The sequence below is a fragment of the Amblyomma americanum genome, chromosome 1, assembly GCF_052857255.1.
Source record: "Amblyomma americanum isolate KBUSLIRL-KWMA chromosome 1, ASM5285725v1, whole genome shotgun sequence".
NCBI classification, from domain to species: Eukaryota; Metazoa; Arthropoda; class Arachnida; order Ixodida; family Ixodidae; genus Amblyomma; species Amblyomma americanum.
The window spans coordinates 109,009,147-109,141,110 of record NC_135497.1 but is presented as its reverse complement, the minus strand read 5'-3'; the positions used below and the strand labels follow the sequence as shown (position 1 = coordinate 109,141,110).

At 47.6% G+C, this 131,964-nt stretch overlaps 3 protein-coding genes and 1 pseudogene across 7 annotated transcripts in view; 2 read left to right on the top strand and 2 right to left on the bottom strand.

Annotated features, from left to right (window-relative positions):
• Positions 1–20,528: 20,528 nt before the first annotated feature.
• LOC144134839 (carboxypeptidase M-like) lies at positions 20,529–23,825 on the bottom strand (annotated as a pseudogene). Its single transcript, XR_013315278.1, has 2 exons — positions 22,772–23,825; positions 20,529–20,909 (listed from the first exon to the last, which is right to left on the bottom strand). The product of XR_013315278.1 is annotated as a carboxypeptidase M-like (transcript).
• Positions 23,826–38,294: 14,469 nt separating this feature from the next.
• LOC144113436 (GEL complex subunit OPTI) lies at positions 38,295–50,331 on the top strand. Of its 2 annotated transcripts, none has more exons than XM_077646508.1 (4): positions 38,295–38,532; positions 38,974–39,077; positions 42,640–42,769; positions 45,201–45,504. In XM_077646508.1, exons 1-4 carry the CDS (start codon positions 38,428–38,430, stop codon positions 45,258–45,260), a joined length of 399 nt encoding a protein of 132 aa, XP_077502634.1. In that variant the 5' UTR covers positions 38,295–38,427; the 3' UTR covers positions 45,261–45,504. The 2 variants fall into 2 exon arrangements, with proteins under 2 accessions (XP_077502634.1, XP_077502635.1); XM_077646509.1 differs by lacking the exon at positions 45,201–45,504 and adding an exon at positions 50,105–50,331 and having other exon boundaries at positions 38,297–38,532.
• Positions 50,332–55,551: 5,220 nt separating this feature from the next.
• Positions 55,552–73,938, top strand: mRpL52 (mitochondrial ribosomal protein L52). Of its 2 annotated transcripts, XM_077646507.1 has the most exons (6): positions 55,552–55,709; positions 56,385–56,469; positions 57,757–57,824; positions 59,829–59,893; positions 72,495–72,681; positions 73,706–73,938. In XM_077646507.1, exons 1-5 carry the CDS (start codon positions 55,643–55,645, stop codon positions 72,669–72,671), a joined length of 462 nt encoding a protein of 153 aa, XP_077502633.1. In that variant the 5' UTR covers positions 55,552–55,642; the 3' UTR covers positions 72,672–72,681; positions 73,706–73,938. The 2 variants fall into 2 exon arrangements, with proteins under 2 accessions (XP_077502633.1, XP_077502632.1); XM_077646506.1 differs by lacking the exon at positions 73,706–73,938 and having other exon boundaries at positions 72,495–72,748.
• Positions 73,939–97,054: 23,116 nt separating this feature from the next.
• LOC144113433 (A.superbus venom factor 1-like) overlaps positions 97,055–131,964 on the bottom strand; it is a 119,187-nt gene continuing 84,277 nt past the window's right edge. For both annotated transcript variants that reach the window (XM_077646504.1, XM_077646505.1), the window contains 15 exons: positions 131,926–131,964; positions 129,550–129,627; positions 127,395–127,563; positions 126,798–126,967; positions 126,409–126,567; positions 125,528–125,638; positions 121,072–121,141; positions 118,305–118,374; positions 115,481–115,568; positions 112,141–112,315; positions 108,465–108,560; positions 107,777–107,896; positions 103,252–103,335; positions 99,830–99,974; positions 97,055–97,409 (listed from right to left, as the gene is read on the bottom strand). The exon at positions 131,926–131,964 is cut by the window's right edge and continues 109 nt beyond it. In XM_077646504.1, the coding sequence (XP_077502630.1) occupies positions 97,283–97,409; positions 99,830–99,974; positions 103,252–103,335; positions 107,777–107,896; positions 108,465–108,560; positions 112,141–112,315; positions 115,481–115,568; positions 118,305–118,374; positions 121,072–121,141; positions 125,528–125,638; positions 126,409–126,567; positions 126,798–126,967; positions 127,395–127,563; positions 129,550–129,627; positions 131,926–131,964 (1,701 nt within the window). In that variant the 3' untranslated portion in view covers positions 97,055–97,282. The remainder of the gene's footprint in view (positions 97,410–99,829; positions 99,975–103,251; positions 103,336–107,776; positions 107,897–108,464; positions 108,561–112,140; positions 112,316–115,480; positions 115,569–118,304; positions 118,375–121,071; positions 121,142–125,527; positions 125,639–126,408; positions 126,568–126,797; positions 126,968–127,394; positions 127,564–129,549; positions 129,628–131,925) is intronic.

Sequence of the window (131,964 nt, the reverse complement as noted above, 5' to 3'; positions counted from 1 at the left end):
CGGGCCCGGAGAAAGGTGGAAATCCGGTAGCGTCCGTTGTGGTTGTTGTGAACGAAATATCCGGATTTATCGAAAAGGTGGCTACGCAACACGTGATGCGGCGGATTTGAAAAAAAAAAATGATTAAAACTTCAGGAAATTGGTTTTACAAGGTCGTAACATGACTCAAACGTCATAAGCACATCTAAGTTTATGAAGTGAAAGAACTGTGCTTAAAAGAAAATTAGGATGGGGTTGGAAATCGAACCCCTGACTTTTCGGTGGGAGCCAGACATGCTACCCCAAGGACACGCAGGCTATTTTTTTGTCTTTATTGCCTGTTTCGACAGTTTACAACAGATCACAAACACGTTCTGCGCTACATTCTCAAACATCAAGAACGGACATGCTTTTCACTCACGTGAGAAAATCAAAACTGTTTCAAAAAACACAACTCTCCCATCAACTCGATAACTTCATCTCCAAAACATAGCTCCTTGTACACTTCACACAGCTTAAATATGTTTTCTTTGAAGCAATCTCGGGCAGACCGCGCATCTTCATTGCAGTGTCGTACAGCGCCATCCTGCTTCGCCAAATGCTGTGCAGGCCAAGAAGGAAAATTACATCGTATTTATAAAGATCCGGCTCAACGTTTAGGAATCGTATCCCATACGGCGTCAAGGGTAAGTCTTTATTGTACGTTGCAGTGGAGCACGTCCCAAAAGAGCAGCGCATCCCAGCAATCAATAAAGGCGTGTTCTATTGACTCTGGTTTGTGACATAACAAGCAGTCAGCACCCCATGGTAAAACCAATCCCTTCTCCTCCATCCATGTTTTAACCGGCAACGTACCAGTGTGCAACTTGAAGAAAAACGTCTTTACAGCCGCTGGCACCACCATTTTCCTTACTCTTTTTAAAACATATCCTCCTTAGCCTCCATCTATACAGAGATCGATATATTGGCTCAGGGAAGACACAATCAAGCGAATCTTTTAGCAATTTCTTACGCGTGACATTTGAAAGGTATTCCAAACTGAACCGAGCAATTTAGAAACCGGAAAGCAAAGACCACTTCTTTCAAAACTCTACTTGCACTGTATCGCATCCCGTCTACAGTGGAAATAACATAGTTTGGCAAATCCGAAGAAAGCCTCACTTGAATAAAAGTCCGCAGGAAAGCGTCACGTTGATCTCGAAGAAACATAAATCTTGACACCACCTGCCTCAGGTGCAAGTGTGGCAAAAAAAAAGACCCCCTTTTCTCAAACGTAGGAATAAATTATCACGTTTAGTCCTCTCCCATGAGGACTGCCAAACAAAAACGGCGAAGGGACGATGAAACTTTTGAATGTTATGTCGAGAGCACGAAAGGACCTGCAACAAATAGCACAGTTTTGAAACCAGGTATACACTGCATATGTTTGCGCGCGCGAATATAGACAGCTCCTTTCCCGACCATTTCTGTGTACGCGTGGACAGTTCTTGAATTTTCTCCTTCCAAAAGTCCTCGTTATCGCGATACTTGTCAAGAGGAACACCTAGGTACTTGGAAGGGACTTGTGGCCATTTTGCACTGGCATGAAACAAAGGCGCTGATGTCCAGTTCCCATGCCAAAGGCCCGCACATTTGTACAGATTAACAACGCTATTGGTTACATCACAAAACCTGCGAATAACCGACATCGCATGTTCTATGCTGCTGTGATCGCTACAAAAAATTGCCACATCATCGGCATAAGCGAAGACTTTAATTTCACATGCTTATAGTTCAAATCCACGAATAGAGCTGCTGCTTATTACATTCCGGCAAAGTGGCTCTAGGTACGGAGCGAAAAGTATATAGCGGTGACAATGGGCAGCCTTGCCGCACGGATGCTCTCACGGCAATTCTTGCCGCACGGATGTTCACACGGCAAGGACAGGCAGGCTAATCCGCTGAGCTTGGTAAAGAGGAGTGTGACATTCCGTGTGTGCTACGAGGATCCACGTTCGACGGCGCGGCGTAGACGGAGACCCGTGACAGCGGCATCATCAATTACCCAGCCATGCTCTTTGAGTGACGACCAGAACAACCGGACCCGCCGCCGCCGCCGCGGGGAAACAGGCTTTATCCTCCCCAATTTCCGGGCACATTCCAGGACAAGGGAGCTGTCAGCGGGCCAGAGCGCGCCGTACCACAGCCGACGCTATTCGCTACCGCGAAGACAACATTCTTTCCCTCCTTCCCCTTTCGACGTGGGCTATCGCCGGGAAGGCACCCACAGCTTCCCGCCGTGCCTCGTGAACAAAAGCGCATTCCCAGAAGGGCCGTGACGGACACCTGTCATGGCGGACAGGCAGTACTCGCCAAGAATGTGGAAAGACAGGCGCTAGTGAATTAGCTCCGAAGAGAGAGCCTGTGTATACTCTCACTTGAGAGAGAGTGGTGGCGTTTTTGTTGTTTATTTAGTTTGTATTGTTAACAGACTCTGGGTTCGAGGCTAAGCCCAACCCAGGGGGTGGTCCCCATCTCGCATGTTATTTTGGATTGGAGAATTGATGCTTTGGGCGGGCCACTGGAAATGACCGCCCTTAGTCCTTTGTTAATCAAGTGCTTAAAAGCACATGTAAACGGATGCAGTCCAGTCTGAGCTGAGGACGACATCGTTCGCCAAGAGGGCCTTCAGCGCCGAAGCCCGACGGCGTGCAGCTTCTGCCAGCAACCGCTCGAGCCCAACTCCGGATCCACTCCATCGCCCCCATGAAGTCGTCGGCACGTAAGCTCGGACGCCCCAGCCTCTGATGTATAACCTTAATCATGTGTAATTATTGAATATACCTGTTTGTTTAAACTGAGCCATACGGTGTCTCTTTGCCTCTCCGTCCCGTGTGGACCTGCGCATTATGGGGGTCATCACAGGAGCCTTATATATATATGTCACGGGGCCTTTCATGTAATATGGAAACAGTAGTGGGCCTCTTCGATTTACCGCGCTCGGGCAGCCTGCTGGCTGCCGGCAAGTTCGCCCCTGACAGGAAAGCCCATCATTGGTCGCATAGGCTGGCGGCCACCGGAACCAGCCGGGCGGCAATCACGGCGGCAATCAAGGTACGCACGGATCACGGAGGGCATATGGTCTCCGTAGCTTCGCGTTCTGAAACATCTCATTGGTACGCACGCGTACGGAAGAGATAGGCTGATTGAGATCGAAAACAACGACCTGAAGTTATTGAGGGCTGCCGCAGACGGCAGAACAACCAGCTGATCGCGCTCGCACCCGCATACATCGGCGACGACAACGCTAGCGTGTGCCTTCGGTGCACAGTATGCTGTGTAAGCTTCGGGAAATCCTCAAAAGTATGCGATTAGCAATCGCAATCTAACGTCTTTCAGTTGACACTAGAAAATTTGCCCGTGCACGCGTTGCTCATCAGACGACACGCCGTACTCTCGGATTATCATGTGTTTGTTTACAACGCAGTAAGTATGACTGGTATGACCGCAAACGATCGACCCTGCATGGTGACTCACTCTGCGCTGTGGTCGTAGCGATTTCTACGTTCGTGAACTACTGATGGCTGTAATCAGAAAAGAATCGGGATACGTTTCGTTCAACTGTACTCTGTCGGCCGCTGGCTTTTGCTGCCGGCAAGGAATGCACGCATACTCTCTACAAAAGCGATCAGCTGAATTAACTTCATTTAGAACAAGCGGTTGTACCGTACAAATTTAGCTGCATATCGTTTGTGTAATGCTGCAGCTTTACTGCAGAGAACTGGCACTCGAATGAAAGGCGCTACAATCCGGCCTTGCGTGTCGGCGCCTAACGTACCGCGTGTGCATGCATGATGATCAGCGCTAGGAAATTCTTTTTATCTCTTTAATGAGCCAACGTGAGGAGATGCATGCGTACGGTTTTTCTCAGATATTTTAAACATTTGTGGCAGAAGGCCCGAGCATCAATCTGTACAACAGTTGGCGATGACAGAATCAGCACTCGCCTATGGATCGGCTGCCGTGACAACTGTGTGGCCACATATATGCGCGCGCAGAGATGCATCGAGCAGTGTGCTCGTGAAGTCTTTTATTAATGACATGTTTCAATAAATCAAGCGTTTCTTAAGCCATATCCGCCTTTCCATTGCGCAGAACTCAATGTATCGCGCTCTTGTAGAGCTCTTGTATCGCGCTCAGCTAACACCTCGCCAAACACGTTCAGCAAATGAACATATGCGCGCGTCTGAGCGCGTCGCGTACTCAGAGCTGGAATCTGCGGCCGCTCTCGTGAAAGGCCTCGAACGCCATCACAATATCAGCCGGGCGCACGAAATTAACAGCCGAAATATTTTGTGAATCAGAACTATATGCGATCGTAATATGAAGCGAACATTTGTGCTTGCGCAATGGTGAGACGGTCAAACTGCGACCATACGCACGTACGCAAAACAAATAGATAAACAGCGAAAACTATCGCAAAAGGCGCCATTGCAGGCGACACAGACGATAGTCACCGTGGTCTAGTCGAAACAAGGCCGCGCGCGCTTCCCGCTACCATACCACCTCTCCGTCGTCTGCTAGTTGCCCGAGCGCTGCCAGCACAAAATCGTCCTGGTGAGTCTGGCTGCCCGAAACCGCCCAGGCAGAGTAAAACCGGCGCCTGAAAAACGAACGCATTCTGGGCACCCACCAGAAGTGCGCGGAGCAGCCCGAGAAAATCGAGCGCCTGGCTCCGCGCTCTGGCAGCCCGTAGGCAGCAAGATGCGGATGATCGAAGACATGTCGCGGAGGCCCGCTGTCGGCACCCATTAACGCTATGGCGTCATACCCTTAAAGACGGATCTTAAGTGTCTCCAAAATTTTTAGAAATTCTCGGATGCAATATGTTGGTGAATGAATGTGACACCGAAACGCTCACAAAGAGCACAAAATGTTCCCGCTGAATTCCGTTTACTTTCGGCTCAGTTTGTGTGTATCGATGCTGCATGAAACAATGCCCAGCTTGGTTTGGCGATAGCACAACGATCTTGCCAGGCTCGCCAAGCACGACCACACATGCTTCACACACGAATGGAAATTGACTAGTCGTGACGTCGTCTCGTCTTAGAATTTGAAGTTCGCGGAGCGCCCGAAGCCTCCGAGGGCGTCACCGCACCCGCTAAATTTAGCAGCGGAACTCTGCCGCAGCTGTACGTGTTGGCAAACCAAGCATTACGGTGCACATAAACTTGGCGAGCCGATGAGCTCCTTAAGCTATCTCAAAACAAGCAAAAGAAAAAAACTACCGCGTAAAGGGAGGTGATTCTGCTGCTAAATTTCTGTGCTAGTTGGTTCGTAATGCACAGATGGTGGAACCAGCGAAACTGACGCAGGACAATAACAAGGAGGCACACACACAACACCACAGGCAGTAGCAGTCAAAGCATGCACCACCCAAAGCCTCATTACATTGCCTGTCAGTCATTGCTACCAGTTGCAGGAGCCGAAAGCGGAATCAAATTCGCTAACCTTCTGTGCACTTCATCATCTGATATTGTCATCGAGACAGAATATTGGCTTGAGCTTGATATATCGGATTGTGAAATATTTCCCTATGAGTACACAGCTTATCGGAGAGACCGCAATCGGCACGGAGTAGGCATGTTCATCCTTGTACATGACAATTCGAAGTGCGTCCTTGTACTGTGCTGACGATTATTCGGAATGTGCTTAGTGTAGAATAGTGATTTATAGTGGTAAACGTCTTGTGGTGGAATCGATTTACAGGTCACCATCTTCCAACGAGCATAGAACCATTTTGCAGCCTTTCACAATCACTCTCTGTCTTGTCGGAAACCATTCTACTTGGAGGCGAAATTATATAATAAGCGCTAATAAGACGCTGTCTGACTTAGAACGCTGGTCCGCGATAAACTGCTTAAAAATCAACCCTAAGAAAACAAAAGTAATCTTGTGCATGCCTAGAGGAAAGTTGTTGACAACTGATATGAATTTGTGTCTGGGTAGTGAACAGTTAGAGATAGTCGATTCCGTTGATATCCTCGGGGTGCGTTTTTCAAAGCACCTTACCTGGAATGAGCATTTTGATCACCTGCAATCAAAATTGTTATTTGCCATTGGTGTTATTGCTCGTCTGAGTCGCATTCTCCCGACCAAGGTAAAAATAATGTTGTACAATGCTCTGGTGGTATCCTTCATACAGTACTGCATCATGTTGTGGGGCACAACTGGTGTGACAAACTTTCAAAAACTACATTTGCTACAAAAAAGAGCTGTGCGTTACATAGCTGATGTCCATTATACGTACGCCACAGAAACACTTTCTAAATATGAAATTCTTCCTGTGTTTTGTTTTTATAATTATAGGTTGATGTTGTGCTACAAAAGTTTCGTAAAATTTGGCATTTATGATAAAATTCATCTGGCAAAACTCCGAGAGAATACAAATATTCGTCAGGCCCGACATAAAGAAATGTGGTTTCGTACCCACCCGAGAACCTCCTATGATGAACAATCTTTATCTTATACATTACCTTCGCTGTTAAACTTATTAGAGCGACAAAATTTTGATCCCCCCAGAAACCGAAACTCTCGCATTAAACGTTTTTGTCAACTTATTTATTTGCAAGACAAGACCACGCCTTTTTATTCTACTATTTTATTAACCACTATTGCCTATGTGTGTTGATTATTTGTATTACCTTTTTTTTTGTCTGATTGCTTGCCGCCTTGTTTCACCCTGTATTACCTGTTGCTTTGTGATCCTTTTTTTATTTCTTGTGTATGACTGGCCGTCATCTTGCTGTCATGCCAACTTACAAGGGGTCGGGACCTTGTCAAGCTGTCCGAGCTTTTAGTCCCGTACTCCTCCTTTTCTAAGGAAATAAAATGATTGATTGATTGATTGATTGATTGATTGATTGATATGGTTAGACCGCTATCCTCTATCAGCTAGCAGTGCGGAATTTCACTCAGCCTACTGTGAGCTCATACGAAACAATGAACTTGTTCAGTTTGTTAATTTCCCAACGCGTTATGTCTCAGTTGGAGGCACGTTAAACTTGCTATTTGGTAATAGCAAAGATTTGGTAGGAAAAGTTACGGCACCACCAGGAATCAGCGATCATGAGGTCGTAAATGCAACAGTCTGAGTATGCAGGAAAGTACAGGCTAGCAAAAATTGTCCGAGGAAGGTGTTTGTGTATGAACGAGGAAATCATATTGCCATAAATGAACAGTTTGATTTATTCCTGCCAGTATTCCTGGAATACAGTAGTCAATTCAGCGTAGAAAACTTGCGCAAAGTGTTCCGAGACGAAATTCTCTCCATGGCAGCTAAATATATTTTCTGGAGGGCGGTATCATCGAGACGTGGAAAGGATAAACATTAGATTAATAAAAAACTGCGTTTAACAATAAGAAAGAAGGCAGGGGTATACAAGGCATTTAAGAAAACGCCGAATCGAAGCTTCTATGACAGGCTAAGAACCGTAACTAAAAACCTGAAACAGGAATTACGGCAAAAAGAGCATACTTATCATCTCTAGCTGATAAAATACGATCTAACTCAAAGGAATTATGGCGATATGTGGAACGTAACAAAAAAGACAGCGTTGGCGTTCCGCCTCTCTGGCGCGAAATTGATATGTCAATAGATGATACCGCAAAATCTGTTTGCTTCTGGGTATATTTTCTATGTGTTTTCACATCTTGTGGTTGTGCACTGGTACCTGAATTATACGAAATGTTACCTCAAATGCACGATATCGTTTTAAGTGAGGCTGGAGTAAAGGAGCTCTTGTCCAACCTTAATCCTCATTCTGCTCACGGTCGAGATGGGATATCTAAACACGTTCTGAAGCGCTGTTCCCACCGTATTGCATCTATTTTGGTATAATTACTTACAAAGTCATTAAATTCGCAAAAAATTACCTAGTGACTGGAAAATGGCGAATGTAACTCCTGTTTTTAAAAGCGGCAGTCGTGATCTGGTCAGCAGTTATAGCATGTTGCGCTGCTTCAACAACACTACGCAGTTAGGATGTTGTGTGTATTCATTGATTTGCGAAAGGCTTTTGATGTAGTCCCGCATACCTTACTGGTGTGCAGTCTATCATTTATGGGTCTTTCTTGTAACTTCACGGTTTGCTAAAGTTGTATCTGTACAGAGAGAGAGAGAGAGAGAAAGGAATTTTAATGAGAGGAAAGGAAGAGAGGTCGGCCGGTGGAAACATGACCCTGGCCTGCTACTCCACACTGAGGAAAGGGGAAGGGGAGGAAAGGGAAAGAGCGAATGAAGGTTGATGATGTCTTAATACAATGAATTTCATGGGGTGATCTCCACACACACACACACACATTGACTGGCACTCGCATCGCGGCGATTAGACGCACGTGATAATAATTGGTTTTTGGGGGAAAGGAAATGACGCAGCATCTGTCTCATATATCGTTGGACGCCTGAACCACGCCGTAAGGGAAGGGATAAAGGAGGGAGTGAAAGAAGAAAGGAAGAATGAGGCGCCGTAGTGGAGGGCTCCGGAATAATTTCGACCACCTGGGGATCTTTAACGTGCACTGACATCGCACAGCACACGGGCGCCTTAGCGTTTTTCCTCCATAAAAACGCAGCCGCCGCGGGAACCCGGGAACTCCGGATCAGTAGCCGAGCGCCCTAACTACTGAGCTGCCGCGGCGGGTTTAGACGCACGTGAAAAACCATGTCTTGGAACACACACCGACACATGTCATTAACACATACTGGAGTAGGGGCTCCATGAAAACACAAATGTTCACACCCACGGGTGACGTCAGAGCTGTCCCTGCGTATGAACTAACGCGGTGTGCTGTGTAAACCGTGTGGGCAGTGCACAGGCGGGTATCCTGCAGGCCTGTTTCACATAAGAACCTGAGCCCGGCATTCGTCGCACACCACCCATCAGCACGTTTCGCCCTGACGCCCGTATAAACGTCAGAAAAGAGTGGTTCTGAATGGTATAACTTCACAAAAGGTTCATGTTTTGTCTGGAGTACCTTGGGCCGCTCTTGTTCCTCATCTGTATCAATAGTTTAACTGAAGGCATTGCTGCAAATGCGTAAACGCGACCCGCACCCATGCATCACTAGCAGGCCGGCGCCGACGAATGACAATGAGCACGGTGGCGTGTTTTACATGCCTGACGAGCTTTTTCAGATGCTTAATTTCCTCCATGGGAAAAAAGATATTTTCATTCTATGGGAAGGGAAGCGTTGCATGAGGTCGAGGGGAGGTCCACCATTTCGAGAAAATTAATGCGCTGTCTGATCGCCGCTTCCAGAAAATTACAGATTGTATATAAGTCTGCGTAAGATCGGAAATGCGAAAGCCTTTCCCTTTCCTCTCTTTCACCCTTCCTTTTTCATTTCCGACGAACTTCGTGGGACTCGAACACATGACATTCACGGGACTCTAACCCACGACCTTCACGGGACGAACCCGCAACTTTTTTTTTTGCTATCACTATCATCATCGTCACTATCATCCCCACTATTAACATCATCGCTATCACTGACTGCAGCAGTATCGCTATCAGAAATGGTGAACGAGGACCCCAGTGACGTCAGAGGGGACTACCGGCGACACATTTTGCGCATACTTCCCGCGCCAACATAGCCATCTAATGCTTTCGCATTAAAATATATATATGCGGTGATTGATGCTGCTCGACTGGATGATTGGATGTGGCGGCGATATGGTCGATATGGTGGCCAGCAGCGGCGCCGCGCCCAGACCGGCCTTGGATGTGATTGGTTGTTTGATTCTCCACCTCCTGTTGTTTTCGTCACGTTTGGCGTCACGACTAAACGGAAGGAAAACGAAACGAAATGTTACAATGTACGGCCCCTGGAAACAAGGAACCCACGATTATTATCTGGTTTTTATCTTTTTTTTTTCAACTATGCACCCCCAAGTCACCTGACTGTTGGTGTTGTTTTTCTTTTTTCTTGTGTGAGGAGGTTGTTACAGCTGTGGGAATAGGTGCAGCCGAGCGGATCAGTTTTCGCATTTAGATAGGGACTGTTGTTAAACAAACGGAATGGCGCTGTGAACCATGATAGGTGTATGCTCAGCGCAAAAGCACAGACTGATGGACGAGTCGGTTTATTGACACAAATTATTTGTGTCAATAAACCGCTAGTTGAAAGTTAGCGCTTGTGTTGCCTACGTCCTTCTTTGGCCTTGACCCTGCGCTCGTACGGGGTCTGCAATGCTCAGCGCAGGGTCAACGACCGACGGTATAGGGACATGTGATAGCGCGCAGGCTGTTTTGGTTATGAATTCGCCCGCCGTTTAGCCAGTAGGGTATTATGCATTTCTTTCACGCTAGCTAGTGGTCAGAACGGGACAGGAGGAAAGCCACTAGCGCTTGGTATAGCGGGGTGTTTGTTGCAGACTGGTCTAAGGCTGCCTAACTTGTCTGATTATCATTTCTGCGTCTGTTTGCTTCTGCTACTCGGGTAAACAAAGCGCAACTCTTAATACCTTTTAATACATGCCATCTGCATATCCTCTTTTTTACTTCTGAAATAATACACATAGACTTAATTCTCACAATGTCGACGCGACACCCATACGAAGGTTTCGCGCAAAGAACGCGCCCTGCGCAGACTTTCAAACGTTGAGATTTTAAAACCAAGTAGGCCATCATCACCATGGTCATCAGCAGCAGCAGCGTTAAGTTCGCTGATTGACGGGATTCTTACACCCGAAGCGACGCAGTGGTTTGGTTTGGTTTATAGGGGTTTAACGTCCCAAAGCAACTCAGGCTATGAGAGACGCCGTAGTGAAGGGATCCGGAAATTTCGACCACTTGGGGTTCTTTAACGTGCACTGACATGGCACAGTACACGGGCCTCTAGAATTTCGCCTCCATCGAAATTCGACCGCCGCGGCCGGGATCGAACCCGCGTCTTTCGAGCCGGCAGCCGAGCGCCATAACCACTCAGCCACCGAGGCGGCTCGAAGCGACGCAGTGGTGACGCCACAGTGGAGGGCTCCCGTCTATTTCAACCGGTCTTATTTAACCCGCGCTGAATTCTCAGCACAAGGGCGTTTTTGCATTTAGCCTCCATTGAAATCGGTCCACCGTGGCGATTTATTTATCCAATGACTTACGTGCCCTGTCGTGCGCCAGCCGCAGTGCCCCAGCAAATTTCCTGGCCACGTGACTTTATCTGACTCTCCCGCCCTCCGACTACGTTTTACTTCTCCCGGCGTCTACTCTGACGCTACACAATACTCCACCGGCATTTGTAAACTGTGCGCACTGCACATGCTCGTTTCTTCCTTTTGATACAAGCTAGAATATCCTCAAGTAATTGTTCTGGAATCCGCGCTGTTTTCATTCTCTGAACTTTTCATTTTCCCTCCATCGCTCGCTGCACTGGTTTTGGCGAGATTTCTAGCCTTTTCGTTAACTTCCGTGTCTCGACGGGTGCTGGCAGGATGCATAGGTTGTACACTTTCATTTTCACGGCTCCGGGTAAGCTGCTGTTCACGGTATGGAGGCGACAACCACCTGCTCCGCATGCAGCTCGTTTTTAGTCTCCTTATAATTAACCTCTCATGTTCTGGATCCGCCGTCCGCCTATAGGTAGAGCTGAGTTTAGGCGTTGACCTGTTGCCGTCTTGTGTTCATAGGTGCAAATAGGGGCCATGCGGTCCCTGTGATCGAGTGTCAGTAGATGCAATAGAAACAGCCATGCCCGAGGCACTGCTTCATTTCAGTGGGCTAAACTGCGTGCGCCAGTGAGTCTATAGGTTAACTATGGCGCAACCACATTACAAAGTGAGAAACACGAAAAGCTCTCCCTCGTCAGAGCAGGATTTGGCCACCATGATATAATAGTCGACCGCTCCCTGTTTAATTACTGGACCAGGAAAAGGCACTTACAATACAAAGTAATCATCCAGCAGATCAAATGTACCATTGTGCGACATGATATCCTGCATCGTATCAAATTGACTGTGCAAAAACGCACCAAGGTAAATAGAGGTGCTGCTATGTGCCTGCAACAATCGGTTTTTACTTTGTATTTTCTTTGTTGTTTAAGGAGCTGATCGCTGGAGAACGAGCTAGCAAGCTATCTAACGAGAGGCAAGCATTGATAACTGCGCCAGCATTTGCCGCCTTCACGTGAGAGCATGCACGTTCGCTTCCTTGTCCATTATCTGAAGAACGCACTGCGCCCTCGCTTGATAGCTGCGTTGCAATAAATGGTCGCACCCAAAGGGTTCCTTTTTTTTTTTTGCTCTGTGGTGGCAGGTTCTGTTGTGCACTGTGCAAGCGAAATCTACGCAGTGCGCTCAAGGGCGTTCGACAAGGCAAGTGCGCCATTCGCACGTTGTCGCTTCTCGTCACCGCGAGAATGTTTACATAAAGACTAGTACAATAGAGCGCTTTAGCCAAGTCAAACATTTATAGGAACAAAATATTGGGATTGTAATTCCCTTCAATGAATTCTATTCCCTAAACTGGGGTAATTCCGTTCCCTAAACTGTTGACGTATAAACGTTTGACTTGCAGAAAACGCTGGGCTGAACAATTATTTCTCTTTAATGCTGATCGGATCGCTGAGTTATTCTTTTGATAAACTGTTCGTCTAACAGTTTTGTCAGTGGTTTTTCTTCATGTTATTGGCCTCTGCCTTCACTGCGCCTGTCTCGTATCGTGTGCTTGTTTTTCTTTTTTTTGCGCAGTTTCTTATGATTAACGATGAACAACCATCTCCTCCATCAGTGTGCCATATTGTCAACATCTAGTGCCTCGTATGTGTTTAAATATATGCAGGAGAATATGTATTCAAATTAAATTTAGTAATAATATCTCACGATAAGACGTAATGGTAGAGAGAGGGCAGGCAGATGGGTTTCTTGCAAACACAAAGTAAACAAGGAGGGGAAAGCCTCAGGGTGCTTGTCAACGTTTCAACAAGAGGACTTGTCCTTTTGTCGAAACGTTCGCAAGCTCCCTGAGGTTTTCCCCCTCCCTTGTTGACTTTATGATAAGACGTGAGAAACATGATATTTTGGCACTATTTGATTTAGGGGTGAAAGCCCTCTTTAAATGGCAGCTGCAGAGGCTTTAAAATTCGACGAGCTTAAAGGGGTCGAATGTTTGAAACTTGCAGGTAAAACACGTGAAATCCTTTTGGGCTAATATTTGAAATGATGACGCAATCGCCGATTAAAATCGCGACGGCCTTCACGCTTCTCCGCAGCCCACACCACCGAGTAGGGGGGGGGGGGGATGACGTCATCTATGGTAGCGGCACATTTCCAGAGTATAAACGCTTGCTTTGAAAAAAGAAAGCGAACGCCACCGAAGGCAAAGCTCGTTGTTTGGCATCGTCCAAGGAATCACGGCAGGGTGTGGCTGACGGCAGCGGTAATTTGAAATATTACCGTCCGTGACGCCACTCAGAGCTTCTCCGCACTCCTCTGGTACGGTGAGGAGAAGCTTCGAAATTTGACCATCTCTAGCGTCACCATTTTAAATGCTGGCGCAAAAAAAAAGGGGGGGGGGGGGCATGTTTTACCTACAGCCTATACAGATTTGAATCCTTGAATATCGCGTAATTCTTAAAAAAATGGCGCAGTTGCCTTTTAAAGGCTGCCCTTTGGCTGGTCGTTTCTTTGAAAAGGTAACTATACAAATTGGAGCATAGCCAGTACTGTGTAATTTTCAACGCTGAATTCACGCTGCCACAGTGGCTCGTTTTTAGAAAAAGAGAAAACGACTGTGCTTTATAATGAACGTGGTGTCTCAGGGTTCATTTCTGCAGGAATTGAGTGGTTAGCCCAATGCGCTAAATGGTGGCATTCGAGTGCAGAGATCAAGGTGTAAAGTTTTTTATCTGTTGAATTTTTTTGTTGCTTACAGTGCAAAAGCCAAGGAGGTGCATGCAGCGAAAAGGCGTTACAAAACACCTGACCTGAAGGAAATATGCCTGCGATAGGCATACTATGGCATATGTCGACGGAGCAATTTTCGACACGTTCAATGTAAGGCCAATAATCTGCCATTTTATATAGGTACGAAACGCAGGAAAGCCCTCTCAAATGCGTATATTTGGCGGTCGATAATTCGAACTACATTGCCGATTAAGAAAATATAAAAACAGGGCTCACCTTCCATGCTTACGTCTGCAACAAAAATGTTGGTTGGTTAATTTTAGCTAATTAATCATTAATCGCAAAATTATTGAGCTATGTATCACGTTTATCAACAAAGAAACATGGCGGAGCATCCTTTGTTCAGTTGGTCACCCTTTCCTCGCCTGTTCTGTGTATACGGTGCGTACTTGGGGGGGGGGGGGGGGGGCACGCCGTCGAAATACGCGGTTGTGGGCGTGCAAGCTCCCGCTGCGTGTGTACTATTGGCCAGTCTATGCGCGGTGTTGATTGGCAGCGCCCTCTGGGCGAGTGAAACGCGGTCCCTCTATCCTTCTAACTTTGAATCTTCAAAGTGGAACGATTTGTGGAGGAAGACCTCGCGGTGCCCCATCACTTGACGACTCGGCCTTCGACGATGAGCCTTGTCTGCTACGGTGGCGCTGCCGACTACACCACGAGGTGCGGGGTCAAAATTGCAAAGGCGCTTTCGGCAGAGACGAGGCTCGTGAGAATGTCAACGTCGTTAGCAGCAGCGGCACTGACGCGACAGAGATCTTGACACAGGCGGCCTGTGCTCAACGCCGTTTGGTGTGAACCGCAGGAGCCTCGCTTTTCACTGCTATGACTATTCATGAATATGCGAGTGCGAAGACAGTGGCCGAGTTACCGATACACGAATCCTGTAGCGAAATCAAGCCAAGGTTTATTATTATTGCTGTGGCTTGCTGCATGGAAGGTCTTGCGTTGGCTTGATTTGGCCATCAGAGTTGACTATGCGTTTTTCGGTTCTTCATTTTCTGCTGAGCAATGAAATTCTGGAAATGGAAATATCAGTGCCAAATGTGAAGCTCAATGTACTTTTTGCTGCATGGTTTGTTGTATGCGTTTTACTATAGTTCCTTCTGGTCATTGCGTGTTGCATGTTTTTTTCATTACATATCTGTATACTTTGGGGACAGAATAAAATGCCATTGGGCAGTATAAAGCCACTTGGAGGGTGTAGAGATGAATTTGACATTCGTTGTTGTTCAGACTAATCCAACTTGCAAGTGGGGTTGGATGTGGCATTAGCTAAAATTGCCCGATTTATGGCTTCTCAAAAGATTTGAAGTGCCGCGCCAATGTTGATGGTTAATGAGCTAGCACCCAATTTTAGCTGAATAACAGCATATTTTTGAGGGTTTCTGCACATGGTCGCAAATAATGTTACACGCATATTTTCCTGACCTGATCTAAGCCGCTAATACATAGTGACAACAGACGGCAGCGCTTGAAAAATGAAGAAAACTGCAGTGCACACAAATAAAGCGCTTCTGAATCGAGCAGGGGTTTATTTAACTCGAAATGTTTTAAAAAAAATGCATTGGAATTTTAGGCGCAGAAAGCTTGCAGAAAGGCTGGCGAACTTTGTGTTGAGATTGTGCTCTAGAAAAAAAAAAAACTCTATGGGAGCATTTGGTACTACACGAATTTCTTCAGTGACTGTGCGCAAAAACAACTGGTTTCGTTCAGCGAAGTCGTTCGCTGAACACGTAACAACAAAATGCGGTGCCCGAAGAAAACAACAAATTATAAGCGTTTTTGTTATCAAGTTGAAAGCTAGCTATATATCACTTCATTCTTCAGTAGGACATATGTTGTGGACATGTTTCCACACGCTCGCTTCGTAACGCAAGTGCATCGAGGGTTTAGCGCCAGGGGTCCAATTTTAATTTTTATTTTTGGTAGTCCGATCAAGCGCCGCTAATCCGCTGGCTGAACACCACGGCTGCGCTGTCCTTCGAGGAGGAAGACTGGGATGTGCGTCCGGCGCTAGCCGGCGGTCGACTGAAGCATGAAAAAGAAAACCAGCGGGTAGGATAGTGGCGCTGCTCTTTGTGGTAGAAAGGGATTTTTTTTTCCGGCGTGGAGGTTAGAAGAAGAAGAAGAAGTAACTTTATTAAAACCATGCCCCAAGTCCGATTACTATCCCTTTTCCCCTTCTAAACGTTCCCGTTTCCAGCAATTCACCGCCTGTGTCTTGGACACTCCCCCGTAGTGGATATGTGCCATCTTTATTTGAGGCCAACCAACCGAGTCCGGGCAGGCAGGGTTGTAGGAATCTACGGTAGGGGCATGTTGCCCGAGATTCCCAGCGCTGGGAGCGGATGAGTCCGTCAGCCACGCCTCTGAGATGGTATTGAGATGGGAAAGGATAGAGGTCCGCAGGGAGGCAAAGTGCGGACAGTGCCAGAGAAGGTGAGGGGTGTATGGGAAGCCACCGGGCATGAGAGCAAACCCGGCCACCCGGTCGACGAGCAGTGTATCGGTAAGGTGGTGGGGTGGGAGGAGGGAGTGTGTTGGAGCAGCGAGTCAGCGACCTGTCATCTCGGCGAGCCGAGAGCGTCGATCGAAACGAGCAAGATGAAGGTTGCCACATGGGAAGGGGATTCCGACCGCTGTATTGCAGGGCCCGGGAGGAGCGCTTCCATCACGTACTCTACATATGCTCTGAGTTCCAGCCGTCATCACAGTGGCTATCTCACTGACCTCGAGCGATGGAAGGTCGCGGTGTCCAGCTGTCCGAAAACAGCTGGTGGGCTGTGCTTTGGACATCGCCGAGCGTCATCGACTGCCGGCCACTTCACGAGACCGAGAGCCAACCCAAGAATAGTCTGTAACATAAGGCTCAATATTTATTAAAGTTTACAACCTGCTCGGGAGCCGGCATAAGCCACCTCATTCCCTACAATACTGCAGTAAGAAGGAATCCATGCTAGATAAATGTACCTAGTTGGGTGAGAATGCTCTGTACTGGGAGGCTATACTCTACACCAAAACGGACAGCGACAAAATTATTGAACCATATTTAAAATTAAATGAGATGGTCTTTGTTTCTCCTTAATTACAAGAAAAGGAGCGCTAGCAGAGAAAGCTCCTCAATGCGCCCCTTATTTGAACAAAGAAGACAGCAATCATGCTTCAGGAAACAAGGCTCACACAAGCGGACGAATTTGTGTTCAGCAAGTTTTGTCTCCGGCTGTAACTATTTTATTGTGCGATCGAATTGAAAGTTGTTACATTCAAACGGAAATAAGTATTGTTATCACACCCAGAAGCAACGTTTATAGATATTTCAAGCAAACCCTAATAATGTGTTTTCCAGTTCGTAATCCATTAGTACTCCAAAGTACCTCGTCTATTCAGTGTTAATGCTCTTATGAGGGCAGCAGAAGGGTATTGAGTTACTTTTAGGGAAGTTTAGTGGCAGCTTATTACTTTTGACCCAAGGTGACAAGCGTAGGCACTCGGTGCTTACGTGGTGACTTATTCCTTCCATTGAGATCCCGCGGAAAAGCGTCTGCGGTCATTGTATTACACTGCGTCTACGCAACGCGCTTGCAGCTTAACTAAGATTCTGAATCGAGAGTTTCGGTGCACAAAATACAGCAAACACATTAAATATCGCCATGAGCTACCCAAAAACAAGACTTTTATATATATCTGAGAGTAATGGATGGCACGTTATCGCTAATCCCCTTCTTTCTTTTTAAGGATGTGAAATATCGTTCCGGCTAATCAGCCGTGAGGCGACGAGGACGTTGATATGCCTTAGAGGCGAAGAGAAACAGACGAGGAGAGGAGAGCAGCGTTGCCTCTCTCTCTTTATTTATGTATATATATATATATATATATATATATATATATATATATATATATATATATATATATATATATATATATATATATATATATATATATATATATATATATATATATATATATATATATTGTGGAGGCGCATGGTATGAGTAGGAAACGACCGGATGGGGTAACGGCTTGCCAAGGCCACTTTTTCGTTGGCCTGAAGCGTTCCTAACGGGGGGTTAGTTGGTTATTCATTGTACAGGAAAGCGCTCCAGACTGGTTCATACTGAAAGACGAAGACATACTGAATGGAACAGTTAGAAAGACGAAGCGCGTCTTCGTCTTTCTAATCATTCCTTTGTGTGTGATTGAGCGGAACCTTTCATTTGAAACCTCAGAACGTTTACCGTTTTTTTTAACCACGCTTTTAAATCCACTTGATCACCAGTGTTCACACAAGACCACAGTCGAGTATACCCACGCCTCGCCCCTTTTCGTCGTTCTCGATCTACGCCGGTTTTTCTCCATCGAGTCACAGTGTTACATGTTCTCGCAATAATCTGGCGGTAAAAGGCGGTACGTCCCCTTGGAGTCTGTCTGCATTTGTTACAAACCGGTGAGCGCGGTATATAGTGATCCTTTGGGTGGGAGGCAACATGGAATCTGCCTGGTGTATGTCCAGGGAGCGAGCCGTTGACAAGTGGACTCGACGCTTGCACTCGTGATAAATACTTGTCTTGTTTATCAAGTCTGGAAAATTTGCGCAGTAGTACGGAGAAAGTTACGATGCAGAATGTCCTCGCCGATTCCTCGGTTCAAGAGGTCATACTTAGTGCATTTTTTTTGTTCTTATATATCACGCACGCTCAAGTTTCACGACCCCTCTTGCAAATTCTAAAAACGAGTAGTGTCAACGTTGGCGAGCTGAACTGTCGGCTCACTTTCTAATTCGACATAGGTACCAACCGCAATCGATACAAAAAAAAGGGGGGGGGGAGTGACATTATAGGTGTAAAGTGGGGCTTTCTGTTTCTTGGCCAACTCGCGAACACAAAAGCTCATAAATGGGAAAACCGGAGGGATTGTTGTACGGAAAGCCGTACAAACCCTTTAGCCCACCCTCTCCTCACGAATGGAAGGTAGCGGGCATGCCTTTGCCGCCATCGATGCATAAAAAGCGGCAAACAAAAAAAATCTCATTATGATTGTATAATTAGATCCACTGAGTTGTGTCACATCGCTTAATGCGGTTTGACCTCATCCTAAGCGCCATGCGAGCCTGGAGCCAAGTTAGCTCTCAAGTCGTAACGGCGAGAGGACCTTACGCTGGCAGTTGAGTAGGACACAAAAAAGACCTCTTATCCACCACAGAACCACTGGCCAATTTCTACGCTACAGTTTCAGAGCTGCGAGTTTGTATGCCGAGGCTGCTTCACACGGAGCGTCCTCTGAGAGAGAGAGAGAGAAACACACTTATTTGCACCCGTCAGTGAGTATGGGTGATCGGGTGAGACGCAGCTCCCCCTTTCACCGTCTGCCTCCCCCCTAGACGTCATCCGGAATCAGTTGACTTCCGGCGGCGGCCTGGGCTTGACCGATGACTTGTTTTTGGACTTGTTCTTCCTGGCTATGGAGGGAGGATTCCCATGACTCTTTGTTTCCATGTAGACCATTTAGCGCTGGGCAAGACCACAACATGTGATTTAGGGTCGCTATGCCTTCACAGTTTTTGCATTTGGGAGAGTGCACCTCAGGATGCCATTTGTGTAGGATATACTGGTTTGGGAAGGTACCCGTCTGCAGTTTTCGCCAGATTACTTCTTCCTTCTTTATGAGAAATGTATGGGGAGGCAGGGTTCTCCTCCCCATTCTGTAGTGTTCTAGAATTCACTGTATGTGGTTAAGTCTCGCTTTTTGGACAGGGAGTATATAGTCTGCCTGCGCTAGGGCCCGGTGTGTGAGTCCTCGGGCGACCTCGTTGGCGACCTCGTTCCCTGTGAGTCCACTATGAGCGGGTGCCCATATTATGCTAACTAGGTCGTTAGGTACGTTCTCCTTGCCTGCTTGCAGAATTTTGCCGGCCTCTTTGGACACTTGACCGTTGTCATAGGCTTTGATTGCAGTTATAGAATCGGTGATTATTCTGGTTGATGGGTTTGTGATTGCCAGGGCAATCGCCGCCATCTCTGCCTCCTCTGGTGAAGAGTGTCTTACGCTACAGCTCGAGATTAGCTCGCCTTAGTCACTCACTACTACTGCAGCGTAGTGCCCTTCTGGGTCCTCTGCCGCATCGGTGTACACTACCCCTTGCGTTTAGAGGAGGGAGCTTTGGAGTCTTTGGACTCTGCTTCTCCTGCGTTCCTCGTTGTGCATGATGTACATTTTTCTTGGAATGGGGGTATTCTTAATTTGTTGGCAGTTTCCTTGGGGATGGTGGTTATCCCCTCTCGTGATTCTGGGTTTTGGTAGCCCAGTTTCTTAAGGATGGATCTGCCCCGTTTTGCTGCCAGTTAGTCTGACATATTGTGCCGTGAGTTTAGCCTAACGGCATCATCATCAGGAAAGGTGTGAAACAGCCCCAGGTTTACCAGCGTGCACATCAATCGAGACGATCCTCGACCTAGGAGTGTCGAACACCCCAGGGGAAATGTGTGAGCGTCCTCTGGCGCACGAAAGGGCGTCGCAAATGTTTCGTTTTATCTTCATCCTTTTACTGTCAGAACACTACCATACGATAGCGTCCAACTAAGCCTAGATCGTAATCGGACGCAGAAAAATGCCCGCAGCTACTACATTCCGGCGCCGGCGGAGGCCAGCTGTCGTGCAGCCAGAGCAAGAGCGTGCGGCTATGCGTCACGACGGGGCAAGGGCGAGCGCGCACACCAGCAGGAGCAAGCCGTAGCCAGAGGTGGCGACGACCGCTGAAGCGGAGTCCGCGTTGCCGCCTCGCCTCTCGGGAAGCGTTTTCTCAGTACTGTAGCTCTCTATCGGCATGATCTTGACCGGGTAGAGGCACGGCCTCATGACGACCGTGATAGGCGGTTCCTGGCGCTCGTGATCGGGTACGGTCACCTTCACTGCCGCCGGCAGGTAGCCCTTGGCGCTGACGACAAGCGTGTAGCTGCCGGGCTGCAGTATCCTCCAAAACTCGCCCTGGTCGGTGGACCTGCAGCAGACATCGTGAGTGCGCGCACTGCTGGCAGAAAAACAAGGTGCCTGGCCACTGTGTATAGTAGCGGTTTAAAATATGAGTACGCAGCCCCGACAACGCTGGTCCAGAACATTACGACTGACTTAATACAAAAAGTATTGTGGTACAAGAAAAAAGAACGAAAATTAAAGTGTCCCTGCCCGTGACACTGTCTTGAATGCAGTGCGCCAAACAGCCAAGGAACGGAACAAAAACCTCCCAGAATTTGAGCTGAAACGAAGATGGGGTACAGGAGGGAGAATTATCGTCACAGGACAGGAAAAATACAAGTAACAACATGCATGCATGGGCTTTTTTTTTATTTTGACAAGTGCTCTGCCTCCGTGGTGTCGCTCGTAATACAGTCATGTTGAACCAACTGGCCAGCACATGTCGATTAAGTGCGAAAGTGACTGTACGTAAAGGAGGATTCAGAGGAGTTGACCGGATCGCGAACGATCCGAGCGGACCGCCTACCAAGTGACGCAAACGTCACTCCTCTGACCGTGAGCGTCCTGCGCTGAGTCGCTCAAGGCCGCTAAAAGTCGCTCACTGAAGTGATGAGACATAATTGCACAACTGCATCACTGCACAAATGCGAACTGGCGCGAAGACACGAGACGAACACAGGACTGGCACCAACTACCGAGTTCATTTTTCGGCAAAAGCCACTTGTAAACCACACAGGAATACACAAAACCAATAGAAAAAGAGGGTGAATAAGTATAAGATACACAATGGGGGGGGGGGGGGGCAAAGTTGCATGAGCAGAAATTAAAAAAAGGGCAATGATCCTCCGCTCAAAAAAAAAAACAATTTCTTGGTCTGAAAGTGACAAGGTTGGTTTGCTCACTCAGGTTTACTCACGCAGAAGTGACGTTTGCGTCGCGTGGCAGGCTGTCCACGCGGATCGTCCGCGACCTGGTCCGCTTGTCTGAAACCATCTTTAGGCTGCATGCCTATACTTCCATACAGATTAGGCCTGCGCCATGAAGCTAGACGACTATGGCGCGCAGAAGCCTGATTACGTATGTGTATATGCATTTGACAGTGAAGGCATGAATTTTACCGAACAGATCAGTTACTTTTCCTCTCATGAATCACCATTGTAAAAATTGGTTTTCAGGGAAAGGAAATGGCGCAGTATCTGTCTCACATCTCGGCGGACACTTGAACCACGCCGTATAAGGGAATGGGTGAAGGAGGAACTAATAGAAGAAAGGGAGAAAGAGGTGCCGTAGTGGAGGGCTCCGCAATAATTTCGACCACCTGGGGACCTTTAGCGTGCACTGACATCGCACAGCACACGGGCGCCTTAGTGTTTCGCCTCCATCGAAACGCGGCCGTCGCGGTCGGGTTCGAACCTGGGAACTCTGGACCAGTAGCCGCGGAGCGCCCTAACCACTGAGCCACCGCAGCGCGTCAATCACCAGTGTCATGAGGCCCATTTTTGTTCAATGTGATGAAGGCCGCCGCGGTGTCTGAGTGGTTATGCATGGCGCTCGGCTGCTGGCCCGTAAGACACGGGTTCGATCCCGGCCGCGGCGGTCGAATTTCGATGGTGGCGAAGTTTTAGAGGCCCGTGTACTGTGCGATGTCAGTGCACGATAAAGAACCCCAGGTGGTCGAAATTATCCGGAGCCCTTCACTACGGCGTCCCTCATAGCTTGAGTCGCTTTGGGATGTTAAACCCGCATAAACCAAACCAAACCATTAATGTGATGTGTAGATTGCTGTATTACACGGGGTCCGTGATTTGTACCCGTCGTATTGCAAGCGCGTGCTGCTGGCAGTACGTTAGCTATGACGTAAACGGGTGTATGGGCAAAATGGTTCACCTGAATCCTACGTTCCGCTCCCGGATCGTGAGCAAGGCCCCCGGTATGTGCGTTCCGTCGGGGCCCTTGATGTATCCCCGGATAGCGCGCTGAACCTGGCCCAGCAGGTGTATGATGGCCTCCTTGTTTCTCCGACCAGAGCCTGCGCAGCGTGTTCTCGGAGGGGACCCTGCAGCATGACAGTGCCAGGTCCACAATGAGCGTGCCCTCTCGCACGTACGCGTAGTCCTGCATCAGGCCGGGCCTCTTCTTCCAAGCAGCCGCGTTGGTAACACCGCCCGGAAAGCCTCCCACGCGGCCGCCGGGGCAGGTCTGGGCGCCATTCTTCATCTCCTGGTTGAGCTGGGCGTAGCCGATCGAGAGGTTCCGCAACACGTCCTCGTCGGGAGCCTCACTGGGCGAACTACTGGCGCTGTTGTGAAAGCCGTAGGCCACAGCGATGCCGCCGTCACCGCCGCGCACGTGTGCGCCCAGTACGAAGCTACCGCGCTTGAGCCACTGCATCACCAGCTGCACTTGCTCGGGCAGATGGCCCTGGTCGGTGAGCCTACCCGATTTCTCGTCGAAGTAGTCGGGGAAGCCGCCGAGGTCCCGGCTGTGTCCGTCAGCCGAGCAGTCGTCTCTCGGGGTCTCGTTGACGGTGGCGGACTCCAGCCAAAAGAGGATGTGAATCTCGGTGTTGTTGACAACGCGCGCCACGGTCTCATCACGCTCGTACTCGCGCAGAAGGTGCGACGCCAACTTGATCAGTAGCTCGCTGCCGGCCGGGAAGTCAGCCAGGAGGTGCACACGCGGCACCAAAAACTGCCGCCGCGGCTTCCGCGAGATGACGAGCACGTACACGGGGCTGTTTGCCACTTTGCCCACAATCTCGAGCCGGGTGAGGTTGAGGTACGCCTCGTGCAGTCCCTGCACGGCCTCGCGCCGAGTCTGCTTGGTGTGGTACGTCAGGTCCTCCGCGTCGTCGGCGCCGACCAGCGTGCACGTGCTCGCCACGATGTGTAGTGCCAGCAGGCTGAAACGCAGCATGGCAGCGACTGACGGTGAACGCTGCTGTTCTTCTTCCTGTCTCTGCGTGCACACCGTGCCGAGCAAATGGCAGTTTTCGTCGTCTTTAAGCCACGAAACGAAACATGCCGCAGTATTATAGTGTTTGAGTTTGGCTCAGTGAGAAATCCAACTGGAAGCGGCCAGAGAGGTATTAATGACAAACGTTTTCAACCGACCTATACTTAAGAGGATAGCAGGAGCACAGCGAGCCCATCGTTTAGTTGATATATGGTGTGATATACGTCGGGTTTAAGACCCGAAGCGACACGTGGGCTGTGAAGAACGCCGTATAGTGGGGGGCTGCTGAATAATTTAGCCCACCTGGGGTTCTTTAACGTGCACTGACATCGCGCAGTACACGGGCCTCTGTAGCATTTCGCCTCATCGAAATGCGACCACCGCGGTAGGGATCGAACTCGCGTCATTCGGGTTAGCAGCTAAGCACCATAACCTCTGAGTCACCGCGGCAGTGCTTAAACGTTTTGAACACAAAAACAATGTTGTCTATATGTTAAATGTAAACGTTATGTTTATGTCGTCGCAGAATACACAACGTTATTTCAATATTCGTAAAAAGTAACGTTATTACAAAGTTTTGTGCTACCTGGGAGCTTAGCCTCATAACATCCCGAGACCGGGAGTGTAAAATTAACTGTGACACCGATTTCTTTCATACGCTTGGGATACGATGACTTCGGTTTCAAACGTGACTGAAACATATTTTGCTGCGTTTCGAACCTTTGGCTGTATGCTGGGAAATCTCCTATATTAAGGAACTCACGACATGGTCCAAGCACAGGCGAAATGTAAAATTGCCTCTTCGCTCCAATGTGTGCTTATGTGAGTTGGTTGCACTGTTGCGTTTGTTGTTAAGTGCTTAAAAGCGCTTCAACTCCTGTTTGAATGTGTGTGAATCCGCTTGCTTATTTCGACCGCCACTGTACAGCGTGCTCGCACTGTCTTCCACTTTTTTAAGAGCTCCTGAAGAGGATGGAAACAGTACGACTTTGACCATACTCTCTGGATGGCAGCACAGGTTAAAAAAAAAGTCTAGAAAGGGACTTTTATGGCATTAAACCTCCATCCATGGCTGCCGCGCCTGCGATTCCGCTGTCCAATATATACTGAACAAAGTTTTCATAACCGGGTCTCAGGAGGATATAAGAAGTTATGGCATTCGAAAATCTGAAGAACTGAGCTTCTCAGGGTATCAACTCCTCGATAAACTACTCCTGAGCGCTGGAAGCGCGCTTTGAAAAATGCGCTTACGGCCAGCTTTTCGAGACATGCGCCACCATCGCTTCAATAAACTCGAATTTGCAGCTTTATACTCTACAGACCAAAATGAAACATTATGGACAGGCCCTTTGAACGGTTGGGAAATCCATTGCAATTATAAATAAAAAAGGAATCTTTATTTTGTGTGTGTGTGTGTCGAGGGGTGGAGGGAGGGGGATCGCGATCTTTGCCGTTTGAAAGGTCAAAGTAAATTCTGCCGAAAGAGTATGACTGCATGCTCTGTTAACCAGGTAGCCATGGATAATATGTATATCGTAGCAAACCGCAAACATGGATTGAAGGAAAAGGATACGATAAAGCTTTTACAGGAGGGTGGCGCACGTTGTACCGTATACTTAGGTGTTGGAATTTTCGGTTTAAACCGAAAAACACCGCGTAAAAGTATGCCGAATTCATTTTTTAAAACTCAGTTTTAACCGAGAAAGGTCGGATTTTCTGGAATGCATGTCACAGCTAGCTGACTGTTCACTACCAGCTACAATAGGCCACAGGAGAAAATGATAAAAGTGCTGCAACCAGGAACGTAGTGAGACAACGGTGTGTTTGAAATTTAGTGTCGTGATGCGGCGTTTGTGGGTTTTAAGGCATTGTTCCGCACACTCAGACAATCCTTTGCAGATCTAGAGGCTTCTCGTCTTAGCTAAATGCTGTTGGTTAGCGTATACACCGTCTACTAAGACTTATCACCGGCTTAGGGCCGTCGCTTGATCAAGTAGATTTTCCCAGTGCATGTAACTACGCTGACAACTTTCGAACCGTAACCAGTGTCCAAGCGAAACTATGCATAAACGTCGCAGAAGTTTCATGTTCTAGCTTCCGCGACGACAGTTCCATCCATCGCTGCCTTCAGCACGCTGACAATATGATGCTGGCCCATTTACATTTGTGCCTCACGACTCGATAATTTAACACGGATATTTCTGCTTTTTATTGTTACCGTACAATTTCCTTCGGCGAGGATATAAATAATGCTTAATAGGAGTATTTGTATATTAATGCTAAAAGTCCAGAATAAATTCTACGTAACTTTTACCGCGCGTAGGCATCGTATAGTTCACAAAAAAGACCCCCCCCCCCCCCCACCGAAAAAACGTACACAAGAAGTTATATTCGCCGAAAAAAACCAAAAGCTGCGTTCCGAAATACACATCGAAAAAAGTCCGCCGAAAGTCCAAAAATAGAAACCGAGAAGTCCGACCTCTTCGTATACTTAACGCTAAAGAAGAGCGAGGCCCAGAAGACCAATAGAACGATTCGGAAATCGGGCAATCGAGGTACCTATATTTGCACCGACGGAGAGGCTAGAAGGATTATGAATATATATCCCGCTAGAGGAACTAAACGAGGCCCATAATTTAGCGCGAAAGTTCAGGTTGGCAAGAATCAAAGCAGAGTGGGCTCTACTGGACTGGCTAATATTTCCTTACATAATTTCTACTGAGGATAAGGGGGATATTCCGGAGGACCTATGGGGCAAAATTATTATCAGTCTGATAGCCAGGAATATGCGCCCGGAATATCACAAGGAAAGAAGGGAAGCAAGAGCCAGAGCAATCGAATGCAGGCTGGTGTCGATACCCGGGCAGGATATTCACCGATGCGACAGGCCCGGTGAATGGCAAAATGGTGATTGCAGTGATAAGCAGCAGGGAGGGGGAGCTCATTAACTGTGCCTCCATAAGAAGTGAAGATGCGGTTGCACTGGAGGAAGCTGCGGAGGAAACTTAGCGGTGGTGACGGGAGTTAGTCCAGCGATTATGTCCGACCCGCTGCGGTGGCTCAGTGGTTTGGGCGCTCGGCTACTGATCCGGAGTTCCCTGGTTCGAACCCGACCGCGGCGGCCGCGTTTTTGTGGAGGAAAAACGCTAAGGCGCCCGTGTGCTGTGCGATGCCAGTGCACGTTAAAGATCCCCACGTGGTCGAAATTATTCTGGAGCCCTCCACTAGGGCACCTCTTTCTTCCTTTCTTCTTTCACTCCCTCCTTTAGCCCTTCCCTTAGGGCGCGGTTCGGATGTCTAACGATATGAGACAGATACTGCGACTTTCCCTTTCCCCAAAAATCATCATCATCATCATCATCACCAACAACAACAACAACAATAATAATAATAATGTGATGACCCCCATAATGCGCAGGTCCACACGGGACGGAGAGGCAAAGAGACACCGTATGGCTCAGTTTAAACAAACAGGTATATTCAATAATTACACATGATTAAGGTTATACATCAGAGGCTGGGGCGTCCGAGCTTACGTGCCGACGACTTCATGGGGGCGATGGAGTGGCTCCGGAGTTGGGCTCGAGCGGTTGCTGGCAGAAGCTGCACGCCGTCGGGCTTCGGCGCTGAAGGCCCTCTTGGCGAACGATGTCGTCCTGAGCGTGCTTGCAGTAGAATTTCAATAGTCGTCCGTTTCTTCGAGGATGGTTCACAAACCCTTCCTCTAGTGTCGTTCGGCTTGGAAGATGAACAGGAGGCGAGCTTGTAGATGATGACAGCAGAGCATAATTTTACAACAGAACAAACTTTGCACTACTTTACTCATCGACCGGGCAGGTTAGTGCCTAAGTAGCATCTCATTACATGCTAAGCATGGAGCCCCAGCTCAGACTGGACTGCATCCGTTTACATGTGCTTTTAAGCACTTGATTAACAAAGGACTAAGGGCGGTCATTTCCAGTGGCCCGCCCAAAGCATCAATTCTCCAATCCAAAATAACATGCGAGATGGGGACCACCCCTTTGGGTTGGGCTTAGCCTCGAACCCAGAGTCTGTTAACAATACAAACTAAATAAACAACAAAAACGCCACCACTCTCTCTCAAGTGAGAGTATACACAGGCTCTCTCTTCGGAGCTAATTCACTAGCGCCTGTCTTTCCACATTCTTGGCGAGTACTGCCTGTCCGCCATGACAGGTGTCCGTCGCGGCCCTTCTGGGAAGCTGTGGGTGCCTTCCCGGCGATAGCCCACGACAAAGGGGGGGGGGAGGGAAAGAATGTCGTCTTCGCGGTTTCGCATAGCGTCGGCTGTGGTACGGCGCGCTCTGGCCCGCTGACAGCTCCCTTGTCCTGGAATGTAACCGGAAATTGGGGAGGATAAAGCCTGTTTCCCCGGGGCGGCGGCGGGACCGGTTTTTCTGGTCGTCACTCAAAGAGCATGGCTGGGTAATTGATGATGCCGCTGTCACGGGTCTCCGTCTACGCCGCGCCGTCGAACGTGGATCCTCGTAGCACACACGGAATGTCACACTCGCTCACCCTCCAGAAGAATGTTCTCCGAACATTTGAGTCCACGCAGCTCCCCTTGTCTTTCTGAATCGCCTCGCACAGTGCGTCCGACAAAACACTTTTCGCTGCACTCAACACCACTGCACAACACCATATGCCTCCGCTGTCAATACTGGCGTCTCCAGGGGCAGCACTGATCTTCTTTTACAGATAAACATGAAACTCAGCACCCAAGCCTCTCCTTTCTAGTCCAAACTGGACGAAATAAATTTACCACAGTTACAAAGGAGCTCCCACTTCTAGCACGATCACGGCACAGACAAAAATATAGATAACGAAAGGAAGTAGGGCAGGTTCTGCATGCGCTTCGCATGCTCTCCTGTGCAGGTGTTACTTAATGACAGAAAGGTTTAACTACCAACTCCGATAACTTAACACATAAGCACATAGCAATGTTATGAGCTGCGGCATTACACAATTCTAACCAGTTCACAACTCCGCTCTGTTTACGCCATTAGTCCGACTTAGCTTTCCGATTTCGCAGCGGATATCGGCCTTCATGAGACATACTAAGTAAGTCTGTGCCCCTTTGTCTGCTTTGGGACTCGCGAGGGCTCGTGGCAGGAGCCTCTCCTGGCGTTATCTGCGCGGCAACCTCGCGCGCTTCTTCTTCTAGCAATGCATGAAGTAAATCCGGTGGCATTCCGGCCGTCACCTCGGGCGCCTGCCGAACAAATGCAGGAGAGGGCGTTTCTTGCGAACTATCTGCGCGCTCCGCTTCACTTCTGTCCCCATCAAAATCCGCGCTTTCCCTTTCCTCATTTCGTGAATACTGAACCGGTGCCGACTTGAGGCGATTTGCGTGTATCCTTATCAAACGCCGGTTCACGTCTCGGACTCTGAAGTTTACCGGAGAAAGCTTCTCGACAACCTCGCACGGTCCTCTCCACTTCGTCTGGAACTTACGAGCTAGCCCAATCTGCCTTTGGCAGTTTTCAATGTACACGCTGTCCCCCACATCAAACGGCGCGTCTCTAGCACTGCGATCGTGCACCTCCTTCCTGCGCTTCGCCGCTTTCTTTAAGGACTCCTTTGCGATGTCCCTCGCCACTTGCAAGCGCGATTCTAGCTCAACCTTATAGTCGTCCAGTGAAGCGTATGGGACACGACGGGGGCCCTCTGGCACTTCACTAGGCTGGTCCGGGTCTCGGCCGTAGAGAAGAAAGAATGGCGATTCGCCCGTGCTCTCGTGTGCTGCGGAATTGTAGGCAAACATTGCATACGGGAGCCACAAGTCCCAGTCCCGCTGGTCGCGCGAAACAAAATGCGACAGGAACCCGGCCACGGTTTGGTTCAGTCGCTCTACCGCGCCGTTGCAAGCCGGATGGTACGGTGTTGTCTGCTTCTTAGCGATCTTAAGCAGCTCGCAAACTCTCCTCATTAGCTGCGACACGAAGTTCGTTCCCCGATCTGTCAAGAGTTGCCTCGGGGGTCCATGTCGGAGCACGATCTGTTCGACAAATGCTCTTGCAACCGTGTCTGCCTTCTGATCTGGGAGTGCTACCGCTTCCGCGTATTTTGAAAGGTGATCGACAAATACTAAAATGTACTTGTTTCCGGAAGTGGTCGTGGGCAATGGGCCCATTATGTCCATACCTGTCCGCTCGAAGGGAGCCGAAACCTCAGAGAACGGCTGAATTGGAGCTGGTCTTCGTCCCTTGGGTGTTTTTCTTTCGAGACAGGAATGACACTTCGCACAGTAGTCTCTAACATCCTGTCGCATGCCACTCCAAAAGTACAAACGCTCCACACGCCTGCGTGTCTTTGCTACGCCAAAATGACCGGCGCATGGCGCATCGTGAAACTCGCGAAGAACCCTTTCTGTCCACGACCGAGGTATGACGACTCTCTCCCAAGCGGTTTTCTCTGGTCTCCCTTTCCTGGTTGGCCTCGTGCGCCGACACAGGGTGCCGTCTTTGTCAATGAAATAACCTAGCTGTTCGGGATGAGACGGTGCGCCCTCTAAGCTTTCGATTATTCGCTTCAGGTCAGGATCTTTGCACTGCTCTGTGCGTAATTCGGCGGGGTCGACTACGGGGACAAACTCTTCTATAGCTGCCACGGCAGCTGTGCGGCTGAGTGCATCAGCATTCAGATGTGTCTTTCCTGACTTGTGCTCAACTTCAAAGCAGTATTCCTGCAGGTGTAGATTCCATCTAGCGAGTCGCGAGCTAGGGTCCCTGACACTCATCACCCATTTCAGAGGATGGCAGTCTGTGACTAGCTTGAATTTGCGGCCGTAAAGGTAGCATCTGAAGTGCTTTACTGCCCAGACAACGGCGAGGCACTCCCTTTCCGTAGCTCCGTACTTTTGCTCTGTGGGGCTCAGCTGTCGGCTAGCAAAAGCAATGGGATGTTCTTTGCCCTCGATAACCTGAGATAGCACGGCACCAACTGCGAACTTTGACGCATCTGTGGCCATAACGAAGGGCAAATTAAAATCCGGGTGGCGCAACAGCGGTGCACTCATTAGCTTCCTTTTCAGGGCCCCAAAAGCATCCTCCGCGTTTTCGTCCCAGCGAAAGGCGACATTTTTGGCTGTTAAGGCGGTGAGCGGCTTAGCGAGCTTGGCGAACTCCTCTATGTGCCTTCTGTAGTAACCGATCAGGCCGAGAAACTGCCGGACCTGGCGGACGCTAGTCGGGGATGGAAAATCCGAGACACACCTTAGTTTCTCAGGGTCCGGTCGCACGCCGTCAGCTGAAACAACGTGCCCGAGGTATTTCACCTCGTTTTTGAGGAATTGGCACTTCGAGGGCTTCAGTTTGAGACCCGCTGCTCTTAGTCGCACCAAAACCTGCTCAATATCGCGCAAATGGTTATCAAAACTGCCACTGTATATGATAATGTCATCCATATACACGAAGCACAGCCTCCCCAGAAGACCTGCCAGGATAACATCAGCGGTTCTCTGCCAGACAGCAGGGCTGTTGGCCAGACCCATCGGCATTCTTTTCCATTCATAGTGCCCTGAGGGCGTGTTGAATGCCGTTTTCTCGGCATCTGCCGGATCCATTGCTATCTGCCAGAATCCCGCCGCCATGTCCACTACCGTGAAGTACCTGGCAGAGCCCAGCTGAGAAAGCGTCTCCTGTATATTGGGGATGGGGTATGGATCGATGCGAGTTACGGCATTTAGTTTGCGGTAGTCCACTACCAATCGATACGAGCCATCTGGCTTTTCCACCAATAGTGCTGGTGCTCCCCAGGGTGACTTTGAGTGTTCGACAATGCCGCGATCAATCAGGTCCTGCACCTGCCGCTCCATCTCCTCACGTTGGGAGTAAGGAATCCTGTACGCACGCTGGTAAACGGGCGATGAAGTGCCGGTTTCTATCCTGTGCTTTATAACGCCACAGCAGCCCAAATCCAGGTTGGACGCGGCGAATACCTCCGAGTAGTCGTTCAGCAAACCAGCCAGAGCCTCCCTCTCCCTGGATTTTACGTGAGAAAGATCGAACGACACCTTTGGAGCAGCCGAAGGACTAGCATGCTCTACAGTTGCGAGTACCGTATCGGTGGGCTCACGTTGCTCTATCGCAGAGGTGAAGAAAGCCAATGTTTTGTTCTTGGGAAGGCTCAGTGGCTGCTGGCTACAGTTAACCACCCGTAGGGGCACTCTGTGGGCGTCATTAACTGTCACGAGGCACGCGGCTGCCTTCAGGCCATTGCTGAGAGAGTCGACCGGCTCAAGCACTCCCACGGCGCCGCTCTCTACATCTGAAGGCACAAACGCGTACAAAATGTGCTCCGACCAAGGAAGGACGACCGCCTCCTCGACTAGCCGGACGGCAACCCGCGAATATACCTTCTCCAATGATCCCACTGTTTGACGGGTGTCCATATCGGTAATGCGAATCTCAGCCCCTCTCCTGTTCAAAAACGGAACTTTTGAGCCGCCCGCATTAACCTCTTCCTCAGAGAATGAGACTACTACCTTCCCTTTTCTCAAAAAATCCTGCCCTAATATACCTGACACTCCGTTTGGCAGAGACACCGTGTCCGGGCATACGTAGCAGGGGTGCTCCAATGCAATTCCGCCGAGAGAGAAGTGTAACCGGTAGAGTCCACTTATGCCAAGAGGATCCCCCGTTATGCCTACAAATTTGGTTGCCATACCACCAGACGCTTCCAACACCTCGCGGTCCCCCTTCCTTCGAAGCGTGTTAAAACTGCTCTCCTTAAGCAATGTCACCTTTGACCCCGTATCTATCAACAATTCCATACAACAACCATTTAACTTGCAACGCACAACAGGGCATGCCTCGTCGGCCACACAAACTACCACCACCTCATCATCTACTGCTCCCTCCCCACGCTCCTCAGGCTGGGGAGGACTAACTAGTTTTTTGACTCGGTATCTGGAGCCCCGCTGTAGGCTTGCTTAGGGCGTGTCTCGCCTGCTTCTCTTTGTGGCTCCCAACGGCGCACGTTTTGGCAGAACCTGGCGATGTGTCCGCGACCCTGGCAAGCGAAGCATACGATTTCTTCAAAATCTCGCATACCGCGCCTGTAGCTTTGTGGCGGTCTCCGGTTTCCAGCGAATGGGCGCTGTTGAGCGCGCGCTTCAACCTGGCATTCTACCTGCTGAGATAGCAGCTGTTCTAAGCGATCTAACCGCTCTGTCAAGAGAGCAACCTCAGGGTTGAGCACCGCTCTCTCTATGACGCGTACTCTCGCTGCGGCTGTCGTTAACGCCTCATTTTGTTCCTCATCCAATGCGGCCTCCACGGCTTGGTCGAAATTGCTCGGCTTGCGCGAGAGCACGAACCGGCGCACGGGGTCTTGCAGACCAGCCACGAACAAAGCGGTCATTTCCTCTTTAAGTATATCCTCCGCGTATTTCTTCTTAAGCTGGTCTCCTTCCTCCTCCCTGCTTAACGTATCGCGCGCTAAGCGCTGAAGCCGCGACGCAAACGTTCGCACGTCCTCCCCTACCATCTGTCCGGCGTCACGGAACCTCTGTACTCGCACGTGACGTGGTTCAGTGTCAAAATGCTCAAACGCGAGCTTTTTAAATTCCGCAAATGATTTTGTGGATTTTACTTTTTCGTCTCGCCATGCAAAATCATGAGCAGCTCCTGCCATCTTACACCTCGCCATTCCCAGCATTTGAGCATCGGACCATCCCCCCATTTTCCCAATCTCTTCTAGCATGGAAAAGAAATCGCAGATTGGAACCCCTGTCTTATCTCCCGCAAACGTCGGAATGACGCTTCCTAATGCCAGCATGCTTTCTCCGAGCGACGGCTGTGGAGTGGGAGCTCCCTCAGATACAGTCATTTTTTTTTTCAAGCCCTCCAGTGCCTCAAGCCTCTCAAATGGGGGTAAAAGTCCCACAATCAGTCCCGTGATTCCCTTTTGATTACAATTTTGAAGTCATGAATGTCACAGCATTCAGAGGACATTTGCTTTTGAGACCCCACTTCTGACACCAGTGTGATGACCCCCATAATGCGCAGGTCCACACGGGACGGAGAGGCAAAGAGACACCGTATGGCTCAGTTTAAACAAACAGGTATATTCAATAATTACACATGATTAAGGTTATACATCAGAGGCTGGGGCGTCCGAGCTTACGTGCCGACGACTTCATGGGGGCGATGGAGTGGCTCCGGAGTTGGGCTCGAGCGGTTGCTGGCAGAAGCTGCACGCCGTCGGGCTTCGGCGCTGAAGGCCCTCTTGGCGAACGATGTCGTCCTGAGCGTGCTTGCAGTAGAATTTCAATAGTCGTCCGTTTCTTCGAGGATGGTTCACAAACCCTTCCTCTAGTGTCGTTCGGCTTGGAAGATGAACAGGAGGCGAGCTTGTAGATGATGACAGCAGAGCATAATTTTACAACAGAACAAACTTTGCACTACTTTACTCATCGACCGGGCAGGTTAGTGCCTAAGTAGCATCTCATTACATGCTAAGCATGGAGCCCCAGCTCAGACTGGACTGCATCCGTTTACATGTGCTTTTAAGCACTTGATTAACAAAGGACTAAGGGCGGTCATTTCCAGTGGCCCGCCCAAAGCATCAATTCTCCAATCCAAAATAACATGCGAGATGGGGACCACCCCTTTGGGTTGGGCTTAGCCTCGAACCCAGAGTCTGTTAACAATACAAACTAAATAAACAACAAAAACGCCACCACTCTCTCTCAAGTGAGAGTATACACAGGCTCTCTCTTCGGAGCTAATTCACTAGCGCCTGTCTTTCCACATTCTTGGCGAGTACTGCCTGTCCGCCATGACAGGTGTCCGTCGCGGCCCTTCTGGGAAGCTGTGGGTGCCTTCCCGGCGATAGCCCACGACAAAGGGGGGGGGGGGGAGGGAAAGAATGTCGTCTTCGCGGTTTCGCATAGCGTCGGCTGTGGTATGGCGCGCTCTGGCCCGCTGACAGCTCCCTTGTCCTGGAATGTAACCGGAAATTGGGGAGGATAAAGCCTGTTTCCCCGGGGCGGCGGCGGGACCGGTTTTTCTGGTCGTCACTCAAAGAGCATGGCTGGGTAATTGATGATGCCGCTGTCACGGGTCTCCGTCTACGCCGCGCCGTCGAACGTGGATCCTCGTAGCACACACGGAATGTCACAATAATAATAATAATAATAATAATAATAATAATAATAATAATAATAATAATAATAATAATAATAATAATAATAATAATAATAATAATAATAATAATAATAATAATGATAATAATATTAATAATAATAATAATAATAATAATTATTATTATTATTATTATTATTATTATTATTATCATTATTATTATTATTATTATTATTATTATTATTATTATTATTATGTCCGACTCGCAGATGGTGTGAAGGAATCATAGTAAATGTAGGATTGGCAAGGTGGGGAAAGAAATGCTAAAGGGTAGAATCCCAAGGCAGGAAAGAATTATTAGTATGGGCCCCATCCAAACAATAAATCAATGGGAACGAGGGTGCAAACGCCGCTGCTCGACTCTACTCCCCCAAGCACCCCACGTGATTGAACGCAGCTCTAAAAATCATCTACTCACATACACGGACATTCTTACACGGACATACACGGACTACTGACTTTCAATGATGATATATCCACCCCAAGACAGACTAAATATAAAAGAAGAGATTAAATATTATAGCCAATTACAGGAAGATTCAATGTACAACCTGAGAAGACCAACAGGATGTATCCGGAATAATAATTGGTTTTGGGGGGGAAAGGAAATGGCGCAGTATCTGTCTCATATATCGTTGGACACCTGAACCGCGTCGTAAGGGAAGGGATAAAGGAGGGAGTGAAAGAAGAAAGGAAGAGAGAGGCGCCGTAGTGCAGGGCTCCGGAATAATTTCGACCACCTGGGGATCTTTAACGTGCACTGACATCGCACAGTACACGGGCGCCTTAGCGTTTTTCCTCCATAAAAACGCAAATTGGTTTTTAGGAAAGGAAAGGCGCAGTATATCATTTCTCGGTGGACACCCATGCCATTACCAGGAAATCGGGACAGCGCCCATCCAGTGCCGCCACTCAGTCATTATCTCTCTTAGTCACGGAAGATGTCAACGCGCTATTTTTGAACGTTCAAAGCCATGCACCACGTGGTGGCAGCCAAGGAAACTAGAAGCGCTTGTCCTGAATTACTCACAGGTAATGCCAACACAGGGCTTGTTCTTCGAGCCCGATACAACCCTAAATTTAAAATCCGTCAGCCGAACAGTGAGAGGCACTTATCAGCGCCAACCTGCAAGACGAGCTTCTGCTGGTTTAGCGGGTGACGCTGGGCTCGAGCGCTAATGGACTCCCGGTGCCGGGACGACCTCCCAGTGCCCAAGCACCATCCTCTTATCACCTTCCTTTATAGAAATAAAGTTTAACTCATTCGTTCATAAACCGCAATATGGGCGGGGGCCGGGGGCGGGGGATGGAGGAAGGAGCGAAAGAAGGAAGAGAGAAAGCGGTACCATAGCGGAGGGCTCCAGAATAACTTCGACCACCTGGGGATCTTTAACATGCACTGATATTGCGCAGCACACGCAGGCCTTAAGCGTTTTGCCTCCATTAAAACGCGGCCTTCGCGATCGAGATTCAAAGCAGTTGTTCCGGCTCCGTGGCGTCGCTGTGGCTCGTGGTTATGATACTCGGCTGCTGACACGAAAGACGCGGGTTCGATCCCGGCTGCGGTGGTTACATTTCGATGGAGGTGAAGTGCTAGAGGCCCGTGTACTGTGCGATGTCAGTGCATGTCAAGCAACCCCAGCTGGTATAAATTACCAGAGCCCTCCACTACGGCGTCCCTCATAGCCTGAGTAGCTTTGGGAAGTTAAACCCCCATAAACCATAAACCATTGCCTACAGTCAAGACCTACCCCACCCGCTAACTCACCGTCTTCCCTCGTGCTATACGTCCGAGGAAGCAGAGGAGACCGCCATCGCCCTAACCGGCTCTTACACATTCGGACGCCCAATACATCTTCAGCGACTCCAAAACGGCTATGTCCAACTTTTCCAGGGGTAGGATTCACACCCCTGCCTGGCACTTGTTGAACACTCCTACCCAAAATTTACCGCGCAGAGTAGAGGTCCAGTGGGTGCCGGCTCACTATAACTCTGGGAACCCTGTAAACGAGGCTGCCGATAAATTGGCCCGAGGTTTGATTTGCCGGGCTCAGGGCAGTCTCGATCCAGGATCCTCGAGGGAGCGGGCGCACACCTTTGCGGAGCTCACGCAGATACCCCGTTTGGAACGTCGGACTTACCCCCCCCCCCCCCTCCCCACCCCTCTCTTACGCACTCCCAATAGATCCTCTTCAGACGCCTCCAGACCCGCTCTCTGTCATCCCCTCAGCTGTTATAACACTATTGTGGCACATCCCCTGCATGCTCCGTGTGCGGTGACCCTCACGCCACTCTCCTACATCCTTTTCGGCTGCCCTGCTGAACCTCCCCCGCAGGGGCAGCACGCCATCTCGAAATGGGAGGACTGGGAGGTCCTGCTCACGTGTGCAGACCCGACATCGCAGCTTGCTGCGGTGACTCGGGCTGCCGACGCCATGTCCCGACATGACCTACATGATGCAGTGCGGGACCGCGCAGTGGCCCAGGGACCCAGCAGGGTCTAAAACTCACTTGCAGAAATAAAGTAGTTCTGTCTGTCTGGCAGTTATCTGGAATTATACGAACCAGAATGCGCACACTACGGAGAGGAGGTAGACTTGTACCATAAGGTATGGGACTGCCAAGAAAACCTCTATATATCAAGAATAAACGGCCCGAAGGCTGATCAGTGGGAGGACGCTCTCCGGATCTGACCTGCGGCACCAGCAGGAGATGGTGGGGCCAGCCCGAGCTGCAGCAGCGTCCAACGGACTCACTGAATAGAGGGTCCGACCACTTATGATTGCTGCAATAAGAATGTTTTTTTCTCTCTCTCTCCCGAGAAGCGCGCCACCATCGCTTCAAAAACTCGAATTTCCCACTTTCTACTCTAGAGGCCAGAATGAAACTTTATGGCAGGCTCTGGAACGGTTGGGAAAGATTGAAAAAGGCATTTTGCTTTTTTTCTGGAGGTGGGGGAAAGGGGGGGGGGGGGCAAAGACGTGACTTCAGCTCCGTATTCCTCCTTGAAATAGTGACACCGGCTTGCTTCTTCAATTGCAACTCTCTCTGCCAGTTGAAAATTTTTATTACTTCTGCCGAAGAAAGGTGATTATATGCTCTGCTAACCATTGCATTAGAAGCCGATATTCAAATAACGCGCCTTGAGGCCCCAATTTAGAGCCGATGCTTGCAGAGTGCATGGCATATTAATTGGAAAGTTGCAAAATTATACACTTAGGCATTACTAGGAGCTTTACGTATTTATGTTTTAAACCAACTTGTTTCTTAGGTGAAATCTTATTGCGCGCGACATATGCACCGACAGGGGGATACAGAACTCGAAATCATGGCTCGGTCGGCGTGCTGAGCGTGAGGAAGTTTGTGAGGAAATCTGTTTTGTGAGAGTTCCCTATTTGGTCTTTCAGAGTTGTGGTAAAAATGAACCAGAGGCGCAAACAAGCGGAAAGAAATGGTCATGCTAAGGGAAGCTTATCTTCAGTCTGGGTGCGAGCGTTCACGCCGAACTCCGAATGGCCCGACAAGGTGAGAGGTGGAATATCCGTGTGCTCTTTCCTACGATGAGACTAAACTGTATTGCATTCGACGCTTGTTGTTTTGCTGCTTGGATTCATGTATTTTTCTCCGCGCTTTTTTTCGAGCGAGTGAAACGCACTTGAGGACACGACAAAATATGTTGTATACTGTTGGAGTGGAACGCTGCAATCCTGGTCTAAAGTGTGAAACTAGACAACCAGGCACCCAGACTCGTTTCAAGTGCAGCGTATATTGCGCGACCTCTTTCTCCATCTACTTTTCTGAAATTAAGATCGAAATGATGCGTGCTTAAACCGGAGAGGATCCGCACCGTACTGCTCAGGCGCGGACTCACGTGTTCGCGATTGTTGATGCGGGGCTCTTGCTTTCCCAGATGGAGCACGCGCTCGGCTATAACTCTTACCGTGTTTCATCTGCGCGTGCTTGCAGGACGAATTCCTTGACGTCTTGTACTGGTCACGGCAAATCCTTGGAATTTTGCTTGGGTTGGCCTGGGGCCTGGTGCCACTCAAAGGATTCTTGGGAATCGCATTGTAAGTACACGTGCCAAGAAACCATGCAGAGGACAAATTCCAAGGAGCAGCGCTATTTTGAGAATGCGGAATAAATAATCACGTCACCTCTGGCCTAGTTATCTGAGACGCTACAAATTCCGCGTGTGCAAAATGTGTGTGTGTGTGTGGGGGGGGGGGGGGGGGGTGGTAGTGACCCTCACTAAGAGACATGAGAAGTTTTTGTCGTGAATGTGCACTCTTGGTTAAGGCGTGCAAAGCCACCTATTTTTAGCTTAGCTTTCTTGTTCATAAATGGCTGCTTACCACACAAGCGCCAGAATTTCATATGGTTAACATTGTAACATATTTTCTGAGGCAGACTCCCATCACAGCAGACTTATTGCTAAGATGTTCTCTGCCCTCATTTACACATCCTTGCAATGACATGTCAATGTTATTTTCGTGCATTGAGCAGCTACTGGATTGGATAAGACTGAAGCAGCGGGCTTAACATGGCGTTGCTGCATTAGCTGACCTTGCAGTTACCAGCAAACCATGGCCATATATATGTTCATGGTTGGCTGTTATTTCGAGATATTTTAAGATGGAGCTTAGAACGTCCAGTATGAAGCCGCCACGGTGGCTCAGTGGTTATGGCGCTCGGCTGCTGGCCCGGAAGACGCGGGTTCGATCCCGGCTGCAGCGGTCGAATTTCGATGGAGGCGAAATTCTAGAGGTCCGTGTACTGTGCGATTTCAGTGCACCTTAAAGAACCCCAGGTGGTCGAAATTTCCGGCGCCCTCCACTACGGCGTCCCTTATAGCCCGAGTCGCTTTGGGACGTTAAACCCCCATAAACCAGAATGCCCAGTATACCGTTCCCTGGTGCAGAGTGGATCGTCACTGTTTTCATCATCATTGGCCAAGTAGAGCCCACTGCAGGGCAAAAGCCTCTCCCAATCACCTTTGGATATCCTTGTTTTGTGCTAACTGTGGCCACGTTGTTCCAGCAAACTTAACACGCTTGCAACTCTGTCTGTCGGCTGTCCCTGACAACATTTTCCTTTTCTTGGCATCTACTCTGACACACTAATAGACCAGTGGTTCTCAGTTCTGCACATTACATGTCCTGCCCAGTGCAGTTTGGCCACTGCTATGAGAATAAACTTAAATTATTTTGTAGCTTCCCGGGAGGAGTCCTCAGTCCAGGACCCCTCTGGCTGCCCCTTCCAGCCTAGCCTTCTTGATCAGCTTAGGCTTTATGGAGGCGACAGTGGTCAAAAGAGCAGTCACCCAGGAGGCAGGTGTTTGGGGGAGGGTATTGAGGGTGCAGCAATAGGGGATGACCAGGCCCAGAGGTAGTGATAAGTTGTAGGGGTTTCCCATATTCAGGGCACTAAGAGGTTAGACAATGGGGTGGAATAGATGGAAGAATTAAGAAGAAAATGACCACGTTTGTAGTTGTCTCCAGTGAGCGGCTACCACTGTACGAAGGAAGGTTTCTCATTCCCTTGCCTTTAAAGCTTTAGTGTTCATCATCATCATCATCACTACGCCCACTGCAGGACAATGGCCTCTCCCATATCTCCCCAATTTACCCTGCCCTGTACCAGCTGCAGCCACACTGTCCCCGCAGACTTCTTAATCTCATCCGTCCACATAACTTTCTGCTCCAGAACTAATGCTATAGTCGGGTACAACTCGAGAACGAAATGGTAAATGCCCCTGAAAGGAGCCCCTCCAGCCATTGTCATTGACCGATTCTCCCCTCTTCCTTGACAGATCTCCTTGGACCTGCTAGCGTGAAATCGCAGGGTGCAGCAGATGAATGGGGATAACCACTCCTTAATCAGTTTAACCTCGGCGTGATGAAAATCTATGGATGCCATAGGCTGGAGGATCACTGTTAAGGGGCATCTGCTGCTTTATTCTTGAGTTGTGTCCGACTATAGTTACTCTTAATAGCCACATCAGAAAAGCACTTGACATAGACTTGAGGATTGTAATCTTTACGTGGCAGATGCTAGAAATTTGAATGCACTTGAAACATTTCTTAAAGCGTTTTGTAGAAACTCTTTGTCTTAGGTCAACTGCGTTGTTTAGTTGCTCATGGTTTTGTTTGCTTGCAACTCATGTCACTGTCCCACAATCGGCCATGTACCCTTAATTACTGCAAGCATTGACCATCGGCTATATTCCGTGTCTTCATTTTATGATCATTGTTTTTTTTTGTTTTTCTGGGTGTTCCAATTGCTATCATATTTGCTATGCAGCACTACAATGGGAACTAGTGACTACACTGTGGGATATAATGTTACATGATGGGTTGGGTAGTTGGCTGAAGCATTGGCACTGCTGACAGTGTGGCTTTATGGCTTTGCTACGCGATGTTGCAATTTGAGTATGCCAGCCTCCATCACTAATAAAAAACTAGGCTGCGTGGTGCTGATCCATGCTTTTAATACACAGTTTGTTTATTTGTAGTGACACATGACCCTTTTTCTTGTTAGCATTAAGCAGCCAGTGCATTGGACAAGATTGAAACTGCAGCCAACTGGCCTCAGATGCCACTGCTCCACTAACGACCTTACAGACACCAGCCCGCCATAAACATATAAATATATTAGTCCCAGTTGCTACAAGAAGGAGCTTAGAGTGTCCTGCTTACTTTTCCCTGGAATAATGTTGTTCACCTTAATCATCATCATGCACCATCATCAGAGTAGAGTCCACATGATATTCTGTGAAAGTAATGACAAGGGTAACCATGAGAGACAGAGAGCAACATGGATTAGACAACAAACACGTTAATAATATACTAACGAAAATTAAGAGGAAATTAAATGGAATTTGGCTTGACATGGTTTGTCAGGTCAACTGAGTGAATTATAGCAGAAGGAAAATGTAGCACCTGGTGGTGAGTGTCCGATAAGCTGTTGTGATTAGGAAATATGCATGGTGGATGTGGCCGCAGGTCGAGCAGGGCAGGGTTGATTAGAGGTCAGTAGGCAATGCATTTGTCTTGAAGGCAGCATAACTGAGCTGCTAATGTTTATAATGCTGTTAAAGTATGATCTTACAGTTTAGTGGGAAAATGTGTTTACTACAGTATTAGCAGCATCAGTGAAATCCATGGTTCTGATAATTTCAGTCTCATATTGTGTCAGGGCCTCACAGAACTGTTGCTACATGCTTGCATGGTAAGGCTTTCAACTGTGTTCACGGCGGAATCTGTTTTTTGAACTTCTGGTATTGCTGTTGGTTTTCAGGTTTAATGGTTTAATCCATCAGTTTTTTTAGGTATTACTCATGCAACACTAAATGCAGAGATGATAAACATGCTGACTCTAACAATGTCAAATGCAGCTGTGATAGTTGCATAAAAATGTATTAATGCCATAAGGATAATTAAACATAATAGATTGAAAGAGTACCTTCCGCTGCCCCTCTTAGCAAACATTTTCCTTGTGACAAAGTCAGTGTCCTTTATATTTTTATAGTGAAGAAGCCACTTGTGCTTACCTGACCCCCATCTGGCCTATCGTTTTGAGAGTTGGCCGTAAGTTTGCCCCTGGTTTATGTTGAACACATTTTCTGTGCAGGTTCTTCTGTATTAATGTTGTTCTTGTGTATGGGTACACAAGCTCGTTCCAAAAGGTGGACGATGAAGAGTATGGTGGAGTGTGGGAGCTTGTGAAAGAAGGTTTTGTCACATCATTTGCTGGCTTTCTGGTGAGCAGTTTTACATGGTACATTTTGGGACCTACATCTGTGCAGCTGTTGCATTGGTTTAAAGGGGGGTTGTATTCAAGGGGAAATGCTAAATTACTTTGTCTGCAATTCTCATCATGTTAGTTTGAACTTAGCCTGTTTGTGTTTCGTAAAATAGGTAGCCTAAGCTCCAAACGTTGAGCTTTTGCATATGATTACATTACAGCACTGCCTTTGAGCTTTGAGCTACATACTTATACAGTATAAAGAGTGAAACTATGAAATTGTAGAATACAAAAAATTTGGTGCTTTCATTTGCATTGCTGCATGGAGCAATAGAGTACATTGTAAACTTTATTGTTATAACTCTTAATGTGCAGAGTTATGGTACTTGCTATAGTTGTGATTTACAGAATTTATATCCTTCTCTCTTTGTTGGGAAGATGTATGTTAGAGTGTTGATGCTGCAAATATTAAAATTTTTTTTGCCATATTTCTTTTTGACAGTTTGAGGATGTAAATTAAAAATCTCAAAGCTGTTGGTCACTTGGGTGTGAACTTTTTCCATCCTTTCTGAGAAATTTTTTGTAATTGAATGATGTCGATATAACGTTCCAAAATGTCGCATGGGCATGAGAGGTGCTGTAGGGGAAGACTCCAGATTAATTTAGACTACCTGGGGCCCTTTAAAGGGCAATTGCGAGGTTTTTTCCAACTTTATGAGTTGATAGTCACATCAAATTCCTTAAGGGAAGCTGAAACGGTTTTCAAATTGCATGAAACGCTGTGGTTAGGAAGAAAGAACCTTGAAAATCACGTGTGTAAATTTTTCCTGATTGTATCCACAAACAGAGCTGCAATCGGTTCTTAAAAACCCGCCGCCGTCACGCCCTCGTCGCTTCCGGAAGTGCCGGGTGGGGGGACGAACGAGAGGGATAACTGGCAAAAGTGACGCCATTCACGGAGAGTCGGCCGGCTGTCCGGCTGCGCTTGCTTCGCTGCGGCCCGCGCTTTGGCGAACCGCAGATCAATGTAATCTTCTGCCAGTGCCATTTACTCTGTCTCGTTCGGGCGTTCCGTGTAATGCTTGAAGTCTGTATATAAACCAGTTTGGCATGCTACTTGTTTCGAACAGCACAACAGCTTGATAGAATCCGTCGGTTGCTCTTCCCCAGCCTCTTCGACGTTAACCAGACAATCTGGTGGTGCGCAGCATGCCGAAACTGCCTGCACAAAATATGTGCATCAATATTCCTCTTTTCATTACATTACTTTCTTACCTGTTTGTAAACTCTGCCTTTTCCAGCTGGTTCACATCCATGCTGAGCTAAGGCCACTTCCAGCACTGTCTTTAAGGCACACAGTCTTGAACTCTTTTAAGCTCGTTACGCACTGTGTGCCTTTTTGCTTTTTCCTGATTGCTTGCACCTCATGGCAGCACAAGCAATTCTCTTAATCTTTCATTAGCGCGCAGCAAACGAAGCTGCACCTAACTGAACAAAAAGAGATTATATAAGACTAGTATACTTGAGCAAAGCAAACGTTTGCATTCATGAGCGCTTGGTCATGGCTGACGATCGCCAATGGCGCCAGAATTCATGCTAATTTGTCCTTTAGTCAGAACGGCAAAGTTGTCAGCTGCGTTACGCATACATGTATGTCATCCACAAGTAATTCTGCTGGTTATCTCGATACGCAACAGCAGCAACTATATCTCGCAGCACACTAGTTTTGATGAGCAACACCACGAGCTCCGAAGTACAGGAGTTTCATGGCTGAACAGCAGCCCAAACATGCGAAAGAAAGAAAGCGCACACGGGAGCTTCCTCCCGGTCACCTCGTCTCTTCGCGCTGCAGTGCAGCAGTTAACCCACTCCAACTCATCCAGTTTGGCATTCTTTTGTAGTTCTAAACTAAAAGGCCTTCGGGAGTAATTAGGCAAGCAACTATAAATAAATGAACAAACATATGCTTTACCTTGCGCGACTCGTGTAAGCGTGCCGGTTATCTGATTTAGATCATGCTTACAGGCGTTACAAGAAGTTCGTCAAGAGAAAATAAACAGCGAAAAAAAGACGCAGGACCAGGAGAAGACGCACACAGACTGTTGCCGGAAAGAAGTTGGTGGCCAGGCTTTTATGCAGCAGCGGTACACAACAACATTTCGGCGCAATTTTCTTTTTTTTTCATTGACACTTGCACATGCACCTACACAAAAGATATGCACACGCATGCACCTACACAAAACATACGTATCAGTCGAGATTTGGTTTTCGTGTTACCCTGGTAGCACGTGTAAGGTCCATACTGGGTTAATGAAATTTCCGGCTTGCAGGCGCCGCTATGTGGTCGCTTTTCTAATACTTAGCTTCTTATCCGGCGGTGGCACCAGTTTTCTGTTTAGTCTGTAGTTCTCAATGATTTCGGAATAGGTTTGCGCACGCTCGTCCAGGTTCCGACACTCCGGCGGTTCCACGGTTACCCGGAAGCAAAGAATATGGGAATGCGCTGACTACCCCGGAGTCGATGAAGATATTGATAGCAGAGAAAGCTGGCAACCCCTGCTGCGCAACGAAGAACCCGCTCGGCAGAATCAAGCCAATCCACCTGGCGGCTGAGGCCGTGAAGAGATAAAATCTTTTTGTTAGCCTTTAGTCATGGAGACTCCGCCCCCTGCCCTCCAGGCCTGTGTGCCGGCGGCGGTGAGTAGTAAGGGGTCTCCATTTCCGGTGGAAATAAAAGCTCTCATCCATCCAGTCGAGATTTCCAACACGTGAGAATGTCGCGACTTGACTTTCTCTGCCGGCGCACTCCGCGGCTTCGTTGGTTCTGCCATTTTCTGAACCTGCTGATGGCTCGAACATGCATGATGAAAGTCCAAACTGTTCAACACTGCTTGAATTATCTATAATTTCCAAAACGTAGTCCTTAAAAGCCAGCTGAAGCAACGCCGTCGGTGCCGGCCGGAGATCCCCGTGGATGATGTCACGACAGTCCTGGCCAATCGTGGGCAAGAGCAGCGTTCGCTCGGCGCCCTGAGGCGATAAGGCGCGTTTTCTTCTAAAAAACAACTTTTTGTGTTTATGTCTGCGCTTCTTGAATGAGATATTCTTTTTCAGCGGACTAAAAGCTATAAAATGACGTAGAGAACTCATTTTCGAAAAGTGCTTCAGCTTCCCTTTAAGAGTCCCCTCTCCCCACCACAACAAACTGTTTTTCAAAATACTGAGTGGAATTTTTTAAACAGCAAAAGCAACCCGAAGCGAGACTCAGTCAGTGGCCAGGGACGATGCTTCGCATGATGCAGCAGCGATGTCACTAACATTGCTATAAAAATGCTCGTACGTGTGTTGAATGGCTGAAGTAGCGACTGAAAACGATGAGTCCTTTCATAAAATGCCTAAGGCAACCTAATACATGTCTCAAAAATTTTTTTTGTGAAGCAGGGAGCGTGTGTTAATGCGCGGTCAATGCGACATTGAAAATTCAGTGTTGCCTGTAGAAGTTATCTGAACTGAGGCCACGGAAATGGCAAACTTCAAAATCAATTTATCCTGGAATGAAATGTTGCATGGCTGCCAAACTTGGTGGAAGTAATCAGGAATGAGAGAAAAACCTACAGATAAGTTTCATTAGAATATGATAATCTTGAGAAGTCCCTGGAGCTTCTCTTTAAAGGGACACTGAGGGCAAATTGAAGTAGGCCTGTATCAATGGATTACCGCATTTTAATGACAAAAGCGCTGTTTTGACTAAAAATGCAGCCTTTTTAAGCTAGAAAAGGCCAAAAAATAGAAGCACTTGTGTCACTATTGCCGGCTGATTTCGCAAATAAATTGTGGTTTATCAACACAGTTTCTTGGGCATGGATCCTAGGGGCTAAGCTACACAACTGTTCACTTCAAAATGGTGAACACCGAGTTCTCTTTGGTGTAGATGTCACCTGTTTGTACCAAGTGGAGAAAAATGTTTTAAATGCAATTTTCTTGGCAAATAATGTGTCTTTTGCTGTGGGACAAGCATCAGCTTGCCCAGAAAGTGCCGTAGAGTTAACTTTTACTAAGAGCAAAGATTGGCTGACGTTATCCTCAATGTCCCTTTCAAGTGCACTTACATCAAACAGCACACGGGTGTTACTGCATTCTGCCTCCAAAAATATACAGCTCCATGGCTGGGTTTCGATCTGACATCCTTGGGTTGACAGTGGCGTCACGAGCGGTGTGTGGGGTTTGCGATCCGCACTGGGTGCAGCGCTGAGGCGTGTACAGCTGGGCAGTGAGAGCAAGGGAGGGTGGGGAATGCAAAGAATTATTCTGTGAAAACGCAAAAAGGCATGGGAAGCCTGTCACTGAGACGCAGAGTGGGAAGTCTCTGATCTCTAGGCAGAACCAATCATTCTCTTGTGAGGACTGCTGTACAACGCATGCATTGGCTTATGCCAAGGATCCCTACGCCATTGTCTTCACGTTGGCAAGGCCATGTTATTGTGTTTTGTGGGAACACAAGCATTAACCCAATACACATAGGAGACCCATGTGCCCGAGCGTGTTAGCCGACACCCGTCAGCTGTGGCGCCGCCGCATCGCCTCTCTTTTGTGTACATGCAGATCACTCCCCTTTCCCGAGCAAAGCCTGCCAGCAGTATCGCTTCAGCCAGGATTCGCTCCCCCAGTGTTTAGTGTGTCTAGTTCATTTATCGCATATGCATTTCTTGGTCCTTGGGCCCGCCCCACATCCATCTCACACATTTAAAACATAAAAAGGCACAAAACGCCGTAGCCTAGTGGAAGAACGACAAGTATCTGATCCCTACACGCTGACTATAAAACCCCCCTCCCCCCCAAAAAGAGAAATAAGTAGGAAGGGGTGCCCTTATCAAGGTCCTTGTGCTTTAGGTCGTAGAGTTCAGATGAAATATACGCAAGGGATTCATGTACTGCATTATGTGGGTCTTCCCTTTTTCTCGCTCTGAATAAGACAAAGTTATTGTTAAAAAGAGAAATACAGCTAAATTCGTTAAAAAACCGAGCCTAGCAACGTATGTCGTCTGCCAGCTCCAAAGGGCCGCTTCGCACTATATATTTTCTGTTGTTATGGCATAGTGCATGTTGGTAGCTTTGCAGTCTGGATGCTGAAGTCAACTTGCACATACTGGCGGAAAGGAGAGGTCAAAAATTAAATGTAGAGAATACAGAGTAAAAGGCCCTCACCCGTGTATACGTGGCATGTGAAATGCTCTGCTTGGTACCTAACTACAACGTCGTCAGATTGACAGCATTTCAGGAATGGGTTCGGGTACAGGGTCAGCTGAAACGGTGTTTCTCCGTGAACTCCCATTGTAACAGCCCGCTTGCCATCATCGCCCTCCGGGTACCAATGCATGCAGCCCAACACCCAAAGCACGATGAGGAGTTCCGATTGCGACATCTAAGAGGCACTTTCCTTTTTTGAGCATGTTCTAGAAACAGCCAGCAGAGCTGAACAAAGGACTGTTAGGGGGGGGTAGTGGGGCCTGTGTTTCCAGGATTTGGTAGTATGTATGCATGCTTATGGTCCTGAAAAAATTCCCAGTGTGGGGGCAGTTGAGTTCTTTTCCAAACTATCATTGAGCACACGTATGGGGGTGTATTGCAAGCTTAATTAGAGAAGTCACCCTTGAGAGGGCAATGCACGACATAAATAAGTTTGCAGATGCACTTACTTAATGCTTGATGAAACTGTTGTAGAAACCCTGTTGTTGGCCAATTTAATGCAAAGAAATCGGGTGACGAATACTGTTGCTTAATCCAGGACCAGAATTTATTCATTTTTTTTATACAAGTACCTGCGGCACCTGCTTGTGGCTTGCCTTCATTTTCTTCTCCTAAATTTTCTGCTTCTGATCTGCTTCTTCCAACCGCATTTCGACAGAGCGGATAACGTATCCTGCTATACATGTGGTCACCTAACCTACAACGTATGCTTACAATTATACTCTTCATTTATATCCAAGTTAACGTTATTGTTATCCATGTGAACTGCAATGTGAATGGTTTCACTGCGCAAGCCTTCAGGAACGTAATTCTGCACTAAAAACGGAAGAGAACAAACTAAGTATGGGCGTGGCCGTATGCAATGGTCTGCAGTAGTGCCAATCGGCTGAACCATTTGGCTGTCTTGATAGCCGGCTCTCGGCCACTGAAGAATTTTTGTAAATGTAGTGTCGAGCCAAGGGACGAAAGATAAGGGAAGGTTGCACCAGCTTTCCAAAGCTTGGTTTTACAAAGCAATGCCTAATAGCCAGAAAATTTCGCAGTCATGGATGGTGTACTCACCTGCTGCCTGGTCGCCAGTCATGCTATAGAAACGGCATCTAAATTTGTGAGTGGGGTTCAGGCATGGTGGAAGCTGAGCCCAAAAGTTCAAGATCATGAAAGGTCTGAGGAGCACGTACCTACATTGCCTTTTACAGTGGAGAGCTCTACAAACAAGGTTGAGGCTGCAGAAAACCATCGACACTGAAAGCATCCATTCTATGTAAACTGAGCTAAGGAAGGAAAAGGAATTTGTGGCGTTTCGATGGAGGCAAAAGGCGAAGGCGCCCGTTTTGCTGTGCGATGTAAGTGCACATAAAGATCGCCAGGTAGTCGAAATTATTCTGGAGCCCTCCACTACGGCTCCTCTTTCTGCCTTTTTTTCTTTCACTCCCACCTTCCTCCCTTCCAGTTCTCACACCTATGCGCCGCGCCGAGAACTCTTGGCAACCACGTGTTGGCGCCACAGCCCACATGTATTTTGTATATTTTGTATTTGTACGTAGTGTATATTGTTGCTCTACCCCTATCTTTTCTTTCTATCACTCCCCTCCTTTTCTTTCCCTCTCCTTCTCCTCTCCCTGTCCTTTTTCTCGTGCTAGCCACAGCTCAGGTGCTTCAGGTTTTGATGGCAAATGCGGTGGCTAGCAACATCCTTTCCTTCCATTGCTATTTTATTAGTAAAGGGCCACTGATAATAATATCTTGCATCGACTGCTTGATATTACACTGTTTATTTCAAAACAGAATCTGGCATTCCATGGGCAAAATTATCAGTCGTAGGGCACATTTGTTATATGGAGGTCTTAAAAAGCAAATAGAAACATTGCCTCCGCTTGCTCCATGCATCAAAGCAAGTCATGAAGACTGAGGAAGTAGTTATATGGTTATATGCCACTTGAAGTGCAGGGGTGGCGCCACTGGTTCAGCAGCCGAATACATAGCTACTAAGCCACTGCAGTGGGTTCTTGCAGTGTTTGTTTTCATCTCTTTGCAACTGTTTGCATCATTGTTTGCATTTGGCCATCATAACTGATTCTAATGTATGTCTTTCTTGGTGCAGGTAACATGGATTATGATCTATTCTGCAATGCAATATGACTGATGTGTTTGTGTCGGACGGACTGGTGATGACGTGTGTTGTGACACAATTCTTCCATCCATCTGTGCTTAGGGCAAGGCAAAATGGACGTATGAAACATACGGAAGTGGTTCATGTTTTTTTTTGTCACTAGCACATCTCATGTCTTATACACATTGCATATAATAAATCTACAAATTTTTTAGAGATGCTCACCTGTGTGTTGTGAATCCATAGCCAGTTTTGGTGTAGGGCGGTGTTGGTAAAATTTTTCTGTAAAACTGCTATCTTAAAGAAGCGTAGACATTTAATTTTCAGGGTGCGTGAGCCATTAGCATACATGGATCACCGTGTGGAATTTACATAGGCCCATACATGGGTCTATATGCCACAATTAATTTATAATTGAATTTCTTCTCTCATACTGTTTTGGTTTCAGTAGCTGAATAGTGGCTATGACATAAAATATGACTTAAGCCATGTAAGGCATGAAAAAAGCTTTCTTAATCGCTGCTTTGTCACTTTAATTCAGTCCAACCCTTATGTCTACCGTGCCCAAGAGCTGGAATGAAAACAAATGAACACTTAGCCACAATATCTGTTATTGTAGTGCCTCACGTGACCTAAGTTCAGTTTGTTGTCATAACCATCATTCGGCTGTGATACTGAAACTAAAACAGCAAATGAGAACTAATGAAATTTTGAATTATTTTTTGGCACTTGGCAAATTCCATTTGGAATTTGTTTACTGATGTCTTGCATATCATTACAAAAAAAACCAACCAAAATTTGCTGTCTGTACCCCTTTAAGGTTTGCAGTTTATACGCATAGAATAATGAACACTGGTGTGCTGTTGTGGCTTTTGTGTATTATATCCAGTGCATTTAGCCTCTTTTAACTTTTGCAGTGGTAGTGCTGGATGAAGTGTCATTTTTGCTCAGCAATGCAAGAAATGGGACTAGTTGGTAATGCATTCTTTTGTCTTTTGAATTCGCTCTGTGTGGACAGAATGAACCAGGACGTACGGAAAGAGACAGCAATGGGATGTAGCGCAACTATCACCTTAAAAGAGCATAGACACGCAACTTTTGCGTGCGTGTTTTCTTCTTTGTAATGAGGTGTAAGGCATTATTTTACACGTACTACCACGTGGTATTTTTCTATGACCGCTAAATAGCTTACTATAATCGAATATCTTTCTCATGCTGTTTCGGTTTCGGTTTCAACAGCTGAACGATGACTGCGACGTCAAAGAGAAGTGTAGGTCATGTGAGCCGTGAAAAACTGTAATATAATGGGTGCGTCTGCATTCGTTGTCATTCAGGCTCTTGAGGAAGGCTGGCTTCAGCACTGCAGTGAATTAAACAATGAAGCAGCAATTGTATTGCATTTTTTCATGCCTCACGTGACATATAACCACACTTTGACATCACAGCCATCGTTCGGCTGTTCAAACCGAAAACGAAACAGCATGACAGAAAATTTCTATTATAAATTATTTAGCGGTCGCAGGCGAATGCCACATGGTGATTCAAGCATGGTAGTGCCTTCCACATCATTGTAGAGAAGAAAACATGCCACCAAAATTGGGTGTCTATGCTCCTTTAATCTTCATTTAACAAAAGTGCATTTTTTATGTAAATGGAACGTTGGCACCACCTTTGAAAATGTGCATGCGTGTCACTTTTTTTCCATCTCGTACTTCGGTCACTAGCTGTCTTTTTATAAACCTAACCTTACATGCATTTCATTTTCATAAAAAATGCCCTTTTTGTGAAATGATTTGATGCAAGACGTTAGTAGCTCGTCTGTATATTGATATCTTTCTATTTATCCCCGGTTCACCTTATAAAGCCTTATTTGTTTGATGTGAAGTTGAGAGTTGCACTACATCTTCTTGTCTTTTTTTTCTGTACGTCCTGATTCATTTTGCACACACTGAGCACAATCAAGTTACCAAGAAATTCCTACTTAGGCTGAGATGCATGCAATATATCTTGTGTTCAATCAAATGATCAGGACTGCCTTTTTTTGTTATTGTGCTGTCTTGTTAGCTTGACACTACACATTACGATGTGTTCCGATAGGGCAATGCATTGCAGGAAGCAACAGTGCAAAAGTACAGGGACAAAGAAAATGTACAGCCGTCATAAGCATATATATTCCTTTTCTCGGTCCCTGTATACAATTTTCATCCCTTTTTTCTCTTAATGTGTCCATACCAACTTGCTCAGTTAAACAGCCTGTTGCAGAAATACATTCCCCGATATGTTTTGGGCTGAAAGAATGTCCCGACAAGCAGCTTTCCTTTACTGCATGTGTATATTCTTAATTTCTATTGCTGGTTATAGACTCTGCTGCAATACATCGCAGAGTTGGTGGCCACAAGTAGATTCAAGAAATCTGGTAAGGATCATTCATTAGGGCACTGCTTAGCTCACTCCTGGACATAACTTTACATGTATGCCTTCCGGTTCCACATTCCTCCGCTCTCGTAGTGCGCCCTCGTCCATCCACGGCAATCACCCACCGGTTACGCCGACTTTTACTACTACCACTATTACCATTACTACTACCATTCAATTTCAATGATGCCTGTGGTTATGCTGAAGAAAAATAATTTGATGTGTTCAATACATTGACTTTCATTTTCTGTAAGGTGGATCACAAGTAAAGTGTGCTACTCTGCAGTGGCATTAGAAGCTAGTATTTCAACAACTAGAGAAAGTTTGTGTACAGCTGCAACTGTGCACGTTAAACATGAAACACAGCATTTAAATAATGCACAGCACTGTGAAACCTATACTGAAGCCACTGGGTACTCCTAAACTTCTAGAAGCAGTTTGAAAAGGTACGGTCATGTATATTAATTATCATGCACTAAACTAGATCTGTGGATGTAAAACCTGCCACGTCGCAATGCTAGGAGGGTGGATTTATGGATCATTCTTAAAGGGGGAGGAGGGGGGCTGTCTCATATGAAACATGTATTTCTTGGAATTTTTTTGTTGAGAAATAGGGGCTCGGCACGGTTTTCCTATGTAAAATTTCAGGCTTTTGGATGGGGATGACACCCCACCCCCATAAATCCTTCCCTGCCGTGCTACTATAGCCACTGTCGGCACTCTGTTTCTGTCACCTCTATGAGTGGCTCTTGAAGTTGTGGATCAAATGTCATTGTTGGTGCAGTCATCATTATGAATATGTTATGCTAAGTTTTGCATTCAGGGTCAAGAACTCAGACTTCTTAGTATATTTGCCAATCCTCGCTGCTGCATGAGAAAGCTTTCCTGGCATGGCCAGCCACACGAAAACTTGTTATGAAGAAAAATACAGTATTCAAGACCAAAAACAAAATACTCCAGGATTCTTTTTGTCCTCACTGCTGCAGCAGAAGACATTGTTGAAACAGCCAGCTTCCCAAACATATGCAATATAGAGATTGCAATATTCATCAACAAGAGCAGCATTAAAAGTCAGGTTGAACACTAAGCTGCGGTGTTACCGCGCATGGAAGCATTGTTCACGACTTAGCCAAAACCATGGACGTGCGCACTCACTCAGCATAATACTGAGAGGGTTGTGCTATCCGCCAGAGAGCGTGATTGAAGTGTGGCCAGTATACGGACCACTTTTAGCGAGCACAGCATGCAAAAATCCTGACATCAAAAACCTTGCTCAGGGATCTCGGGCATGAAGTTCAGGCATTCCAGCAAATAAAGATTTTTTTACAACCTCATGAGCACGTTTGACAGCTGTCCATTTGAAAATCATGATGCTCTCATGTACAAAGTGTTGCAGAGGGCCATTTGAATATAAGCCTCGTGCCAGCAAGCTGGACACGGAAAGCTTCCAGGGTAGCCATGTTCTGAAGCTTTTCAGGAAGCTTAAATTTAAAGGCAGTACTTTACATTTCATTAAAGGGACACTGAGGAGAAATTGAAGTTGGCTTGTATCCATAGAATACCAGCTCCTGATCACAAAAACGCCACTCTTCCTGAAAACAAAGCTCTTGTAATGTAGAAAAGAGCAAGAACCAAAATACAGGTATCGCCGCCACAGGCCAATCTCGCAAGTACAAGCGTGATGACTTCCTAGGGCAAGAGGCGCCACCATAGAGGAATTTTCCTTACTTATGGATGTCACGAATCTCTGAGGCTTGCAAAGGAAGGTTGCGCACCGCACCGCTAGCCGCAGAAATCACGGAGTCTCCGTTTACGTCACGTTTCACGTCACTCCGTTTTGTGTCGTCATAAGAGTTCTCGAGTTTGAATCGGAGCGGCGGGAAAAAATTTTTCAACTTCGAATCCAAATTTCTTTGAAATAAATGCATCTTTCGCTCCCGGACAAGCGTCAACAAAGCCATGAAATGCCGAACTATCAGATATTGCTAACAAAAAAATTTTGATAGGGTTCTCCTCAGTGTCCCTTTAAAGTGGGATAGTTCTTTCAGAAGTATCATGAAATGCACATCGCATTCCAAGGAACACAACATAAAAAAAGAATGAAAGATGATACACGGCACAGAGTAATAAGTTCTATTTCAGCGGCACCATGTGCAACAGTTTATATAAAAAAGAGAACAAAAAGCATGCTCTTCAAAGTATGTGTATGCAAAATTTGGTTTTGTTTTCTTCTGCTATATTTTGGCAGCAGCTGTGTATTTCACTGAACTAAATTTTTTTGTCCTTCACCTTACCTGGTGAAATTAACCTTCTAGCCCTGCTATTAACACGTGCGAGTCTAGGATGAACTGGATGTAAGTATACCAGTATATTTCGCAAAGTGCAGCCTGGAAGGAACCCAGGGATACATATCTCCGTCTTCGCGAAACGACTCAGGCAAAAGCGGCAAAAAGCACGGTGTACCATGGTGGGCCACCGTAATAAGTTCCTTTCCGCGCTTACCACAGTTGCGATAAGTGCCTTCGCCGAATGCTACTTGATTATGGCCATGCAAGGCCGGACTGTTTCGTTCGAACGAGAGAGCGGGGATGGTGCGGAGACGACGCGGCAAAGAGCAATAACTGGAAGCAGCTGGATGTCTCGCACGAGCGCTTCCGACGTATACCCGTACATGAACAACGGCCAGAAGTCAAGCGCCACTCGCACTGGAGTTTCTAGTCTGGCTCCTTCGCGTGGTTTGAAACGCGCGCGAGAAAAAACGTAAACAAGAGCGCAAATAAAAATAAACAAAAGCGCGCCCGGACAATATGGCGTTGAGCTCGTTTCCGGCTTCAAAAAAATGTCACTTGACTGCTTCTCCTTTTTTTTTCCCTTCTTTCATGGGCTCTATGCTCGACCGTACCGACCGTACTGCCGCCCTGCTACCTACAGACTGCGGCTGCGGGCCACCCTTGCAGAAACAAGGCCGCCCGCTCAAAATTGATACAAAGAAAATTGCGTTAGTAAACTAAACTTTTGAAGTAAAATTTTGCTTTTAATTTTAAATATGAAAGGCGTGAGCTATTATTAGATTTTTTCTTGTTAGGTGCTAGGTTGCGATCCTACATTTTAAAAATGGCAGCGCTCATGTGTGGGCGTGTGTTTGAACGTCTTAAAATTTTGCGAAGAAATGCGGCGAAGGGTTGGTGAACTTTTATTTGATATTGGTGAAGAGCGCATGTTATGTGACATGCACTTATATAATTTATACGGTTCCCCTTTGAGACGTGTACATTGTCACGAGCGATCTGTTCCGCCTGCTCACGGTAGTCCGTGCGATAATGTGCTCTGACTTGTCTACAGGAATCAATACGAGCATAACGCATACAGTGCACTACAAGAAAGCTTGGCAGCTGCCAGCTGGCCTTGCTTATTGCCAGAAATCAGAGCGCAACGCACGTATTGGTCAGTTGTCCGCGCGCTGTTTTCTCAACGTAATTGCATCAGGGTTTATGCTGCCTTCACAACTGTGCGGGAAAAAAAAAAAAAATTCCTCTCCTTCGTGGGCTTCTAACTGCGTTATCTAGTGCCGAGCAGACTGGAAGTGCCAGTGCTTTCCAATATCACCTGCGAAACACTAGCTTAGAGACTCAAGGTCTTTTGCAACAATTACTGTTCAGTTCACTTTGGCGGTTCTTATTAATGGCTATTAGTCAAATTATGTTTCCAGTTTCTGCTTCCCCTTGAAAGTACACGGCCACTGCCATGTTGATGGTGATAATGTTGGGTTGGATGACAAATAGCTAAGGGAATGAGGTGTAAAATATAGCGATTCTTTGCATATTTTTATTCAGTGTGCATTTTCTTTGGCTGCCAGGGCTAGTTGTACAGCCATCCAGGGGTGCGAGTACCAAGGAGGTGAAATCAAGATCATTGTTACGGGACTATCATTGGAGGACTGCGTGAGTCTGATAATTAAGGATTTCGCCACCTTTATTTCAAATCTGAAGAATGTGTTACATGAGCAAATAACTGTGCTACAGTATCTCTTCACCTGGGTTTTGGTGCCTAAACAAGCTTGGGATAGTCATGTATGGAGCATTGTCATTTCTTTAGCAGTTTTTTTTTTTTTGCCAAATTTGGCCTTGTTCTATCTGTGCTTTAAAGCCACTGCCCACTGATTTGCTGCTGCTGCTGCCTCATATGTAACCAGGAAAATTTTAAGGTTACTGCGCATTCACAGCCCATATACTCCAGAAGTATTTGAGTTAAAGCTTCTAAAAAGAATGGATACTCATTTGGTCAAGTGCATTTGTTTTCTTTTGTTGTTGTCTGGTGGTTTAATGTGCCAATTGTTCAGAAATATTAGCTTATAGAGCAATATGATAAAATCAGTTTTTTTTGGACATTCTATTTCTTGAAAAAAAAAAAAAATTGAGAAAAAGAGTGTAGGTGGCATGTTAACTTCCAAAGCTTTTCTTATGAGCAGAAAGGGAAATGATTCTGTAAGTAAGCCGTTGATTATCGTGTACAGCAAAGAAAGTGGACTTCTGAGCATCGCATTAATGGTGAGCTGTTGACACAGATTTGAAGGTATAAATATGTGTTTGCTTCGGAATGAAATAAGTTGAGTCTGCGCCTGTCCCATTCTGTTTCATGCGTGTCTTTATTGTGCAGTTTCCTTTTTTTTTTCATTATTTATGAGCAACCAATGCCTGACGTTCAATCTTGAACTAAAATTTTCAGTATAGAGTGTGAGTGTCCAGACATTACTCATGTTGGAGAAGGGTATCAGTGTTCCATTGGTAAATAATCTGTTAACGTGGATAGATGATAATCCCTCCCTTTTTTTTTTGTCACTTGGAGGGTATAGCATCTTTGTTGCTTAAAGGTTTGTCTTGGTCTGGTTTTGTTTTATGGGGATTAACGTCCCAAAGCAGCTCGGGCTATGAGGGACGCCATAGTGGAGGGCTCCAGAAATTTCAACCACCTTGGGTTCTTTAACATGCACTGACATCGCACTGTACACGGGCCTCTAGCATTTTGCCTCCATCAAAATGCGACCGCCATGGCCAGGATCAAACCCACATCTTTCGGGTCAGCAGCCAAGCGCCGTAACCACTGAGCCACCACGGCGGTGCAAGTTGGTTCTGATCTAGTGGTGGTTAAAGGCAGGCAACAGCACGTGCATGTGCCTTCTTTTCCTGATGCGGTGGCGCATATTTACTATTTATGGATTTTATTGCCAGATTTGGTCTTCCAAGGCGCTGGAATGAAAGTGAACTTTTTGCTGACACTCCAGACTGGACATTTAATGGTAAGTACATGCTGGCAGCCACTTAGTTTAATGTGTGTTCTGAATACAGTATTAAATAGGACAGTAGATGCTTTATGTAGAAGGGGCAAATTGAATTGAAAATCTTATTTCTTGGTCTTTTTGTCAGTCATTGTGCCTCATGGAGAGTAGTTTGTTGCACTTTTATTGATGCATTTAAATGTGCATGAGACGAGAGGCCTTTTTCTATATTAATCAGTTTTCACGAGCTGTACTTGGTGTGGAGAACCTTTTGTGAACTGGGCTGTGTGAGTAGAGGGTAGTAGAATGAACTTAATGGGTTGACTAACACGTTTAACAAACTAATCTTCCCTCTGACTAGCATAGGAATAGACGTTTACAGCACTATTCGAAGGCTTTTTTTCATGGGACCCTATTATAATGCTCCCAAGCACTGTGATGGCATGCCATTTCTTTTGCTCTAGACTGATTCTATTGACCTTAATAGCTGACTTACTCGTCTGCTTTTACTTTGTGAACTCTTTAGTGGGCCACTTTGGACAAGTGTAGTCGAGTTAGGTAAAGCAGAATTGTATAGTTATGTGAGAACAGGCGCGTTTGTGCCTTTATAAGTCCCTTTATTTTTCTGAAGTTGTTCACAGCTTATGACAGCTTTATAGCTTTAATTGCTCTCTGTTTCTTGAATCCTTAAGTCATGAGCATGGCATGGTATTAAGTTCTAACGGAGAGGCTGGACAAATTTTTTTGACTACAGAAGTAGTAACATTCACCTTGTTTGTTCATAATGTCACCAAGTGTGAATGTAGGATACAGCTAAAGCGTACCTAATTAACTTCGGAGCTGCCGAGTACAAGCTGGTGCCAAGTGCCAGGCATGTCACAGTCATTATTTTGATACCATTGTTTGCTCGAAAATATCATGGCAAACATATTTTGCATGTTCCACTTGCTTGAGCAGACCAAATGGTCTGGCAGTGTTCCAGCTTTGTTTGTTCAGGAAGTTTCTTTTCCATGTCACATACCTGAAAATCATATCACATACAATTTCCTGCCCCTATAAATTAAAGCAGAACCTGTTGAGTAGGCATTTTATTATAGTGAATTGTTCCAGGTAAACTGGTATGCTTATAAATTGCAGTGTCATAGTTCCTAGAAATATACATACCATGCTGTGTGTGAAAATATCTATGTAAATATGTGATGTGGGCACAAATATTCAAATGTCATCTGTCTGTATTTACGACTGAAGCATTGTAACAGTTTTCATTTTTTCATCTCAGAATATATTTCCTTTCTGCATTTTTAAGATTCTCAAGCTCTGAATCACATGGTCTGTCACATGCCATTTTATGATAGCTTATTAATCTTGCTAAAGTTTTTCATACTATAGTTGTTCCCTGTGTTGTAAGCGATGAGTACTGTATTTGTTAAGTACGTGATTACTGATCAAGGCTTTTATGATGAGTCATGGTAATTATTTTCTAATGGTTTTATGGAAGTGATAGGGATGATAATAGGGTGTTTGCTTAGTATTCTTTTATATATAGTTCTTTAGGTAAACATGAAAACTTCTAACAAATGTAGTGCATTTATAATATTTACCATAAATTAAACTTATTGATCTGTTATATACAAGCATTCCAATATACCTACTCACTTAAAATTGTATTGAACGGAGGCTTCTCATTCATTTCCTATTCGTCTGGCGGGCTGTATATATGAACCATGCAACACCCTGAATGGCAGGAATGAAGGGACATCCTGACTGCATTCATGTACTACTTTTGTTGCCACCTGTAAGCCTTTGTAGCTTACTGAAGGGAATGAATTTGTGTGCAGTCAAAATGAGGTGTGTAGCGAGTCTAAGTAGTGTGTCTGATATGAGTATAAACATTCATCTAGCAGACATCAGATTTTCATGATGATGAACATCTGCAGGCTTACGTGATCCTTGACAGTGATGAACGTTTTATATTTTAGAGGCATGCTTGTCAGCCGTGTAATAGTGCTTTAATCTTCTTTGAAGATGGAAGGCCAACACCGTTGAATGGGAAGCAGAAGAAGAGATATCTTGAGCAGTTGGAATATTGCGTAAGTCTTCTCCTCCTTTTTTTTCGTTTGTAGCATAGGCATTTTATGGTGTGCAGTTTGATCCACCGAATTTGTTTTCATTGTGCGTGCTTAACTGTTATGCTAGAGAGAGGAATATCTAAGGTTGCATCAATATTTACATGTATATCTTGATCACTTGGCTGTGAAGTTTTCCTGTATGAAGCAGTAGCATATTTTTTTTTCATTTGTATACTGGTAAGAGTGCACCTGGGTTTCCAGCACTGCATCATGCTTACGTGGGTTTTAGTGCTATGGAAACGTTGGAAGTAATTCAGGTTAATCTCTAAAATTGACAAAATTTTTTCCTTGCATTTAGAGACATACCTAGAAATTCACATTTGCTTAGTAGTACTTTTTTTTTAAACGAGATTTATTGCCTCAGGACATCAACAGGCGAAGGTGGGATGAAGAATGCAGTAATGAATAAAGTAATGGAAAAAGGTTAGCTGATTTTATGAAGTCCAGTTGTGAGCAATGGTATGGTCCCTACGTCCAGGCAATATACGAAGCAGGGTTGCTCGGTGAAAGACCCGCTACCTTCAGGTGCCGAATCCTTTAGTAGTACTTGAAGCTCAGTGTAATATTAAAGGGTGTGTCTCCACTTGCCAACTACACTCTCTCTTTTCTTCGACACATACTAAGATTAGTTTTACATGCTGCTGCTTGTCATTGGTGACACTCCTTTCTAGTGGATGCAGCTTCCTGTTTGATAAACTGGCTTTGCTGGTTCAACAAACTGCTTTGTAGCCATTGTTTTTGTTTCAGACTTCCTGTCTCTTTTATGTTCCCTGGCTGTCTGTTTAAGTATTTCTCCTGGAAGTGAAGATGATTGCCATTTCCTCTAATACAGAACGCAAGTGCGCAAAATAGTCATGTTCATGACAGAATATTTCCTTTTAATTCATTACAGCTCCTGAGTATTTCTCATTTAGGCATAATACAAAATATTTTGACCAAAGTTCCAATAGCATTTCTGGGCTACATTATGTGGAGGCGATCAAAATAGGCCTCCACATTTTCCCTCTCAACTCATATCCTGGACCGAGGGAGATAAAGATTACAGACTGGCACTGCACTCAGCCACCCAGCCAACCCGACTCGGTTGTTTAGTTTTTGTTTTGCCGCTCACTATCCCGCCAGCCACGTCTAGACAATACAGGAGAGCGTGGAAAGAGAGACACGCCATGGTCTACTGCCAGCCATGCACCCCGCCTTTTTCGCGGCAGTTATTAGCAAGCCAGTGACAGCCCCTTACTGCTGACGCCATGAGTGCTGTGGGACACGTTGTGCGAAGTTTCGAGCAAAATCCCGTCATTGCAGGCTGCCGTAAGGCATGAAAGCATGAAAAATTATTGTTATTATGGGCTCACTTCTGAGGACTTGTAAGCGGCAGGAGTACTCAGTGGCATTTACTCGACATAAAGTATGCATTTGATAGCCATTTTCTGAACCGCTTTTCAGGGACTCTTTAATACTAAGATTTTCATTTAATGCCTGCAGCATTATTCAAAGCTAATCAAAATTTGCTTTTCTCAGTACAGTATCCGACGGGTAATTCGGAATCCAATAATTCGGACTTGTAGGATATTTCGGACCTCGATGAGGCACCGTCATTTACCCCATAGAAGCACATACATATTTGCGATGGCTATTTCGGACTTAAAAGGTCCGAAAGTTCGATTTTTCGGACTAATTTCAGTGGCCTGCGGGCCAAAATCGGCCATCTTATCGGCTTTCCGCCGGCGCGTAAGGCGCCATCTTGGATTGGGGTGGATTTAAGCTGCAGTTGGCTTGGCTTGACACACTTTCGGTACCTCATTGTTGCCAGTAGAGGTCCCTGTGATCTCTGACACTTCGAGGTGGCAGCCGGATTATCATCGCCGCCAACTTGCTTTCGTCGGCGACATTGTCGCGGGCAGTTATCGCTTGTCCTATACGTTGAAAATTGGTTGTTGGGGGAGGAAATTTTGCAGGACCTATCTCAAATCTCGCTGGGGAAGGATAAAGGAGGGACTGAGAGAAGAAAGGAAGAAAGAGGTGCCGTAATGGAGGGCTCCGGAATAATTTCGACCACCTGGGGTCTTTAACGTGCACTGACATCGCACAGCACACGGGCGCCTTTGCGTTTCGCCTCCATCAAAATGCGGCCACAGCGGCCGGTTTCCAACCCGGGTATTCCGGATCAGTAGCCGAACGTCCTAACCACTGAGCCACCGCGGCGGGTCTCATACGTTCGCCGTTCGCCGTTTCGTCACTTGGGTTTCTCTGACCGCGTTTACCGAGTGGCGCTCAGTCTTCACGAAGCTACATCTGTTTGCCGTTTTGTGATTGCGTCCGGCGGTTCCACCGCTTTGAAAGAAAAGCGCCTTATCTTTGCGTGTGTTTAACGAGCGGTGTGGTGCACACTCGGATTGTGGACAACATGGCCCCGCCGGGTCCGTCAAAGCATGGGAAGTATTCCAACTAAATGCGGTGACCTTGCTGACTAACGTGTACAGTGAAACCACAACCTTGGCTCAAGTACAGGCGCAAATCGTTGCCAGCAAGAGAAATTTTCCGCAAGGTAAAATCAGTGACATTTTTAAGCCGATTTCATCTCAATAAAGTAATTTTTTGTGCTTCACGGATTCTTCGGACTGTTCGATTATTCGGACCATTTTTCTAATCCCTTCGAGTCCGAAAAATCGATCGGCGACTGTATATATGTTAGAAACTTGGTGCATGTAATTAAACACCTCTGCTGCAGACTCCCTTTTAGTATCCAAAAGTGTATGAGGGTTGGCTACTGGCTTGTGGTTATGGCAGCATTATTTGCCAGTTGTCAGAAGTTTTCATTTAGTAGACCACAACAAGCAGTGTTAAATAATTATATGGCAGTGTCTTGCTTAATTTCTTGGGCTTTTGACCCAGGTGCAGTAGTTTCAGAGAGAGCATTTTATGGTTTAGACCTGTTTTCATTGATGGGATAAAGCACTGTTTTTATTCAGGCGACTGCTATTCTCACTTCTTTTGGTATATAGCGTCCTAAATTACAATACATACAAAAGGCATTTTGCTAATTTTGAAGAACCTTTGTTAAAACTTTGAATTGCGCTAAACTGTCAGTATGAATTGGCAATTTTTGTATGCGGATGTATAACCCAGTAGGTCCATCATTGGCCTATGGTTGGTAAAATGTCTTGGGCTTTTGACCCAGGTGCAGTAGTTTCAGAGAGAGCATTTTATGGTTTAGACCTGTTTTCATTGATGGGATAAAACACTGTTTTTATTCAGGCGACTGCTATTCTCACTTCTTTTGGTATATAGCGTCCTAAATTACAATACATACAAAAGGCATTTTGCTAATTTTTAAGAACCTTTGTTAAAACTTTGAATTGCGCTAAACTGTCAGTATGAATTGGCAATTTTTGTATGCGGATGTATAACCCAGTAGGTCCATCATTGGCCTATGGTTGGTAAAATGTCTTGGGCTTTTGACCCAGGTGCAGTAGTTTCAGAGAGAGCATTTTATGGTTTAGACCTGTTTTCATTGATGGGATAAAGCACTGTTTTTATTCAGGCGACTGCTATTCTCACTTCTTTTGGTATATAGCGTCCTAAATTACAATACATACAAAAGGCATTTTGCTAATTTTGAAGAACCTTTGTTAAAACTTTGAATTGCGCTAAACTGTCAGTATGAATTGGCAATTTTTGTATGAGGATGTATAACCCAGTAGGTCCATCATTGGCCTATGGTTGGTAAAATGTCTTGGGCTTTTGACCCAGGTGCAGTAGTTTCAGAGAGAGCATTTTATGGTTTAGACCTGTTTTCATTGATGGGATAAAGCACTGTTTTTATTCAGGCGACTGCTATTCTCACTTCTTTTGGTATATAGCGTCCTAAATTACAATACATACAAAAGGCATTTTGCTAATTTTGAAGAACCTTTGTTAAAACTTTGAATTGCGCTAAACTGTCAGTATGAATTGGCAATTTTTGTATGCGGATGTATAACCCAGTAGGTCCATCATTGGCCTGTGGTTGGTAAAATGTCTTGGGCTTTTGACCCAGGTGCAGTAGTTTCAGAGAGAGCATTTTATGGTTTAGACCTGTTTTCATTGATGCGATAAAGCAATGTTTTTATTCAGGCGACTACTATTCTCACTTGTTTAGGTATGTAGCGTCCTAAATTACAATACATACAAAAGGCATTTTGCTGATTTTGGAGAACCTTTGTTAACAAAACTTTGAATTGCCCTAAACTGTCAGTATGAATTGGCAATTTTTGTATGCGTATGTATAAACCAGTAGGTCCATCATTGGCCTATAGCTGGTAATGGATGGCTTTCAAAGGAGATTTTGACAGAGTTGACCTAGGCTGAAAGCAAGTTTTGATGTCGCTTTTATTCTTAATAAACGGAATCAAAGTAACATTCTCAGGCATTACCCCTGGTGTAATTCTACAAATGTCATTGCATTGCAGTTCCATTTACAGTGAAATGCCGAAGGCAAGGGCCCACTGAGTTTTTTTTTACATCTCTTATAGTGTTGTGGACCAGTCCAATTTGTTACGTTGGATTTTCACTGATTTTGTAATAATAACCCGAACACAACACCCCAGATGATGACATACGCCGCAGCCGTTCGCCGTCCACCGCCGCCTCTAAGTCACCCGGATACACCTGGCCACATTCACCGCCAACCACACCCACCTCACCCTTCTCAGGTTCTCCCTCGGAAGAGCGACGTCTGGCGTACCGCCGATTATCGCCCTCTGTGCTATCACTGCGGCGGGCCCGGTCACGTCTACCGCAACTGTCGTTACCGACATATGGGTCTGCAGGGATATCGTGTCGATGCGCCCCGACCGCAGCGTGGTCAATGGCCTCCAGAAATAAGCGATTACCTGGCCGCGACACCCGAAGCAGCACACTGCTATGCCCGGTTGCCGTCTCCACGTCGTTTCTCGTCTCCGCGACGTTTTTCCGCCGACATTTCGCGTGGAAGGTCTCCTAGTTCCCGTCGGGAAAACTAGAAGCGGCAACCTTTGGGGGCAAGGTTGCTCACCTGCGACATGTCCAGGATCCTCCACTGCTGCACAAACATGACTGACCGCTTATACGACGCACCGACGATCACCAGACCGATAACACGCCTCGCCGCATCAATTATTCGCCGCAACGAAACCGCCTGGTGCCGCACCGCAGCCGTGAGCGGACTCCGCGACGTTCCCGTACACCTACGACTACAACTGCTGATCTGAACATTTCAATCGACGGTACCGACGTCACCGCACTTGCGGACACCGGCGCCGACTACTCGGTAATCAGTGGACCTTTTGCCGCGACTCTGAAAAAGGTGACCACACCTTGGACGGGCCCACAGCTTCGTACTGCCGTGGGTCATTTGATCACCCCAGCTGGCACGTGCACATCACGATTAACCATCGAAGAGGACACGTACCTGGCCACCTTCGTCGTACTCGACCAGTGTTCCCGGGACGTAATCCTCGGAATGGATTTTTTGACAGAAAATGGCGCGGTCATTGACCTTAAATCGAAGTCAGTGACGTTCTCCACCGAGAACGCAATCCACAGTGCTTTCGAACGTCCCGCGGCTCTTTCCATCCTTGATGACGTCACCATTCCACCCCGTTCGAGCGTTGTGGTCTCTGTCGGCGCGAAGACGCTGCGAAAGTTTGAAGGTGTCGTCGAAAGCAAACCAATTATGCTTTTCGACCGCTGCCTTGCTGTCGCCAGAGGGGTCGTTTACCTCGAAAACGGAGAAACCGAAGTCCTGCTTACGAATTTTGGCAGTGAGCACCAACATCTTAGCCTTGGGACTACTATGGCCCACGTTCATGGTATCGCCGACATTCGACGAGCGCCCAGTTTTGCCATGGTGTCGTCAACAGAAGTTCACACCGGTGTTCCCGACTTCCAGTACGACATTAACCCCGCACTTTCGCCGCAGCAGAGAGGCCAAGTAGAAAATCTCCTCCAGCGCTACGGCGATACCTTCTCGACTTCTTCACGCGTCGGCAGAACACACTTGGCCAAGCATCGGATAATTACAGATGACGCCGTGCACCCTCTCAGACAGTCACCTTACCGCGTGTCTTCCACGGAACGCGCCGCAATCAGCCGTCAAGTTAAGGAGATGCTTCGAGACGACGTCATTCAGCCCTTTCGTAGTCCCTGGGCGGCACCTGTCGTCCTCGTGAAGAAAAAAGATGGTACACTGCGGTTTTGTGTGGACTACCGTCGCCTAAACAAAGTAACTCGAATCGACGATGCTCTCGATCGCCTCTGCTATGCAAAATATTTCTCATCCATGGACCTCAAATCAGGATATTGGCAAATCGAGGTAGATGAACGGGACCGAGAAAAAACCGCTTTTATTACTCCGGACGGGCTCTATGAGTTTAAGGCAATGCCATTTGGTTTGTGCTCTGCACCCGCGACGTTCCAACGGCTGATGGACACAGTTCTGGCAGACCTGAAGTGGCAGACATGCCTCGTCTACCTTGATGACGTTGTTGTGTTCGCCCCAACGTTCGAGGAGCACCTTCGGCGCCTTGAAGCTGTGCTGCAAGCCATAAAGTCTTCTGGGCTAACGTTAAAAAATGACGTGTTTGACAAGGACAGACACGCCTTTCACATGGGATGCTCCTCAAGCACAAGCATTTGAAACTCTTCAACGCCACCTGCAAGGACCTCCAGTTCTGGCTCACTTCGACGAAAACGCAGATACGGAGCTTCATACTGACACAAGCAACGTAGGCCTGGGTGCCGTTCTGGTTCAAATCCACAGCAGTCGAGAGCGAGTCATCGCTTACGCCAGCCGCTCTTTGTCTCGCGCTGAAGCTAACTACTCAGCAACTGAGAAAGAGTGTCTAGCGATCGTGTGCGCGACGTCGAAATTTCGACCCTACCTTTATGGAAAACGTTTTACTGTAGTTACGGACCATCATGCCTTGTGTTGGCTTGCGACCCTCGAAGATCCATCAGCCCACCTTGTCAGATGGAGTCTGCGCCTCCAAGAATACGACATGACAGTGGCGTACAAGTCCGGCCGGAAACACTCGGATGCCGAGTGCCTCTCGCGTGCCCCCGTCGAATCCCCAACGGAGGACGGAAACTACGACGACGACATCACCTTAAATGCGATCAGTGCAACGAGCCTTGCTGACAAACAATACGCCGACCCAGAGTTTCGGGACCTCATTGAGTTTCTTAACTGGACCCGCCCGACTGTCCCGAAGGCTTTCAAGCGCTCGGTAGCGTTTCTCTGCGTTCGCCATGGTGTCCTCGTAAAGAAAAATTTCGCCGCAAACAATCAACAATACCTTATTGTTATACCGACGAGCCTAAGGGACGAAATCCTTCAAGCTTCACACGATGAACCGACTTCTGGACATTTGGGTGTAGCCCGCACGCTTGCAAGAATCAAAGAGAAGTATTACTGGCCCCGCCTTCAGTCGGACGTTGCACACTACGTCAGAATGTGCCGAGGCTGTCAGCGTCGCAAAGTGCCCTCAACAAAACCTGCTAGATTCTTGAAGCCTATAGCACCACCATCACGGCCTTTCCAGCAGATCGGGATGGACATGCTGGGCCCATTCCCTCTTTCTCATTCGGGAAACAAGTGGGTCATCGTGGCAACTGACTATCTGACCCGATACGCAGAAACATCAGCTCTGCCAAGTGCCACAGCCCTTAACGTAGCAAAATTTTTCATCCATCAGATCGTTTTGCGTCACGGTGCCCCGGAGACCCTAATCATCGACAGGGGTACAGCTTTCATGGCTGACCTTCTACAGCAGATTTTACTCCACAGTCATACAGACCACCGAAGGACGACATCCTACCACCCTCAGACGAACGGTTTAATGGAACGCTTAAACAAAACACTAGGTGACATGCTCTCCATGTATGTCGACGTTCAGCACAAAACTTGGGACGAAGTGCTCCCATACGTCACCTTTGCATACAATACGGCCGTTCAGGAAACGACAAACATGCCACCGTTCCGTCTCGTTTACGGCCGCGACGTGACCACGATGCTAGACGCCATGTTACCGCATGTGGACAACATTGACCCGAATGCGGATCTTCACACATTCCTGCACCTCGCTGAAGAGGCTCGTCAGCTGGCCAGGGTGAGGATTCTCGACCAACAATGCCGAGATGCCCAACACTATAACCTCCGACGCCGTGATGCTCGGTACTCATCAGGAGACCGTGTGTGGGTCTGGTTTCCCATTCGCCGACGCGGACTTAGCGAAAAGCTCCTCTGCCGGTATTTTGGACCTTACAAAGTCATCAGACCACTTGGAGACCTGAACTATGAGGTCGTTCCTGACGGCTTTCAGAAGACTCGGCACTCCCAGCACCCTGAGGTGGTACACGTTGCCCGCCTCAAGCCTTACTACGAGCGGTAGCGCTAGAGCTGGACTTACGGCCGCACAACGCTTGAATTTCCCTTGGTGAACTTTTTTTTTTTTCAACACACCGGCTACGCATCGGGACGATGCTCTTTTTTTTTCCGGGGGCCAGTGACACAGTGCATTCCGCATTTTCGCTTAGCGCTGACCTGAAGCACGCGCCGTCTCGAAGAAGAGGAAGCGGAGGTGTCAGTGATCTTGAGCTGTGGTGCAGACGTTCGTCGGATCCTGCGTTCCTGTGTTCAGTGATCACCGCACTCACGCGTGACAATAATAAAACAGCAACAATCTTCATTTACACTCAAGCCTTGTCCTGGGGGACGTTCAAGGCGAAGACAGAAAGGTAGGAAGAGGAGAAAAGAAAAACCGCTGCGGTGGAGCAGTGGTTAAGCTGCTCGTCTACAGAGCCGGAGTATCTGGGTTCGAACATGACTGCGGCGGTCGTGTTTCGATGGAAGCAAAACGCAAAAGGCGTACTGTGTGATGTCATTGCATGTTAAAGATCCCCAGGTGGTCGAAATTATTCCGGAGACCTCCACTATGGCACCTCTTTCTTTCGTTCTTCTTTCACTCCCTTTATCCCTTCCCTTACAGCGCGGTTCGGGTGTTCACCGAGATATGCAAGACAGTTACTGCGTCACTATTTTCCCTCAAAAACCAATTAATTAAAAAATAAAAAATATTCTTTGTTAGTACTGCTGCCATCAAGACTTATCACATGGGTGAGCATTTGGAAATATAGCAGGTGCTAAGTGCATGTGCTGTGGTTCATTACCTAGTTGTTTTGCACCTGTGAACAGTGGTTGTAGTTAAAAAATAAACTGACTGCAGTCACACTGCAGTGTTGGAGCTCAGCCAGTTCCATCCACTATTGATAGGTTCTTCATGCTGGCCTAAGCTGTATTTTCTGAACCAGGGTCTTGCATTGCATTCTAATTTCATTTTTGCAAGCCACATAATTATGCATTTGGGTTGAGTCTGAAAGCAGGAGTGCATGGATAGTATTAGGTAATGTCGCAGGCCTTTTGCCTTAATACTGCATTGTGAGGCAATGTGCTGTCTGGAAAGGAAGTATTGTATTAATGCTTCAAATGCTGTAATGTTGGCATAACTTTGTCCATGAGTTGGGCATCCATCAGTGCCTGTTTTATATCTATGAAAGCATCCAGTAACTCTGGGTAGCTGCAGTAGTTATGCAGAGTGGCCATATATAAACACGACGACTTTGTTGGTGTGCTGTGGCAGCATTTGTTCCATATTAATTTTGTTATTCTTTGCCATTTCACTGCCCCAGCACAGCATCACGTTGAACACTTCTCTGGTGCTTCATTTGCGGAGGAGTTAAAATTTTGATCAAGGTCTGGCCTGAAAGATTGGCACATACTTCTCTAACTTAGTCTTTCTGAACAGAAAAGGGTTTGGTAGACTTCTTAAGGAGATGGAGAAATGCAAGAGTGAAACGTGTGTGCATTTCAATAGGGTACATAGAGAGTCAGAAAGTTATTAATTTACTGAAGAACAGTTGGCAGTCTGCAGTTTAGCCTTTAGTGTTGCAGTTACAGGTTTTTACAGCCTTTTTTGTGAGGGTACTACATCTCGCAAATTTAATCTTCAAAATGCAGATCAAGTTCAGTTTGGTCTGTTCAAATCTGTTCACAGTTGCAATGACCAGAGCATATAAATTTGTTGTTTCATAACACTTTTGAAGGTTGCAAAAGTGGCAGCGAAGCTTTCATATCTTTCCAATGAAGGTCCTTCTGCAGCCATGCTGATCAAGACCCAAAGGCTTGCGCTGCATGTTCACTTGTCTTCATAACTATGGTGGCCATGATGTAATCATTAAAAATTTCAAGGCAATGCATGCCACAGTTTGTGTGTTGGATGGCATTTAGATTATATCATTTGTCCGAAAGAATAGGAATATGTTGATACCACTGGCATGGGGCTAGGCAGGGTGAATGCATTTTTCACTAGTGCCATGTTGGGCATCATTCTAGGTGTTGTTTGCATCACCAGTAGCACCACTACTTAGGGCTAATGGAAATGGCTCTTTTGTATAGTTTTTGTTAACTGTGATCAAAGTAGTGGGCCCATATTTATTCACTGACACTTTCAAAGTTCTTAGTTGTATCTCATTTTGTTTTTGTTTTTCACTTTTGCCACACAGTGTCCAAAAAAACATTGGCCTGCTCTAATCTTGGACATGCATAAATATGAAGTAAGAATCTTTCTGTGAGACCAGTGTCTAGATGGAACAAAACAAACAGGCTCAGACAGTAGCTCAGGGTAGACTGTTTATTTCCAGCAGAGGGTTGGGGTATGAAAGAAAAGAGAAAAGAGCGCCACAGTGGTGGTTTAGTGGTTGGAGCATCTGCCTTGTATGCGGGAACTAGGGTTCGACCACAGTGCCGCTAGGTACACACCGGTTTCCAAAGGGTACATGCTTTCTCCTCGCCTGGCGCTTGGCTTCTCTGGGGTGAAAGGCTTTAAAAACGGGTTTTTCACCCCACCTTGTGAATACAAAAAATACCTTGTGCCTTGGCGCTTTCTGTCCATAGCTTTTCTTGTGCCATTAAAATTCATAATCATCATTATGGATTTATGATTGATGGGGGTTTAACGTCCCAAAGCGACTCAGGCTATGAGGGACGCCGTAGTGAAGGGCTCCGGAAATTTCGACCACCTGGGGTTCTTTTGCGTGCACTGACATCGCACAGCACATGGGCCTCTAGAACTTCGCCTCCATCGAAATTCGACCGCCGCGGCCGGGATCGAACCAGCATCTTTCAGGCCGGCAGCCGAGCGCCATAACCACTCAGCCACCGCGGCGGCTATAATCATCATTATTATATCAGAAGAAGAGAGGGATACTGGCAATGATAGTACAGAGTGTAGGGAAAAAAACTGAAACTTAGGCAGGATTCGACATTGCTTCCTGCTTGAAAAAGAGAAAAACAAAACACGTAAAAGCACAGTATGTACAAGAGTTGACACAGTCAAGTCAGTACTGCAGTCTGTCGGGTTGGCGATGCTCTCTTGTTCTTCGACGCGGTGCTTGCCCTTTGTCTTTGCTTTGAGGAAGGGTTGAGTTTCTTCAACTGAGTAGAAGAGCGTAGCTTGGCTATCAGTGCCGTTTTGGCTGGTGCTGGTTCGGTGTGATGTCCAGAAGCAGTTCGACAATTATTAGAGGCAGTGTAGTTTCAGACCTGTTTTCTAGTACCCGATTTAATTTGGACGCATTCCAGCAGCGGCTGTAACTTGGCAGAAAGGAATTTCGGCTTCTCTTTTCTGACTATTTTAAATGGACTTGTGTATGAAAGTGATGCCTTGCCTCTAGCTGTGGAAATTCTCACCAGAGCGAGGTCACTTTCTTGAAAGTTTGGGGACCGAGTACCACGCCTCGTATCCGTGTACTGTTTGGTGTATGTCTTCTTGGCTTGGACACTTGCGAAGAGGTTTCATCACAGTGGTGTAATGTACGTCACTTCCAGACAGCATTCCAGCAATACTGAGGCGTGTTCTGGGCTGATGGCTGTGCCTTGCAGGGGACATGCCAGTCGCGAGCTGTGTAGACCTATATGTGCCGAGGTAATCGACTAAGGAAGGCTTGCAAAAGGCGTTTTTCCAATCTCGCCATCTGTAACCAATCCTTGAGTACCCTGCTGAACCTTGCGATTGCACCGTTTCCTTGCTGGTAGTACACTGAAGAGCAGTGATGTATAATGCTCCTCTCATGCAAGAATTCCTGGAACATTTATGATTTAACTGCAGTCTGTTGTCCATTACAGTTTTATCTGCAACTGCCCAGGTTTCAGTTTCATTTTTCCCTATGCTGCACTATCATCATCAGTATTTCTCTCTTCTCTCGAACCCCAACTCTGCTTGAAGTAAAAGCTACCCAGAGCAGCCATCATCTGTGCCTGTTCTTTCCTTCCGTCTGGATATGGGACACCATTGAATGGTGGTAAGGATGGGGTTCAACGCTTTCCACATTGTCTGATGTTGTTTGGGGTTATAATTGTAGGTGTGCCTAGCCCACACTCTTTTTGATGTGAAGGTGCTGCTATAATATGGCAATTAACTGGATTTCTTTTGCTTATCAGGCCTGTGAGTGAGTGTTGGTTTCTTACTGGGTAATTTTGTACTTTCAGGCCACCATAGTGAAGTATTTGAAGGAAATCAACAATGCCCAGGAAATGGCAGCACAAGTTGCTCAGGAAAATGAAGAGCTGAAAAAGCGTGTTGCATCTGGAAAGTTTAAGCAGAAGGGCATCCAAGAGTTGCAGTTGCACCGCCCAAACCAAGCAGGACGAAGAGCGGAAACCTAGTGCATTTGTGGTATGAAATAGGTGTTTGTGTATGTGTTCTTGTTATTGCAGTAGAAAAATAAAAGTTGTTGCCTTCATTCGCTTTTCCGAAGTGAGTGCACAGAGCTGCATATTGGTAATATGCCAACTTCAGTTTTGGAGTTAGAGGCAACCTTGGGCTTATTAGGTGCAATAAGCAAGTGGAGAAGTCTGATATAATGGTCAAAACTTTCCTAGGAGAAGGAACCTGACTGGTAAAAATGTCATTCCATCATCTTGAAAACTTGCTTTTGATGTCTTAAAAAAAAAAAAAACGCACACGTATGGAAATTGTGCAGCTTCTTTAGTTTTTATGTGTCTGGTTGCTGAAATATCTTTTTATTTAAAAATGCTTTAACTGTACCACTATTTAAGATCAATGTAATTTGGTTGCAATCATTCCTTCCAAAAGAAAACATTGTTAAAACTTCCTTCCTTGTTTGCTGTGCTGGGAGTTGTTACAGGTGACCCAAAAGGGACATTGTCTATAAAGCGACATTGTCTGTACTTTCACATTAAAATGGAACAAATGTAACCATGGGCTAACTCTGGTACCAGGCAGGAATTCGCTTGGTGTCACATGTTGTTTGGTGTTATTTGTACATGTCAGTCTCAGTTGAGGTTGACAGTCAAGTGTCAACACGCTGCCACCATCAGTTGGCTAATCCAGAGGTAAACGATTTCAGCTGCTTATGAATGAGCATTTATAGCAACTGTGGCTGCACGAAGTAGGGTGGTGGTGGTGGTGAAAACTGTTATACACAGGGGAGTTTTGGACACACAGGTCCCTGGGCCCCCGCATGGCCCCACTGTGTTCAAAAGTTCATGTCTCAGATGTTCATAATGCTGGCAGCCTGGCCTGTGGTGATGGCTTGCTTGGCCAGGTTGTCAGGGTCTGTGGCCAGCCAGTATGGGAGTGGTGGCAGGCGTGCAGCATTTTGAATTCCACACGCTTTCTTAATAGCGTGAAAAAAAACTTTTTTAAGTATTCGTGACAAAAATTGCACCATTTGCAGTTTCTTCTGTGCATCTTGACGAAACTTGCATTGCTTTAAACACAAGGATGGAGCAAGCACCAAGATGGAGCAAAAGAGGTGACACTCAAGTGCTGCAAGTTTCGTCATGAGCAACCCACTTGCCCAAACAGCTACCGTGCTCTGCAACTGTAATTAAAATGTTTCATCTATATCCAGTGGCTTAACAGCCGATCAATTCATTTGAATAAATCGGTGTGACTCGAAAAAAAAAACGCTTGTTCCAGTGGATCGCTAACAGCAGATTTAATTCCATTCATGCAGGTTATGCCAGATTTTCTTTTGAAATCTTTGCTCACGTTAGCTGGGACACCCTGCAAACCTGAAATCAATAAGTCACTGTTTATAGCACAAGAACGTCGACCAAATACGCTTCGAATCATTCTCATGATAAATACTTCATGGTCTGCATCTGCAGTGACTACTTGGCATCGACTGCTTCGCTATACCTATGGTCAGCTAACTGCTCCTTCTCCAGACTCTTGAACATCACTTAATTTAGTTTTTATTGTGTATAATTTTTAGTTTCCTGTTGTTCTTTGCCTATTCAGGTCATCATTTGTTTACTGTTATCAACCGCTAAGACACAAAGCAGAAGAAAGTCATAAGTGAATCAGAAGTTGCCGAGGTAATCTTTGCCAATTCATGACTTATTCTTCCCAATCCAACACTTAATGAATGATACTTGTTGGCATGTGGTAAACAAAAATGGATGAATTGTGTTTCCTTGTGTGAAACCTTTTCTGGCATTTTCCGCCTTTCTTGCAGAGAACTGTAGCCGCCCTGCAAGCTTTCTTGGTCTTTTCTAACATTTTATAGCTACAGATGCTAAACGCCAATTCCCGGGTTTCATTTCAGGGTAGCAGTAATAGTAGTGGTAGTAGTAGTCAGCGTTAACGGTGGGTGATTGTCATGGGGGACAATGGGAGGGGCGGTTACAGTGGAAAGAGGAGGGCATGGCGAGAGTGTGTGTGAGGGGGTGTGATTATTGTAGGAGGGTATGGGAGTGGTTGGGGGGATGATGAAAAGGGGGGTGCACAGCGCTCTGTCTCGTCTCCAGTGAAGAGATGGGCGCTGTGCGTAGGATTAAAAGGAGAGGACAGGAGGGGGGGGGGGGGCGTTGGGTTAGAGGGAAAGGCAGGAGCGAGGTCGCTGTTCAGCGGCGCTAGATAGCGCTTGAGCTAAGAGGGGTGAAGCGCGCACGGTGAGAACAAGGCGCGCACATTTACTGCCTCAGCATTTACTTTAGTAGGAGTAGCTTGAGGACGCGGCGAGCTCTCGCAGCTGGGCCAGATGGGAATAAAGTTCCTGGAGGGGTAGCGCGTTCGGCATTGAAAAAAATGCACTATACGAAGGTGTGGCGTAGAGTTTCCGCTGCGCCGCAGCGAGCTTAGCGTGAATCACGCTCGGTGCGCAGTCGGTGGCGTCTTTCTGCCGTCCGCACACACCATGTACGTAGGCGGATTAGGAGGGCGAGGTCAGCGCGGTCAAGGGACCGTGTATACGCACCCGCTTCGGCGACGTGTCGACGCACAATAAGCCGCGCACTGTCCAATGCGCACACACTCGAAGACACGAGTGTAGGAGCGTCGCGCGCACTCCTTGCGAGGGCGTCGGCTGATCATTGTGGGAAGGGATCCACTGCAGAGCAGTGTCAGAGCCGCAATCCTCAAGAGCACGAAGCTTGTTCTCTATAGCGTGGACTGTGGGGCTTACGTCATCTGGGCGGCGCAAGCATTCGAGTGCTGCTGGTGAATCAGTGAGCAGGGAAGCGCGTGAGTGTTGGGGTGACTCCAGCAAGAAATCACACGCCCACTGGAGCGCAGCTAGTTCTGCGGTGGTAGGAGTTGCAACTTACGGGTGGCGGCACTGTCTTAGTGCGCCGATTTCGGGCGCCACAGAGGCTGCTGCCCTGGACTCTCCGCTAAGAAGGACGGATTCGGCTGTGTAAATTAGCAGGCGGCCCGACAGATCGTCATTTATTGCAGCCTCTGCTTCCTGTAGGAGAGCACGGTGGGAATTGCGGCGTTTTGATTTAACTCTTCGGAGAAGCGCCCCGATTTGAAGAGGGCTGCGGGGGTGCGGCGGCACGTGTTGCGGCACAGGTGACGCATCGAAGAGTTCACGAAACAATTTGCCGTGCGTCCTGGTGAGGGACTGCGGCAGTTGCACAAGGCGGGCAATAAGGGGGCCGCACTCAGGAGCTCGATGCAGGTGCGCAATGTGGTGCAGCGCTTGGCGTTGTGCGCGAAGTGAGAGCGGCCGGGAGCCAGTTTCGGCTTACGCGTGGCGCAAACTTGTGCGTATCTCATCAGTACACACCAACGGCGCAGAGACGTGGAGGCTAACGGGAAGGGTTCAGCTTAAGGACAACGCAGCGAGACATAGAAAGAAAAAATGATAGGTGTAACGTTAAGAGACCGGAACCGGGCAGAGTGGGTGAGGGAACAAACGTGGGTTAATGACATCGTAGTCGAAATCAAGGGGAAGAAATGGGCTTGGGCAGGGCATGTAATGCGAAGGCAAGATAGTGCCGCCGCGGTGGCGTAGTGGTTATGGCGCTCGGCTGCTGGCCCGAAAGACGCGGGTTCGATCCCGGCCGCGGCGGTCGAATTTCGATGGAGGCGAAATTCTAGAGGCCCATGTACTGTGCGATGTTAAAGAACGATGTGCACGTTAAAGAACCCCAGATGGTCGAAATTTCCGGAGCCCTTCACTACGGCGTCTCTCATAGCCCAAGTCGCTTTAGGACGTTAAACTCCCTTAAACCAAACCAAACCGAAGGCAAGATAACTGCTGGTCCTTAAAGGAAACGGAGTGGATTCGAAGAGAAGGGAAGCTTAGCAGGGGTCGGCAGAAAGTTAGGTGGGCGGATGTGATTAGGAAATTTGCAGACATAGGGTGGGCGCAGCTGCCAAAGAACAGGGTTAATGGGAGAGGCCTTTTCCCTGCAGTGGGTGTAGTCAGGCTGATGATGATGATGAACTTGTGCGTGGCGCGGAAGCCCGAAAACTGGCGGGCGGCAGAGCGATGCTCCGCATCTAGTCTTCGCTACCGTATGGGGCCTTAGAAGACGCGAGAGCTTCGAGCATGCGTAAGCATAATTCGGGGGAACTCCCCTGGCCCCTAGCGAGGAAGCCTTGCGTGCAGTGTGCGATTGCATGCGTACCTGGAGGCTGGTTACCGTGGGAGGAGGAGGGCATGGCGAGAGCGCAAGAAGGCAACCGGAGAGGTGTTGCCATGGGGACCACCTGGAGGGTGGATGCCGTGGGAGGAGGATCACTATGGAAGGAGGAGGGCATGGCGAGAGCGCAAGAAGGCAACCGGAGAGGTGTTGCCATGGGAACCACCTGGAGGGTGGCTGCCGTGGGAGGAGGAGGGCATGGCGAGAGCGCAAGGCAACCGGAGAGGTGTTGCCATGGGAACCACCTGGAGGGTGGCTGCCGTGGGAGGAGAAGGATCACTATGGTAGGAGGAGGGCACGGCGAGAGCGCAAGGCTTCCGGACAGGTGTTGCCATGGGGACCACCTGGAGGGTGGCTGCCGTGGGGGAGGAGCACTATGGAAGGAGGAGGGCATGGTGAGAGCGCAAGAAGGCAACGGCAGAGGTGTTTCCTTGGGAACCACCTGGAGAGTGGCTGCCGTGGGAGGAGTATCACTATGGAAGGAGGAGGGCATGGCGAGAGCGCAAGAAGGCAACCGGAGAGGTGTTGCCATGGGAACCACCTGGAGGGTGGCTGCCGTGGGAGGAGGAGGATCACTATGGAAGGAGGAGGGCATGGCGAGAGCGCAAGAAGGCAACCGGAGAGGTGTTCCCATGGGAACCACCTGAAGGGTGGCTGCCGTGGGAGGAGGAGGATCACTATGGAAGGAGGAGGGCATGGCGAGAGCGCAAGAAGGCAACGGCAGAGGTGTTGCCGTGGAAGGAGAGTACGGCGAGAGCGGAGTGGGTAACCCGAAGATCGTTACTGCGAAGACCATGCGGAGGGTAGTTACCATGGAAAGTGGAGGGTTTTTATGGCGAGAACTGAGGGATGCGTGAACGGAAGGTGGTTGTCACGGGAAGAACTCGGAGAGCGGTAACCGTGGAAGGAGGGGGAGAGTAATACCTGAGCAGCTGTCGCTGAATCTGATGTCCAACTGCAGTAACTGTCCTGTGAATTTTCTTCTTTTAATGTGTCCTAACGCCTTGCCGGCGTGATTACTGATGTTTCCGCTGACAGAATGGCAGACCATACCTATCTTTACGCCAGCGATGACGTGAGGTAGAGCCTATCCACCTCGCGTGCAAGACACGAAGCCCGCGGTCCGAATCCCGATGCCGCCGTAATTTTCCAACGGATGAAAAAAAATCCTAACATTGATGGAATTAAATAACCAGGCTTGGGGTGCGGCCTGAACCCGGCGACCAGAGACGACAACGTAACGCACACGCTCACCAGAACTGCATTTGGGCACCTTCGTGTAATACTTAGCCATCACCTCCTATCTGAATATGAATACCGGCGACCAGAGCCGACAACGCACTCGCTCACCAGAAGTGCATTTGGTCACTTCAATTGGTGAATACTTCGTAATCGCCTTCCATATGAATGTACCTATTAACCCTCAGCCCTCTGTCCCCAGCGGCTGCGGAGCAAATGACAACCTATCAGCAACTCATCATTGCATGTCTTCGGCCCAGTCTTTCTTGCAAGCCTTCAACCAACTACGTCGCTGCTCAAAGGACTACAGACACTTAATTTTGGCTTACGTGTTTTCTTCTTTCAAATGATGCGTTAGACATCAATATGCATAGATACCACCGTGTGATATTCGCCTACGACCGCTAAATAATTTATTATTTTTTTTTGACGCTGTTCCGGTTTCATCAACCGAACGATGACTGTGACCAGTATTTGACCTTTAGGTCACGTGTGGTATGAAAAAAAACGGCAATATACGTCGTTTGTTGTCATTTGCAGCTCTTGGAGCAGACCGGTAGAAGTGTTGTAGCGATATAAAACTACGTATCAGTGTTTATATTGCACGTTTTTAGTGCAAAAGCACTATTAGCCTCCTACCCGGCAAAATCTAAAGGTGGACGTGAGGAGTCTCGAAAAGAAAGAAATGGCGCATAATTGGCTCCTTGGGTCAGTGGACCCCCCAATCGCGCTTTGAGCTACGTGGTGGTAGTGACAGATGTGCGCTGCATGCTTTGGCGTTGACAACGCTGTGGCAGAAACGCGGCACTGGTACAGTAGGCCGCCGGCGTTCATTGGTTTCATTGGCTCTTGCGTTGAGAACATTGTAGACTCCGTTGATTTTGAGCAAAGGAAAGGCGCATAACTAAGGGTCAACTACATGCCACAGTCATCGTTCAGTTGATGAAATCGAAACTGAAACAGCATGAGAGAATAAATTCAATTACATATTATTTAGCGGTCTTAGGTGAATACCACGTGGTGATCCATGTATTCAAATACCGAAAGCATCATTTCTAGGAAGAAAACACGTAACTAAAATTAGGTGTCTATAGTTGGCGTTAAGTTAGCTCAACGTTGGTCCAAGGTTCAGCCGCCGATCTAGGACCGTTGGTCGGCCTATCTTCGGTTTTCGGCAATTTTCGCATGGGTGGAATAGGTGCAACTTTTAGCATTTATTTGTATTTTTACTGTGGAGTTACATGCTTATGTTAGGGTCTATGCTGGAAGCCTGAGGCCGTCCTCAATTGAGCAGTGCGTAAAGAAAGACAAAGGACAGGCGAAACAGACACAACAGTATCTGACTTTCAGCGACGTTTTTTTCAAAGACACGCGTTCCTTACACCTTCTGCAGGAAAGCAAGTCATGGATATGCGACACAACTCGTACAAAGCATGAATTTTGTGCTCCCTTTAACAGAATGAGACATGTGGGAAAGAATATGCGGGGCAAACCGGGCAGATGCACCGAATTAAGGAATGCAGTTATAAGGTTCTCAGAGCTATTTCTGGACACCTAGGAGGTAACTACAGGGATTGCGGCTGCGCACCAGAATTTACAACACGCAAAGTGCTCGAGAATAGGCCTTTAGTGCACGAAATTATCGAGAGCGCCGATATAGCTTTACTCGCGGACATCTTTCTGTGGGTCCGCAGCCAAGGCTATAGGGGGGACAGGGGCCTCCGCCCGTGCCTCACTGCAACAGGTAGTCCGGTCTGTAAACGGTTATTTTTTCCTCTTTGTCCAGTTCTTTTGTTGTAAGCCTGCTCCCAAGCCTTTCTTTTTAGCGATCGAGAGGGACAAGTGCGCTCCACACGGAAGCCACGAAGGTGAAGGCATCGGAACGGCGCGTGCAGTGGGCCGGCTTGAGCGAGTCGGAGAGGAAACGACCGTGTGTGTGTGTGTGGGCGTGTGTGGGCGTGTGCAAAGAAAAAGAAAAGGTTGCTAACAACATTACTGTTAGCTGGTAATATCTTGTTATGTGCGTGAAAAATATGCCAAAAATAGTTTTCAGTATTATTGCCCTTAACGGCTGAAACAAGGCGCCAGGGGGAAATACATTTTGGGGACTATACTGCGCCGCACATTGACGTTAGAGGTTTGGTTCTCTAGCTTTGGCTCCAGTGCCACAGAAAGCTGTTCCCGAGTACATACGTGGCCATTGTGTAATATTAGTCAATCCTTTCATATCGCTAACAACAAATTAACAACTTGTTAGAGACGCCATGGTATTCATGTTTTGGGCGAAGTGTGTCGCATGTCTGATTGTCCTTCAAATAAACGCTGTCGAAATTCAGTACTCGTTGTGTTTGATTCACCCGTCTCTCGTATTTGTTTTTTTTTGTGCTGTTCACTTGATCTGAAAACCAGCCCAGGCTGCTGTTCTATAGCTACTGCCAACGACCACTTTAACTTCTGTTGCTCTTCCATTCTGGTTTCCGAAGCGTCAGACGAACATCACCGATTACTTTGTGTTTCTGCTTTTAGAGAAAAAAAAAGACAAGGGAAATTGAATATAGTTGACGCTCTACGTTGTTTAAGTGGACGTGAATACACCGACTCGGGGACATGCACATGCCATCCACCCCCACTTTATTTTCTTTATTGTCATGAACGTGCCCGATCTTGAGAAAAGCACACTTTGCGTTGTCTCATGCTTGCTCTTTTCAAGGACGCGTGCCAGAGGAGCTTCAGGCATACGTTGCAGAGAAAGGCGCAGGTGTCGCTGGTGTTTCGTAAAGGAACATGCGTAGCATTTCTATCATGAGTTTTGGTGCATCCGTACAATACGTTACGGTCACGGTTACATTCCCTGTAAATCTGGTGCTTTCGCAGGTGTCAGCCATGTTACTTCATGGTAACATAAAGTATCAATTAAGATTGAATATTGCACGCTTGGGAGTTTTGTACTCTCCCCCTCCCCTCTTATTTTGGCGTAGAATTTGTTCACGCTCCCCAATACTGCAATAACCTCGCAGGGGCTGCGTTCAGCAGAAATGACTAACAAGTAAATAGAAAAATAAATTGAATAGCGCTTGAACCGTTAGGAAAGTTTTAATTAGAGAAGTTGTGTAGCGTAAAAAAAATGGCAGTGGCTTAGCTCGGCTATGCCAGGATATACGTAGCGAAAGCTAAAGCATAGCTAGGTTAGCCTTGGTTTATCTTGATTGCAAGTCCAGGTTAGTCTGGTCGTCTGGCTAGTTGTTGTCACGTGGTTCGTCACGCGGTTGGCCACGTGGTGCGGGGCGACCACGGTGGGAATGCGAGCACAGTTGGAATGCGAGTTCGTGGCCAATGTAGCGTTCGCTACAAAACTTTAGATGCTGCAGTTTTTGAACATTCAGCACCATTGCGCAACTTCTACAAAACGCGTGAAACCCCGGAGGCGCACGATATTTCTGCCGCTCGTGCGCGCTGATGATTTAGTAACCCTATGACGCCTGTGCCAGAATGGGGGGAGGGGTACTGTACTTCACGGCAGCGGTAGTGCTGGGGGCGGGTTGTTCAAAAGTGGCAATGCCGTTGTGAATATTTTGGGTTTACCGCCTTTGGTGCATAGCGAGAAGCTTTCACAGTAAAGGTACCGCTGAAAAAAATTCACTGTTCCGAGATATTTTCTTCTTTCCGTGCGGCGTCCTCCAATTAGCAAATTTAAACTTTTGCTAATTTCGAGGAGTTCAGAAGCCGATTAACCTTGAGCCTTGGTTAGGTTATTTTGCTGCAGAGAAAGGCTCGTGCTTAAACTAGGCGATCGCGGATAATAGTGTTTAACTTGAAGTATAGCGCAACTTGAACTTTGTCTTTTTAAATTCTTGTCTCGTGGTACGTGGGACACACATGTATATGAAGTCTATCGTTCAGAGCGTCCTTCGGTGCTTTTCCGAGCGCAGTAAGTCGTGCGCTTTCCCAAGTAAGTGAACAAATCTGTTGACTTACATCTAAAAACAGGAGGACGAAGGATAGGGCCCTACGCGCCGTTGGAACGAACCCGCGGCGCCTGACTGTGTGTGTCGCAGTAGTATCGCTGTTTGCTGCACGAACCACTGTCGAAAGGGTACAAAACGACTTATCCAGCGAAACGCTTTTCTTCTCTGACTCGTGTGCACAAGCAAATTGCTTAAAAGCCCCCAAGCCTAAGATGGCTCTGCACGAGGCTGCGGCTTGCGAACGCGGAAGAATGCAGCCCTGCGGCGCTCGACGAGCTCTCTCCGGCCCGCTCTCCGTCGTTGTGCGGTGACCTCTGGCCCCTGGGACTACTTGTTGCGTGCCAAGAAGCTGTCTAGTGGCCGGACCAGCTGTAGGGCCAGGCGCGCTTCAAGTAAGCATGCCAGTGAGCGCACTTCGAACGTGTATTTCGGGCCCTGGTGTTTGTTGACGAAGCCGTTTGCGATGAAGGGAGCCGGCTGGGCCTCTGTGAGCCCTGAGTTGTGTCTTGTGCGCAAGGTGCTTCTCCTGGCGCCCATTGACGTCAGAGGACCGTGCGGAGCCGAGCGGAGCCCTGAATGATGTGCTTTTAAACAAGACCCCGGATAAAGGGCCCAATTCATGGCATCTCCACCCTTCCGCTGGACTCTATGTATAGCCCCGATGGGCGCCGCCGCTGTCCGGCCTTGGTGCTGCGATCGGCGCTCGTCTTCCGCGCTGCTGGGGCACGTGCGGGGCCGGACAAGGGCTGTCCTTCGGAAGTTCACGTGTGGCGAGTCAGTACGCTGAAACAACAGGACTGTTTCGAACCCGGCACGAAGTTCTTATCGGATAAGTATGGCACCCAAAAGCTGGGCAGTTCTCTCGTCCGCTGTCTGTGACTAATTGTCCAGCAGCACTACGTCATTCAAACGTCGCTCAGGGCTCACCCGGAAGAAGTTTGGCTGCTTAAAGCAAATGGATAACTGTGCTTACAACATTTTGAGCTATAGGCCGAGCACGACTGCACACCTTGTCTCGAGCCGGACTTGGAATCTCAGTTGAGTGACCTGACCCGTTTTCGTGGGTGCCCGTTCCGCGACTTAACGTTCTCATGTACCATTTCCGCTCTTGTTTTCCTACCCGCAAAAGTTTTACTTTCTGCGTGCTTGGGGAAATGGGCGGCAGGCTAAAGGACTAATGCTCAGGAACATCGACAGTAAGAACGTGCAGCTTAGGGGGAAACAACTATACATTATACCGGGCCCTATATCGCTTCTAATAGCGCTCTTGCAAAAAATAAAAAAATAGCAGTTAATTTTCTCATTCTCTCTCGACCGGCCTTTCTCCTTTTTCCGAAAGGTTTTTATTTTGGTACACCAAAACACAACAAGTTGTCGTCACATGTAGTTTGCAAATGTGTAGTAGTCTCCAATTATACGGTACTGTATACAGCATACGGTACAGCATCTCGGTAGGCATTATTGAGGGGATAGTCTAAATGTATATTTTTGCCTTCTGTTAATTTATTTTGAAAACCTGCAGTCCTATTATGCATCACATGAGCGCTTGGTTGCATAAAAAAATCACATAAGGCCCAACAAAAAATCATCATGCGTACATACATGGGCACGATGGGCATTAAAGGTACACCGAGGACAACCGTCTGTCCACCTGTTGTTCCAGGTGTCTAAGTCGATTGCATGGATCGTTCTGACTATGCATGCTATTGTTGTCGTGTTTGCCCTCCGGCAGCAAAAGACGCGTTTATTGACGGGAAAGCTTAACTTGAAATTTTTTACCGCCGCTCTATTCAAACCTGTGACGTCCATGCTGAAAAGGACTCCGTGATCGCCGTTTGAAAGTGAACGGTGGTGTTGCCTAGCCTCTGGGATTTGCGCAAAACCTTTTACAGCACCTCTATTTATTTTTTTTTCACCTTTTGCAGCTTATCAGAGGTCTGCTTTCGGTGAAAGTAGCCTCTCCGTCATCAGAACGTGGTAATCTATCGTTACAGGCAAGCTTCCATTTGTCCCCAGTGCCTCTTTAAAAAGCAAACACCATTCGATGTTCCGATGAAATAATCAGGAATTTAGCACAAGACGAAAAAGAAGCAAAATAAAACGTCGAATAAGAAGCCATGAAGCAAACTAACAAATCGCCCCGAAGGAAAATATAGCGTATAGCAGCAACGCTAGCAGAACGGCACGCAGAGGCAGCTTGGAAAAATGGCGCGAGAAGACGAGCACAGTAACGAGGCATGAAAACCGCACATACAGCGCAGACTGACATCCCTTTTATCCGAAAACGAAACGCGGCGCACTGTAAGCGCAGCAACCACTTAGCGAGAAAATCGAGCTCGTGACAAATAGCAAGCAGATACTCACGCAGAAAGGTCGAACCAACGCTGAAACAAAGCGGAAAAAAAGGGTCAGTTAACCGAGACAGGGCCGTATACGCACGTGCCCCACCCATCCACCCGCCTAACCATCTGTCGCCACCTGCTACGCTTACCTTCTCTTGGGATGAACTCCGTTACCTTTTAGGACTAGCGGTTATCTTGCCTTCGCATTACATGCCCTGCCCAAGCCCATTTCTTCCTCTTGATTTCGACTAGGATGTCATTAACACGCGTTTGTTCCCTTACCCACTCTGCCCGCTTCCGGTCTCCTAACGTTACACCTATCATTTTCCTTTCCATGGCTCGCTATGTTGTCCTTAACTTGAGCTGAACCCTTTTCGTTAGCCTCAATGTTTCTGCCCCGTAGGTCAGCACCGGTAAAATACAGCTTTTGTACACTTTTCTCTTGAGGGGTTTTGGTAACCTGCTATTGATGATCTGAGGGAACCTGCCATATTCACTGCACCCCATTCTTATCCTTCTAGTTATTTCCTTCTCATGATCCGGATCAGCTGTCACTACCTGCCCTAAGGTCCTTTACCGCTTCCAACACCTCGTTGCCAATTGTGAACTGCTGTTCCTTTGCTAGACTGTTGAACTTTACTTTGGTTTCCTGCATGTTAATTTTTTGACCCACCGTACTGCTCTGTCGGTCTAACACATTGATCATAATTTGCAGCTTGTCTAAGGAGCTCTAGTAATTGATTTCTTCTGCATGTTGGCAGCACACTAGGCACGTGTGTTTTACAAATGACCGATATTAGTAAAATATATCGTTTCCTCTAGAGTGTTTATCATTCGTTAAATTCTTTTCAAAGTACTGAAAAAGAAGGGGCTCTCGTGTTTATATTGGCGACATCATCGTCCCCTCTAATTTTGAGAACTTGGCCACATACCAAAGTCTGTGGCACTGTACCCGCACATTCCAAAAGTAATTTTTTGTGCACACAACTCACGACTAGAATAACCTTTCCAGCCGACCTAGCGCTAATTCCTGATCCTACTCACTCATTTCAAGGCTGCCATTGAGGAAGCCATGTCATCTTCATGGTCTCCACGCAGCCGACATTGTTAACCGTCGTGCATGCGCCCATCCCTCATGTAATATCCCGCCAGGGGACCCTGGAAGTTAAAATAAATGAGTAATACATGCGTTCGTCCCCTTGCTTTCTGGCATTTTAGTTGGGCTTTTCTTGCGCTTGCTGGGCGATGTTGACAACCCTCTCATAGCGACCTGTTGCTGGCGTGTAACGAAATATCCTTTGAGCTTTCCAATAAAATGTCTGGGAGGGCCAAGCTTGACGATGTGCCCTAAAGCTTGCTGTGTGGAACAACATCAAAGGTGTAAAAAAATGCGTCTACCTGAACAGTGTGCAGCTTTACGCGTTGGGGTGGACGTTTTGCCCCTGCGGTCTCTGTCTACATTTCGAGTTCGTTGCCGTCTCGGTGTGAGCGATGCGTGCTCATCTGCCGTTTGTACTGTAACCACAAATGCCGCACTTGCAGAGCCCCAAGCCTTGAGCAAGTAAGACGCTGTGGCGCGTGCCTTCTACCGGGGAAAGGAGGGAAGAGGAAAGAGGGAAGCGAAGAGAAACAAGGACAAAGAGAGAGAAGATGGCGTGTCCTGGGCAGCAGCTGGTACCTGGAGGATTTCTAGGATTGACTGATGGCTGGGTGCGAAGTCCGAGGCAGGCTGCTGAGCCCACCGAAGAGCAAATTCTTCAGTATCTCCGATCATGCGACATGCGATGCGATCGCCAGCTGAGCAAGGGCCGCCGCTTCACAGATGAAGGCTACATTCGGAACATAATGTTCAATGGAATATCGCCAATCAGTGAGGTTGGCGTTTTCCGCTGTATATGCCAGCCATCCATGAAAGGTGGATGCTACATCGCGCACGCCGTAGCACAGAAAACGACTGGGGACAACAGTATTCACAAGCAATCGTTGTGCTCAAGCGCTTCCGAATAGCTACACGAGCTATAAATGCACAAGTGTGCTCGCAACATGGCAGCTCTGCTAGCATTTCACTTTATTTTCCCACAGCATACCGCTGCATAGGTTAAACAAGAATGCGCGCGTCCATAAAGAAGAGCGCGAGAGGCGCACATTGAGCCATTTCGGCGATGCCACGCAGAGCTCTTCATCATGGATATGGTGCGAACACACGCGTAACGCGCCTTCTTCTTGTGCCTCTTAATACGTGGCACACACCCACACGGGGGGATTGGCCAAGGTGTAGTGGCATAAACAAGGAAATATCCATATGAGATCACGACAGAATTTTAGCACCATGCGTGAATGCTCTCGTAGCTTCTTTTTCGTTGTCCGCTCCATCGCACTTTGAAAGCGGCTCAAAGCACTTGCCCATTTGGCCTTCTTGCTTTAGAAAGGAAAAAGCGTCGGAACGAAGTCTGGGTGCCGCGGTGACATTCGAGGCCTTCCTGCCCATGAATAAAACATTTCGTGATAGACTGCACAAGCATTTAACCACAGTACCTCGTCCGTACCTGTCACAAAGTGATTCTCGGACAGTCTAATTGACGTGCTTGACGGTGCCCAAGGGCGGCCACGACCGTCGAGCCGGCGAACGGCTTTTATCCACGCTTCGCGTCGAAGGCGGTCCCGGGAAGCGTTCGGAAAGCGAAAAAATCCGAGTTTGCTTCCCTCTGCATATTGGGCATTGCAGCCGTATGCAACACATGTCGTAGGCATCGCCAAATGCGTTGCGTTGAGCGCCCGACGGCTGCAGCAACGCACCCCGCGTAGGAAGCCGGTTTGTTTACACTTCCACGGCTGGTCTCGACTCGCGCGCGCGACACTTTCAATACGTTTCGCGACACCGCCGCCAGGGGATGGACGCATGCGCAGTCGCGTCGTGAAAACGCGGATTGCGCGATGAACTACATTTAATATATCGGAAGGAAAGGGAAGAGCTGGTACTCGCAAGCTAAAGATGTGGCGCGTCTCTTACGAAAACTCTTGATGACTCTCGGTAGACTGTGAACAAAAGTTTCGTCAGCAAAATTTCTTCAAAGTGGTTATTATTCTGTTGCTCCGACGAATTTATCAAACACTGCCGCAGTGGGTCATTGACACTTAGATTAGAAGCACACTATCGGAGAAACTTGAAAGGCGTCTCTCACGGACTGCAAGCAGCAAACGAACCATGGTGAGCACCGGCTTATCGGATTTCCGTTGCGGGTTTTCTGGTAATTCTTCTGCAACGGAGCGATTTAAAACAAAAAGGAAAATGGACGTTCCAAATTTAGAGATGAGGCTACAAAAGACAGGAAATAAGGGAAGAAAATTCACTGTGAAATCTGGTTTGCTAGAAAGGATGAACCAGTTGCATAACTTCCCAGAGCACGGTCTTCTAGCAACTGCGATAGGGCGGACTCTGCGTCGTCGCTGCCACGCACGCTGCTTCCAGAGTAAAAGGGAATACCTGTTTTCCTTCGCAGTAAAAACATTTGTTCGTGCACCCTTTGAGTCAAGGAGCCAGTGTTCTCTGGTGATTTTTCTGTTACTTTAAGGATGCCTTTGGCCCAGGTGAGCTCCCCCAATTCGCTTCATCTGTGAAGTTACCGCTTGCCTTCTTCAAATTTTGGCCCGATGTCAGCTGGGTGTGGGGAACGCGTTGGACCCAAGCCCTGGTTTCTGTTTCGCTCCACTCTGAAGACATGCTTTCTCAATAAATGGCAGCTTGTGTTTTCAAGTTGCTTGGAGCTCTGCATGGGAGGCCCGGATGTCACGAAGCGTGCGAGCATAGTGCTTCACTGTATGAGTGCAACAGACACCTAACACTGCACTGCTCTGAACACTGCACTGAACACTGCACTGAACACTGTACGGTGGTAAGTAGTTCCTTAACGTTCTGTCAGTTGATAACGGAAAATTCGTCTGTTACGACTAGCGACTTCTGAATCGCGGTGTGGCGCTCGCTGTGCAGAGACGACCCCGGGAGACGGAGCCGCCCAACCATTGCGTTGTTTGTCAAGTGTTTGGAAATTTGTCGATTGGTGTGGCCAAACGTTATATTTCGGATCTGTTGTCCCACCGCGAGGAGGAAGAAGGCGTGTTGAGGAGAGAAATGAAATGCACTTTAGGCTTGAAACGTGCCCGCCTTCAGCATACGTGAAGGAACGAGCTGCGGTGAGATGCATGCCGTACGCAAACTCGATGGACAGACTGCTGAGGCTGACGGGAGGGCGAACTGCAACATTGCAACAAACGACGATCAGGCGCATAGGCCTTGAGCACTGTGCGCCTCCTTTTCGGTTCTTGAGGACAGTGAGAACGCCATCGATGTCCGCGCAGAAGCCATATGGCCTTGCTGAGCCAGAAAAAAGGCTTTGAGGAACTGGCGCGGTGGCGGCAGCTGACCGTCGGGCCTCTCGTGTTGCGGCGCAACCTTTCTGTGTCAGTTGTAGTTTTGGGCGGTCTTCAACGAAGGACACTCCTAACTAACTGGAACATCTGATACTGTTTTAAGGGCAGCCAGGGTATGCCGCCATTGCAGACATTAAAACGCAACAGTGCACTTTTTCTTCTTCTTTTTTGCCACTGTTCTGGGTTCAATGCTTAACACGTTTATCGTCGCAGCTGCACCTTGCAATGGCGCCGAAAGCTACTGTTGCGATCTCTCGCGATGGCAGGTTTGAGTGGTGGCCACTGTTTCTCGCTCTTCGAGGATCTGCTACACTTGAGCTCTCCATACCTTTTCCTTTTGTACAGGATACGCAAGTCGGGTGTATGCACCTGCAGGTTAACGTTGCCTGTCATTGCTTTTTTTGTCTACGCTTGGATCTCGAAGGGAAAGTGAAGCTAAAGAAAGGCGCTGTGTATATGGCAACGATTCCTTTTCCGATTCATCTTTTGCCCTGTCGTCCCTGGTAGTTGTCGCTTGTGACGACAAGGCTGATAGGATAGCAAGTAAGCAGTGATAATCGCCGGCTTTCGGGGCTGAACAATGACAAAAGGATAGATTGGGGAAAGCATCAGTACAAAGTACAGCCCCACACCCCGCAACATCACTGCATCTGCGAAAAACGAAGAAAAAGAACAGTAGAAGCACTGGTTGCTGAGTTCTCGATTCATGGTAATACCTGGGGCGCAAAACAGATCAACGAACCAGGATTCCTCCAGGCATCAGGCATTACCATGAGTCAATTCTAACTTGCCCAGCTCTCCGTATGGCGGCCTTTTATCGTTGGCTCTTTTGCGGCGATGAGAAGGGCGTCACTCACGCATTTCAGTAGTGCACCTTCAAACGAAGGAGTTGACATTTGTCTTCATTGTTTATTCGTTGATTTCATCATAATCAGCCACGCTACGCCCAGTGGAGGACAAAAGGCCTTGTGGCCGGTTCTGCTCTAGCAGTGTGTCCTCTCCTGCTCCCCACGCCATCCATATCTGATCGCTCAAGCTGGTCTCCCGAAATGAACAAAAATATGTCCCACTAATCTCCGATCGGCCCCTCCCTGCGCCATCTGCGTTCGCTCTGTACGCGCAAATTTCCGAATATCTCCTCTCCATCTGACTCTCTGCCTCCCCATGCAAGGTTCCAGTTCCGCTGATATCAACATTGGTTGTATGTTGTGACATCATTAACTCCGTTGTGATATCATTTACTCCAGTTTGTTTTCTAAGCCGCGTTGTTCACTTTCTGTCTCTCAACCCCATATCATATTCTATCCCAAAGCCCGCTTTGCTGTCCTCAATATATTTTTAAGCCTTTTGTCACGCTTCTAGTTTCGGCCTCACAGGTGAACTCTGGCATAACTCTATTACTGCTGTAACTTGACTCGTAACTTGGCAATTCTTTCCGCTACAACTCGTTCTTACTTGCCTGGTAATTTATTCTTCTCTTCGCCCAAATCTGCGTTCACTACTTGATTAGATAGATACAGTCCCTTATGACTTCTAACACTTACCATAAACTTCTGGTTCCTTCCTACGCTGTTGAAGATCACTTTAGTTTTCTTCACATGTACTTTTAAGCCCACCGTTGTACAGTGCCTCTTTAGGTCCTCGGTGATGAGCTGAAATTCAGCCACCGAGCTATTAGCACCATAATGCCATCAGCCTATCAGTGGTAACTGAGGTTTTCATCATTGACTATTGTACTATAGCCCTTGCATGCAATCAACCCTCTGAATAACATTTAAAAACACGCATTGAACAACAGTGGATGGAATGTGCCTTCATGACTGACACCCTTCCTTGCTGGTATACTATCACTTTTCATTTGGAAGTTTGTTATCGCTGTGTAAATCCCCGAAGGTATTCCTGTGCAGTCCTCGTGGTCTTGTTTATCATCCCTCGAATGCCCTATCAACGGGATTTTCGTGAGGGATGGGTAGATACGAACGTTCGTCTAAGTCCACTTTGGACTGCACAACGGTAATGGTCCGTTGGATGAGAGCTTATTTTCAGGCGTATCGGGGAGGCTTGAAAAACACGTAGAGCATGACTGGCGTACGCGAAGCGACCTCTGAGACTGCAGTCTGGACGACGCCCGTGTTGTGATGCGGGTGGGGCAGATGTTGGTACACACCGAACATGGATATCCGCCCGTCAGCGAATGCGCAGAAGTCGCCGTTCCACCCTCTACGCTGATGGAGTCGGGCCTCACGAAACCATAACGGTGTTTCCCCGGAACTCGTCGCCACTCGATCACCGTGACCTTGGGGCTACGAGCTGGCACTCTTCACCCAAACATTGAAGCTGTTTCCGTCCCTGAATGCGTCTTCCGCGCAGATCCTTATCCCTTAGGGCAACGAAGCATATAAGCAGCGTCAGTTTACCACGCTAATTGTTCTCGAACGACAGTTTACCATAGCCTGGGTTCTCGATTACCGCGTCAGCAGCAGGCCTTTGATTTCTCTGAAGCAAACCGGCCTCTTGCTAAAGTTTCTGATGTAATAGTTCAAAAGAAGGTCATTATACAGAATGTTTTGAGCTTATATGTATTGTGTCTCACGCAGCACGAGCCAAGGACTACAAACTGAAGCAGTGGTGGTAAACCTGAGAATCAAGCTCATGCCGTATTGTAGCAGTTACCTGACGCAGGCAGGTAGTGTATTGGTTCTCCCATGGCTATATTATTAATGAAAATCATTAAAGGAACGCAAAGCTTACTTTCCACAGCCCATTTTTTTTTTATAGAACGGAACTGTTGGTTTCCAAAATGCACTATCGCGGTAGTGGCGGCGTTATGAACGCCGAGAAATATTTGAATGAATTCTTCGATAAGTGGAGGAACAAAATTTTGTTCATTCTGACGGCGACGGCGGATCATGGGGGGACTTTAGAAATACAAGGGGGTGTGTAGGCAAATCACTGGTCTTCAGAATTTCAGAAACGTAGTTACTCTCTGCGATGTGGCCCAGCAAATTTTGGCTATTTAGACAAGTTTCGTGCTCTGGAGGGGCTGTTGCGCCTGCAAGCTTTTCGAAAGCGCATGTATTATTATGGCACTATGTAGACAAAGTTTGTTGGGCCACAGCGCCGAGGGCAATTTGTGCTTTCGAAATTCTAAAACTGGTATGGATATAGACTTCCGTGCTCTACTCGCCTATCAACAAATAAGGAGGCTAACAGTGATAGTGGAAAAGTTAACTATTCAATATTAGTTAACCAGCCTGCTAGTCGGCATGTTTTAGCTGTATTCTGATGCGCTGCACCGCTCACCATGCTATGCTGAAAAAAGCGCCCTTTTATATCAAAAAGCCTATTTTTAAAAATTGCAGAGAGAGAGAGAGAGAGAGACAGATGACAAACATGTAGTTTGTTAAAGGAGACCGAATCGTATTGTGGGTGGGGTCCCCAGTCCAGGACTCCAGTAGCCTCTTCCCACGCTTTGGCGATGGCGACTAGCGAATAACATCTTAGGTGAAACAGTCGGTATGTGACTTTTGCTCATGATGTGCTCATTTCTTTGTGAGTAGACGTTTGAGGAGTTCCCTAGCCGCGCTTCATTTGGGCTCCGTTTTACCGCTTAAGCATTCGCTCACCCGAAAATCTTAAATTTGCTGTTTTTTTTATATGATGCAAACGCAACTAAATGAAATCCAAATAATTTATTCAGGGAAGTGTGGTTATTCCGCGGTCTGTACCGCAGTCGTGTTCACAGAACGAAGAGCGTGAGATTAACTGGGCCGTAACGGGATGCGTGTCACTAACGTAAATAGCGGAGGGCATCGGACCAAGCGCCGTCGTTCTGACGGCATCACGTCCGTCCTAGCAGGAATTGAGGCATGCTGCGTTCATTCCGTGCTGCATCAGCGGCAGTGAATGCAACATAGCTCCCGATTTCGGGCAGACAACGCGGGGAAGGAATCAGAACGGCGCGGCGCGAGCTCCGTGTTACCCTGGCTGCCTGCGTACTATTGCCCTGCATCAGCTTGGGACATTACGTTATCTCGTGTTCCAGCCGGGTTCTCGCTGCCAAGGAAGATCGGTGTTTACGCAATCCAACTCCCAGCATTCGCAGTGAACAGGGCTTTCAGCACTGGTGACCCAGTGGCACGGCGCCCTCCGGTTTGTTCAGACCGGCTGTCCTCCTCAGCGCGGTTGCGGCCCGGTTGCATGAGGCATTTCGGCGAAAGAGCGCGGGCGCGTGGGATGGCCCACTCGGCCGTCGCTGCACGGGTGGCTGCCGTCGTGGCCAGAGTTACGGGGGATGTCGAGCTCGCGACCCGGGGTGTATTGCACCCTGCGGCGAAGCTTCGCTGTCGTCGCTTCCGACAAGCCATCGCCTCTCGAACTCCGCGTCGACGTCATGCCTAGAGCTGACTCTTTTTATTTCCTTCTCCCCCTGCCCCCTTCCCCGTGTACCTCCCTCATGGTTTGGTTTATTTTTTTTTTTGCGGCCCGTGACGTCGGGCGACTTGGAGCCACGCACGCCCAGAGGTTCTCGTGGAGGGCAAGCCAAGGAGCGGTTGCTGCGCGTTACGCCAGGCTGGTTGCGGGCCAATTTTTACCCCCGTCGGCCGCAGCCTGCCCCGCGGAGGGCACGCGGGCGGCGAATGGGGCAGCGGTGGTCCCGGCTGCCGCGGTTCATCCGGCAACGTTCGACGCCCCGGTGGGACGTTGCCCGCCGCCGCTGCAATCCGGATCCCGCTGAAAAGCGACCTCCCCGTCAGAGGAGCAGCGCTTGCGGGAGGACGCTGGCGGGATGGCGCTCTTGGCTCATTGTTTTGATTGCGCTTTCAGGGGGTCCTATAATTTAGAGCACTGCCGGCGCTACAGTGAATGAGCGTCTTTCTATTTGCCGTTCAGTATCGGGCGACGTAAATTTCACGTCGGGAGGAAGTTAAGAAATGTCGCACTCTCTGCAGGGCTTGTCGATCGTTTCGTCCGGAGACGCGCAGCGACAGAGGTCCTTTTTAATTAGGCGCGCTCTTCTGGCCTTTCTCTCCAGGAACTAATTGCCGGAAGGAAAGTGACGCGTGACGGTGGCAAGGTGATCCGTTTTTCTTTCTCCTCACCCGCACGCGTGGCATGGCTGTTCAAGCAAATAGCGTTTCGACTTTGTCAGGCGTGAGCCTCGTTCCGCTAGATCGCCGTGGACGGAAAATACCGGCCTCCCTCCACTATTGCTCCTCGTACAGAAAGTGTACCGCCGAGATTCGTCTCACTATTTCTCCCTGTCATTTTAATTACGACGGAACTTAGCTCGCCTCGCGCCCCTCTCAGGCATCCGCTGAAGTGCTTCCGCGTGGAGGAAAAGAAACAATTAAGCAAAAATACTCTGTTGAGCGCGTGCCTGAAGAACGGAACAAGGAGAAAGTAAAAGCGAAGAATGACTCACGACAATCTATATTGCGTGCTGCGGGGAGGCAGGGACACGGAGGAGCGCGAATTGTTGTCGAGCCATGCGGTGGTCGGCCGGAGCCTCGCGGCGAGGGAAGGAACGAATATACGAGCGATGCAAAGGCGGCCGAGTTCAACAGCAACAGCTTTTGACTTTTGCTGCCCCTTGAGAATTTGGCGACGGTTAGACTTGCACGCCGGAGATAAGCTCTCCCGTGTTCGACAGCAGACATTACAGCAGCCCGAAGAGAGGCGCAAAGCGATTGTAGAGCCGATCGCTTCGCTCTGCGTTTGAATATCTCGGAGCACTCGCGCACAGGCTCCGCGTCTGACAAAGGAAGTGTTCGGTATTAACGGAGCAAGAAAATCTCCCGCTGGAGCAGTGTACATTTCCTCGCGTTCCGTGCAACGCGGTACTTCGGTGAATGAAGAGAACTGGGTCACTTGCGTGCCGAGACTGCTTGGCTGGTGCGAAGGGTTCGGAAACAAATCTAACCAATGCACTGCGGGAACCAATCGCAAGATTCGATAACTGATGACACGTGGTGTGAATAAAAAAGAAAAGAAAAAGAAGCTATCTACGGAAAAGCAGACGAAGCATACTTGCGCCTAAAGCAAGGCAACGCGCAATGGCGGAACCAGCCCGCAAGTTCCATGTACGAATAGCGCAATTCATTGTCACGACATTTCAGGCTCTCGGAGGCTCATCTCAGTATAACGTGAAACAAACACTGTGACCGTAGGAAGAGAATTCACACGTATTCTTCGTTTGCGGCTCTTTTATGCTTATGTCGTGTTTCGCGGTTAGCCTTTAGGCGCCGAACAGCTCATAACCGCGTTCACCATAGGCGAGAAAATTAGAAAGCGGAAAATAAATGCAAAGGGCCTGGTATACGTGCTACAGTATAGTCATGCTGCCGGCTTTTTGTGAGACCCACTGGTTAGCAACACTCAGTTCGCCCAGTCTTCTGTTCTTATGGCTCGTATATACTTACCGTTCTCTGCATGTTAAGAGCTCAAACGGAGAGGATAACCGCTGTGCCTTTTGTATGCTGAAAAGCGTCAAAATTTGGGTTCAAGCATCACTCACCAAGACCTTTTAAGAAAAAAAAAAAAGCCGCTGGTTTTTCGTCACACACGGCGCGGTGGATCTTATGCTGGATGGTCGACGCCGCCGTCTCCGTTCTTGCTGCCAGCGGGAAGGCTAACATAGTGAGTTTGTGCAAAAGTGCCTAGGATGATCACGAACAGGCGTTTTACGAAGAACTTTGGCTGATGCAACGCAGACAAGGGGCATCTTTCGTTTAACCAGCAGTAAATGAGGGCAGTGTGGTGGCTGCAAAAGCGGGCTTTTTCAGTGCCTCGAGTAAATGAAAAAAGTTGCTGACAGCAGTAGTTACTGCCCGCACGAATGCCCATACGTGTGTGGAAAACTCGTCAGATCGGCAACCTTCGACTCCAACTTCGTGACGTTGGCTGCCGCATTAAATTGCTTGCCTTATTGTTGTTCTTTTATGATCCGGTTTTACTGTGCATATATTAATGGCTACAGGGAACGGGGAACCTCACTACCCATGAGAGACTTTAGTTGATCTCCAGTTGCATTGTTCACCTTACCATCCCGATACAGAAGCCCCAGAGATATTGCGGTCCCTATTTCCGGCTATGCCGCTGGCAGAAGCCTACGAGTTGTAAGTACTGAATGAAAAAAAAAAAAATTGAATGCTAAACGCGGCAACAATGTCGCTTTGTATTGAGAGATGAGGCATTCCCTATGTAAGCGTAAAATCGTTGCTAGATTAGGTATATACAATGAGGTGGAACACGGCTCCTTTGGAAGAGTTGTGCTTTCCGCTGTATACCACTCGCGAGAGTGACTCGGCCAAGCAGCCGCCAGATCCGAGGGAAGCCATTCGAAGCGGAGATGTGGCGAGCAATCTTTAGTCATGCCTCTAGATACACCTTGCGGTTGAAAGTAGTAGTCGCGCATTGTGTCTTCATGTTGGCGATATGCAAGCGTCGAACGGGTTTAAGTGGAGATAAAATGCCCGTGCATCATAGATCAAAGCGAACTTGTTGTCTCTTAATCGGTAATATTCATGCCCGTACCTGCAAATAACTCCTGACTGGCGGCGCGGCGATCATGTTAACCTGCATGGCCCAATTCCTTTGCGCGAAAAAGAAAGCCGTTTTTCATCTTTCCAAGAGACTTGCCCTGCATAAAGGCTGCCGTACCACTGCGGCTGTGAAGTGTGTGTCCAGGAAAGGTTTGGGAGCGCCAGTGATTTGCTCGTTGCGCTGTACACACTAGCGCTGGCCAGTGTCAGCCAAATGCCGTGAAGGGTGACCTCGCAGCGTACGCCTCTTGAAGAAACGAAGAAAAGAAAAAAGAAAGAGAAACGAACAAAGAAAGGAAGAAATAGAGAAAGAGAGAAAGAAAGAGTTAAGGGGAAGTGGTTGGGGGTCTAATTTGAGCCATGTATTTGAACCATTTGTAGTACACAAAACGGGGTTCAGCAAGGTTTTCCCATGTAAAAGTTCTCGCTTATGGAAAGCGGGCGGAGGGCTTCCCCTCCACACCCTCTCTTAAATCCGCCTCTGCTGCAAGTTTCTTACCGGGCGTCACTTTTTACATTCGATGGAGAGGGAGCAGAGTGGAGGCAGGAACACCGCAGTGAACAACAAAGAAAGAGCCAAAGCTATACTTACGGATAATACATCCCATACAGAGAATGAATACAATATTCGGTGATCCATCACTGAAGTTTATTGCTGCGTTTTAAAGCTGGGGCAAGTCGTTCGCATCGAGAAGTTTCGAACACAGTTCGTACTCGCCAATGTTCGGTGCATGAATGGTTGTTAAACGAACGCACGCCATCTGTGTGTTATGTTAATGACAATACCGGTATTCTGCTGGCGAAAAATCACATTTACATTACCGTAATTGCCATAGCCATGAAAAGGTTCGGGCCACTCATAAGAAACAGCGAGTTCTCTCATCGGAAAACTCATTGATGAACCACGCCGCAAGTCTATTCTGTTGTTTATTCTTGGGCTTCGCGGGGAAAACCATCGAGCTGCTGTCGATCAGATACAGGAACCTGAAAAGGCAAATAAAAAAAAGAGTTGAAAACGACACCACGGTTTTTAAACAAATGAGAAGAGACCAAGGAAGACTTGCGGCACTTTGAGAGAACTCGCGCTGATGCCGACTTGCGTAAGATAGCGACGCCGGATACTGCTTTTGTTTTCTGACCGTTCGTTTGCAGGCAGCGAACTATGCAGGAGACAGCGTGGGTGCAAAAGGTCTCGCTGATTTTCGCTTTGGGTGTCAGTCTGGTAGCCGTTATAACCTGTGAATGCCAGGCGGTTTGTATCTACATGTTTGGGTACCTGTTTGCGTCTTAGAAGCCTAGCCCAACCCCTAAAATTGCCATGAAAGCGTTCACTGGCACGTAAGATACTTCCACTTTTAGCGCCGGATAATAGCTGGCGTGCGATCTGCTCAAAAGGAACACTGAAGAGGAATTAAAGATGGCTTGTATCGATAGAATACCAGCTCCTAAACACAAAAACACCACTCTTTTTGAAAACAAAGCTCTTGTAAGGTAGAAGAGAGCAAGAAATGAAATACACGTATCGCCGCCACAGAGCAAACACGCAAGTACGAGCGTGATGATGAAATAGGAGAAAAGAAGCCACAGATCTCTGAGGCTGACAAGCGGGCATTAAGGTTACGTGTTTAACCGATATTGAAATATAAAAGTTTTGTTTTGAAATCACTAGTGCACTTTTATCACACGAGGAAGACGGAAAAAAGAAAATCTGTATGTTGGAAGTCAAAAAAAAACCTGTAATTGGCGGCGCAATAGGCGACCAGCTGAGTTTCGGTATGTTTTGGGGTGCTTCGCGGATATGCGTTGTGCGTGCTCGCATGGTTTCGTTATGCGCCACGATTTACAAGGGCGGAGCAGGAGAGGACCTCCAAGTGCCTCTCTGAGTGCTCCTCGGACGAAGTTTGTGTAACGGCACGCACGTGCGACAAGGAAAAAGAGGTGCGTAGAGCGAACGTTGAACGCGCATTCACGTTAGCAAACGCACCGCTCGGAGTGTTAGCTTCGGCAACGTACCAAGACATCAAGACGCTGGGATGCATAACCAACCCCACGCGGACTATTATTGCAGAATTTAAATATGCCCACACGTTACACATCAGTCGTGACGGTGTCTCGGCGGTGACAACGACGGTGCCGACTCATCAGCGCTAGGATTTCCTTACGAGACTTGCCGCCTCAACTCTGAAAAGCATCGCATGCTGTGTGGGGTTTAGGTGGCTGAATGCAGGCCGCAGTTCTTTGCCGGAAGAACTTTGTCGCAATCGGGAACGGGATCCATCGTAACGTTGGTGCAAACGTAAGCGAAGCGGTGACGGCTGATAGAGGACTTCAACGTCCAGCTGGCAGTAGTTTACATTTCGGCTGATGGCAGGCGGGAGCGCACCGCTCGCCACCAGCAATCGCCGAGTCCTCGTTTCGGTTACCGCCGCTTTACGTCACTCTTGTTCTATTTCGTCATCAGAGGGTCCTGAGTTTAAAACGTAGCGGCGGGAAAGATTTTTTGAACTTCGAATCCAAATCTGTTAGCAATAAATGCACCTTTCGCTGCCGGACAAGCGTCAACAAAGCCGCAAAATGCCGAACTATCTGATTTAACTAACAAAAAAAAAATTCATAGCGTTGTATTCATTGCCCCTTTAACAATGGCGCGCGGTCGCGTCTAGCAGTGGATACATGGCAAGTATTGTAAGGCAAGGAGGAAAGCAAATCCCTCCTTGCTTAGTAGCGAGACGAAATCTGCGAATCGGCGGTGTGCATGGTAGATTAACTTTTATCACCTTATTTTACTTTTTGGGGACAGGAAGCAGTCTCCTTCCCTGTGGTTTTATGGTGATGCGTACAGCACCAAAGCACTAATTAGCCACGCTTTTCAAACTTCTTGCGTAGCACGTACGCGACAGCAGCTTCACAAACTTTGCACGTAGCGTAGATAGAGAGCATATGCACGTCGACGTCACGCTCACTAGTGGAGAATTCACGTGAAGGAACAGAAGAGTTACGTTCTCAGGGCTACAAATTAAGCGGGTGGTTTGCGCCACCAGTCGTGACGTCTGTGGATTGCTTACAAAAGAGTGCACGAAGTTCAAGCTTGTCATGTCTTGAAACTAATACTGCAATTTGATACGTGCCACCGGGTCCACCGCCTCACTGTAGTTTTAACACACCAGCACAACTCATGGCGTGCCTACTGGTAGAATTCTGACAACAGTGTCCTGCGACGACGAAATCTTTATCTAGTTCCGTCAGTATAATTAAAGCAGTATTTATATGCAGTGCAGAGAAAACGAAATATGCAAATGGACGCCTTTAAATGCATGGCGACGGAAACAGACGTAACATGAATGTAAGCTCACACACACCAAATGTGCACGAGAACTCAAGTCAAGACGCGGCGCATTACTTACTGCTTGGTCTCGAAGAGGTCTTTCTCGATATACGTGGAGTCTTTTCCCATGACAATATACTCCTCGCCATTGGGAATATTGAATGTATTGCAGGTATCACGAGCCTTGATGCGACGTATCTTTCCTTTCAAGTCGTCTTCTTGGCCTGAAAGAATGAAACAGAAAAAAAAAGAGTAACATGACATAAGAACGTCACTCAGTGTGTGACGCTTTTTCGGGACAGCATGTTTGCTATAGAGCGTTATAACTGGAAACGTTAATCACCGGAAGTTTATCAAAGTACCATGGACGGCACGATTAACCAGGAACAATTAAGGAGAACAACGGAGCACGAAAGTTCGTACTAAATGGCTCATAGATAGGAGGACTCATAGATAGATAGGTCATAGTTAGGAGGGACACAGATAGGTGCCGCGCATTTCATGTCCCGCCCCCATGTGCGCACCAGTTGACATCCACACGTGGACCATACGACCACACTCTCAAGAGCGCCCCCCCCCCCTCCCCCCCGTACCCCTTCATTCCCTGCCCATATCATCGTTACGCTCAGGCCCTACTGGATGACACTGTCGTTGGGCAGGCGCACTTGAGCGCCGGAGTTGTCAGTTGGGACATCCTGTACTCTGTTGACACTACTTAGGCCGGAGCAAGCACTTCGTAAAAGGTCGTTACAAGAGGTAATTAGTGCAATTAGCAGTGTTCTCAGCGGCGTATATCACAGCTGCATTGCTCGAGAATTCTTGCACAAAATCTTTATCTGTGTGGCTCTCAGCTTTTCGTACAAAAGAAAAGACTACGCTGTATTAATAAAACCAAACAGAAATCCCCCGTTATGCGTAGAAATCAGCTAGCGTTCCAGGAAGAGTCCTCAAGGGTCTGTCATTTCAGTTCTCGCAGCCCGCAGCTCACGGATGTCCTCAGTGCTTTTGAGAGTTCGTTATTAATGAAGACTTTAGCGTGATTCTCGCCGCCGAGAAGAAGGATTCGTTGAAATATATTAGTTTCATGTACACATAACTTTACATTGAGACCAAGCGCTTCCTTGCTGGAAGGGCTCATTGTGAGGTAATTTTAGCCCGAAGATTGATCTGCGGATTAAATTTTTTTGCAACAACTCTTTCTTTTTTTCTGGCAGAATGCCTACAGCAAGAATGCTGAGTCCCTTCCTATCAGCACCTCGAGCGTTGGAAGGTCGATAACAGCGTAATGGGCGTTGCAGGGATTACTGATTTCGAGGAATTTTTGCTTGGTTCTTGTGAGTGTTCCTAATAACGTTCTCCATCTTCGTTGAACTGCCACGTCATCTGCTTACAGTACTTTCTAACATTGATAATACGAAAGTGCACTGTGTTCGTGAAGAGGCGTGGGGCTAAGCGTGAATTCTGGAGAAATGTCGAGCACGCAGTTTCGGAGAAATAGTTGCGCTTGACGTGCTTTCGCGTGTAATTTTTACAACTCGCGATACACGTTTTATATGATTGTATGCGCGAATATTATCATTCGCTGGTATTCCTGAATTACATTCGGATTTTATATTTGCTCTCGCTCCAAACCTTGGATCGAGAGTATATATTGGTTCATAGAAATGCCTCAGCTTCTTGGTACTTTCCATAGTGTTCATATTACTGGAGCACTTTCGAATTGTAGTGCAGCCTGCTGGCGTTCAGCTCACTGCGAGTGATGCCACCGGGTAAAATATTCTTTCTGGTAGCCGTTTTAAGCAGTGGATATGAGGCGGCTTATAACTATCCAGTTGGGCACCTGCTTGCGTCCGTGGCAGTTTACTGTGCCAGTGTGGCGGATCAGTGGTTAGGGCACACGGCTGATGAGCCGGAGGACCTGGATTCAATCTCGGCTGCGGTGGCCGCGTCTCGATGGAGGCGAAGCGGAAAAGGCGCCCATGTGCTGTGCGATGTCAGCGCACATTAAAGAACCCCAGATGGTTTAAATTAACGTGGAGCCCTCCACTACGGCCTCCCTCACAACCCATGTGTCACGTGGGGCTGTGGGTCATCCATTACGAATGGGGAAGTGTTTGGCTCAATGCATACGTTTTTTTCGCAGAGTTCACAGGCTGAATTCCGAGAGAAAAATTACCTTTGGTCGTTGTACTGTGCTGACAGTGCCCAAATCCAGCAAGCTGTTTAACAGATATCTGAATGCATGCCTGGGATTTTTTGTATTTGAATTTTATGTAATTTGTTGCATGTTAGTTATGCAAATTTTATACAGTTCTCTCTATGTACAATTATCTCGGTCCGAACAGCCACGTATTTGTGGTTTCCGTCTTTTATTCTTTTATTAACAGGATAAGCCATATATCTTCTTAGGCGTGGCGGACAATTCACGATCCGACACCTATACATTGCACCTCCCGAAAACCGTGCGGTATTACTGAACATAGCTTTGTCGTCACGCATCATGGAACTAATTAATGAAACTGTCTTCACGTGAAAACAGCTTGACATGGCTCTAAGTCTCAGGTTTCATTTCGCCGGCTATCACTATTGGCTTGCGCAGGGGTCAGTCGCGAAGGGCTCGCGCGTATGCGATCGGTTTCGCGAATTCGGTCCATGGGTTCGCTAATGTCAAATATACCTTGCCAGACGCTGCAGAGTCTACTTGAGACTCACAGTAATGCGAAGGTTGTGCGGCTTGAAAAACAAAAACAAAACGAGATATTTTGTGTGAAGCAAGCACGAGACGCCGGCAATTATATTTACATTAGGTACCCGGTCTGAGAGCCCTCCAAGCATTGCTACACACGCGGGGCTTTGCCTTGGAAACAAGGGCTGGTATAATACATTTCACAGCGAAAGGCTATTATAGGTGGCCTTGTCTCAGCAAAGGGTCAGCGTAGGTCGTGGAAAAGCCACAGATTCAACTCCGCACGAGAAGTCCTCGCCGTGGCTGCTTCGTCTTCGTTGCGGTTCAGAGTGGAGGCCACTTGGTGCGTGCAGCTCCTTCTCCATAGGAACTCAGCCACAGACAGCGGCCGAGGAGGAGCAATGAAATTTATTTACTACGAAAAGAAGTGTGGCGCCTGCTGCGCAGAAGGGTTTCTACCAGTCCAGGACCCCTCTTGTTTTGATCGTTTCTATTCAATCGATATTATTTGTAGCTGTGAGGCGCCGATCCTGGCGATAGCGAGGGAGTAGCTGTGCTTAGGCTACGACGAAGGGTGAAAAGAATGAGAACAGAATCGTTATATTGAGTTGAACCTAGAATCTTCGACGACTGGTATAGCCAGTGACTGCCCTACCGCTTTGACGCTCCCGTGCAACGCCACTATCGGTCACTGGCCGTCTTTTTCGGTAACTTTTCCTTACTATAATCAAAGATGCAAACCGTGATTGGCATAACTTGGCGGAAGCGCAAGGGGTTGCATCAATAGCTTTAATTACCCCTTTGAAAATGCTTACCTGGCTTGAGAACTTGAGTGATGAGGAAAGCCACTTCTATGAAGCCATCCGTCGATACATTGGCTGTCGAATTGCCTCTCCATACTATGTAGTTAATAAATCACACAGAAAAAAATAAACGTAATTAGTAAGTCAGCTCTATGCTGCTCACGTAAAGTTATATGTATAAACATCGCTACACAGCACATGCTTATCATTTCCCCTGCATGGATAGTTGCCATTTCTTGCGCAAACCTGTTTATGGCACGCCTGCTGCTGCTTATGGGCGCCAACCAAAAGCGCAGAAACATGGGCAAGAAAAAACGTATTATATTCATACCGCCACGCATGGTGGCGGTGTGAATGTACTACGTATGGTCAGAAAGAAGCGCCTGATGCTTGCCAGTGCTATACGGCGGCATCCCATTCCAACATCAGCAATCTCAGGGGTGCATAGCCCTTCGCGCTCTCATAACGTGAAAAAAAAAAGCTGCGAAAATAATAGTTTTACTCATGAAGACTGATACAAACTTTCTTTTGGCCTTCAGTTTTTAACATTTCAACGATAAACGTGCACTAAGTGTTGGAGTGTCACAACAGACTAATAGGAATCCGTTTTTGGTACGGCGCTCGGTACGTCGGTACGGACCTCGGCGCTGTGGCGCATGCGCACATGCCCCACTGGCGCCGGCTGCTTGGGGAGTGAGCAGCTGCACCGATCTCATACCCAGCTTTGTAATGGAACTGGATTACCGATCTGATGCCACTCATCGCTATCTATAGCGTTGCCGCTGTGGTAACGAGGGCTAGCCGGCCCTAACAGTTAGCGCGGAATTAACGGCTCGGGAAAAACGGCTGACTCTAAAAAAGGCAGTGCTCGACAGATAACCCTGCTCGAGCGGAGACGCTCCCAGACGCGATGCACGGAAACAGCGTCGAGAGCTGCGGACTCGCCCGTTGGCCACGCACAGTTGCCATAGCAGCGCACGGTCATACCTGCCTGAGGTGCTGTTCGAAGGCACGTCCCGTGATGCATCTGGACTTTCTGCCACAGTTGCGCAGATTTTTATCCTAACGTTTTTGTAAATCGAGAGCTAAAAATACTAGTTTCGCACGGCGACCGCGAAGAACAGTTGAGTTTATCCTCCCGCAATGCTCTACTTTGTGTGAAGTCCAAGTTCGCTCTCCTTGCATACGACGCCTTGTGAACTGAAGAGCGGAGGAGGAAGGAGCGTGCATTATAAGAACAGAGTAAGGGGCAAGGAACGAACAGAAAAAAACCGACGAGGAAAATGATAAGGGAAGAATCAAAGGAACTCTGGCATCCCAGGTACCAGGAGCGCAGACACTGCACACTATAAGAAATACCAGCTTGAGGTCGCGACATAATCAGCCACTGATTCATTTACCACTACATCGACGTAGCAAATTTGTATTTCCTGTCACGAGTCTGCTTACCGCGAAGCACCGCAGGTGGATAAAAATGAAGTAAAAAGTAATTTGAGAAACTTTTTTTTTCTTGAGGAGAAAAAAAGGGAACATGGAAGGGGGTTCGCTAAACGTTCTGCTATCGGCACTGTAGTCAAAGAGTAATCGATACAGATAATAATACAGTAATGGCTACCTAAATATGTTCTGTGGTTCACTGCGGAAGATGGAGCTTGAGGTTGAGGCCCCGAAACCCAAACTTGGGTAGCTGACTCACGGTCAAGCCCTTCTTAAGCCATCGTGGACCTTTGGGGCTTGAAACCGGATTTGTAATTGTGTCGAAATGTTCTGCTGGCTATGAATTTAAGCGGCTGTAAGATGCGCGAGGAGCAGGTAAGTGCACATTTAGGGACACCTTTTGTTGTGCCTGTGCTTTAAAGGGGCCATGACAGCCTATTTTCCCGCGTACCCTGCTTGCCGTCTACAATTCTCAACCATTTAAATTACAATTCCCCGAATTTTCAGTTGATTCTGTGCTGTAAGTATTTTTAAAACGAAGTTTTTTCGTTTCTTCTGCGAACTGCTTGCTGGTCTGGCAACCTCTGATCGCTGACGTCACAAGGGCATACCCGCCCCGTGTCGTGGGCTGCGAGTTGTTGAGGTTCTTGCATGCACACCGTAGGCTGCGGTGGCTCGAAATGTTTCTTTCTTTTAGCTTGGCGAAATAAAATACATTTTTCGTGTTTTTTTCGGAAGCCTTTAGCTTAGTACGTGAGCTGAGTGATCCTTGGTAAAGCGTACTTGCTAGTGGCGCCCACTTTCCGATTGTTGAGGAAACAGAAATCGATGGACCCCTGCTTTATTGTTTACGCTTAGAATAAGCACTCTGTTCGTATGTTATGAGTACGGTCTCTTTTGAGCAGTCAAGCGCACCCGTGTGTGAAAAGCAGCACGTGCAGTGCATGCCTTCGCCTATGTGTGCCGTGAAAGCCGCGGCGTTTTGTAGCTGGCTACCAAGTTCTTGTCCGCTTTTCATCGGCTCGATAATTGAACTCAAATTATCAAAAGGTGCCACTAGAGTAACCTTGATGCACGAAGGTAACAGGGAAAAGTGTTGAGTGCGACGACTTCCCCACTGCATGTGTGCGTTTGTAAGTCGAACATACATTCCCTTCGACTCGTGGAACTCTTTTGCAGGAACTAAGCCGCTTGCAAAACCCTACGCGACTCGAATGCTTTCAGTGCCCGCACCGATGAATAGTCACCGCCGTCTAAATGAGTGCTTCAAAATAACAGTATATCTTTTACCATTTTGCTGTGCGTGTGCACTGTGCCCCAGGAGTGCGCCGATTACAACTGCAGCCCAGCGCTGAGGTTGTTTACATGGGTGTTCGCAAAACGCAAAGTGGGTTTTCCTTATCTTAAATATTAGGTACTCTTGCTCACAAATTGTAATTTACTTATTTACACGCTATGATAACACTGCAATAAGCTTAGATGATGCTATATCGCCTGCTTGGGAAACGCTGCGCGTTCGATACCGGCGCTTCCCGCTAATTGTATATGCTTCCTCTTATGTGTCCAACATTTAATTTTAAATCACTTTAGGTAAAAATATGTTCGGAAATTACTTGAATCATCAAAAACCGCCAGATTTGTTGTCCACAGTCGACGCCGACGGCTGCTGCCGGCTACCGTGCGCACATGCTGCAGACCGGGTCACAATCGGCATTTCCCCCTTATTGTACTCGCGTCCTGCGATGTAAGCAGTCGTAGCTTTGAGGACAGTGTAGTCAAAACTACGCTCGACAGGTATTTGCAGTCGCTAAAACTTGCGAATTCGCTTTCCGCAATCGCCGAACTTCGCACTCACGAATCCTGCGTACTAGCTAGGCCTCGTCACGAAAGGGGCAGGCGGTCCACCGTCGACCGAAATGCAGTAATAATGGAAAAGATCCTCGCTGATTAATAAGAAAGTGTGAAGATATGATATGTAGCCGCTTGTTTCGCTTTTTAGATAGGATAAGGTACATAAACGCAGTGTTTCCTGCCGTCGCTTCACCGGGAGTGAAGCTTTCTTTCCGCCGCACAAGCCCAAGCGACGGCGGCGAGCGACAAGCGCCACCGTCGTGCGGCGTTTTCTGCCCGTGTCGCTTGCCTCGCCGATCGGTTCTATGCACAGGCACCGATTGGAAGCACATCTTCGCTGGTGCACGCACATCGCGTATGTCGCCGCGGCTTCATGAGGACCAATAAGTTTTAAAATTCTCAAGTTTATAGAATGTCATACCAACTAGTCCCCCACCACACTCTTCTGATCGCCACTACGCTGACTCTTAACATTACTACAATACGCGGTCGTTGGTCGTGCTGGCGTCGTTGGTCTAGCGTGAAGGCTGGTTCAGATGCAAGCGACTCAGCGATTGAGCGGCGCGTCTCAGCGAAAATTTCCAACTTGTTGGAACTCCACCGATCATCACAGCGACGACTCGAAACAGGTTTTTCCGCCTCGGCGGCAGGATTCGCTAGCATTTTCGCTTGCATGTGAAACAGGCTTGACAGACCGCGGTGCGTCAGCGACGGCATTTTCATATCGACCAGCCCACCGACCGTCGATCGCCGTCGCATCGGCCTAGTGTGACCGGACTCTACCATTACCGAAGAAAAACTGCGTTACTGTTGTTATCGCTTTTTCGGCACCAGTCACTCATATATGGGGGACGACTGCTACTTCGATCGCCCGCGAAAGAACAGTGGGAAATGAGACCTCGCTGCGCATATTGCAGCAACGAGAGCAGACTACGTTGCTCCATGTATGCCCTAGTGACGTCACGACAGCATTCAATATGGCGGTCCCTGCCGATGGGAGGAGTCTCCCGGTCTCAATTTCGGTCGCATTTTTTTTTAATATACAGCGCGTCCAGGGCAGAAAAATTTCGGATATCGAATAATAAGCTCTTGTATTAGTTACTGAAGCACAGAACTGCAATATGAAGATCGACCATGCCATGGCCCCTTTAAGGTCAAGAATATGGAAGAAGCGCCGGCACACCGTCAGCTCCCGTGCTTTTTCCAGCGCGTCACATATGTCAAGGCGCGTATGAGGCCCAGTTCGTACCGTAGTGAACTCCGTCACAGGCGAATTCTCTCAGAAGCTCACGCTGTTCTTCGTCTTCAAAGTATTCGTCGTCCCGTATTTTTATGAACCTGTCGAGTGGCTTCTCCGGCGGGCAACCACCTTTGGAAAAAAAGGAGAGGTCAATACAAAGACGCATCACGTAACGCTTTTGTTCTGCAGCTCGTGTTTCGAGATAACCATGCAGGGGAACACAAATTTTTTGGGAGGAAAAAAAGCCTCAACCTTCATAATTAGTGGTCTCATGCTTCACTACCGTTGGCCTTATCGTTTGGGAAAACACATGAGTATAGCATCCAGGATATGCTATGGACGCAGCACTCATGTATTCAAACTGCGCCCAAGCGTGCACATTTCAAAGGATCTTCTGTTTCTTTGCAGACAGAGTAGTGAAAAAAGCTTCGCGAGTATATGTGTTGTGCTGCGTCTAAGGCACAATCCGCCTGAAATGCCGCGGCACATACTTTTCTGTCTAGGTTAACTGTGGAAAAGGAGCAAACTTGTTTCGAGGGTTAAAGGTAGTTCAGCGTAAGGATACCCGTGGACACTTAGAAAATGCCTTTTTTGGCCTCTCCTACCGCTGATATATGAAACAGGGTTGGGGCTGAACCGAGGTTTGAGTAATGAGTAGGTGCGGTGTTCGATCTGAACGGTCCGCTTTGAGGCTTACCTTCCGCGCAAACGCAGACATCGGAGTCGTCACACTTATCAGCCTTTAGTAGGGGGCTTGTCTTGTCGGGCGAGTAGAATCGTGTGCAAGAAAAGTCTGCACAGCCAAGAAGTACAGCACTGAGTGTAGATAATTATACTGTACTTTTAAAAACTGCCTCATTTATTGTCTGGCTGCTAGGTGCAACCAAATGGGCGCACGAAAAAGTCGTTGATTTCCTTTATTTGTTTAAGCCTTCCGTATTTAAGGTAATGAGAAATTTACTAGCTGTACTAGTGGACAAAAAAGAGAGCAGTGGGATTGTTTCAGGAAATTACGAGCTAATTTCTCCCTCAGACATGTATTGGAGAAAAACAAAAATAAAACGTTTCAAGCGAGAACGCAAAATACAAACAATGTGCTTTTCATTACGGAGACGATTCTTTGCAGCCTGCACGACGCTTGCTGCATGTCACTAGCATTACGTAATACTCACCAATACTAGTGAGGCGAACTAGAATTCGGAACGTGGTAACAAAGGCTATCAAAGTAGTACAGCGCAACATCCTTTTCTGCTCGGACCCCATCATCGCTCCCTTCTGAATTTAATTCGTCGAGAAAACCCTTTCTCATTCATATAATTCACCTCTGCTATGCCCTGATGCAGCAGTCACCGCTAAATAAAGTCCTAGTGGAAGGTCTTCATATGCATGGTGACACATGGCGTTACATCTGAAGTCTGCAAAAATGCGTACAGCAAATAGGCCGCGTGATATATACGAGAGATTTTTTCAGATCATTGCAACTCCGAGAGAGAAGGCGCCAATGAACTGTTTCAGCGCTCTAAATAATCAGCCAATAAATTAAAGTGTGTGTAGCGGCGCTGGCATCGCCAGCGGCGCTGATGAAGAAGATCTGCCTCGCGCATCAGAGAAGACTCTCAATCTTGGCCGATCCCCCAGTGTGGGTATGTGCCATCATTTGATAGGCTAACAACAACAACAACAACAACATTCAACCAGCCCTGCCAGCCAGCAACGACAACAGCCCGCTCCGCCGGCTCACCAGCCGCCGCGGCTACCGGGACGTCAAATAAATGTGGACTTCCTACCGCATATGGGGACACTGGACGACAGCTCCGACGCACGCAACGCCGCTCCCACCGGCTCTGCGCTCCTGCCCGTCCTGTCCCTCCACTTGGCCTTGCTGCTGCACGCCCCCTGTTCGCACCAGGCTTTCGGCAGCTTTTCATCGCCATGTACACGCCTACCACCGCATCCGGTGAGCTCCTTCAGCCGTATCAGCGCCCCTTCCTTCCTCGGCTGCCCGGCCTGCCCGCTTTTTATGCTAAGGACCCCGTTTTGTGACTGGCGCTGCTGGACTCGCACTTTCACATCCATCATGTGTCCAGCCAGCTGCTGCACTATCAGCACGCCAGCCGCGAACTCCCACCCGGTCTCCTGGCACAGCTGCGGTTGCCGCCTCCCGGTCCCGACATATACGCCGATTTCAAGAAGGGCCTGACGGCGTATTTTAGCTTGGAGCTCCCGCCGGCTCTCTGCGCTCCTGTTCCGGACTCAGAAACTGCGGCGCCACTCGAACCACCACCCCTGGCCGCATTCCCTACCCGAGCTGTTTCGATTTTCGCCCCGACCGCTCCTCCGGCTGCGCCCCTCCAGACACCGGTCTCTCCACTGTCGCCGCCACCGAATGAGCCCCCATCCACGGTTCGGCAAGTGCCACGTGACCACGCGCCAGTCTCTTGCCAACCTTTTCAACCAGCTGCCTCAAACTGCACCCCGACCTCTCTCAAGTTTGCTTCACCGGCCCCTATGGACGGCCATCCACCTGTGATCTCCCATTCCACGGCGCCTCCTGCCCACCCCTGCTTCCAAGCTGTGGCGCCTGCCCTTGGGTCATCACCAGCAGCACCCTCTCTCGTCCCGGGCCCGGACTCTCTTCAAGTCCCACGTGCGCCTGCTCTCTCAAGCCTGATCACAGTGAGCACAACTGTCGTTCCTGTCGCGAGGACCGCATGCACGCCTCCCCAGGGCCTTGTCGCACCTCACGCGCCATCCGCAACGCCTGCCGCACATCCCTGCCCACCTGGCGCCTTTTCCAGTGCCTGTGCCTCCCCGACAGACGAGACAGCCTTAGCAGGTGGTGGGATGCTTGCGATGCATTGCAGCGTGCCCCATCCAACACCTTTTTTGGGCTCGGCCCTACCGTATCCTTCCCATTCCTACAATTACTCCCCGGATTTGCTTCTTGTGCCCCCAGCAACCGGTCCCTACGCCACGGTGAGCTCACTTTTGCAGCCATCCGGTACACCCCGTCGCCCGTTTCGACTACTACCTAACAAGGCAGCACGTTCCTCACGCCGCAGACCTCACGCTCAGTGCCGTCCGCCGTTGCTTCGCCATTTCCCGCGACCGAGGCATCGGCTCCACTTCTATGTCTTCCCCATGCCATATCTTCGTCCGAACCAACTGACCCAGCGCAAAATTGCCCCCCAACCGCCGGCCCCACCCGTAGGCTGTCCGATTGAAGAACGCCTAGCTCGCCTCCCATTCCTCGATGACTTTTCCCGCCTTGTGCTTCCGTCATCCTCATCTTTTGGCTCCCCTCCCCCTTTGCGAGGCAGCCAGGCTCGACCGCCAGAGCTCTTTTTGTTCCGCCCGCCAGCCTTCCCCAGCTCTGACCCGGCCTTCACGAAGCTAACTGTGTCCTGGGCTTGAGAACCTGTACAAACTTTTACATACTGTTTTTTCTCTTTTATCGCGCATCGCGCTAGGGGGGGTGGGGGGGAGCATCTGTAGCGGCGCTGGCATCGCCAGCGGCGCTGATGAAGATGATCTGCCTCGCGCATCAGAGAACACTCTCATTCAACCAGCCCGGCCAGCCAGCAAAGTCAACAGCCCGCTCCGCCGGCTCACCAGCCGCCGCGGCTACCGGGACGTCAAATAAACGTGGTTCACCGACCACATGTGCAAAACAATTTTCAACCTATGCACTGAGAAGGCTTCTATTTGCGGCTCGCAGGCCCACTGAATAAAGTAGAAACTGTTCTTAAATATCCAGGCACTCTATGCTACTTGGTTCAGTGGCTTGGTAACATTGCGGCTCATTTGACGCGGAAGCGGAAACTCTCTGGGCAACGAGCGCAACTGCATGCAACACCCGGACGCGACACCCCACGCTGACGTGCCTGAACAAGGGGCGCGCCCTTAGGTTGCGTCTGCCACCGCTAAGATCGGCGTACACACGTCAGCGTGCGCTGTCTACTCTGGGCGTACTGGTTGCGCTTTTTGAACCGTTGAGCTTCGGTTTTGCGTTTAAAATTATTCAAAATTAATCTAGCCGACCACCTATCATCTTGACTGAAGAGCGCCATGTTTTATGATCAAGAATGGCGGCCTCTCGTCTTCAGCCAGATATTATACCAAACGTATAGCCACGTGCTCAGGCTGAGGGATGTCGTCCTTCGTTTGCGGGCGCGAATTTTGTTCGTTTCATTTTGTTTTGTTTCGGCGTGTCGCAGTTGAGCTTAGGACAAAGTTAATACCAAAAAGCATGAAAAGTAACGTTGTTTAGAGGCCAAATATGGGCTCAAATGACGTCTTAATAAAAGGACCTGTTTACATGCTTTAATGTATAAAATTCTGAAACGTCGAGAATCAGGAGAACAGAAACGTACCTGGTTTGTAGTAAGAGTATGCCTTCACGTAGCTTGACTGCAGTTTACCTGCATTGAATTCTTGTTCGAGAGAGAAATTAACGCAGTGCGTCATGTTTGCAGCAATGAAGGGTACGTAAAAGTCAACATGGCGACTTGTGATAGTATAAAGCTGAATCTTTCTTTCTTTCACGAGCTGCAGGGGAGTGGAAAAAAAGAGAACAGTATATAAGCCGTCAGAAGATAAAAAGGAAGGCAGAACGAACTGAACGTTGATGTGGAATATTTCTTGACTCATAATACCATGTTTACTGGAAAGAATTTCTTGGTTGGAGTGATGTCTGCAGAAGGATAGTAGAACTCTAGTGCTATCTAGATTTGTGCTTACGGCACTTTTGCTAATTGTGATCGCGTAAGGAATAGACTGTAAGCTCCTATTAAGTGGTTATGTATGTGCTTAACCTATCTTAGAAAGCGGGTGTACCGCGAGGTGCATTCCACCGCATAACTTGGCGCACATTGCTTCTCCACCTTGCAACAAATAAAACTTCTGGTAGGATTGCAGGCAGAATGCGTATCTAGCTGTTGGATTTAGAACAAGTTGGTCTTCGTTGGCCTAGATTCAGTCGGTGGCTCGTTAGAACGTAGGCACTGCCTTGTCATAATGTGCTAACATGTTCCCACAAGCTTGTCCCGTCATTCTGCTTCTTGTATGTAGCGGTTTAGGGCGATATTAGACTTTGAGGGCATCATCCCCATCTAGCGTTGCAACTGATTTTGTTATGCTGTTTTCTTCCTGCTTTTAGCACTTCCCAACGTGGCCGCAGACGAATGCCGTCACACTGTGTGACAGTTGAGTTGCTTCTGCCTTTTTATTTTTATATTTTTTGCTAGGAAATCTTTGTCTCTTAATAGAGCAGGATAACCGTTTTCTTTAGTTATTGATTAGAGATCTGCACTGGAAAAAAAAGGAGAACATAACACCAAAAGAAATTAAACACAGTAACATACACGTTAGGAAAAATGATGTCTTGATGAAGCCTCTGCTTACACGCACGAACGCAGGTACTACAGCAGAACCTCTGCGTAGTAAGCCACCATATGGCTATGTGAAGATGGGCAGAAGAACCAGGGCTCTTAGCGGGTTCTTCTTTGTGCTTGTTGTCTTCGCTACAGTTAGGTAACAGATATAGCAAACCAAATTGGAGGGGGTACTTAATCTCTGCCTTAAGGGGATGACACGATAGAGTAGTGGGTTAATTCCCATATATGCAGAAGGTCATTCTCTACATTCATAGTCCTCATATCCCTCCTGGCGTAGTGGTGCAGAGACGAAGCGACGCATCACTGCCCTGCGATATCAGGTGCTCACAGGGATGGGCCTCGTGCGGCGCAAGTTGCTCTTCCCGAGCGAAAAATGGTTCATTTAACTGCCGCCTGCCACGGTGGGCAGTTTGCTGCCTATCCGGTGGGCAGGCTGTGATGACGCCGAAAGGTCACGTGACCTAGGTGGCCCACCTGCATCCTAGGTTGTTCTCTGGGGACCACCTCCCACATCTATGCTCGTGATTTTTCGCTCATATCGCTGACGCCGACAACGCCAACACCGGATTTCCTGGTTAACGGGGCCTTAAACGCTATCGCGTTGAAATACACCATTTTCTCTAGCCTGCTATATCTCTCAAAGCTCGGAACCGCCAACATTTGGAGGTCGCCTGTGGCATAGCGGCCTGCTGGGATGCCGTTTCTCATCAGACAAGCGCTCCTTGCATGTCGAAGGCTGGCGTTTTTGCAAGGAAGATGGAAGCTGCCCACGAGACTAACGCTGCAAGAGCTACTGAAGTACGCAAATAGGTTTCTGAAAGCCTGCATGCCTATGCCATTTTGAAGAACTTTTGGAATATGACCCCTAACGTGTGGCGTGTTCCACGAGGCACTTCTGTTCGACAAATTAGCGATGACAAAGTGACGATGGCTCCGATTAAATCTGAAGTTGTCTCGGCCCTCGACGTCATTCGGGCCGCACTTCTGAAGCAAGTGTGAACTCTCCTCGCAATGCGCGGGCAGCGGCTATGTATTTCTGAGGAACGCCGCACCAAGAGAAATTGCTCTAAAACGAGCCTCTTTCTCTCGTTCCATTTGCGATTGGGGCATCAGTTTATACTACTTCGTACTGCGAGTTCGTGCACTGCGCAAAAGTGTTTTCTGGCTGGTAGACCGGGTTCAATGAAAAAAGAGCGATGAATAAAACGGAAAGCAACTATAGCGTGCAATGACCATATAGATGACCAGGTGCCGTAATCTGCGACATTTTTCTTTTCTCTATTCAATCCTTCACATCTTAGTCATTGGTAAGCATCGCCTTTGATACTCGAGGTAGCAAACGACAGCTGACGTCACAGGCGGTCGCTTGCAATCTGAGAGGAACGGAAGAGTGGAAAGGAAAGGTAAATATCCTTTTCTCCCGATTCAAAGTTTCGGTTCTTTATCCGACCGCGGCGGCTGCGTTTTTATGGAGGAAAAACGCTAAGGCGCCCGTGTGCTGTGCGATGTCAGTGCACGCTAAAGATCCCCAGGTGGTCGAAATTATTCCGGAGCCCTCCACTACGGCACCTCATTCTTCCTTTCTTCTTTCACTCCCTTCCTTATCCCTTCCCTTACGGCGCGGTTCAGGTGTCCAACGATATATGAGACAGATACTGCGCCATTTCCTTTCCCCCCAAAAAACCAATTATTATTATTATTATTCTTTATCACTGGTAGGCGCCGCCTGTGACGTCAGGGGTGATGGCTAGCGCGTCGTGCCATTCGCTACCTCCGGTGTCAAAGGCAGTGCTCAGCAATGACAGAGATGTGAAAGAATGCATCGAGAAAATGTCATTGCAGACTGCAGTCCTAGGTTTGTTTTTTGAGCGGAGCGATGTACCAGGTTCATTTAGTTTTGGCTTGTGGGACTTAACGTCCCCAAGCGATTCAGGCTATGAGGGACGCCGTAGTGGAGGGCTCCGGATAATTTCGACCACCTGGGGTTCTTTGATGTGCACTGACATCGCACAGAACTCGGGCCTCTAGAATTTCGCCTCCATCGAAACGCGACCGCCGCGGCCCGGGATCGAACCCGCGTCTTTAGAGTCAGCAGCCAGCACCATAACCCCTGAGCCACTGCGGAGGCGTGCAAAGCTATCATGTGCACTCAGTGATTCCCCGATGGTGAAATGAGGGTAAGTCCTAGAACACTGTAGTTTTGTTGGTGTGTGACAGTCGCTCAGGATACGTAGGCATTCATAGGATCAGGAGAATACAACAGTGGGAAAAAAAAGTCTAGTAAAGTTAAAAGAAAGCCAAAACAGACAACGCGTACCTCATCCAACTCGGTAGCATTGGGCTTGAATCCAGTCAGAAGACCGACTTCCAACATGACCATGCCATCTGGAGCATGCTCGACTGGCCTGCATACGTAGACAAACGTGTATTAACATTCTGCATAGCTTCAAACAAATTTGAGTGTTTCTCTACCGACTGCAGAGATAGCAATATATTTGAAAATGTGGAAAGGCTCGTCCGTATGGGAGAAGGTCACCGCTCAGGTTTAGTCTGTAGGCATGAGTCATTTTCTTTGGATGAATTACTACCTTGCCCAATTTAATCCAAGTATTGGGGAAATTTCAACCTCAAGTGCTAATACTCTTTACAGTGTTCTAGCTTGCAATTTACTGAGATGGATGAAGGTAAGGGCGAAAATTTTCTCATGTGTTGGAGCCGAGGAACAGTGAAAATGGGCAAGCAGTAAAAAACAAAACAAAGAACAACACTTTATGCATCGGCGTAAAAGGCCACGAAAAGTTTTTTTTTATACTCCCCCCCCCCCCCCCTGTAACATGAACAGTGGCCATACATAGTGTTTCAAATTACGAGGACCAATATTACAAAAAAAGAAAGGTGTATATTTGCACGGCAGCAAAACCACTCTCATCATTATCAGCGGCATTACGCACGGCGGGGTGTTCTTATTTGTTCATTCGCAAGTAAGTAGCGTCGATTAAATTCCCAATCCCGCGAGGCAGCCCAGTGGTTTGAATGAACGGTCCCCAAAATGCATAGATCCCCGGCGGCTAAGCTGCATGCATTGGGAGACATGCTTGAGACTGGCACGGTGCTAACACGTGTCGTTACCATGACAACCGTTCCACTGTACCTCAGCCGCGTGGGCGATTCTCTTTTCTCCTCTTGCGGTCGCTTGCTCTCGCACGCTGTTAAGCAGGTGGCTTCAGGTGTATTTCAGTGGTGGCACGGAAGTTGCGGTGCCAACCCACCAACAAATCAAGGTGGAATGTTAATGATTTTGGCTCCCATGGTAACGGCGCTGTGGCACCTTGCAGTTTAGATATTACTGCAAATGATTAATTTGGTCGGGGTTATGTATATTCTGAAGAACTCTGGAAGAGAGGCAGACTTTTTCTTGCATTCTGTTCGGGACATGCCTCGGGGTTTATAGCGTTGAAACAGGTCTGATGAGGCTGTTTTTGGCAAAAATATGTTACACCAGCATATCGGCGATGTTCTTAGGCAGGGCCGAACGAACGCGAAATCGCAGCTCTTTGCACGTGCTAATTACTGCTGCAGCGTACAGATACTGCAGTGTGCTGGGTGTCATTTGGTAACAACGGTGCTAGCACCTGTGCACAGGCGGTGCTGAATTCAGGCGCTCATGCCATAAACTGCCTTAGCCTAATGCGCAGCCATCAGGAAGATGCTCCTGTAATAATGAAATACTTGCGGGAATTGTATGACTAGACGTTTTTCTTACTGGCGCTGAACTGCTTTCTCTAAAAATTGCAGTTTACATCTGAAGACGAGAACGCTAGGTCTAGCTTTTGACTAACCGTTAATGCAGCAAGTGAACTGAGGCGCTATGCTGCGTTGTTCGTGCTAGTTTCATTTTTTTTCTTTGCGCGACTGACGTGCGGAATGACCCGATGCAGTTACGATTTATATACAGTTTTGTTTTTTTTTGTGATTTTATTTACTATTTACTGATAATTCTGGTGCATAACCGGAGCATAAAAGCTTAAGTCCCTGATTCTCTTTTCTTCGCATTACGACTGAAAATCGTGCTCAAAGTGACGTACTGTCAGTTGAGCTCTTATTCAATTTATTCTGGAACACGTGAAGTTAACTGGTGTCTCAGTAGTGCATAATGCACTGCAATGCACTTATCTACTATATACTATGAAAATATGTGTTTTGCTGCGCTACGTTATCTTGAGTACTCGGAAAATGTATGCGACGTTCATTTAGAAACAAAAAAAAAGTGCTGTTAACATGTAGGTGCCCCTAAGATGTCCGGATTCAGGATCAGAATGTGGCTGTTCGTGGATGACTCGAAAATTGATTCTGAGGGAAGCAAATGGCTCAGTAACTGTCTCACGTATCTCGGTGACACCCGAACCGTGCCGTAAGGGAAGAGATAAAGGAGGGAGCGAAAGAAGAAAGGAAGAAAGAGGTGCCGTAGTGGAGGGCTCCGGAATAATTTCGACCACCTGGCGATCTTTAACGTGCACTGACATCTCACAGCACACGGGCATCTTTTTTGCGATTCGCCTCCATCGAAAGCGGTCGCCGTGGTTGGGTCCGAACCCGGGTGCTCCGGCTCAGTAGCCGAGCGCTCTAACCTCTGAGGCACCGCGGCGGGTCACAATAGCGGATTCCGCCATTTATCATCGCATATTGAGTCACATTGTCAAATTGCGTGTTTCGCGAGTAAGGGTGGTGTGTGCTTAAGTATCGGCAGTACCATCAACATTTAAGAATTGGTTCGAGGAAGCACAGTGATAATTCGTTTGAATTGTTGATGCGACATTGTTTATACGTATAGAGGGTGCAAATATAGTGAGATTGGCCGCAGGGTGTCAAGCAAAGCCATATCAGATGACTAGTACACTCCTTATCACTCACACAATGCTTGAATTGGAAATGCAGTCGATGAGAAACAACAACAATAATAATAACAAAAATGGGAACTCAGTGCAGCAAGGCGCTGATTTGTTTTTGATGAGAGCTGAGTATACTTGTATTTTTTTTTTGCGAAGCACGCTGTAAAATGAAATGCGCAAGGCGAATGTCACGTAACCGCATGCTGAAAAATATTTTTGGCGTATGTGTAACAATTCAACACGGGTTCTTACCTTGCACAGGCCTCCATGCGGTAGTTTGGCTTCAGGTCAGATGGTGGACGTGAGGAGGTTTTTTCGACACCTGAGAACGGAACCAGCTCTCGTGAGAACACACGCAGCCGAAACGATTCAGCAACAACTGCTGTCGGGAGCCCGACAATACACACGCACGCACACACACACACAAACACACTATGCATCAAAACTTGAATTCTGCAGTGCTCTTTAATTTTGCACCCATAAGCGACCACACTAGCAGCAAAGCAACGGGGTTGTAGGTAGTGGCCAAAACTTACTCTATTTCTGATATTTGGGGGTTTACCCGCAGCAGTGGCTTAGTGGTTATAGCGTTCGGCTGCTGAACCCAGGGCGCGAGGTCGAATCCCGGCTCCAGCGGTCGGCTTCGCACGTTAAAGTTACTTTACCTTACCTTACCATTTTTATACCATGAAGCAATGTTTACTGCTGACCTTGATAAAAGCGACAGGAAGAAGCGTAGAAGTTTTTTCATTTCTTTTTCTTGAGAGCCGAATAAGAGTCCCACAAGCTAATCTTCGTTGGTAGTTTGTCCCTTTTCCATTCTGTGGTATAAGCAGCTCAGAAGGAGCAGTAAACGCAGAGCATGCGATTCAAAGTCCATGGGGGGTCGTGTCAGAAGATGCCTTCATAAGCAGCAGCTAAAGTGGGCAAGTTTAGCGAAGGGTGCACTGCTGCGTATTAGTCGCGGAATAATCGAAAGCAAAAGCAAACAACGCATCAGTAAGTAGGAAAAAACCGTAGAACTGAAAAGTATTGCAAACAGTAGGCGTTGCGAGAGTTACCTCCCCGGACATTGGCGGGAGTGACGAGGCTCAGTATATTTTTACCGGGACACGTATTTTGTATAGTTCGCCCTTCATGTGTTACGTTAAAACAACGGCCAGTTTTGGTTCCACAATGTTTTGCTTTCTTTTACTCTTTATAGAAGATTCACGCAAACTGGTCAGGCTGTAGTACTACCTTTTGGTAAGACGGGAAGCCTCCTATTCACGTATACTGTTATGATTCTAGCATACCCGCACTGGCAATGCGCGCCCACCTGCCCAGCAATTCTTTGCTGCTATACAATGTTATAATCTGGTGCCTTTAGTAAAGGATCCTGCGTAAACCCATAGAACCCCACCTTTTGTGACGAATTAGACAAAAACTGTTAGATTTATGTCCGCTCAGAAATACACGATTTACTGTGGCTGCCCCAATTCACTCTGTGTAATGCATGGGAGGCATGCACCTGTTTTTAGAGTCGTCTACTTCTGCTGTTTGCGGCGGTTATCAACAGTTTCATTGCCACCCTTTTTCATTCGGTCCGGTGTCTTCAGGGCTGGGAGACACTCTTCGGTTTAAGCGTTTGCGGGAAGAGCCTTTTTATACTACGGGAGCAAATTTACGGCGCTTCCTTGTTCGATCTAACCGAGTGGTGTGGTCACGGTTGTTCGTTGTATCTGAGACGGAGTGCCATTGCCTTTATTCACTATCTGTCGGCAGTCCCGCCTTCGTTCGTAATAAACGAGGTTATGCGGTCCTTATTAGTGCGCTTGACTCCACTGCACTCTGAAGGCCTCGCAAGCGAAGCCCCATAATGACTGAAACGTCTTTTTGGAATTGCCACGATGCCGTATGCAGCCTTCCAGGCTTACATGGCCGCGGGGTGGTGCTGCACACGGATGGCTTCCAGTGGTTTGCCATTCTCAAAGAATGTGGCCTACTGAAGCACTACTGCGTCCAGTGTGTGTGCAGCTTATTCCACAGGTAGCACGGCAGGCAGCCATCACAGCAGTAGTTTGTTGTCCGGTGTACTTGTAGGCATTTTTACACTGCCTATGATCAAGCCACATGTTTGGCGACATCTTCATGCCTCAGAGGGCGCTCTGAGAGCGGGCTGGCTGCTAAGCGCATGCTTCCAAAGGGAGCACCAGGTGACCCTCTGACTGAGCACGTTATGACTTCTGAACTTGTCCAGAGATTATCCGATACACTAAGGACAAGCAACACAGGCGACAAATGCGAGAACCGCGGAGGGTTTTTGGCTCTTCTCTACTCGAAGAACGTGCGTGGTCAGCGCGACATCTTTCCAAAAGCTGTTTAATTGCATATCCGCTAAAAAAAAAAACCGCCACCGTCTGGAAGACGTTGCAGTAACGAGCGTTAGCTTTATTGACCATGCGTAAAACGAGAGTCTTTCCGCATCCAGCGGGACCAGTGAAGAAAACCCTGAGTGGTTAGGACAAGTGACAACTTTTCCACCTAGCGGAGCGATCGGCGCCTAGCGCCATCTATCAGAGAAATTACGATGCACGTCTACCCGTTGTCGATTTGAGCCCCCTCGATATACGTCCCAAAAGGAATTCGCTTCGTTTGGGGGGTGAAGTTTGGCTTATAATTCGGCTTGCGGTGCGATATGGTAACGCTTCAATTAGTAATTACATGTATCCAATGTTTACTATCATTTAATTATGGTTTTATTTCTATACCACAACCTATAGGGTTTTATTTGCGTACCAAATTTGGTGCACAACTGTCACAATGGGTGCCCCTTGTTTGAGTATATATAGCGGAACGAATGTATACATTGTAGATGGCGCTACAAGTCTCAATTCGTGATGTGCTGTTTTCTAGTTGCTGCCCCAGATGGCGCTATGATCTCAGGGTGGTAGCACACCCCACGAAATCTCGAAACGTGATGAGTAAGAGCTAACTCTCTTAAAAGAGAAAAGGGAAGATGATTTTTATTGATACTTACTTCGAGAAACTCGTGTGAGTATGAGTTCTATGTCCGGTTTCGTTTCCACAAAGTTTGCTGTGATGTTAAACTGCAATCAGAAAGCAGAATAACATGAGCTGGTTTCTCCGTTTTCTATTAAGGTAGTTTTATTTATATGACGCTCGGAAAAGGGAGACAGACAATAGGCCGGCACATAATTACGGACCATTTTTATTCCGATGGCTTCTGAGTGCACGCGTCGCTAACGCCGCTATAAAGATTCTTTCAAGGGCGAAAGTTTGCACGTATAAACAGTCTCGAGTCCCACGCGAGTAAGACTAGCACAGGGGCCACTTGGTTGATCATGGTGGAAGGTACGCGTTACTTAGGAGGCAAGACACAAACGGATAAATCGACTCACATGCGTCCCTTTGTGTCCTGCCTCCTAAGTAACGCTTGCATTCCGCCACAGGCGAGTCATCCAGCCTTCTTTCTGGTTCGCTGGCAGCACCACTACGGGACCCTACCTTGCCTGTCACGTACCGGTATATAAAATGGACGTTGTCCCTCACGAAGGGGACCACGAAAAATGTCATTTGAAGACAAGACGACTGGTCGAAACAAAACGAAATACTGTGCACATGCCCTCCCTGCGCGCACACTGAGAAACCGGAGGCTCTCGAGACGTGCTGAAAGCGCACTAATTGGGCATCCAAACGCACACGGGATCTGCGCTCTGAGAATCAAAGGAGGCACATCCAGCAGGCTCACGCCGGCTGTTCTCCCATAAATGCTCTGGCTTAGAAGGCTGTTTTACAGCGACAGCTGTCAAGGATGCGCTTCTGGGTTCTGCGGCGGTGGCCCAATGCCGCGACACGCTGATTGGTCACCATGCAGTAACAGCTCTCATGACATCACTGCAACGCGTCACGGTGCGTGGATAGAACACATTGACGTCAGTAGTAACAGCATAGCGACGTCACATGCTCTGTACCAGAGAGGAGGACAAATATCAGTGAATAAAGAATATTATCCTCACGTGCACCCACGAACCGATGTCGCTTAATTTCACGTTACACAGTGTTAACCGTTTTGTGAGTTTTTTTTTAGTTTTAAATGTAACAAAGATTGCGAAGCAGCACGAATTCCGCACTCAGGAACGAAATATTTTTCGATTGCATCAAACTTTAAGAGACATGAGGGAGATAATGCCTATAAAGAAAACTATTTCGTCATAAAAAAGTAAGCTTCTCACTCATTCTTGGGGAGTAATCCTGAACTGCATGCTAATAAGGCACTCCCTTTCATATTGTTTAGACGTATGCCCGAACGAAGAGCATTGACTACGTCATAAGCACTTGTGTACACGAGTGACGACACGTACACCATGTACAGAACGGGCAATACTACCGGGAACGTGCTGCCGCTTGGGCAGACTTTTATGTTCCCGATTATATCCGTATGGCTGCTGTTTTACATCACGTGTCGATCCTCTTGTGGCACGTGAGCTACTGACGTAATGAGAGCTGCCTGAATTCTCTCCAGCGGCATTCACGGTAGCGAATTCTACCTAAAGAAACAAGTATTCGGAGCTATTGACAAACTCGCCATTTGGTTGCGAACCCCCGTGGTGGCTCAGTGGTTTGAGCGCTCGACTGCCAGGCCCGAGGACCCGGGTTCGACACCGGCCGCGTTTCGATGGAGGCGAAACGCAAGGCGCCCGTGTACTGTACGATGTCAGCGCACGTTAAAGAGCCCTCGACTGCGCCGTCCCTCACGCCCATCTCGCTTTGGGACGTTAAACCTCATATACCGGGTTTCCCAGCTAACTTGAGCCAAGGGTTAAAGAATAAATTATTAGAGACAGGCGAGTGAAACCAGTTGCATATTGGTGATAGCCATCTCGCGCACCACAGGCAATTTTTTTTTGTTTCGCAATGAACAGTTTAACTAAGGATAATGATATAAATTAATAAATATTGACTTTAGAAAACAAATTGCATTTGGAGAGTTGTCGAGCACCTTCAGAAACCCCCACTCCATCATTTACGATAAGGAAACCCTCACGTGTGTCTTTTTTTCCCAGCTCCAAAGAAAGCCCGCGAAATACAAACCGTGTCACTAAAGCAGTTGCGCGCCTAGATCGTGCTGCTCTCGAATGTGGTTTGCGCAAACGAAATCACCTGCAGTCTTGACTCGACGGCCCCGCAGTAGCTGCCGCAGACGAGAAACCACCGCCAACATGTCGGCCTGCCGCTGCCGCGGGGCCGTCGAGTCAAGGCTGCAGGTGATTTCGTTTGCTCAAACCACATTCGAGAGCAGCACGATAGTGGCGCGCAACAGCGTTAGTCACGTGGTGTATTTTGTATTTCGCGGGCTTTCTTTGGAGCTGGGAAAAAAAGACACACGTGAGGGTTTCCTTATCGTAAATGATGGAATGGGGGTTTCTGAAGGTGCTCGACAACTCTCCAAATGCAATTTGTTGTCTAAAGTCAATATTTATTAATCTAGGTAATTAAACTTCATTAAACTATTAAATATTTGTGAAACGAAAAATTGCTTGTAGTGCGCAAGATGGCTGTCACCAATATGCAACTGCTTTCACTCGCCTGTCTCTAATAATTTATTTTTTAAATCTTGGCTCAAGTTAGCTGGGACACCCGGTATGCCATATACCAATCGGTACTCCATTTTCAGGGTTTGTATTCTTCCGCGTAGTTGGTATTAATTACTGCAAGTGGAGACTTGCGATCAAGGCGGAAAGCTGGGCTAGTTGGTGTTTCATCATGAATTAAAAGACTAGCGCATATAACAGAGACACAGACAAAGAAGTAGACAGGACGAGCGCTAAACATCAACTGAGTTGTTTACTGAACATAAAGGAACATATAAGCAATTCGGTGGTGCATGCGCACACTGGGTTAACAATACATAGACAATCTAATCAAGGTGTGGCAAACTGTTCTTTAGGTACATTTTTTCTTTTTTGGTCAAGGTAAGTGAACTAGTGCTTACACAGTTATCACCTTCTCTGTCAATGTGATAGGCCTCACAAATCTCGCGACCTAACTTTGTGCCTCCCCTACCAAGCACACACGTGGCACCAAACGCCGGCACGCACCCGCACCGCTTACAATGATTGGCCAAATGACCGCCCCCCGCCAATGAATCTACCAGCGTGCTGTGCTCTCGTAGCCGCTCGTTCAGGCACCGTCCAGACTGCCCCACGTAGCATCTACCGCAGGAGAGGGGTATGCGGTATACGATGCCAGTAGTGCAAGGCACAAACTTGCATACGTGTTTTGTGGTGCAGACCGGTTTCCTTTCTTCGTTGACCGCTTTGCACATGCGCACCAGCTTTTCGGGGGCAGTGAACATCACGTCCACACCGCACCTCTCTCCAACTTTCTTCAGCCGGTGCGATAGCTGGTGCACGTACGGAATAGCGGTACGCCTCAGCCTCCTGCAGCTAGTTTCCGCTGCCACGCCAGGGCGGCCACCTGCCCTGATTTCTTTCAGGAGGCACTGCGCTACAGCCGTCACGGTATCCATAGGAAAACCGGCGTTCTGCAACCGGTGCACTTGCGTCTGCAAACTGATCTCAATTTTATGCTGGCAAGACTTCTCGAGAGCACCACGCAGGCAATTTTTTGCAATGCCCCGTTTTACCAATTTCGAATGAGCCGAATTGTACGCTAAAATTTCCTTTTTTGTGCGTGGCTGGTACGACCAGCAGATGTGCCCCGTGCCAAAGAACAAACAAATCTCGAGGAATTGGAGACACCCGTTGATCGGAACTTCATGCGTGAATCTCAGCTTGACAGAACATTCACCGAAAATATCTAAAACACTTTTTACAACCTGTGGTTTGTCACTCTCGTTCTCAACATTCACAAACACAATAAAATCATCCACATATCTAAAACACCTCACTACACCTTTTTCCCTTTTCATGCACGCTGCAACGCGTTTGTCAAATTGACCTAAAAATATTTCGCTAAGTATTGGAGCTATGCATGAGCCTATGCATATGCCGTCTTTTTGCACGAACAACTTGTCGTTAAAACAAATAAAGGTGGATGAGAGGTAACACTTAACTAACGATACAAAGTCATTTACAGAAACCCCGCTGCTATTTTGGAACTTAACAGCCCCCCAGCTTTCAATTCGCTCTTTTACTGCGTCTAGTAACTCTATTTGGGGAATGGAATAAAAGAGCTCCTCAATATCTACTGAAAAGGCGAAATTAGCTCCTGAAGCACCACCTTGCTCACCCAAAAATTCAATTACATCCTTTGAGTTGCTCACACGAAAAGGGTCATCTACATCTAGCTGGCTAAGGTGCTTTTGAAGGTATTTTGATACCAGGCCTTGCGATCAAGGTTAAATACGTCTGCTTGTACTCTCCCCTTCTGTCTTTTCACAATCGGTGCATGTGTTTAAATATTTTAGGTGTGATAATTTTTTTTCTTTCCTCAATGGGAAGAAAACGTACCTTGCAAAGCTCACCGTCAAGAACTTTAGCGTCGTATGTGTAGTTAAAGTACAGGATGCCGGTACCGGACCCTTTGACTCTGACGAAGATTTTCTCTCCCGGTCGATCAATCTAAAAATAAAAGAGTACCAGTTGGCGTGGAAGCATTTCAAAAAAATTAGGACAATTCGGCACAACGCACTGATTTCGTCTTGGGCTCACGTTTGGCTCCTTGCACTTGGGCAAAACCTATGAAAATAAAAAGCAAGCAAGCTAGTCCGGGAATTGACGTGCTGTCTTCAAAATCAATCCGCCGGTAACGCTTTTGTGTGCAGCATCACAGTGCAAGACATGCGTACGTTTTTGTGCGAGGCATGGCACTCTGCAATGCGGCTGCTTGGAGGCAGGCCGTAGGCTCTTGTCTAATCAGATTTATCTGTCTGGGACAGCAAAACCGAAATCGGCGGGAAAAGAGCACGTGACGCGTACTCCGGCGAGTGACGTATTGTTGCGTGCAGTCTTCGACAAGCCAGTCACGGTTTGCCGTGCCCGGAAAGCCAGAAATCCTTGCGCTGCAGCACTGACGAGAATCGCATTTACCAGTCTCTAAAACTTATGTGGCTGCAATTCATGGGAGTAACAAACTTCGAATTCCAATGTGGCACCTAACTGTAATAGTTTAAAATATACTATAGTTTAGTATATGCCAGCCTAATACTTAACACTGGAATATTTAGTGGTGTGCGTCACCGGTGGCACTACTATGCCGAAGAAAATGTCCTTAACAACAATAAAAAAAACTTAGTTTTAAATATTTCAAGCGTTCTTTGCTCAAAGGGCCTATGTAAGGTAGCTGCACACTGTCAGCGATGAATAGGACTGCGCGTGCTCATGCTACTTGCCTCGATCTTATTCAGGATGGTGGCGTTATCTCGCTTGATCCTAATATTCTTCTTGAAAATTTTGCTGTTGCTCAAGGTGACCTCGCATGCCAAGTCGAGGTTGTTTTCTTTGGCGTATGCGGCAAACTTGGTGAGCGCTTGCAACACCATCACAGTGTCCTGAGCAAAGAAAGATGAATATTAATACATTGTCTGAAGAACAAATCTTGCCTTTTAGCGCATGTATACACTCAAGCGAAATGATTTTTCATGACTTAAGTGCGACACTTGGTAGAACAGGCCAGGAAGAGACACTGTCAAGCAGCGCTGCTCTCTGAGGACCACTTCATTCCTTAATTGTCTGTAGTGTACGGGCTCGGGTTTGAATCAGTGCTCAGAGGCGGGTTTACCTGCGTAGATTGAACAGACCCAGTGGGGCCGGTCCTTTTGCTCAGCCAACGCTGAAAACTTCTTATGATCTCGCTTTGTGCGTTCTCCCTGATGAGCGCCATGAGTGCATATGCGGTTGCTTGTGCAGACAGCAGTTCGCTGCTCGCCGGAACGTGTCGGTCGTCTGTGACTACGGCAGAAACAGGACAGAAACAATTTTAGTAACAGTCTACTGGCTCAGTTGTGGCAGATATAAAGAGCTCATATCCAGCCATATCCAGACCCGGCAACATTCTTCTGTACTCGCATAAAGCGGCAAAAATGATTTAATGTGCATCATTTTGTAACCGATATCCTCACTAATGCATCTAGCCCTAAGGAACAATGAAATAAAGCAAATATTATTTATTTATCTATTTAAATATATTTAATTATTCATGGAGGAAACGAGACGTCTCAGTTATGCGACTTTCTCTGTTTTTGCAGATGCAGCAATTTTCTCAACGCGACAAAATTTAGAAGCTACATTCATAAGGCTCTCATCTCTACACCTTAAATATGCAGTCAGGGAGTGGCTGTGCGCAGCGCCTGCATGTTTGGAGTATGAGAGGCCATACCTTGGTCATAGCGCACGCTTTCCATCAGCCACTGGATCAGTCCATCTTTCCCCGTGTTGTTGGCCAAGGACAGGGCATAGGCAGCCAGCGCCAACGCTCCCGGTGAGTCTCCGCGGTGCAAATTCCGCTCCAGAAACGCCGCTGCTCTCGCCCTCGAGGTTTGCGAAACCTTTCGGGCGTATGGAAGGTGGGTGTTAAAAGTCAGTGGCGAGCTTTCACAGGTGACCGTTTTCATTGAGCGTACAGGCAATGTGAGCACTAATGCTCGAAGCAACAAAGCATCTATGATGAAGACGCTAACATGCTGCGTAGCGGACGGCAGCATAACTACCCGGGTAGACCATGCCGCCCGATATATTAAACTTTTCGTGGTCTCCGCGTCTAAGAGAAAGTAGGCTTGGTACGCAAGCACTGGCTATGATTGCGAGTGAAACCCCAGAGGATTAAGAAATGTGCGTTGGCATGTTCTTCGAAGGGGGCCGCACCCCAAGGCGTTGTAGGAATCCATGAGTCTCCGATTGCTCCCTTAAGCTATGCCTAGGCATCCGCAACAGCAGTTCTTTCGCTCGACGTTAGGGCTCAAAGTGCTAGTTAGAACACATTTTGACTCAGAGATGTTAACTAGCACCGCGAATTTCATAATTAAATTGATAAATCACTTTTTACAGCTCCTATATATTTAATTTACTGTTACTTAATAGCACGGTGGTGGCATATGGGTGCCGTGGACCATGGTGGCAGTGTAACTGCATGCAGGATAGTTTTCGCATGTATATGTGGTGCAAGGAAAGGTATAAAAACTGTGCCCCCCCTCCCCCAAATTAGGCTGGTGTCTCGCATACTTGCCTGGCTAAATGTTTATATCGAACAGCCTTATCATCCCCTTGAAAATCCCACGCAAAACTGTAGCCGTATCGCTCGCGTATATAGAACTCACGTTGAGCGGATCATTCGATATATTGAACTATGCGCCGCGCCCCTTAAAGGGAAACTGCACCGCTTTTTGAGAATTCCGCGATATTCAAGTATTCAAATCTATATAGCCTGTATGTAAAGCATGTCAAGTTTTTTTGCGCTAGCATTGAAAATAGTGACGTAATCTACGATTAAATTTTACGGTTCTCTTCACAGCACTGGAGGAGGGTGGAAAAGCTCGATGTCCCCTCATGGATAGTAAGATTTCAAATTTCCGCCGCGGTCGACAACACCCTGCCGTGCGTTGTCGGACGCTGCCAGACAATGCTTGGCCTTCGGTGGCGTTGGCTTTTCTCTTTCAAAGAAAGCGTTTATGCGTTGGAAATATACCGGCACCGTAGATGCCGTCATCATGCGCCCACCACTCTGCGCTGTGTGCTGCGGAAAAGCTTGAAGGTCATTGCGATTTTAAGCAGCGATTGCGCCACCATTTCAAATGCTGGCCCAAAGGAACTTCGCATGCTTTACCTGCGACTTTCACATCGTTCTGCGCCTTTAAGCTTGTCGAACTCTAAAACCTCTGCAGTTGCCCTTTATGTGCCGCTTCTTCTAACGGCGCTCTTCGAACCCTTTTCACTCATGGAGGCGTATCGACTGCACAGCATTGGGCAGCTGCTGGCAGTGTTGACTCTGTGAAACCGCGTGGCGAGGTGAACGCGAGCAGTATTTGAGGGTGACCTGCGGTCTCATGAACTCATTTTACCTGCTGCATTGCTGTCATGCGGTGAAGCCAACCTAAATAAGCTCTCGCGGCGGCCCTCGCCTGGCGTGTTTCGCTGCTGAAGCCATTGCTGAAACCAACCGTCCCTTACTTTTGGTGAGATAATTGTATTTCTAGCTCACGAGTGACAGGATCGAACATCTTATGATAGGCAGTTGCTAGTCCCAAACCATCTTCCGCTGTGGCTTGCGTGCGAAGCAGCTTAGGCGTAGAAATACCTCGAGAGCGGTGCGTTGCCAGCACGCCGCGGGCAGCACGTCGCTGCAAGAACGCGTCAAGCGTCGGTGCGATGTATTCTTGATTCTAGGTTACATAAAACCTTTCTGTTGCCATTTTTTATATACATCTTATTACCAATATATGAAACTATTTCGCAATCTCTTTCTGCAAGTTAGAGTCTGAAGCTTAAAAGTCTGGGGCTTTGTGAACACCGTGTGGCAGCCCCCCTCGTGCGCTTACCGAGTATCCTCCTTCAGCGCACTCCTCGAAGGTGATGAGAATGAAGGCAGTCAGCGCTGATGGGTGCCCGAAATTTAGCTGCACATTTGGAAAGAATAAGCGTGATGTGAGCATCTTTGTCCAATCATCACGCATTGTCGAGGTCAGAATAACATGAACTACGTTTCGGTGGTCAAACTGTTCTGAAACCGTGCCTGACACGAATGAACCGACGTACGCTCGCGTACAATATAACACGGACTACGCTTTATGTTCCAACCCTTGCCCTCCCACGGCCCAGGAAAAACAGAAAAGTTAGCTACCTTCATGCAGAAGCTCACAGGCATCAAATACTTGCATGAGCCTCATGCAAGTATTTGATGCCTGTGAGCTTCTGCATGAAGGTAGCTAACTTTTCAATTTTTGATGGGTGGTGGGGGGGGCAAGGGTTGGAACACCAAAGCGTAGTCCATGCTATTTTGTACGCGAGCGTACATGGCACAAATATGAGACGCCATATGCGCGGTTTTTCGTCTAATCGCCGACCGTGGAAAAAAATTCCACGATGTACGTAAATAGGCAATTGGACAGTTCTGAAAAGGCATATTTTCGGCGGTTCTCGCGCAAAGTTTATTCACAATACTTGCAGAGGCCAACAAGTATAAAACATTTATAAAAGACTTTATGACAAGCTTTGCATTACAGAAGGAAGAATAAAATCCTTATCACTGAACTGACAGTTACAAAGACACTTTTTAAGCAGACACCCTACAGCCCGTTGCTGTATCCCCATTTTCTTCCTCACAACAAGGTTTGAAAGTTCAACTCTACGAAAGCGCTGTTACATTTTGCAGAGGTATTCATCCCGATAAATTCTCAATATGGTTTTTTTTACCGCATTATGTCATAAGCCACACATTATAAAAGTAATCTTAACCGTGATAGAGCATTTTACATTCTGCGATTACCTTTGAGTCGACTGATTTCTGTGAATTTTGGATCATCTTGGAAGAATATATGTACTATCATGTTACCAGACTTGGCTTTAATTTATGCTATTTGTTTTATTTTCGACAGGCTGACAAAAAAAGGGGGGTGGGAGAGGTTGCCAAAAGGGTGGAGAGGGGGTGCCGTTACTTGTAGAAGGTGCTATAATTCTTGTACATTCATTTTCACTCCCGAAAGGCAGTGATGCAATAAGCTCAAGATGTTCTGCCTCATGTGCTGTGCCTTGATTTTCATGTAGCTATAGCTGTGGATTAATTTTTAATTGTGTGTCATGTTACCATACCGTCAGGGTGTCGTTGGCACTCCTACTGATGTGTGCTACACACTGTTGAAACAACGAATGCGTAGAAACGTCATCCCATCCTTTCTTTTGATCAGCGCAATCTATTTTCGTAATGCGTAGAAACAGGTATATATATTCGGAAAGGCGGCTTAGACTATTTTGTGGACAGTGAGCTATATCAGCGGAAAATAAGACTAGATAGCACGCACCACATAGGCGGAGATGCGGCCTAGCCCATTTTGTGGAGAGGGAGCTACACCAGCGGGAAATAAAACTATGTAACACACATAGCACATTGACGGCAGCTTGCCAGTCGTGCCTGCCTTAAATATTGCCGAAATGGACGAAAAATTGTGCATCCCATCATTTACACTTCATTTTTGAGTTTAATAGCACACCGTTCTTATTTACGGGGCTTATTTATTAAAGGGACCTAGAAAGGGGTCTCAATAAAGGTGCGATATGTCTGGGATGTTCAAAGACGACGGTTGATAATTATCCCCCAGCAAGAATTACTTTAGCGCGTTTTGTGGAAGCTTAGTTATATGCAGACAAAATTTAAACTTCCGCGTCTTCGCGCCTTTCCCTCTCCTCTCGCACGCCAAAACAGCGGCGCTCCTCCGCCGGCCCCCCTCAGTCGGCCCCTCACCTACCTCCGCCAGCTGCGGCGCGCGCGGAGTAGCATCCGCCGCGGTAGCGCGTGACGTCTGCAAATATTTGGCGCTGTGAACCAATGATAATCCCCGGCTGTTGACGTCATTAGCAAGATGTGACGTCGTCTGCCAGGTTTTCGTGCGAAAGCCCGGCACCGCGCGTCGCCGCGAGGAGCGAAAGCGGGTATTTTTAAAAATGTTTTGTAAAATTCCCGCTGGCTTTCGAGGTCTCCTACGCGGCATGGATGCTGGGTGGCCTGTACTCTACATAGTGCAAGCATTTTAAAACCAAGTCCAAACACCCCTTTCTGTGGCCTTTTAAGTATGAGGTGCTGTTAAAGCTTTGCATTGTGAAGACTCCATCTTTAGTTGGGCGCTAAAAAGCAGAATATAGGGAAGTGAACCGCACAACAAACCAACCAGGAGAACATAAAAAGGAGGCCATTTACTCACCACTAGTTCGCTGAGGCTATATTCATGGAAGCCCCCATT

Bases quoted from the DNA above. Each gene is read 5' to 3' on its own strand.
- LOC144113436 (XM_077646508.1), top strand. From the start codon at position 38,428: ATGAACCAGAGGCGCAAACAAGCGGAAAGAAATGGTCATGCTAAGGGA. The intron at 38,533-38,973 runs GTGAGAGGTGGA...GCGTGCTTGCAG, and splicing joins ACTCCGAATGGCCCGACAAG to GACGAATTCCTTGACGTCTT. The intron at 42,770-45,200 runs GTGAGCAGTTTT...ACGCTCGTCCAG, and splicing joins CATCATTTGCTGGCTTTCTG to GTTCCGACACTCCGGCGGTT.
- mRpL52 (XM_077646507.1), top strand. From the start codon at position 55,643: ATGGCAGCGCTCATGTGTGGGCGTGTGTTTGAACGTCTTAAAATTTTG. The intron at 57,825-59,828 runs GTAAGTACATGC...TCTTCTTTGAAG, and splicing joins TCCAGACTGGACATTTAATG to ATGGAAGGCCAACACCGTTG. The intron at 59,894-72,494 runs GTAAGTCTTCTC...TTGTACTTTCAG, and splicing joins TTGAGCAGTTGGAATATTGC to GCCACCATAGTGAAGTATTT.